The sequence below is a fragment of the Geotrypetes seraphini genome, chromosome 11, assembly GCF_902459505.1.
Source record: "Geotrypetes seraphini chromosome 11, aGeoSer1.1, whole genome shotgun sequence".
Classification (NCBI taxonomy): domain Eukaryota; kingdom Metazoa; phylum Chordata; class Amphibia; order Gymnophiona; family Dermophiidae; genus Geotrypetes; species Geotrypetes seraphini.
The window spans coordinates 109,353,339-109,497,517 of record NC_047094.1 but is presented as its reverse complement, the minus strand read 5'-3'; the positions used below and the strand labels follow the sequence as shown (position 1 = coordinate 109,497,517).

Sequence of the window (144,179 nt, the reverse complement as noted above, 5' to 3'; positions counted from 1 at the left end):
CAATAGTTTAATAATTTATAAGGTGGCGTGGCTTAAGTTTTCGCCCGTGCACTTTTTGCATTAGTGGCGGGGCTTATCTGGAAAAGACCCGGAAATTTTATTGCAGTCAGTCAACACAATTCTAGTATTTTTTTTGGGAATGGTAGCAAGTAATGAAAAACCGTTTGATTAGATTGTAAGGAGAAGGGACCGTCTCTTAAATGTTTTAATGTACAGTGCTGTGTACGTCTAGGAGAGCAATAGAAATGCTTAGTAGCAGCGGAGGTAAAATGATCTGCTCAGATGTTGAGGAACAGAACTGAACGATCTGTGTGTGTAAATTTATTTGAGAGCATGCTGGAAAGCAAAACACTGCGGGTAGGAAGGCACTCAGTCTGCTGGCCTACATGAACACTAACACAAACAATCAATTTGCAGGAACCCACACCGCATTGGCGCCACTCTGTAATGAAGGGAAGAGACTGAGCTTAGGCGCTGAGCTAGCAGGTGGCAGCTCGAGGCCGACCCAGACAGGAGAGCCATATTCTGGCCACAAAATGCAAAGCTCTCTGAGGACACCAGCCCATACTCGGAGGATCGTGGGAAGTTTCTAACGTCTTGCGCAAGGTGAGGCCTCCTCAGTGTTTATATTAATACTTACATGCTGGACAGACGCTCATTTGGTCTCAGCTGGAAAGCGGTCAAACAGCTGAGAAACATCTGGCTGCTCATATGCAATCTGGGAGCCCAGGGGTTGCAACATGTCCTTGGAGAAATTGCAGTTTAGGAAAAAAAAAAAAAAAAAAAAATATTGGCAGTTTCCTGTTTGCTATCCCACTGGTTGCCTAAGTAATTTCTTAAATCTTTAACCTGCTGCACTAAAACCAGTCTTTTCATCACCACACACTAGCCAAATAGGTTGTGTTGATTTGTCCTAGTTATTTTCTTCATGGGCTTTAGGTGAGATCATGCTGGAGTTGAATTGGGCAGCCAAAAATTGTTCACTTAATATCATTTCCTGTGTCGTTTAGGGGAATGTTTGCGGTTACCCCCTTTTGTTGTCACGGGAATGAAAATTTTAATTGCACCCTTCCTGCAGCCACCCCCCCCTCCCCCCACATACACTTTTCCCGCAGCTGCCCCCTACTCCCAGTTGTTACCTGGATCGCTGGTGATTTAATGGGGGGGGGGGGGTTGTTGGAACAGGAACGTTGCACATTAATTCCTGCCCAGGGCTGAGACCACATCCATTATGCTAGCTACAACCTTTCACCATAGTCTTGTAGTACTACTGCAACCTCTAGTGGTACTATGAGACTATGGTGACAGGTCGTGGCTGCCATTTTAGATGTGGCCTTGGCCATGGGCCAAGACTGAATGGACATTGCTCCTGCCCCAGTGGATCCCATTAGACCACCAGAGATGCAGTTAGGCCCAGGGGAAGAGGGCCACAGGGAGGGCCTTGTATCATACACTGTAACTTTCTGTGTGTCGAATTAGGGATAATTTGTACTGAAAACCTTACACCATAAGGACAACTATAGCAAATTGTAACCAGTAAACTGTATATTATCATTAGCCTCTAGCACAGGGGTAGGGAACTCCGGTCCTCGAGAGCCGTATTCCAGTCGGGTTTTCAGGATTTTCCCAATGAATATGTATTGAAAGCCATGCATGCAAATAGATCTCATGCATATTCATGGAGGAAATCCTGAAAACCTGACTGGAATACGGCTCTCGAGGACCGGAGTTCCCTACCCCTGCATGGCATGTATCAAGTTAGGATGTAAACTTGTACAGACATTATGTATGTTATTATTATTATTATTATGTATGTTAACCGGTAACTCGTTCTGAGCTCTTTGGGGGACAACGAGTGAAAAAACAAATGAAATAAATACTGGGAAGCCTCCTATTTGTTATAGGAAATGTTGTTGGCGTTTTTTCGGTTGTTCATAATTGCCCATCCTTATGCCAGAGCCTTTAAGAATTTTTGCTGGAGACTCAGATGCTTTGCATTCGGTCATTGTTGAGTTCTCAAACGAACCCAACAGCTGCATAACAAGCTGAGCATCTAAGCATCAGTCAGCCTGTGAGCTTGTCTCCACATAAGATGGTGGAGGTAAAGCTAGTTAATTCATTGTAGATATGCTGTCAGGTTTACAAGAGTAAGAAATTAAAGCGGGTGTAGTCAAAATAGGTTGAGGAATGGAGGTAGACACTTATTCTTAAATCATTTTTACTTGACCATAAGCCTTCTGAATTGCTCAAGTCAACGCATATCCATTTTCCTCAACCCTGCCAGTTTAAACCGGGTCTATTATTGGAGATCTAAAGGGGTCCAATCTCTACCCAAGCCAGCTTCAGCCCTGAATTAAACCAGAAAATGATATGCTTTTCTAGCCCTTCCAGTTCACCAAAGGAAAGAGTGAGCTCTTATTTCTGGGCAGATGGCAGGTTTCTCTGCCAGGAAAACACAGAAAACCACCACATACTGTTACCATTCTGACTATATACTTATCCTTTTACATCAGGCTTTTGCACCTTAGCTATGAAACCCGGGCTGGGTTAACCATTAGGCAAACTTGGTTGTTGACTAGAGTAGAACCTTCCTGGGTGGGTGCAGGAGGCACAAAGAGCAGCGGCAGGCAAAATATATCCTGGTAGCCACTTAAACTCAAGAGAACATCAACCAGTGATTTTACCTGTTTATTACTTAAGGGGATGATGTTTGATTGTTTTTATAGGATCATACTGGGAAGAATGGAGGGGGGTGGGAGGTTGAAAGGGAGAGCTAGACCTTGAAAAGTAATTGAGCAAGGGAGAGAGGAAAGCATATGGCTGAAATTTTGCCTACGTTAGCTGGTGTGATCATACAGGATGCAAGGGAAGCCAGGATGCCAAAAAGGCATTCATTGGCTATTTTTGTTGGCATCACATAAGTGGGTGAGGCAGGATCAATTGGGGGCATGCCACATAGAAACATAGAAACATAGAAAGTGACGGCAGAAAAAGGCCGAGGCCCATCGAGTCTGCCCACACCGCTGACCCACCCCCCCTATTTAATCAATCTCTGATGACCTTTCCCTCCTAGAGATCCGACATGAGCATCCCATCTGTTCTTAAAATCCGACACGCTGCTGGCCTCGATCACCTGCACTGGGAGCTTGTTCCAGCTGTCAACCACTCTTTCGGTGAAGAAGTATTTCCTGGTGTCGCCATGAAACTTCCCGCCCTTTATTTTCAGCGGGTGTCCTCTTGTGGCGGAGGGTCCTTTAAGAAGGAAAATATCATCTTCTCCCTCGATACGACCAGTGACATACTTAAACGTCTCAATCATGTCTCCTCTCTCCCTGCGTTCTTCGAGAGAGTATAGCTGCAATTCGTTCAGTCTTTCTTCGTATGATAGATCTTTAAGCCCCGAGACCATCCTGGTGGCCATCCGCTGTACCGACTCGACTCTCAGTACATCTTTACGGTAATGTGGCCTCCAGAATTGTACGCAGTACTCCAGATGAGGCCTCACCATGGTTCTGTACAAGGGCATTAGGACGTCGGGCTTCCGACTAACAAAGCTTCTCCGGATACAACCCAACATTTGCCTAGCCCTGGATGAGGCCTTCTCCACTTGATTGGCCGTTTTCATGTCTTCACTGATGATCACCCCCAAATCCCGTTCTGCTGTAGTCCTTGCTAAGGTTTTACCATTTAATGTGTACGTTCTGCACGGATTATTGTTGCCCAGGTGCATGACCTTGCATTTGTTAGCATTGAAGCTAAGCTGCCAGGTCGAGGACCAATGTTCCAATAAAACCAGGTCTTGCGTCATGCTGTCGGACAGACTGCCGTTACCCACAATGTTACATAGTTTGGCATCATCGGCGAATAATGCTATTTTACCTTGAAGCCCCTGAGTCATGTCTCTTACGAATATGTTGAAAAGGATCGGGCCCAAGACCGAGCCCTGCGGCACCCCACTGGTCACTTCCGTCGTTTTAGAGATGGTACCATTAACCACCACCCTCTGAGTTCTTCCACTCAGCCAATCGTGGACCCATGCTGTAAATGTTTCACCTAATCCCATTGATTTCATCTTGCCCAATAGCCTGCGGTGGGGGACGCTATCAAAGGCTTTGCTGAAGTCCAAGTACACGACGTCCAGGGATTCTCCCATATCTAGTTTCCTTGTTACCCAGTCAAAGAAACTAATGAGATTGGATTGACAGGACCTACCCTTGGTGAATCCATGTTGGTGGGGATCGCGTAGTTCCTCCTCGTCTAGTATCATTTCTAATTTGCGTTTGATGAGTGTTTCCATGAGTTTACTCACTACCGATGTGAGACTTACCGGTCTGTAATTCGTAGCCTCTGTCCTACAACCCTTTTTGTGCAGAGGAACGACGTTAGCTGTTTTCCAGTCCAAGGACACTATTCCCGTGCTCAGGGACAGATTGAAGAGTATTGATAACGGCTCCGCTAGGACGTCCCTGAGCTCTCTGAGCACCCTGGGATGTAGATTGTCCGGCCCCATTGCTTTGTTCACCTTGAGTCTTGATAATTCGTCGTAGACGTCTCCGGAAGTAAACTCTAAATCCCGAAACGGATCTTCTGAACTTTGCTTTACCTGCGACTGTGGACCTGACCCCGGTGCCTCACATGTGAAAACAGAGCAAAAATATTCATTTAGTAGTTCGGCTTTGTCTGAATCTGATTCTACATATTTCCCATCTGATTTCCTAAGGCGCACTATCCCATCAGTGTTTCTTTTTCTGTCACTAATATACCTGAAGAAGGATTTGTCGCCCTTCTTAATGTTCCTTGCTAGGTTTACCTCAGCTTGATGCTTGGCCTCTCTGACTGCCGCTTTCACCGCTGCAGCTTTGGCCATGTATTCCAATTTAGCCTCTCTTGTCTCTGAATGTTTGTAAGAAATGAATGCTGATTTCTTTTCTTTACAGAGATCTGAAATCTCTGCGGTGAACCATTGGGGTCTATTGTTTCTTCGCCGTTTGCTTGCTGATGTGATGTATCGGTTCGTTGCTACATGTAGGGTAGATTTCAAGGTTGACCACATATTCTCCACATTATTGGCCACAACTTGGATTTGTAGTGTGTGATGGACGAAATCTCCCATGCGTTTGAAGTCAGCGCCTCGAAAGTTGAGTACTCTGGTTGCCGTGCTTGATCTAGTGAAATCTTTCTTGAGGTTGAACCATATCATGTTGTGGTCACTGGAGGCTAACTTATCGCCTACCGAGACCTCTGATACGCTTTCTCCGTTGGTGAGTACCAGGTCCAATATCGCCTGTGCCCTAGTGGGCTCTGATACCAGTTGTTTGAGTTGTGCTCCTTTAATTGTGGATAATAGCCTTCTACTGGCGCTGGTTGTCGCTGTGAGCGTGTTCCAATCTGCATCCGGCATGTTGAAGTCCCCTAGCAGTACTGTGTCCCCCCTTAGAGTGATATTCTCTATGTCATGGATTAATTCTATGTCTTTGTTTTCCAGCTGTCTTGGTGGTCTATAAATTACACCAAGATACAGACACTTTTCTTTGCCTCTGGCTAGGTTTACCCAGAGGGATTCTCCGGAGTACTTGATTTCCGTGATTCTCGTAGTTTTAATGTCCTCCCTAGTGTATAGTGCTACCCCTCCTCCTAACTTGCCCTCTCTGTCTCGACGAAGTAAGTTGTAACATAGTAGATGACGGCAGATAAAGACACGAATGGTCCATCCAGTCTGCCCAACCTGATTCAATTTAAATTTTTTTTTCTTAGCTATTTCTGGGCAAGAATCCAAAGCTCTACCCGGTACTGTGCTTGGGTTCCAACTGCCGAAATCTCCGTCAAAACCTACTCCATCCCATCTAAACCCTCCCAGCCATTGAAGCCTTCTCCAGCCCATCCTCCACCAAACGGCCATATACAGACACAGACCGTGCAAGTCTGCCCAGTACTGGTCTTAGTTCAATATTTAATATTATTTTCTGATTCTAGATCCTCTGTGTTCCTCAGTCACCGTTTTCCTCTCCACCACCTCTCTCGGGAGCGCATTCCAGGTATCCAGCACCCTCTCCACGTTTGTGGCTTGCAGTGCTCCTATAAGGTAGGGTTATCATATTTATCATCGTAAAATCCCAGATGCATGGCCACACCCTGTTCTACCTCCAGCCCTGCCCCATTCTACCTCAGTCCCCATCCTGTTCTGCCCCTAACTCGACCCCGATGACGTGGGAGAGGGGAGATATGATAGAGATGTTTAAATACCTACGTAATATAAATGTGCCTGAGTCGAGTCTCTTTCATTTGAAAGGAAGCTCTGGAATGAGAGGGCATAGGATGAAGTTAAGAGGCGATAGACTCCGGCGTAATCTGAGGAAATACTTTTTTACAGAAAGGGTGGTAGATGGAACAGTCTCCCAGAAGAGGTGGTGGAGACAGAGACTGTATCTGAATTCAAGAGGGCCTAGGATAGAGAAAGAGATAATGGTTACTGCGGATGGGCAGACTAGATGGGCTATTTGGTCTTTATCTGCCATCATGGTTCTATTTTTCTATCTCTTTTTTCCTGACCTCCAGGTTGCGTCCGGAGGATCTCCAGCATGCTTGGATGCCTGTGTCGTCATCCACCCATGCTTGTTGAAGGCCCTCCAGCCACGACCAGAGCTAGGGACTTTCCAAAACCTGGACAAACTGCCACATTTTGGAAAGTCCATCCGGGCACCCAGATAATCCTCTAAAAAGGGGGACATGTCTGGGTTTTCCTGGACATCTGGTAACCCTACTGTAAGGTGCCTAATGTCCCTGCACCAGTTCTGCATTTAATCAAGAAAAAAAAAAAAGGGCTGCTATTTCTTAATAACATCAACAATGAACTTAACAAGTACTTTCACCATAGCTGGAAAGGAGATGGGCTTTGATCAATGGCATAGTGAAGGCAGCGGCACGCCTTCGCCCTCTTCTTCACCCCCGCTCCTCCCCCCTCCCCCCACATATGGACCCCTTCCCTTTCCCTCTTTAATTTCCCTGGCATAAGCAGTATCTCCAACTTGTTGCCCGCACTGGCCTCGGCTCTCCCTCTGACATCACTTCCTGGTCGTTGGACCAGGAAATGATGTCAGAGGAAAAGCCGAGGCCAGCATGAACAGCAGATTGGAGCTGCTGTTTGTGCTGGCGAAGAGCTAAAGGTATGGTGGGGGAAGCGAAGGTGTGCACTTGTCAGTGGAGGGATGGAGAGGAGAGGTGCCGGCGTTCCTACCAAGATGGCAACCGGGGCGATCTATCCTCCCTCCCTCTTACTACGACACTGGCTTTGATAGACCATCTTTCTGTGGTTACAATCAAAGCAGTTTACATATTATATACAGGTACCTATTTTGTGCCTGGAGGGTTAAGTGAATTGCCCAGAGGAACAGTGAGCCACAGTTGGAATTGACACCCCCCTCCCCCCCCCCCCCCCCCGTTTCCCCTGGCTCTTGGGTTGCTGCACTATTAGTCTACTCCAATGGCATAATGAGGGAGGTTGGTGCCCTCCCCCCACTTTTCCCCAAAGCTCGAGCACCCCACACCTCCTGCATCCCTCTTAACACATTCACCAGTGTGAGCAGCATCGTCCACCTGCCGTTTGCGTCGGGCTTGACGCACTTCTGACATCACGTCATGGTCCCGCAACCTGGAAACGATGTCGGGAGGGTGCTGAGGCTGGCGCGAGTGGAAGATGCTACTCACTTGGGCAAACATTTAAAGAGGCACGCAAGTGTGCAAGAGAAGGAGAGGTGTCATCACTGGTGCCCCCCACGAAGATGGCACCCGGGGCAGTCTACCCCCCCACAGCCACCTACTACATTACTAGGCTACTCCCCCACTTGAAAAGTAGCCCGTCAGCTGGTTTCATTTTCTTACTTGCATTTAAAAATAACGACAAATAAAATCAGTGCCTGAACTCTTCATTGGCCCCAGTTAAGCTTCAATAACTTTGATGTAGTTTGAGCAGAGTCTCTGGTTGCATGTCTGGCTTCAAATAGTCTGGTTTTGGGGAGGGAAAGAGTTGGTTCTGGAGCAGATTACATATATGTAATGTTTATAAAATTTATACTACTGTCTCCTGACAACAGTTTGGAATATTTCATATTGTGATTAATTTTTTCCAAAGGGGGAAAGAAAAGACCAGTGCCACAAATAATAAGAGCATTTTACGACCACAAATAGCAGCCTTAGTAAGGACGATGTGCCTAGATCTAAGTCATTTACTAAACCTCCATTACCACTCACTATTAAAATGTACTCACACTTGAGAAAGCAACGATGCTTTGTTCATTTGTTTCTTTTACAAATCAGATCATTTGATTAACCAGAGTGATTTTATTTTTTGCAGCGAGAGCTGGAATACTATAGAAATAGCGGCCAGGGGTCAGCTTCCAAATTTTAGACAGATAGAATGCGTATAAGCAGTGGCATAGTAAGGGAGGGGATGAGGGGGTCGTTCTACCCCGAGTGCCAGCACCCGTCCTCCCCCTGCCACACATGCCCCTTCTCTTCCCCCCAAACCTTTTTTAATTTATAACATTTTTATTGAAGAAATCAGTAAATATACAATATTATAATACAATAAAATAGTCATTAAATTAAAATTCATCATATTAATTTCCATCAAATATCTTTCATTTCTTCAAAATAAATTTCCAAAATACCCATTACATCTCTCAATACCCTCCCCCTAATTCCTACCCCCTTTCCTTTTCCTATTGACCTCTCCCCCCATCCTCCCCCCAAATTACGTGTTCTATTTGGAGGGAATGTTCATTTAGACTAGTCTTACATAGAGCTTATTTTTCACAAATTCAAACTTTTCATGCCGGTTTAATTTGTATTAAGTGTAATAAGGATCCTGGTACTTTAACTCATGCTTTTTGGTCATGCCCTTTAATTAGGTCATTCTGGTCTGCCATCCTGTTATTTTTAGGCTCATTATGGGGTAGTTCTGTTGTAGATTCATCAAGGGGAGTAATTTTTGGAAAAGCTGCGGCTTGTGGGGTTTTTGGTAAAAAGAAGTGTCTCTTATTTCAAAAGGCGTGTATAATAGGACATAAATGTATTATGCAATTTTGGTTATTAAAAGAAGCACCTAGTTTTTGGCATTGGAGGAATCAATTTCATCATCTATTATTATTTGAGACTTGGGAAGTTAGGCGTTCGGCTAGGAAAATTCGTATGTTTATGGAAATTTGGGATCCGTATATTCAGAATCTTTCAACTAAGGCAAGAAGTTTAATTCTTAATGATGTACATTGAAGCTATGATTATTTATCTAAAATTCCAGTTCTTTACTTTTATTATTCTTTATTTTTGTCAGCTTTCTTTGGGTTTGGGGGGGTTTAGTATGATTCTCCCAAAACCTTTTTAATTTCAAGTTTAGCCCGACATATAAGATATGAAGAGACAATGAGAAGAAGAGTTGGGATTTGGGAGTCTTTATCTGCTGTCGTCTGTCATGCTTTGGCTACAGGTATCAGTGAGAAGCCTTCATGGGGATTCCACTAAAAATTAGCAGAGCTGCACACCTGATTCTCAGCACTAGTAATTCATGGGAGACACTATAAAAGCTAAAGGCTTCCGATTTGGTTCGTGTTTATTGGGATAGTTCATTTAGAAAGACTGTGAGCACCCTCTACTGTCAGTTTTATGATCTACAAGAGAGCTTTTCCTGCTTGATTTCTTCAGAATACTATGATGTACACTTCAACCTCCGTATTCGCTGTGATAGGGGATTAACAGAACCGCAATACAAAAAAACGTGAATAACTTTTTCATATGTTTTTCGCTGTTTTCTATTAAAAACCATCATGAATAAGGCGAAACCGTGAATAACATGGTGGGAGACCTGGCCTGTTCCTGAAGGAGAGGCAAAACAAGGTGAAGAAAGTGCTGGGAATCAGCGATTTTCTCTATAAACGCTTGGAATCAGCGATTTCTCTATGCAAGCTGATGTAATTGGGGGGGGGGGGGGGGGAGCCAGCAAGCTAAAAGCTGTGAATAATCGAAACCGTGATTGCTGAAACCGCGAAGTGTAACTTTAAAACAATCCAGGAACATAAGACCTTTGAAGTTAAGATGATGAAATTATTTAGACACTCACCTGAAAAGACATAACAGGGATCTGGGTTTCCTATCACATTCTAAGCTATACAATTAACTTCTGATCACACCATCTACCTTTCCCCATTTCTACCCCACCCCCCACTTTTACTACTGCTATTTATCATTTTTATTGCACTTCTAGACATATGCAGTACTGAAAATTAACACACTCTATAGAGAAAGAGACAGCCTTAACTTTTTTTAGCTGCCGTCTAAATATCCCTCATAGCTGTTTTCCAGATCCTAAGCGACACCTCTTTTGGCTTAATAAATCGCACTGCCCAAAGCTTTGTGTGTCAATTTGTCAATGGATCTATATTTTAAATTAATTTCAAGAATGTAGGGTATCCTTTAAACTTTTCATTATTTTACTTTATATGTTTTAAGCAAATACTTAGCTTTAAGCTTAGTGGTCTCTGGCTAGGGAGTCTTATGCCAACATGTTTCGCATGACCATCTTTTTCAAGGCTTGACTCCTAGAAAACAAAACCTTATTTTAATATACAATAAGAATTCAACTATAGAGTTATAATTTTTAACTTTAATCAAATCACAACCCTCCTTCTTCACCTACCTAACAAGTAAACTGCCAGTGTCTGTGACCACTAAATCCTCAAATGGTGGCAGCAGCACTGAGGATCTGGGAAACAGCTATGTGGGATATTTAGATGGCAGCTAAAAAGTTAAGGCTGTCTCTTTCTCTATAGAGTGTGTATTGTTGTTATATTTCCCTTGAAGACTATATATAAAATTGTGCATCAGATTTATTAGAGGGGTACTGAAAATTAAAACATAGAAGAGAGTCCCTGCTCTAAAGAGCTTACAATCTAGTCAAGACAACTGGACAAGAAGGTATATCAATACACAGCGCTCAGGTGGGGGAATTAGAGGGAATGATGAGACAGATATTGGTGCTCTCCCTTGAGACAATCATTTCTGTTGCTTATTTTGATATTGTCATCTTTTGCTCATACCTGACTTGAAGGTGGTTCTGCCTTTGAAAGCTTGCCAAAAAATGTATTGTTAGTAAAATAAAAGTGACACCTTTTTTACTGGACTTACTTTTGTTTTCTTTTCTATAGATTATTTTTAGAAACATAGAATCATGAAGACAGACAAAGACCAAATGGTACATCCAGTCTGCCCAGACACAGTATCCACTATCTCCTCCTCTCCCTAAGAGATCCAATGTGTCTGTCCCATGCTTTCTTGAATTTGGACACAATCTTTGTCTCCACCACATCTACCAGGAGACTATCACCTCTTAACTTCATTCCTATGCCCTCATTCTGGAACTCCTTTCAAATGATAGATTTGCCACAAGCGTATTTATGCCATGTAGGTATTTAACCATTTCTATCATATCTCCCCTCTCCTGCCTTTCTTCCAAATTATACATATCGAGATCTTTAAGTCTGCCATAAACATGGGTGAACCCACTTCTGAGTGAACTCTACACACCCTTTTAATTTGAACATTAGAGAAACATATGCTGCCCCTTTCGGTGTAGAGTTCACTCAGAAGTGGGTTCACTCATATTTATGGAAGATTCCATTTAACCTCATTTCATCATCTTCTTTATTCGGGTAATGATTTTAACTCTGCCCCCATAAGCCTTATGATGAAAATCACCAACCATTTTAGTAGCCTTCCTCTTGCCCAACTCCATTGTATTAATTTCTTTTTGATGGCGTGGTCTCCAGAATTGTACACAATATTCTAAATGAGGTCTCACCAGAATCTTATATACAGGCAATAATACCTCCTTTTTCCTACTGGCCATACTTTTTCCTATGCACCCTTGCATCCTTCTAGCTTTTGCCATCCTTTTCAACATTTGATCACCTTAAAATCATCACAATCACAAAAAAGTCCTGCTCCTCTTTCGTGCACAAAGGTTCTTCACCCCATAAACTGTAACATTCCCTTGGGTTTTTGTAGCCCAAGTACATAACCTTGCCTTTCTCAGCTGCCAAATTTCAGGGCCATTCTTCAAGCTTTGCTAGATCCGCCCTCATGTTAGTCACACCATCATGGGTGTCTGCTCCATTACAGATTTTGGTATTTGAAAAGAAGCAAATCTTACCCTGACAGCCCAAGAACAGAACCTTGAGGTAAACCACTGATTACATCCCTTTCCTCAGAGAGATCTCCATTGACCACTACACTCTGTCACCTTCCCTAACCAGTTTCTGACCCAGTTTGTCACTTTGGTGCCCATCCCAAGGGCATTCAAGTTTGACACCTGTGTGGAATACACAGAGTCAAAGAAATTGATCAGATTTGTCTGACAAGACATACCTCTAGTGCAGGGGTAGGCAATTCCGGTCCTTGAGAGCCACAGGCATGTCAGGTTTTCAGGATATCCACAATAAATATGCATGAGAGAGATTTGCATCTCAAGAAGCAGTGCATGCAAATCCATCTCATATATATTCATTGTGGGTATCCTGAAAATCTGACCTGCCTGTGGCTCTTGAGGACCGAAATTGCCTACACCTGCTCTAGTGAATCCATGCTGCTTCAAGTCAGGGATCTCAAAGTCCCTCCTTGAGGGCCGCAATCCAGTCGGGTTTTCAGGATTTCCCCAATGAATATGCATGAGATCTATTTGCATGCCCTGCTTTCATTGTATGCTAATAGATCTCATGCATATTCATTGGGGAAATCCTGAAAACCCAACTGGATTCCAGCCCTCGAGGAGGGACTTTGAGACCCCTGCTTCAGGTCCTGTAATCCCCAGGATTCTAGAAACGTCACTATTTTCTGTTTTTAAAAATGTTTCCATTAATTTACTCCCAATTTTAGTGAAGCATTGATGTCAGTCAGTGGAGCCACAATAACTTTCCTAAGTTCCTTCAGTACCCTTGGATGTACACCAGGGGTATCAAAGTCCCTCCTCAAGGGTCGCAATCCAGTCAGGTTTTCAGGATTTCCCCAATGAATATGCATGAGATCTATTAGCATACAATGAAAGCAGTGCATGCAAATAGCTCTCATGCATATTCATTGGGGAAATCCTGAAAACCCAACTGGATTGCGGGCCTCGAGGAGGGACTTTGACACCCCTGATGTACACCATCCAACCCTATCGCTTTGTTCACCTTTAGTTTAGCTAGCTCCTTATAATCTTCTTAAAATTAATCAGACTCTTCCACAGCTCCATCTCTACTTGCATTTGTCTTCTGTGGTCCTGCTCCCGACGCAATTCAGCCTTTCTTTATCAGCTTCTACATATTTCTCCCCTTCACCTTTGAGTCTCACAATGTCTTGTCCCACCGTTTTATCACGTCAGCTACTTTTTATTCCATTTGCATCTTTGCTTTCCTGACTACTCGACCAGCCTAACTTTCCCAGATATTTTAGCCCTTCTTCCTCTTTCTGTGATCTTAGTTTATAATGCTAACAATTACCTTTCTTCCACTCTAGGCTAAGTAATCAGAAAGATGCAAGACCAAATATTTGTGTATTTTAAATTACACCACAGAATATGCTGAAATCTCACTCTTCTAGTTGCATTCCCAGGCTAAACTGATGATTGGCCTAGCAATTAGAGCATGTGTCCGAGAACCAGGTAATCCAGGGTTGAGATCCTGTTGCATGCTGTTTGTGATCTTTGGTAAGTCACGTCATCCGTTGTTGCCTTAGGTACAATCTTTGCGGTATTTTAGTAACACAAGTTAGTAAAGCTCACAGTAAATGCTGTAGCTAGGATCATCATCTGATGTATGCCATTTTCTATTTTAAGGAATTCCTTTCTTAGTTTTGATATTTTTGATTGTAAACTGCTTTAATCCGTGAAAGCAGAGAAGTATATCAAATTTTAATACACTGTAAACCGAGCACTGCTGTTTTTGCTGCAATCCTTCTGCTCCCTCAAATTCTGCCACTCTAGGCTTAGATAGGATTGGCCCTGATCCCAATCAAAAAACAATATCTCAGGTCTTACCTCTCCAGAACAGCACAGAATACCGCAGGAACACACAAAAAAATAACTTCCTAGTATTCAGTACTAATATCATGCAAATCATATGCTTTTAGGGCTGAACATTTCAAAGTTATTTTTCAGAACCTGTCTTGCTCATGCACACAAGAGCTGTGCGGTAAGCAAAGCTCTTGAGCGCATGCCCAGTGGAACCGGGGAATTGGGAGGACGATACAGTCCCAAGAGGCTTCATGCAGGTGGTGGATGTCTTCCAGTTGCACAGGAGACTATTTGCAAAGCGTTGTGCAAATTGCTTCTGATCTCCAGTCTGATCCTTTTCAGGCAGGCCCAAGATCTCCCTCAGCCTTTGCATCTCAGCCACCCCCTCCTGCTTTACAAAGGTCAGAAAATTATCTTAACCACTGCTCCTGTAGTAGGGCAGAGTTTCTATAAGTGGGCTTAATTTGAGCATTGGGTGGGAATAACTAAGCAGCTAATTTGACTGTATTTACATGCTGTTCACACTTCTCTTCAGCCCCCACATTGCCCCTTGAAAATGTGCGCAGCCCAACTGCAGCACTAATCCGGCACTAATTGCCTCTAGTGTCGGTGTTAAGTTCTGAACAGCAGCCTACAGCTTTCTAGAGAGAGGGAGTAATAGCCAGTTGCTCCTACACCAGTGTCTTAGACCCTTAACAGTACTATCATGATACTCTGACAATAAACATGCAAATGTTTTCATCCCAATAGTTTCTCAAACCTGAAATCTGAGAAAAGCATCACCAGCATGGTAGGAAGAGGAAAGCAGCGGAGCTGCCCCCTCTTCTAAGTTTCTTCAGCTGCCGCCGACATCAATTGCGCAGAAATGTAAAGTAGATAAATGAACTGCTCTCTTGTGCCCCCTGCCAGCATGATGGAGAATAGCAGTGCAAACCAAAAGTGTTTTGCTTTGACACCCAAATACTTTTGTGTTGGAGTTTTTTCATTATCAAACAAGAGCACTATTTTCATATAATACACACTCTTTCCTGAGATAGTGTCCATGCATGACAGTTGCAGAGGATAGTGATAAACATACTGAGGGCTTCAAAATAGAACCTGGCAGGCCGCACGTGGACCCCGGGCCGTGGGTTTGAAACCACTGCTGTATGGCTACTTCAATTTTCCACTCCCCGCTGCAAAAGAAAGAAGATTCTACATCTGAGAAGCAATGCCTTTCTTTCTAGAAAAATGCATTGGTTTGAACTAGTGCTGCCCGATTCACGATTTGAATCGGTTCACCGATTCGAATCAGGTGAATCGATTTGAATCGGTTCGTTTTTGTAAAAAACCGGACTCACCGATTCAGCCCCAATTCAAGTTCATTCTTTTTTCACCGCAGGCCGCGTTCCCATCTAATGTAACTTCCAGTTTTGCGAAACCGGAAGTTACATCAGAAGAAACAAAGGATGTGGGAGCGTCGCGGGGGGAGCGAGCAGACCTCGTGCAGCGGACCTCGGAAGCAAAGGGTATTTTTTTGCTGGCTCTATCTCCGCATTTCTCCTCTCTTCCCCGCGATTCCACATCCAGTCGAGTAAGTAACTGAACCGGCAGGGGGGCTGGGGGCTGAGAATCGGCAGGGGGGGCTGGTGAGTCTTGGGGGCTGGGGATGGAAGCTGGGAATCGGCAGGGGGGCTGGTGAGTCTGGGGGGTTGGGGATAGAAGCTGAGAATCAGCAGGGGGGCTGGTGAGTCTTGGGGGCTGGGAATCATTTCTGTAGGCTATCAGAAATTTGCTTAATTATCTACTAATTATCACAGAAAAGCAGTAGTCAATAGGTTGTCTGAGTGGGAACAACCTGTTTGATCTTGCACTCGTGTGATTTACCAATTGTATATCGCTGTTTAATTTATCACATTGATTAATTTGAGCAAACGTGAGGTGTCCTATGATGGTCCACTGCAGGCAGAGGGTGATTAACCTGTGCCTTATTGTGTAAAGCGCTGGAGAATTCTCTCCCCTCGCTTACCTCTCACTCTGAGGACACCCTGCTTCAGTATAATCATTTATATGATTTATCTTATAAACATTATTACGTGGTCTTTTCTTCAAGTGCTGAGACATCAGGTTGTTCCCACTCGGAGAACCTATTGACTTTTACTGCTTTTCTGTGTGGCTTTAACATTTTTGCTATTCATTATACCTAAACTATTATTCAGTAGAAAAAATTTAGTTTGTTCAATTAAATCCTGTCTGGACATTGGACTTCTATGAGTGAATGTTCTGCTTGATTGAACAAACTAAATTTTTTCTACTGAATAATAGTCTAGGTGCAATGAAAGTAAACAGCAAAAATTTTTGAGTAGATAATTAAGGAAATCTTTTTCATATTGCTTGCTTATGGACTGGGAAAAAAGACTGTTCAAGCAAATGTCTCCAAAACTGCTTTAATGGAAAAATGTGATTTTTTTGAATTACTTTGTGAAATTTATTGTTGTACTTTGTTTAAACTTAAAAAGCTGTGTCATTAACAGTGAATCGAATCGAATCGAAATATTTTTCTCTGATTCGGGCAGCACTAGTTTGAACCACTCTCATGTAATTTCTAGATCCCAAAGGAATATTTAACAGATCTTAATAAAAGAGCATAGCATAGAAAAAAGTTTTAAGATAAAGTGTTTGGATTTGTAAGATAACTATCCTTACATCAAATCAAATCATATACTATGTTAGAGGGGATTGATAATTTATCTAGCTAAACTTGATTTGTAAGATGAGATTAATGATAATTATATTCATGTATCTTTCTCGTGCATTCTTAACCTGCTCTGAACCTAATCTTAGGGATAGAGCTGGCTATAAATACTCATCATCTTCATATTCACCTTTTTCTTTTTAAAATAAGATATCCTCAATTTCAATTGCATAGAAAAACATGACGCCTTTCCTTTCAATGAACGTTCTCTGCTTCTAGGCAGATATGCTTCATTAAAGGGACAATAAAAAAGAAAGAAGTTTTGGATTTAGCTTATGTCTTTTTCATTTGTGGCTCAAACGAACTACATTCAGGTGAATACATGTAGATATGATCCTGTCCTCAGACAGATGACAAACCAACCTGTAACCAAGGCAATGGAAAACTGACTTGCCCAAAAGGCATCTTGACTTGATTTAAACATTCTAGGAGTTCAAAGCCAGACTAAGTGGGTATTCAAATGTAAATAAAAGGTTTCAAACTTCAGGTCCCCTGCCATACAGTTGGTTGCAATGAGATACCCAGTATATTGCTATGGATGCTACAAGGGTCCTAGGTGTGATTTTCTAGTGCAATTTTAACTTGCTCTAAATCCACTTTTTTTTGAACTTTCTATCTGGGCAGACAGAGTAGTCTGTATGGATAACAGATCCATTTTAACTGCCATTTTTGGATTTTGTCAACTATGGATGGTTGCGCACAGCATTGTTAGATGGTTTCATTTTTTACTTGGTCTTTCAGAATAATACCAGTAGAAAAAAAAGGAGGTATTGATGCCCCTGTATAAGACTCTGGTGAGACCTCATTTAGAATATTGTGTACAATTCTGGAGACCGCGCCTTCAAAAAGATATAAAAAGGATGGAGTCGGACCAGAGGAAGATTATTAAAATGGTGCATGGTCTTCATCAAAAGGCTTAAGGATCTCAATATGAATACTTTAGAGAAAAGGCAGGAGAGGAGTGATATGATAAGATGTTTAATTACCTACGTGATGTAAATGTGCATGAGTCAAATCTCTTTCATTTGAAAGGAAGCTCTGGAACGAGAGGGCATAGGATGAAGTTATGAGGTGATAGGCTCAGGAGTAGTCTAAGGAAATACTTTTTTACAGAAAGGGTGGTAGATGCATGGAACAGTCTCCCAGAAGAGATGGTGGAGACAGACTATCTGACTTCAAGAAAGTGTGGGATGGGTACGTGGGATCTGAGAGAGAGAGGAAGAGATAAGGGCAGACTAGATGGGCCATTTGGCCTTTAGCTGCCGTCATGTTTCTATGATCTGCTGGAGGCGGTGCATTTGGAAAAATTTCAGTTTTTATAAACTGAAGTAGTGTCTACAATTCAGCTCCTCCACTAATATTGACAGAGACATATCTGCATTTTAGGGTGTACAGTAATTTTTGACTTCCACAAGCATCATGTGAAGTGACATACGTACTGCTGTGACAACACCAATTCAAATTTTAACCTCAAGTATTGAGGCAACTTTCTTCTCCAGTATTATGGAGCCAAGTCATTTGAATTGTTGCACTTGTTCTAATTCTTCTCGATTTAGGTATAGAACCAATAAGCCACTGGTAGTGCGAATTTTCATCTCCCGCATACGGATCACTCTGATTGGCTGAACTGCCATCAAGTTATAAAGAGCAGCAGAGGCTTTTGGTTGTCAGCAAATATCGCAATGTCATCTGCGTACATAAGGTCAGCAATAAACTGTCCTTAGCCAAATTCTATTTCTTGCCTGTCTACGAAGACTCTTCACATGAGGCATCCATTGCTGTATTGAAGAATTCTTCCTCCCTCTCTGATTATTCTAGTCCTCTAAAATTTCCTCTTCATCATTTCCTCCTCTGGAGTTCCTTTCTACCCTAACTCCTGTTAACCGTTTCGAGCTTTGCGAATGTAGAGATGATGCGGTATACAAACCTAAAGTTTAGTTTAGTTTAGCAATGGAGACAGAGCACATCAGCGACAAATCCCTTTGCAAACTGGGAAGCCTTTCAATATTTTCCTTTGATGCATATCCTGCTGCTTGAATCTTCATAGGTTTGTTGTAGAAACCATGTGTTTTTACCAGGCATTCCTTCAGTAGCAAGTGAATCTACAAAATCAATGAGTCTTTTGCCACACTGGAGCTATTTCTCCATGACTTATCACGATGTATTTGGTTGCAGCACCCCCAATTTGGGCAGAATCCAGTCTGTTTTTATGGGTCTCTTCAGTATGGTCTCAGTAGTTTTTGCGATAGGCTCCTTTCTCGACAATAGGGACTATAAATGCTCAAGTAAACTAGGTATCTCATGACATCATACTTTGTATGGTTCTTTTTTCTTGTACACTTGTTGAAAGATTAAAAAAGGAATAAAGAATTTAAAAAAAAATACTTATCTTAGGTGAATCTCTTCTTAAAGATAATTAATAAAGCAAATAAATGTTATAAAATGTACATGCACCCTCACAGGGAACTAGTACAATACAAGCAGCATGGGAAAGAAAGGGGCCTATCATAGTCTTCAACATGAAGTTACAATACAGGACAGTCTGAAGACTAAGCACAGTTACTTACCGTAACAGGTGTTATCCAGGGACAGCAGGCAGATATTCTCACATGTGGGTGACGTCATCCACGGAGCCCCAGCGCGGACAGCTTTTCAAGCAAACTTGATTGAAGTTTCAAGTTTGCACACTGCACCACGCATGTGTGTGCCTTCCTGATCCACTAGAGGGCGCATACCCTCCTCATGGTCCTCAGTTCAGATAGCTAGCAAAGAAGCCAACCTCGGGGAGGCGGGCGGGTTGTGAGAATATCTGCCTGCTGTCCCTGGATAACACCTGTTACGGTAAGTAACTGTGCTTTATCCCAGGACAAGCAGGCAGCATATTCTCACATGTGGGTGACCTCCAAGCTAACCAAAAAAGGGATGGAGGGAAGTTGGCAATTCAAGCAAACAGATTACTCAAAACCGACTGGCCAAACCGGCCATCGCTCCTGGACAGAGTATCCAGGCAGTAGTGGGAGGTGAAAGTATGAACCGAAAACCAAGGGGCAGCCTTGCAAATCTCCTCGATAGGCGTCGACCTGAGGAAAGCTACAGAAGCCGCCATCGCTCGGACATATGTCCCGCAACTTGACCATGCAGCTCGAGACCAGCCTGAGCGTAGCAAAAGGAAATACAAGCAGCCAACCAGTTGGACAAGTTGCGCTTGGAACTGGGCGTCCCAACCGATTAGGGTCGAGGGACAAAAACAATTGAGGAACCGTCTGAGGAGACTGAGCGCGTTGAAGATAAAAAGTCAACGCCCTCTTACAGTCAAGTGTGTAAAGCGCCACCTCGCCCGGAGGCGAGTGGGGCTACAGGAAAGAGACCAGAAGAACAATGAAATGAGGGAGCGGAAAGTCCGAAACCACCTTGGGCAAGAACTGGGGTTGAGTACACAGAACCACCGTGCATGAAAAAATACAGGAAAAGACGGGTCCGCAAGCAAAGCTTGTAGCTCACTGACTCGCGAGCAGACGTGAGAGCAACCAGGAATACCACCTGCCTGGTGAAATAATTCAAAGAGCTCTAGCAATGGAATCAATAGAGGTAGCACCAATTGAGTCAGGACACACAAAGATCCCAAACCACCGGAGGGGCTTTGAGCGGAGGAAGTACATTGAAGAGATCCTTCATAAAGCGGGGAACCGTCGGATGGACGGAGAGCAGCGTCCCATCAAGCGGCCGATGACCGGCAGCAAAAGCACAGAGGTGGGCTCGAATAGATGTCAATTCGAGACCAGACCGAGACAAGAGAAACAGATAAACCAGCACTGAAGGCAAGGAGACAGAGAGCGGATCCATGCGGTGCTCAGCACACCACGCAGCAAATCAGGACCATTTCTGGGAATAGCATTGCCGAGTGGAGATCTTTCGAGAGGCCTCGAAAACACCCCCACCGACTTGAAACAGAAGGAGGGAGGCACGTTGCGAGGAACGAAGCTGATAAGAGTAGAGACTGCAGAATGGAATGCAATAGAAACCTCAACTCTGAGACAGCAGAGAAGTGAACAGAGGTAGGAACAGAGGCTCCCTGACATGCTGGAGGAGCCGGGAGAACCGCAGCTGCCAGGGCCACCGAGGAGCCATCAAGATCATGGTGGCGCAGACCGACAGGAGGAGTAACAAAGTAAGGGAAGGGAACCCATAGAGGAACCTGCCCATCCAATCGAGAAGGAAAGCATCCACCTCGATGCGAACCCTGGGAGAACATCCTCGAGCAAGATCGAGGCAACCAGTGAGTGAGGGGCAAAGCGAACAGAACTACCTGTGGGGTTCCCCACCAGGCAACCACATGCCGCAGAGTCTGAGAATGGAGCGACCATTCATGCGGCTAAAAAGGGGTGACGCAACGTGTCCACCAGGCAATGCTGCACGCCCCGAAAACACACCGCCCAAAGAAAGAAGTAGCGGGGTGACGCCCCCTGCCAAAGACGAAGGGCTCGCCTGCAAAGTAACAGGGAACCTTGTCCACCCTGGCTTGGTCACAGGATACATCGCCCCCGGGATGACGGGACTCACCAGGACCCCGCAATCCATCGACCAATAACGAAAATCCGTCCCGGCATTGAAAATGGCCCGGAGCTGCAGCAGATTGATGTGGCTGCGACGGTCCTCACCCGACCAAAGAATCCGATCCAAGCGCTGGGAAGCGGGATCCCTATCCTGCCATCACTGAAAAGCTCGGGTGCAGTGGGGAACACGAAGAGGAAACCAGGCGAACCTCGGGACATGAACCGTGGAGACCCAAGATCCCAAAGCATCAGCTCGGCCGAGGTCGAAAACCGCTGAGTCACCAGCTGACTCAGGCGCAGACAGGCGGCCTGCCGAGGCAGTGGCCGAAAAGACCGGAGGCGGACCGAGGACAGAGGGACCATCGTCCGGTATAAACAGACAAGGCCCTCTCCATGAGGTCGAGACAAGAAGGAGCGCAGACAAACTGGGTCCAGGTCCGCCCAGACGGACTCCCGAGACCGGGGCGGACAGAGACTGAAACGCTCCCAGATCAGAAACTAGTGCAGGTCCCGAAGGGCCCGGACCAGACGTAGCCCGGAGGATGGGAAAGCCCAACCGACAGAGGCGAGGCTAAACTCCCAGTGCGGAGACACGGTGACACCCCTCCCGAAGGGAGGGGAGGAATCCCCAGAAGAGAGCAGCCCGGAGGCTATGCGAGAATAGTCCAAAAGACGGCCAGGAGTCGCCGAAGCCGGCTGGACCCCAACCCGAAGCCGCTGCAGCTATAGCGACCGCCGCGCAGGAGGCCGAGATAACCCAAGAAAGGTATCCGGAGGGCCCCTCCGGAGAAAGAGTCAAAACCACCAAGGAAGAAGGGATTCAGCTGAAGGCGTCCCGATAGGCGAAGGACCGGTCGCGGTCTGAAAGGTGGTTAGTGGCTTCGGCAAGAGAGGCCTCAAGGAACGCAGTACTCACGCAAGGAAAGGAGGTGAGACGAACCTGGAGGGTCCACAGCCCCACTCTGCCCCAAGCGAGATGACGCATGGCGGGAGCAATAGAGCGGGAGCAGGGAGAGAGTCTCCACCAGGAAACCAAACTCCGCACCACAACCAAATAGGAGCCGGAGACGCCGAGGCACAGAGCCACAGACGAAGTCGAGGCACGAAGCCCCTGTCAAAACCGGGGCGCAAACCCGCAGTCGACGCCGAGGCCCAAAACCCCAGTCGACTCCGAGGCACAAGGCCACAGTTAACCCAAGGGCACAAAGCCCCAAGCGACACCCAGTCACAAAGCTTCAGTTAACGGCGAGGCACGAAGCCTCGGTCGCCAGCCGACGATGAGGCCCCCCAGCCTCAGTCGACGCCGAAGCACAAGCATTAGGCGACGCGGAGCAATCGGCTCAGCCGACGTCGAAGGTACAAAGCATCCATCGATGCCGAGACACCAAGCCCCGGTTGACATCGAGGCAGCAAACCTCAGCCGCAGTCGATGTCAAGGCACAAAGCCTCAGACGATGTCGAGGCACAAGTCTCAGGAGACGTCACGCCGGCGCCCAAGCCTCCGACGCCGCCGAGATACAAAGCCTCAGACGACGTCGAGGCACCAAGCCTCAGACGACTTCGAGGTACCAAGCCTCAGTCGACGCCGAGGCACCAAGCCTCAGTCGACGCCGAGGCACCCAGCCTCAGACGACGTCGAGGCACCAAGCCTCAGTCGACGTTGTCGACGTCGAGGCACACAGCCTCAGTCGACGGCGAGGCACAAAGCCTCAGTCGACCTCGAGGCACAAGCCTCCGGCGACGTCAAGGCAGAAAGCCTCAGTCGACGTCGAGGCACAAAGCCTCAGTCGACGTCGAGGCACAAGCCTCAGACGACGTCGGGGCACAAAGCCTTAGACGACGTCGGGGCACAAAGCCTTAGACGACGTCGGGGCACAAAGCCTCAGACGACGTCGGGGCACAAAGCCCCCGTCGACGTCCAGGCACAAGGCCTCCGTCGACGTCGAAGCACACAGCCTCAGACGACGTCGAGGCACCAAGCCTCAGTCGACGTTGTCGAGGCACACAGCCTCAGTCGACGGCGAGGCACAAAGCCTCAGTCGACCTCGAGGCACAAGCCTCAGGCGACGTCAAGGCCGAAAGCCTCAGTCGACGGCGAGGCACAAAACCTCAGTCGACCTCGAGGCACAAGCCTCCGGCGACGTCAAGGCAGAAAGCCTCAGTCGACGTCGAGGCACAAAGCCTCAGTCGACGTCGAGGCACAAGCCTCAGACGACGTCGGGGCACAAAGCCTTAGGCGACGTCGGGGCACAAAGCCTTAGGCGACGTCGGGGCACAAAGCCTCAGACGACGTCGGGGCACAAAGCCCCAGTCGACGTCCAGGCACAAGGCCTCCGTCGACGTCGAGGCACACAGCCTCAGACGACGTTGAGGCACAAAGCCTCAGTCGACGTCGAGGCAGAAGACTCAGCCGACGTCGAGGCAGAAGACTCAGCCGACGTCGAGGCACAAAGCCCCAGTCGACGTCGAGGCACAAAGCCTCAGTCGACGTCGAGGCAAAAAGCCTCCGTCGACGTCGAGGCACAAAGCCCCAGTCGACGGCTAGGCACAAAGCCGCAGTCGACGTCGAGGCAAAAAACCTCAGCCGACGCCGAGGCACGAAGCTTCAGTCGACGTCGAGGCACAAAGCCTCCGTCGAGGCACAAAGCCTCCGTCGAGGCACAAAGCCTCCGTCGACGTCGAGGCACAAAGCCTCCGTCGAGGCACAAAGCCTCCGTCGAGGTACAAAGCCTCCGTCGAGGTCGAGGCACAAAGCCTCCGTCGACGTCGAGGCACAAAGCCTCCGTCGACGTCGAGGCACAAAGCCTCCGTCGACGTCGAGGCACAAAGCCTCCGTCGACGTCGAGGCACAAAGCCGCCGTCGACGTCGAGGCACAAAGCCGCCGTCGACGTCGAGGCACAAAGCCTCCGTCGACGTCGAGGCACAAAGCCTCCGTCGACGTCGAGGCACAAAGCCTCGGTCGACGTCGAGGCACCAAACCTCAGTCGACGTCGAGGCACAAAGCCTCCGTCGACGAACGCAGCCTCAGTCGACGTCGAGGCACGAAGCCCCAGTCGACGTCGAGGCACACCGAAGTCGAGGTTCAGAAGTCGGCACCGTACCAATGAAACTGGTAAGAAAGGTGCAGCAGTACGCTCCATAAGGGCAACCTCGTGAAGAGTATTCCCATGAAAGGAGGCACGCATCGGAGGTCTCGTCGAGGCGGGCACGATCGCACTCGATGCCTGGAATGCCTGAGACTCAGCCGGTGGCGTTACCAAGGTAACGCACCTAGAAGAAGGAAAGAAAGAAAAACTTACCGGGGATCGAAGCTGCACAGTCCGATTCCAACGAAGGAAGAGGGTCCCGGCCATTCTGCTCACACAAGGTGAGCCCAGAGAGAGGCCAGGGAAGAAGAAAATACAGCTGCAGGCAAATGAGGCCTAGCCGCATGGCTGAGGCCCCAGAAAGGCCTGCCGGAGGAAAAACACAATAAAAAGTCCTTTTTTTTTTTTTTTTTTGAAACAAAGAAATACACGATCAACTAACAAACGCACAGCGACTCCTTAACAAAATAAAGAAGCCGCGGTGCCAGAAAGGCACTTAGAAGAACGCAGAGAAGAGAGACAGGATCTTTCTGGCTCAGCGGAAAACTAAGAACTGAGGACCATGAGGAGGGTATGCGCCCTCTAGTGGATCAGGAAGGCACACACATGCGTGGTGCAGTGTGCAAACTTGAAACTTCAATCAAGTTTGCTTGAAAAGCTGTCCGCGCTGGGGCTCCGTGGATGACGTCACCCACATGTGAGAATATGCTGCCTGCTTGTCCTGGGATAATATGCAACTCCAGATAAAACATATGAGGAAGACACTTCACTACACTGGAGAGGCTGTAGGTAATTGAAACATCTTCATATGCAACAGAAGGTTAATAAAATATTGGGCCAGATGGCAGTCTTCACTATTTTTCAAACTGAAGCAATATTACTATAAACCTTCACAGTGAGAACCAAAACTTGCTGGACAAAGCAGATGGCACACTGATTAATGGCAGGGATAAGGGGAAGACCCTGCATTGATGCAGTCAGCCCAGCTGCTCAGACATTCAGAATGACTTGTATAACTAAACCAACGTCTGCATATCCTTACACTATTTCCCCCATTCACAGTCTCTACTCTTCTCCCCCAGCCCATCTCTTCCACACTCACTCCAAAACACATTTTTTTCCTCCAAACTCAACCTAGCCAATCTTAACCTTCATCTTGTATTCACTTCCATATCCTGCACCTCTGAAACATCTGTTTTCTTCCAGCACAAAACATTCCATGTGGGTTAGGACTCCAAATAGGGTCACAAACCCATGTCTAGACTCCATACTCTGAAGTCACATCATGGGTAAGCTCCCCATAGGTATATCATTATTCTAGATTTCCAGAGGGTCACAATTTTATTTGGCCATTATAACTTGCATATGGCTCTAAGAACCACACAATGCTTGAACTACACACTTTTCTTTCAGTCTCAGAAGACACACCAAGTGACATGGTACAAGTACAAAATAAAACCAATATAATTGAGGCCATGCCAGCAACAAGTGTTCAACAAAGATAGGAGACACTGTTCAAATTGAGGTCAGAGGCAGCAATTAGGGTCAGTGATAAGGGCTGGAGACAACTGGAGGCCACTAATAAAGAGCCTTGGTAGAAGATAAAGGAATTCCAAAAACTTTACAACACAGTCTGTACTTAAGCCCAGCAACTAGAGCAGCAGTCGACGTCAATAAAAGGAAAAATTTTATAGACCAGATGACAAACACATGAGAAGTCATCAGATAAAATAATATATACAACCACTAAAAAGAAATTGTTAATCAATATACAGTATAGACAAGTAGTACTCTTTCTCCAAGGAAAATGCAAGAATTCTTTAGCACAACAGACAAAAAAAAAAAATCCACACACATCTTTGCTATCCCAATAATCTCCACAAAACAGAAAGGTACCAGGGAGTCAAAATGCTAATTGTTTAATGCTTATTATAGTATGAACTGTGCAGAAAAAATTATTTGGCATTGCAAACAATGTACCCCTATGCGGCTGCCATACCTTAGCACTGGAATGCAAAGATCATTGAAATACCAGCAGAGAAACATAATATGGGTATGAAAAAATGGAGTACGAAACACTGTAAAGGCAAGAAATACAATCATTTAAATAATTTAGAAATAAAAAGGTTTAAAAAAATAAAATAAAATCAACTACAAGGGGGCACTCGGAGAAACTGAAAGGGGACAATTTTAGAACCAACGCTAGGAAGTTCTTTTTCACCAGAGGGTGGTGGACACCTGGAATGCGCTTCCGGAGGTTGTGATAGGACAGAGTACACTACGGGGGTTCAAAGAAGGACTGGATAAATTCCTGAAGGATAGGGGGATTGAGGGATAGAGATAGGGGCAGAGATATGTTATAGAAAGAGTATAGACAGAAGATAGGAGGGATTAAAGGGCTTAGGAAAGGATCACCGTACAGGTCATGGGCCTGATGGGCTGCCGCGGGTGCGGACTGCTGGGCGCGATGGACCTCTGGTCTGACCCAGCGGAGGCAATTTCTTATGTTTCTTATGTAACTAATGCTCCAGCTAGATACATCAATCTTTTCAAAAGAATATTCCAAAGATTCCACATTAGCCAAGGCAATTGCTTATCACACACTAACCACACAGCTATGCCCAAAGAGTCACTGTAAATATGTACATTTTTATCCAATGAATGATTTTTTTTTTTACTTCATATAAAATTTTTGAGAAATAATTAAACTTGGTGTATATTTGCTCATAATGCCAATTGTGGCAAGTTCTTAAGGTTTTTTTTCTCATGCTTTTTCTATCAGTACATGTTTAATGAATCAGGACCTGCAATAGGTGACAAGTTCAGAAGTACACCAGAGCTCAAGGCCAAGGGGAGATGCTAACACCGTCAAGAAGCTTGTGATGTCGGCCCCATTTATACTAGTTATAAAAATGCACAATTAGCTATTGTCACCTGCCGGGGTCTTAGTAAAGTTCAGAAGACCTCCGGTAGAGGGTAGCACACTCCTGACGTGGCTCCCAAAGGGGGAGACCTCACTGGTGTCTCACTATCCTGGGCTTTGCTAAAAATAAAGCACCGTGAGTCAAGTTGAACAAAATAATGTGCAAAGTTTAATTAATCACTTGCCACATAAATCATATCATCCATTATCATAGTCCAAGTTTCCTTTCTCCCCAAACAAGGGCAAAAAGAAAGAAAACAGAAAACAAAAAGCCTTTTAACTTTCACCCCAGTCCAGTGAAAGCACAGCAAGCTTGCTATCAGTTATACTTCCAGTCCAGGTTTTAGTGCTTGCTCTACCTGATCACACAGGCTCTGAAAAACACTGCACAATTAGTCTCTTAAGCACTTATCCAGCCCTGAGCTGGCGTCCTGGGCTTACTAACTAACACAGTCCAGTTTCTTCACCAGGTAAACTTTAAGCAAAAACACAAAATACAAAAACTGAAGCCTTACTGCAGGCTCCTCAATTTCCAGCCCTGATTAGCTCACAGTTCTTTGAGCTTCTCCTGAGCTCCTGCACAGCTGCCATGTAGCAATCCAATCAAGCTGGTGCAGCACTGCTCTGAGCCTGTCTTTACAGCACAAAACAATCAAACAGTTCTGCCAAAAATCCTCTCCACTATTATTGCTGTACAGCCTTGTACCTGTAGTGTTCAGTGGAAAGTTGCCAAGCCCACATCCATGGCTTCTTCCATACCGGTCTCCAGCATACACCCTTCATCCAGGTCCATGCTTTCTGGTGTATCCAGCAGCTCTGCTGGCTCCTGAGGCATTGGAGCCTCACACTCCATTGGCTCTGGAGTGAGGTCTGGCCTTCTCCTGGCCCGGAGAACTCTCTCCCCCAGACTCTCTTGGGCAGCCTCCTTTAATGCTCTGGAGAGCTGCTTAACAGGCTTAGGGCCACGCCCTACACTGGGAGATCGTGTGCCTAGCTTGTGTGTTCTTGGGCTCCCCCTCAGGCTAAAGGGTAGAATATCACTGGGAGCTTGATTAAATCCCTTAGTGTGACTGGAAGCTTTTCTGGGCCGGGCAGTTAACCTATCCTCAGGGCACTGCTCTAGGCTAGAAGACTCAGGATAGGCAGCTAGGCTTTCAGGATCTTCTTCCTGATCCTTCTCAGTGAGAGTCTGGTCTCGAGTAAGAGACTGAGACCGGGGTTTCACTCTGACATGACCGTCTCGGGGAGCGGAAATGTCACATACCCCCTCACTTAAAGGCTGCCTAGTCTGAGGCTTCTGCTTCTGCTGGGGTGTCTCGTACATTCTAGACAGAACGTCCACATTGGCGTTAAGCTTAGCTAGTACATCAATACCGCCTACGGGTTTTATTAAATTTCTTCCCCTGATTAGTAGGTAATGGGTCAGGATCCATGAAATCGTCGGGCCACTGCAGTACTGGAGTTTCATACCCTGCCTGTACCCCTGGGCTAGTCTCCCCACCCGACTCCTCCAACACGTCCATTCTCTGAGCCAGGGCGGACACCGCCTGTCTGACTTCCCCTAACTCTTTTTCCCGAAGGGCATTAACCTGTTGCTGTAGCTTGTCCATATCCTCACTTGCTTCGTCCAGTGACTCCGCCATCTTTCCGAAGTGGCGTTCCCACCGTTCGAGGCCTGCCTCATTTTGTTTGGCCAGCAACTGAGCCTCTGTGTCTTTTCCCGCTAGACGGTCTTTAAGCTCTTCCGTTTTTTTAAGCCTCACCAACATATCTTGGCCGCGAGTTTGTTCCTCCTGTAGCTGTTTCCTTACTTGCTGCACTTGCCCATACATTTGAGCGAGGTCTTTTTGTAACTTCTCTACCTCCGCTCCTGTTGAACTGGCCTGGTTGCTAGCTGTTTCGGGTGTAATTATCTGTGGGCTTGCCTGATTCTGACCTGCCTTTAGTTTCTCCAGTTCTTCTCGTAAGGATTTTATCTCTTCCCGGAGAGTTTGGTCCTGTTCAGTTTGTTTCCCTTTCCCCTGTGGCTGGGACTCCCCTGCTTGCCCTTTATCTGAGGATCCGAACCCTTTTCCTCCCCTCTGAGTATCGGGAAGTTCTTTATATTTTGTCAATTTCGGGTGCCAAATGCGCTCACAAATCATTTGAGCGATTCGATCCCCGGGGCAGATCTTATAGTCAGTATTGCTCTGGTTAACTAGCAACACGGCTAAGTTACCCCTATAGTCCGGGTCAACCACCCCTGCGGCCACATCTATAGCGTGCCGTAGAGCTAACCCTGACCTCGGCGCTATCCTCAAGTAAGAGCCCGGTGGCGAGGACACCTGTATGTCTGTATTAATCAGCGCCCGGTTTTGCGCTGGGACTACCTGTTCTTGGGCGGCGTATAAATCGTACCCCGCAGCACAGTCATAAGCCCTTGTAGGAATATGGGCTTTATCAGATAAGGGAGCCCATCTTATCACCGGTTTCCAGTTCGTCCTTGGCCCCCGGGTACTCTCTCTCCTCCCCCATGAGTAACCTTGGGACTGGTTTCGCACCACTCTAGCCCCCATCACCCATTTCTGCTTGTGAAAGGGTTCTCGCACCGCCTCTCCAGCTTGGGCGACCTGTTGGGTTAGGCCTGCCCAGTCCTTCCCTAGTACTACTGGATATGGTGAAAAGTCCACCACCGCTACCTTCATGTCCCAACTTCCCCTCTTCGTCTCTATGAGCATTTGGTGGAGAGGGTATTCCCGGGAGTCCCCATGTATACAGGCAAGGAAGACGGATTCGGGCCCTTCCCTAGGATGGCCTGCCTTACCAATCTGTTTCCACAGTCTGCGTGAAATCACAGATTGTTCGGCACCGGTATCCACTAGAGCTTGAACCCTTTTCCCAGCTATCAAGATGGGTACCTGGTAAGGTCCGGTCTGGTTTAACCCAGAGGGCCTGCACACTACAAGGTCTCTTTTCTCCCAACAATATCGCTGGGTATGCCCCTGCTTCCCACACTTGAAGCACCGGAGGCTCGTATCCTGTCCTGTCTTCCTAGGAGTACTGGGTAGCGGTTTCCTCTGGGAGGAATTCTGGGAATCCAGGGACTTGAACCATGGAGGCTGTTCTCTCCCTGTTTCCCCTCTACTGGGCCTATCAGCTTTTCTTTCCTCAAAAGAGTTCTGAGCATCTATGAAGGCTTCGGCTGCCTCCACTACCTCTGGTAAAGTCTGACAGCCTTGCCTGCGGATCCATCCCCTCCAATCTTTGGGGACTGCTTCGAGCACCTGCTCTCTCACAACCTCCGCAAAGAGGGCTCCAGGATCCGACAGGTGAGGCTGTAGCCACCTTTCTGCCAGTTTTGACAGCCTCTGTACCAACGCTTTGGGTCTTTCTTTCGTTAGTAACTGCGTGACTCTAAACTTCTGTCGGTAGTGCTCACAGGTATATCCTAGGTAATCTAAGATGTGTGTTCTTACTGTGGCATAATTACTAGCTTGCTCAGGACTGAGAGTCTGAAAGGCAGATAGAGTTTCCCCGGCCAGGCAAGGCAACAGACGCACGGCCCACTGATCAGGGGGCCATCCGGCTGCTGTTGCAATACGCTCGAAGGCGTTTAAAAATTCATCAGGCGCGTCCCCAGGAGAAATTTTGCACAAATTCAATGTGTGTAATGGAATTTGTCCTACCATGGGCTGCGCCGGAGGACCCGGCGGATGCGCTGCGCCTGGGTTGGTCCCCATAGGGTGTAATGTCTGAGCCCAGACCTTGGTCTGCTCGCCCATGGCCAATAGAATTTCATCATGTTGCCGCCTCGCGGCTTGCTGTCCAGCATGCCACATCTCCTGATTCGCTTTTATCAGGTTCTGTATATCCTCTGAATGTTGACGTCTCTCTTGCGCCAGTACCGCTAGGAATTGCTGTGGGTCCATCCTCCGACCTGTGTAAAAAGACAAACACAAAAAAGGAAACCCAAGTGCGGTCTCACCAGAGAGAGTAAACTATCCCTCTTCGTTTAACCCCGAGGAGTATCTTAACCGATACCTCTCGTATCCTCGTCAGTCCCCTCCCTAGGTACTCTTTACCTGAGGTACTGACGAGTCTGCGCCTTTGGTAAATAGGCCTCCTTGGCCTCCAGTCGTTCTGGCTGTGCTTGTACGTCCTGTTACTCCCGACTCAGGCACTTCCTTCTGGTCTGGTCCTTCCGGTGGTCCCTCAGAAGTATAGTCGGGTGTGGTTCCGGCAGCGTCGTCCTGCGTCACGGGAACACTCCAAAAGAAAAATTATGAAGCACCAAAAAAAAACTGCAAAATTTTCGGTTTTTTTTTTTTTTGTTTTTTTTTTATAGGTTCAAACTTGAAACCACCAGTAGAGTGTGCTAAAATCCCACCACTGCCACCATTTTGTCACCTGCCGGGGTCTTAGTAAAGTTCAGAAGACCTCCGGTAGAGGGTAGCACACTCCTGACGTGGCTCCCAAAGGGGGAGACCTCACTGGTGTCTCACTATCCTGGGCTTTGCTAAAAATAAAGCACCGTGAGTCAAGTTGAACAAAATAATGTGCAAAGTTTAATTAATCACTTGCCACATAAATCATATCATCCATTATCATAGTCCAAGTTTCCTTTCTCCCCAAACAAGGGCAAAAAGAAAGAAAACAGAAAACAAAAAGCCTTTTAACTTTCACCCCAGTCCAGTGAAAGCACAGCAAGCTTGCTATCAGTTATACTTCCAGTCCAGGTTTTAGTGCTTGCTCTACCTGATCACACAGGCTCTGAAAAACACTGCACAATTAGTCTCTTAAGCACTTATCCAGCCCTGAGCTGGCGTCCTGGGCTTACTAACTAACACAGTCCAGTTTCTTCACCAGGTAAACTTTAAGCAAAAACACAAAATACAAAAACTGAAGCCTTACTGCAGGCTCCTCAATTTCCAGCCCTGATTAGCTCACAGTTCTTTGAGCTTCTCCTGAGCTCCTGCACAGCTGCCATGTAGCAATCCAATCAAGCTGGTGCCGCACTGCTCTGAGCCTGTCTTTACAGCACAAAACAATCAAACAGTTCTGCCAAAAATCCTCTCCACTATTATTGCTGTACAGCCTTGTACCTGTAGTGTTCAGTGGAAAGTTGCCAAGCCCACATCCATGGCTTCTTCCATACCGGTCTCCAGCATACACCCTTCATCCAGGTCCATGCTTTCTGGTGTATCCAGCAGCTCTGCTGGCTCCTGAGGCATTGGAGCCTCACACTCCATTGGCTCTGGAGTGAGGTCTGGCCTTCTCCTGGCCCGGAGAACTCTCTCCCCCAGACTCTCTTGGGCAGCCTCCTTTAATGCTCTGGAGAGCTGCTTAACAGGCTTAGGGCCACGCCCTACACTGGGAGATCGTGTGCCTAGCTTGTGTGTTCTTGGGCTCCCCCTCAGGCTAAAGGGTAGAATATCACTGGGAGCTTGATTAAATCCCTTAGTGTGACTGGAAGCTTTTCTGGGCCGGGCAGTTAACCTATCCTCAGGGCACTGCTCTAGGCTAGAAGACTCAGGATAGGCAGCTAGGCTTTCAGGATCTTCTTCCTGATCCTTCTCAGTGAGAGTCTGGTCTCGAGTAAGAGACTGAGACCGGGGTTTCACTCTGACATGACCGTCTCGGGGAGCGGAAATGTCACACTATGAAAACAATTGCTTTAAGAGAGGTCATCACAGCTTCTTGCCTTGTTTTGGTCAATAACAACCTCCAGCTACTTCGAGCTTCCGGCCCGGTTGGAATTGGTCTCCAGTGGGCCACAGGGCCATTAGCCTTTCTTCACCTCTCTGGATATTGTCCTCCTTTTATAAGGCCATCAGCTAGACCTGCAACAGTCCTTGACCAGCAGCCAGACTATCATTCCTTCTGGAATCCAGTGTGCATGTGATTGCTTACTGGGTCGTATTTATTTATAGGAAACTTGCTATACCATCTTTAACTATCAAACAGAGCAAAGTGGTTTACAGACTCAAATACAGAGAGATGAAAAGAGCTACAATACCAGGCATAGTGACATATAGCATAGACAGATTCCTTAAAATACAATTAACAACAACTTCACATTCCTCTTTAGGTGTGGCAAGCAGAGAGCAACCAGTCACATGCCATAGGCTTGCTGAAAAAGCTAGGATTTTAGGACAGATTTAAAAGAACATCTCACTGTGAACGCCAAAAGCCTTGACGACTGTAGTTAAACCATTACAGATTAACAGGAACAGCTAAGAGCTTCTATCCTTACACGTCAAGAGGATCTACACACTGTACCTGCAGCTTTGCTAACTCTGGCTGGGCTGGGGAGCAAAGACTAGAGCCAGGAATAAAAACAGATCTTGACACGAGACTGGGCACCTGGGATAGCCCCCAGGGCTGCAGGTGTTTAAAGCAAAATGTTATTCTGCAATTTGGGGTGTAGGATGGCATTGTGCTTCCTAGAAAACATTCTCAGAAAGAGAGCCAGGTATAGATCTCAACGACGGGGAAGGCGAATCCAGAGAGGAGAAGTTGCGAGGCAAAAGATGTTGAACACTCAGCGATGGGTTATTCCAAAGTGTACTTTATTGAAGAACAGCACGATATCACGTAAGTGGACTCAACACTGGCAGTGTTTTGGCAATCCTACCTTTGTCAAGAGTCTATAATCGCTGAGCAGGACTTGGAAGCTTGCCATAGCCACGTTTGATTCTCACTTTTTCTGTTTGTGTTTACACAAGCATCTATACGAAGACAGAACAGCTATTATAGACTCTTGAAAAAGGCTGGATTGCCAAAACACTGGCAGTGTCGAGTCCACTTATGTGATATCGTGCTGTTCTTCAATAAAGAACACTTTGGAATAACCCATCACTGAGTGTTCGACATCCTGGAAAATGTTTCCATAATAGGCTGTTTTCCTTGATACAGTTCATGAATTTTTTTTTTTTAAAACACACCACAAAATAAACCATCCACCCATCCAATCCCTCACATATCTTTCATTTCTCCAGTTACTGTGCTGGTACTTGGGGGGAGGGGGGAAATCTAGAAACACATCAAAACCAGGAACAATGTATGCTCATATACCCCAATATAATTTATTGTTGATGTAACAAAGAACCACCATTGAAGAATCCAGAATTCTTATGGGATTAAATGGGACACAACCATTTTGGTCCAGAAAACATTACAAATAAAATTAATGGCAATAATCCTTTTAGCATTTGGAGAGAACACTACAGGGAAAACCATGGGTTAACTAGAAAGATCAAACCTGAACTACAAAAGTCAAACGAAGAAAGTAGCTTGTCACACTTTTTGGGGTAAATAAAGAGCCCAAGTGGAAGCATCTCCCTATCCCTACTTTCTTTGTTTGACCTTCATCTCCTGTGGGGGTAACCCTTCTGAACTGCAAAAGATCCACTTAGTGACACTTTCTTTTAAATCTGAAAGAATGACTGCACTCTACAATCAGCTCAAGGTTGGCAAGCTGGAAGTCTTCACTCTGTCAAATTCCACATCAAAGACTAGTATTTTGTTTTCACAAGATTGCCAGATAAAAAAAACAACCTTTTCAAGGCTTACTATACCAAATTATCAGAATAAAACAAGCGCCTTTAAGCCAACAATTTAAAAAAAAAAAAAATTCATTAGGAAAGCAGCAGGCTACACAGAGGTCTAAGAAAAGATTAGCATAAATAATATTAATGCACACTTTTATTACATTAAAATCAGGCAATGGTCTGACACAATAAAAAGGCTGCTTATGCAATACTGTTATGCTTTAAATCACAAGGGATGTTATATCCTTACAACTAATATTCATTTTTTTCCTTTAAAAAAAAAAAAAGAACAAATTCAGCAACTTGGTTGTTGATGCTGCTCTAACAGGTAACTTTACACAAAGACAGAAGTAAAAAAAATTAAATAAAAATTAGAACACATTGATTTGTCTTTATTTGAGCTTATACCCACACTTCAGCAGTCAGTGGTCCAAAATTATCAGAAAGTGGTAGTGATTTACCAAGAATATTATTCAGTAATGGTCTTTACAGTTTATATATTTTTCAGAATTTCCCCAGAGCAATTCTTCCATTCAGATTTAGCCCCAAGACAATGGAGCAAATGTCGCCACATTGTGCAGAACAGTTAAGATCAGAAATGGAACTCATTCCAAAATAAAATACTTCTAGATGTTAAAAACGAGTATGCTGCACTGGAGAGTATCCTCAGATATTCTTACTCATTTCACTGCTGAGAACTTTATAGTGGATCTGAGTCGCTTGCTAACTGCAGGCCGTGCCCAGCTTTGCAACGATGCTTCAGTGTTACGCTGAAGGCTTTAGGTTGTGAACAATTTAGGGAGCTCCTGTAGTCACAGGCCAGTAAAGACTAAACTCAGTGGAAAGATGAATAGCTCCAGTGAGAAGGCAAAACAGGCAGCAAGTAAAGAGGTTACTCCATCACCACCCCTTTACTGGCCACTAGCTACAAACATCAAGCTTAAAGAATGGCAATGGGTTTAACAAAGGCATTGAAACTAGAATGCACCACTCACAACAATAGGAAGAGAGGGTATATGAATTCTGAAACCCTACATACTATTGGGGGGGGGGGGGGGGAGAGGGAGACACACATTCTATGCCTTGGATGCAGGTTAAGGAGCAGAATGTCAAAACTGCTGTAAAATTGACTAAGGCATATAATGACAAACAGAAACAAATCCCATATCTTCCATAATTTAGCCTTTACTAGAGACAGCACAAAGGAAGGGATGACTATGGTTAGCACACATCCCTATTAGTAGTCCATGGAGCCCAGTACAAAACCGGATGCTAAAAACCTTTGTGTGTAGACTCTAATAAATAGCCCTGAGTTTCAATTCTACTGCAAAGTGAAAAAAAGTATAAGTAAAACAATAATAATAATAATAATTAAAAAAAAGCCTAGAATTGCAGCAAGGTGATTGTATGATGTACGTTTTCACAGTTGAGTTAAATATGCCACACGGTTCGATAGTAATAAACTTAAATAGATTTTTTTGACATCAGAAGTTCAACTATGGACACAGTGGTTACACATGACAGGATTGCTATACCACAACTTATATTTCCAATGGGAAAAAAAAAAATCATTTACAGTATCTCAAGATAAATTGCCTTTAAATGGGAACGTCTTCTCCAGTATTCTGAGGTCTACAAGATGGATCTAGAAAATTTACTACTGTGGAAAATGAAGACAGCTTAAACTGAATAAAAGGGGTGACTTAATTGCTGTAACACTGTCCTTCCGGTGGCTGAGGGAGTTTCATATTTTCTTTAGACATCATTAGACGCCGAAGTTCTTGCAGAATAACTTTGATGGTATATGAATTTTGCCATTTTGCTAGAACTGATATGGCTCTTGGATCCACCTAAACGTAAAATAAAAAATTAAAAAAAGATTAATACTTACTCTGATATTTCGCAGCCCTATTCTTTTCCATTTATTATGTAGCCTGGAATTTTTAACATATGTATTTAGTTATTGGGATTTATTAATCACTTTAATAAAGAGATCCACCCAAGGCAGTATAGAAACATAGAAAGATGACGGCAGATAAGGGCTATAGCCCATCAAGTCTGCCCACTCTATTGACCCACCCCTTTAAGTCTACTGACCCCCTTAATCATACAGCCACTCTACTGACCCGCTCCTTCAAGTCTATACCCTAGCAACCCTATTCCTTGACTTGACCCTTGTAGGGAACCCACATAGGTATCCCATTTATTCTTAAAGTCTGGGATGCTGCTTGCCTCAATATATAGCAGGTATAATTCAACTCTTTTCCCCAGCTACCATATAGACTGCACTGATTAAGTTCACGACTAGGTCTCTAAGGATGCAACCCAAAGCAAGGATTAGGCCTCTAAAGTGTGCAACCAAGAGCCAGAGGCATGCAGGAATGCAATGGTTGGCACTGCTGTGGCCCATGTGTATTTATTTATTTAAAACATTTATATACCAGTTTCTTTAACATTTTTTCTTATTGTTTAATTACTTCTCAGTTATGCCTGCCTGAACTCCCCTTATTTGTTCATGTGGTCTAATGAAGGGTAAAAATTATTCAATTGATTATATGGTGGGAAATAACATTATACCTACTGTATTGCTGTAACAAGAGGTTTATTTTTCTTGTAATGTATTGTTGGAAATTATAAATAAAGAATTAAAAAAAACAACAACAACAAAACATTTATATACAATTCCATTGACTTATGAGGTAGTAATATGTGGAACATTACTGTATATTAAGCCCCCCATGGACCGCTATAAATGCCGGCCTTTTCCGATTATGACTGGGGTAGCCATGCGGATAACTCGCAATTGGAAAAATTGTGATCAACTTAGAGCTCCTTTTACGAAGGCGCGCTAGCGTTTTTAGCGTGCACAAGATTAGTGCACGCTAGCCAAAAAACTGCCTGCTTAAAAGGAGGCAGCAGCGGCTAGCGCGCGCGGCATTTTAGTGCGTGCTATTCCACACGTTAAGGCCCTCACGCGCCTTTGTAAAAGGAGCCCTTCATTTTTCTTTTTGGTGGGCGAGCTTATGTTCAAGCTATAGGTATGAGAAAATGAATGTTGACATACTAGGACATTCTAAGATATTTAACTTAGTTTGGGGTCCATTGACATCTTTTGTACAATTGTTATAGTTATTTTATCCTCCTTTTTGCTGGTATAATTCAAACACATCAAGGGGGGAGGGATATATCTTTAGTGTGATTCCTTGATGTAATTGTGGGTGGGGGAGGGCTTCTATTGTTGCAATGCTATTGACCAAATTTAAGTGCTTAGTTGTTATTGTTACTGATATGAATATTGTGTTGCACTTTTTGTTAGTAATGGAAAATCAATAAAGCCTTTTTAAAAAAAAACCAAAAACCTCCCAAACATTTATATACCGCCTAAGCTTTAAGCGGTTTCCAAGTAGTGAACATTCATAAAATGAAAGTGACATCCAACCACCATTATCTACATTTAACATCTTGTCCACCTACAGCATACATTATTTTCTGCAGCCTACAAGGAGGCAGTAATGAACATCCTACATGTTTCCAAAAATTGAAAAGGAACTTACCGCAACCTCTACAAATAAGCATCAACGAACAATTGTTTTTTAAATAATTTCTTGAATTTAGGGCAGCCCATACGTAGCCTTAATTATCCAACCAAAGCATTCCATAAGGTCACACTAGCCACTGAAAACATTTTAGATTCTGTGGCCGTATAACGTCCTCCCCTTTCCATGTTAGCTATTATTTCATGGCTCCAACCGATCTCAAGTCTCTTCCAGTGAGGCCTGAGCACTACTTGGTAGGATCTACCTTCTGTACCCAAACTTATACTTTGCAAATTATTATTACACACTGGGTTCTATTTCCACTTAGTTATCTAGGTTTACTAACTAGCTTTTGAATCATTATGTATCTATATATTTAGGTGGAACATCTAGAAAGTTACTTGAAGGAAAGAGGGACTGTATGAATGCTTTCAACATATTTTGATCCAGTAGAATGTTTTTACCCATCTGTTAGGTTGTAGGATATCTGTGCTTGCTTAATCATTTAGCTTGAGGGAGAGCTGTTGGAATGAAAAATACTCATAATGATTCAAAAGCTAGTGATGTTAATAGTAAATATGAAATTGGGTCATATTATAAGGATTGCACTAGTACTTAGTGTATTACACTTGATGCGGGAACTGATGGTGTAGCCATGGGTGGGCACATGCCCATCCAGCAGTAATAGAGCAGTGATATGTCTGGTGAGGATCCCTAGGTTCCACCAGCTGAAGATTCCTGGCACTTCTCCTTCCAGAACATCAGGGGATCACAATTCCAAATCCTTTAGGGCTTTGCCAGCAGAATGAAATTAGAATAAAATACTCGGTTACACAGCTTCAACTTTTTTTTTAAACTGCCAAGAACAGATTTCAGCCAAGTGATTCTGGGGTTATGAACCTCACTTGGCTGAAATCTGTTCTTGGCAGTTTAAAAAAAAAGTTGAAGCTGTGTAACCGAGTATGTGGCGCAGTGGTTGGATCTACAGCCTCAGCACCCTGGGGTTGTGGGTTCAAACCCCACGTTGCTCCTTGTGACCCTGGGCAAGTCACTCAGTCCTCCATAGCCCCTGGTACGTTAGATAGATTGTGAGCCCACCGGGACAGAGAGGGAATATGCTTGAGTACCTGATTGTAAAACTGCTTAGATAACCTTGATAGGCGGTATATAAATCCTAATAATAATTTCATTCTGCTGGCAAAGCCCTAAAGGATTTGGAATTGTGATCCCCTGATGTTCTGGAAGGAGAGGTGCCAGGAATTTTCAGCTGGTGGAACCTAGGGATCCTCACCAGACATATCACTGCTCTATTACTGCTGGATGGGCCTGTGCCCACCCATGGCTACACCATCAGTTCCCGCATCAAGTGTAATACACTAAGTACTAGTGCAATCCTTATAATATGACCCAATTTCATATTTACTATTAACATCATGTAGTTGCCTACATGTCTACCCAAACAATACACTCTCGTGGCTTAAATGAAAGCAGATCGAATCTGTAAGAGTGCAACATATTTGCAAAAAAATGCTATAACTGGAATGTCACCGTCCCTGCAGATAACAGCAGGAAACCATCTCATGTCATTCTCTAGTGTCTATCTCAACCATAGTCTTTCTACACCAGTATTCCTCAATGCAAGGCTTGAGGGTCAGTGGTTGTGCCCATTCATACTCTGATTCTTCCCTCTTTCCTTAAAGAAACCTAGTTATCCATGGGGACGATGACACATTCTGTCACCGTGCCATTCTTTACGTATGCAGGACTTGTAGAAACTAGAGCTGTCCGATTCATGATTTGAATCAATTCACCGATTCAGTCTGCTCTTGAGCGAGAGAGAGAGAAAGAGACTGGATTGGGGTTTGGAGCTAGAGGGGAAAGGAGAGAGGGTGCTGGACCAATAGGGAGGAGGAAGAGAAAGAGGGGAAGGTACAGAGAAGATGGATGGTGAGCACAGAGAAAGAAGAAAATGTCAAAATGGGCAGGACACTCTGGCGAGCGAGTTAGAAACCAGAGCCTGAGACCAACATGATTTGAATAAAATAACCAGATAAAAGGTAGAAAAAAATAATTTTATTTTCTATTTTGTGATTACGTCAGATTTGAAGTGTATACTCTGCCAGAGACAGCAAGCGCGAGCTATGACCTAACAGACCCCCCCCCCCCATACTTTTCCGATGCCGCATTAGGCTTGCCTAAAAAAGAAAAGAAAAGAAAAAATAAAAATAAAAAAATCGCCAGCCATGGCGAATGCAGCTTTGTAAAAGGAGCCCAGAGAGAGGAAAAGACTCTTTTGTTTGTATTTGACTGCATCGGCGTGGAGTTAGAGAGACCTAGGACCTAACAGAGAGAGACAAAGTCTTTATTTTTGTTTGTTTTATTTACACTTGACAGCACTGGCTTGAGATTGGAGGGGGCAAAGGGGAGTGGGGTGGGTGAAGAGGCTACAAAATGAACCCACCAGGATGGGAAAAGCAGCTGATGAGGGGTAGCTGGGGGCAGAGGAGAACACATTCATTAATCCATTTTTCTAGCTAATTTTACAGCTATGTCGCAGAAAGCAAAGCAAATCGAAATTTTTTTTTCCTGAATCGGACAGCCCTAGTGAACAGAGACCTCAAGGTACCACTGCATATAAAACTAACACACACCATGGTTTCATGATCTACAGGCACACACTGACAGCTCTGTGATTAATACCGTATAGAACACATCTGCACACCCCATTCATTGTTTGACTCAGGAGCATTAGGTCTATTTTACCAAAATCTCTCACAAGAGGTGAAAGCCAGTCCTACACATTTTACACCAAGGGCCTGATATTCAGACAGTGGTAATTAGCGTTTTGCTGACCACCACCAGCTTTAAACCCAGAAATTCAATGCAGGCCATGTCCAGGCTCCAGCACTAAATTTCCAGGTACAGGAAGCTGGCTAAAACAGAGTTGCATGAGATTTTGAAATCAAATTCATCTCTGCCTGTCCCCGCTAAGATCCATTCTGTCTCCACCCATACCCATAACCTTCAGAAGTAGTTATTTCATTTAATTTTGCTACTGAAGCACATTAGAGGTTCTGGCAGAGCCCCATTTACAAAGTATGCATTTTTCCCCAATTAACATTCCCAAATAAGCAAAGGCACTAACATGCTTCAGTAGCATAATTAAATGAAATAACTACTTCTAAAGTCTCTAATGTAAATATAAAATATAAATTCACTAGCTGATGATCCCCAAGCTCTGTCAACTGAAGACTTTCTCTGAAAGTGGCCAAAACTCTCTTTTACAAAGCTTGGCAGGCAGTAGCAACGTCCCTGAGCCACAAATACAGGCACCTCAGTGGTTTAAGGATCCTGCCGTGCTTGGCAGAAGGTAGTTCCAGCCACCTTTGGAGGCAGCCCTCAGCTGGCAGTGTTTGGGGGATCCTTACCAGCTATAGCAATAAATTTCAGTCAAATTCAAAGAAAAATATATTTTTTTTACTTTTGCTGCCTGGACATTTATCTTTCCATCAAGTTAGTTCCAGTTTCTCTTTTTCCTGTCTTCCGCAATTCACCTTCAAGTGCCTGTTGTCCATTTGTCTTTTCTCTTCTTGTTCCATTCCCTCACATTGACCTGTTTGGCTTTTTTCTACCTCAGTTGACTCAAATTTCACCCCTTCTCTTCTTTTCAGATACCTATCAATTTTCCTTCTTCTCTCATCCACTCTTCTGATCCCTTCTATCTTCAGTCTACTCCACATTACCATATTTTTATCCACTACAATCACTATCCTCTGTTCATTCATTTTCCTGCCAGACCCCCGCTGCCTGCCTCTCCCACAGAGTGCCATCATTCTCAGCTTCTTCATCCCTCCCCTTTCCCACTCTCGAAGCCTGAAATCTCTCTGTTCCTTCCATTCCACCTCCCTCCCCCTACGAATCCTTCTATCCTTTTCTTCCTAACTGTCCCTCCTACCGTAGTCCAGCATTTCTCCATCTCTTCCCTCCCTCCCATTGTACAGCATCCTCATGCCCTTCTGCCCCTGGATCTCCTCCTTCCCCCTCCTGCACCCCATGTCCAATATGTCTCCCTCTCTCATTGCCTATCAACTCTGTCTCACTCACTCCCTTGCTGCAAAGAGAATGGAAAAAAGACAGAGATACTAGATCCAGGGTGCATCTCTACCACCCCCTCTACTGCCGCATGCAACATTTTTCCATCTCTCATCTCTTCCCCCACCCCGTGCAGCATTTCTCACCCCTCACCAACATATGTCTCCTTCTATCGCCCCTCTCCAGCCTCATGTTGCATCTCTTCCTCCCTTCCATCATCATGTCCAACAGTCTCTCTCTTGCATCCCTTTCCATCCCTATGCATAATCAGCCTCACCTTTCCCTCTCCATCACCATGTCCAACATTTTTTCCTCTCACATCTATCCTCCCATGCATTTCTACCTCCCTCCTCTCTAGTACCATATCCTACAAATCTCCTCCCCTCCTCCATCGTACCTCATCTTTCTCTCTCTCTCCCTTCCCTCTCACCTCCATGCCCAACAATTTTTCCTCTTTCTTCTTTTCCCCATGTGCACCATCTCTCTTTCTCCCACTCCTCTCCTTCTCTCTCCCCACCTGCATTTATCACTCTCTCCATTGGCCAAAAATTCTCCCTCTCTCTAAACCAGTAACTTTCTCAAACTTTCTCAAGCCGCAGCACACTAAATGTAGTGGCCGCAAGACACCGTGATGATGTCACGTGCATGTTTGACATAATCATGTCAATGTCTGCGCATGCGCGAAGGCCATCCAATCGGGCCCTGAGATGCCAGTGGGGGGTGTCAGCAGGGAAGAGGGCTAGAGAGGAGAAGCGCCAAAACTAGCTGACTGCCTACAGAACTTCAGCTGAAAATTTAATAATAAATTATTTTATATATTGGGATCCACAGATTGCCGCTGGTGTGGCATAACACAAAGAGGCTGCAATCCTTAGTCCAGTATACTAAATCTTCGTTTTTTTTATTTTATGCTTAATTATTTATTATCTAAACTCTTCATACTTTAATATTCCTTTTATGCTTAATTTGAACTTAGCTTATGTTAACTGTTCAGTCACTGACTCGTCCCCCCCTCACTGAAACATTTTGTATACTTCCTCAGGGTTGGCACAGTTTACGATACACTGCTCTAAACAGCATCTTCAAAGGCCACAGGCAGCAATTCCTAAATTCTGCCCTTGGCTGTCCCAGAAACCTTCCCTCCAACATGAATGCATCAGAGGGAAGGCTTCCAGGTCAGCTGTCAGCAGTGTGCAGGAACACTGCCCACAGCCTCTTGAAGATAGATGCTGATTAAGGAAGAAGAGCAAGTGCAGCTGTAAATTACTGGAGAGGAGGCGGCAGACATCTTGGAGGAACCTGGGCAAATATACTCCCGCGGGATTCCCATGACCTTGGAGGGAAATCTTGCCAACCCTGTTCCTATGCAGCTCTCTAGCCAAAAACAGCTGGTTAAGTGAATATTCAGCACTTAGCCAACTATAAAGGACCACATAAAGATAGAATTGCATTTTATTCTGAACTGGCTAAGTGTTGACTCTACCCCTGGAATGCCCTCAAGATAGCAGTTTTGGTTTGTATGCTAATTGGACACTTTCAGCAGCAATATCCAGTGCCATTGAAAATGTCCAATTAGACTCAGACTGGAGATTTAAAAGGCCAGAAACTTCTCCTAGCTGTTTAAATTGTTTGAATATCTGGCTCTAAATTTTTCTTTCTACACCCTTATTTTATATATGTATACTTTTACACTCAAGAGTCTCCTCTTTGTTGGCTCGGGCTTTATAAGGAAACTAATTTATAGTTTTTGTAATGCTATACAATTCCACTGCAATCCTTTCTTTCTTTCTTTTTTTTAATTCTTTTAAATTTTGTTTGGTTAGTCTCAGTAAATGGAAAAAAAAACACTACTGCAACTGAAGACATTATCAGCGTTGTAACTCCACACAACCTGAACATTTGAGATTGAACTCTGATGACTACATGAAATAAAAGTACGCAGTGTCAAAATTTTTGGGGAGATATTTGATTTTGTTTTCTAGGTCTAAAACCCACATTATGTTCAGTTATTTGATAATATTTTAGCACAGATCACTTTGCCTTCTTAAATAAAATGTTTGATTTATGATTAACCAAACTAAAACTAATCATTTCAATTTACTAACTCTAATTATCTATCTGATCATTTAAATTACTCTTATTTTACTCCCCTCTTCCTTGGATACAGAACAAAACTTACCACTCCATTAGAACTATTTACTCCATTCATATTAATTTTTGTTACAAATCTTACAAACGGAGGTGCTTCAGGATATTTAGGGCCACACTCTATTTTAAGGCTGTATATTCGGTTTTCATAAATTGTCTGAAAGAAAAATGATGCATCACTAAGTAAAAATTATCAGCAGGTATTTACAGTTTATACAAATATATGGATTGTCCATAACATTTATATGCCCATATCATTATGCAAGATCAAAATGCAATATAGGTTCATTGGCAAATCACATACAGTGACTCCCCTGCCTTTGCAGCATCAAGAATCAACACCCAAGGGCTGACTTTAAAGCCTATGGCATAGAGCTATGAAAAGAAGCACTCCTGTATGGCTCTTTGTCATTGCAGCAGTGGTCTTGAGGCCAGACTAGAACAGGGAAGGGGTCTAGTAAATAAGACTAAAATGTGTTCTCATAGGCTTCCACAGCTGGCATCATGATTGTAGCTGTTTTCCACCCCATACGCGGCAAGACCTGGAAAACTGCTACAGTCAAGACTAAAATATTCTGGTAGTTGTGAATAGAGACCTCAAGGTACCTAGATCCTGTTACCGATTCCAACTCAATAGATTCCAACTCAATAGGACAAAAAAGGAGAAATGAGGAACTATGAGACCAAAAAGAAGAAATTAGGTTACCTGTTAATTTTCTTTCTTTTAGTCCCTCCAGACCAGCACAGAAATGGATGGGTTTACATACCTCTGCCAGCAGGTAGAGACTGAGACATTGACTTCTGGCTATAAGTGGGCTGTGCAGTCCCATCTACAATCAGTCTGACAAATAGCCAAGCAGCAACTAACTATAAACACCAATGTCACTCCCAGATGGAGAATATCAAGTAACTGTCCAGAATGGAAAGGGAAAACACTGTTGGATATTGATTAGAATAAGAACCTTCAAAAACTTTCCCACAGCTCACCAGCTAAGCCAGAGGAACCAAACACCACTGCTCATATTGAACTCTGCAACAACACAGACAAAAAGATTCCGCAGAGAAAAAAAATGTACTCTTTGAGAAAAGACACCAAATAAAAATGACAGGGTGGGGTCTGTGCTGGTCTGGAGGGACTAAAAGAAAGAAAATTAGCAGGTAAGAACCTAATTTCTCCATCTTTAGCATCCCTCCAGATTGGCACAAAAGTGGATGGGACGTACCAAAGCAGTACCCCCCCCAATAACACGTTCACCAAACACCATGTCCCGACATGCCTGAACGTCGACACAGTAGTGTCGAACAAAGGAATTGAGAGAAGACCAAACTGCAGCTTTACAGATATCCACTGGAGGCACAAGAGAAGACAGCCTAAGAAGCTGCCTGCCCCTGAGTGGAATGAGCTTTCAGAAAATCCTAAACAGGCTTCTTTTGAAGAAGGTACACCAAACGATAGCCTCCTTGATCCAGCACTGTCGCCCCTTACAAGGACACGCTAAGAGGACAAAAAGATGATCTGACTGACGGAACTCCCGATTCAGCAGAACTTAAGCGCGAAGGATTCTATGGACACTAAATTTGCACAACTGTCTCTGCTCCAAAGAACCCTCCTGACTCCCTAAGACCGGAAAGACAACAGACTGGTTGACATGAAAAGGTGAAACCACCTTTGGCAGAAACGAAGGAACCGGCTGTAGCATGAACCGCTTCCTGGAAAACTCCAGGAAGGGAGATCTTACATGAAAAGACCTGCAGTTTAGAAATGCGTCTCGCTGACGTAATGGCCACCAAGAACACTACCTTGAGAGTAAGGTCCTTCAATGTGCAGGAGCAGAGAGGCTCAAAAGGAGGACGAATGAGCACGGAAAGAACCAGATTGAGATCCCAGGCCAGAACCAAAGGACGAACTGGAGGCAGAAGCAATTTTGCTGCTCTCAAGAACCGAATCACATCCAGAGAAGAGGCCAAATGCAGACCAAGCAAAACAGACCGCGAAAAGACGACAAAGCCACAATCTGAACTCTGAGGGAGGAACAGGCAAGGCCACGGTCCAGGCCATCCTGCAAGAACTCCAAGATGTAAGGCAAAGAAGTGCAAAGGTGAACTACAGCACACGCGGAATACTCCTCAAAGAGATGCCAAATTTGAATGTAAGTCCGAGAGGTTGAAAGTCTCTGAGAACCTAAGAGGGTGGAGATCACCTTATCCGAATAACCTTACTTAGGCGTTCCCTTTCAAGAGCCAAACTGTAAGACAAAAGGGACCCGGATAGAACACTGGAATGGGACACCGAGTCAGGTCTGGCGAGAGGGGCAGTGGAATAGATCTGTCACAAGAAGATGAACTAGATCTGCACAGCCCACTTATTCTACAGCCAAAGTCTTGCATCAGTCTCCACCTGCTGGCAGAGGAGCATAAACCCATCTGTTTCTGTGTCAGTCTGGAGGGACAATAAAGAAAGATGCAATTGTTGATGAAATTTTATTTCTGTGGAACATCCTACCTGATTCCTTAGATATCATAACTGAAACAATTGCATAATCAGACCATTTTTAGGGTGCGGGGGGGATCTCCCTCCTAATTACTTTTTTTTATATTATTTGTGTTGCACAACAGTGTTCTCTCCCATTGTGCACTTTTGGAGAAGCACTTTTCTACAATAGCATTTCATCTGTAATGTGCCACTTACTCTTGGAGGTCCAATAATCATTCCCGTCCATCTTGTAAGTGTCATATCTTCATCATCTTCTAGACCCCAGCTAACTGTCCCATCACCAACACCTTTCTGGCCCTCTTCAAGTTCTTCCAACAGTCGAAAATTGCGGGGAACTTTTACACCTGTAATTATGAAATATAGCAAAAAATAGTTACAAACACAACTTGTAAAAATAAAACAGATCCATCAGTCTAAACCAGGAGTGTCCAACCTTTTGGCTTCCCTGGGCCGCACTGGCCAAAAAAAATGTTTCTGGGGCTGCGCAAACGCTGCAGAAAGACAGAGGAGGGAGTCGGCAAGTTGGTAAACACCCGGGGGCAGCAGAGGAAAACACTGCATCGCCCTCAACCAGGGCTGAACAAAATACTTCACGGGGCCGCATGCGGCCCTCGGGCCACAGGTTGGACACCCCTAGTCTAAACTAAAATTAAAAAAACTGATCAGTTTTGGTAATATTTGTGTGTCAAATAGTACAGATTAGAAATCTAAAAAACAGTCAGATTGTAACAAGAATATGATAGAAAAACAGCCTACCAATGTACAATATAGGCTCATGTGAGAGCACCAATTCTTGCCACACTGCCAGGGAAAAGTCATAATGTACAAGAAAACATTAATCTGAAGGAAACAGATGGCCTTTTCTATTTAGAACAATAATAGGGGCGCTCAATGAATTTGATGAAAGAAAAATTCATGAGTGATCTCCCTTATAGTTACATATCGTACAAGCCCTGGCCATGGTTGAGATTAATGGCCCCTTTTATCAAGCTGCGCTAGAGGCTTTTAGGGCTCCTTTTACTAAGGTGCGCTAGCGTTTTTAGTGCGCTCTGAAGATTAGCGCACGCAAACCACATGCTAAAAACGAAAAACACTAACGCAAGCTATATGGAGGCGTTAGCATCTAGTGTGCGCTAAAACCGCTAGCGCACCTTAGTAAAAGGAGCCCTTAGTGCAGGCCAGCATGGAAAATGCTCCAACACTCATAGAATTCCTATGAGCTTCTGAGCACTTACCTTGCCGGTCTGTGCTAAAAACCTCTAGCACAGCTTGATAAAAGGAGCTATAAATTTGGTTCTAGAGGTTTTTTTTTTCAGGATTAACTACAAAGATGCTCTTAAATAGCAATTCTATGTTATATAATTCTTAGTTATTCCTCTACCCCATATGTTCCTTGCAAGTTTTGAGCTTATATCTTTCATCCAAAGTGACAATTATAAATATCTAACATGTGAAATATTAGTTAGCTGCTTAGTCCTAGAGAATGACACGGGGACAAATTTGTCCCCATGAGTTTTGTCACTGTCCCATTCCTGTAAGTTCTGTCTTAACCAGCACAAGCCTCAAACACTTCTCATATGATATTAAAGTGTTTGAGGCTTGTGCAGATGAGGATGGAGCTTGCAGGAATGGGGCAGGAAAAGAACTTGTGGGGTTGGGAAAATGAGTTCCCGCGGGGATGAGGAAAAATTTGTCCCCGTGTCAATCTCTACTTAGGGCTCCTTTTACTAAACCGCGCTAGCGGTTTTAGCGCACGCTGCATTGACACGCGCGCTAGATGCTAATGCCACCATTGAGCTGGCATTAGTTCTTGGTGTGTAGCACAGCACGCACTAAAAATGCTACTGCAGCTCAGTAAAAGAAGACGTATGAGGAGAGACTGGAAGCCCTGAATATGTATACCCTAGAGGAAAGGAGAGACAGGGGAGATATGATTCAGACGTTCAAATATTTAAAAGGTATTAACGTAGAACAAAATCTTTTCCAGAGAAAGGAAAATGGTAAAACCAGAGGACATAATTTGAGGTTGAGGGGTGGAAAATTCAGGGGCAATGTTAGGAAATTCTACTTTACGGAGAGGGTAGTGGATGCCTGGAATGCGCTCCCGAGAGAGGTGGTAGAGAGTAATACTGTGACTGAGTTCAAAGAAGCGTGGGATGAACACAGAAGATTTAGAATCAGAAAATAATATTAAATATTGAACTAGGCCAGTTACTGGGCAGACTTGCACGGTCTGTGTCTGTGTATGGCCGTTTGGTGGAGGATGGGCAGTGGAGGGCTTCAATGGCTGGGAGGGTGTAGATGGGCTGGAGCAAGTCTTAACAGAGATTTCGGCAGTTGGAACCCAAGCACAGTACCGGGTAAAGCTTTGGATTCTTGCCCAGAAATAGCTAAGAACAAAAAAAAAATAAATAAATAAATTTAAATTGAATCAGGTTGGGCAGACTGGATGGACCATTCGGGTCTTTATCTGCCGTCATCTACTATGAGCCCTAAGTCCTTCACCAGCCCAAGCTCCAATTAGCTTCTTCTGGCAAATGAAATTTGAAAGGGCAAAGAGCGAGCTTACTACTAAAAAAAAGCTTTGTAACTACTTCCTGACCCAGGTCTGTGTAAGACAAAATATTGACTTAAAATTTTTAATCATGAAAGGCAGAATAAGATTCTCAAATATTTGAGGGGAATCAGCCCATAAGCATATTTTCAGAACTCAAATTTCAAATATATAAATTTCTGTACATAAAATCACTTTGCAGAAAAGCTGCATTTCCCTCAAGTTGCTAACTAATCCTTATACTCAATTGTTATCAATAGTTTTATATGCCTATCCAGTTTCTACCAATGGTCAAAGTGGGCAGATTTCCAAGAACCATTTCAATTAAATTCAGTACACATAAATGTATGCACGTGATAGTCTTACAGCTCCATAAGAATATAAAGAACAAATAGACACCTGTAAGCTATCAATCAGTCACAATATTGAGAAACCAAATATGTATTCTAGGGACGTATAAAGAGCACAAATAAAATACAAATGCCTAAAACAAGGAGAGACCATAAGAAAACTGTCTGAATAGCTTATTGTGCGAACAGTGTAAATGTCATAAGAAAACAAAATTTAAAAGTTACAAGCTATGGTTATTAGTATGCAATATGGGTTTATAAAAGGTAAAATGATGATTTGTTAGCAGGGTGACAATATCAGAAAGTTTGCTGGTGCTCTATTCTAATCAATAGATAACATATGTAGCTATGTGAAAGATATAAAAACCTTGAAAACTAATGTGTTCTCTAGAATTCTAAATGGTAAGAAAAAATAGAATGAAGGAAACTACTGGGCCAAAAAATGCATTTGGAACCTGGAAATAGAAAATCTTATTTCTAACATTAAATAAACTACTGCAGTCTTTGTACAGTGCTGCTGTACCTTTTTACTGGACTTCAACACATGCACACCAGAACTCATCAATATATATATATTCTTCAATTATCTTAAGACGGCATTCTCACAAAAATTATTACTCTCCAATGCTCAACATGCAAAATTTTTCCCATAGGTCCAGATGTTTGGTGGCAACTTATTTACCTACACCTACAAGATATATTATGAATGAACTGTTATGCTTTGCAATATACAGCATGTGAGAAATATGAACTTGAATGCACTACGAGGGGCCGTTGAAAAGCTCTCAGCCCAACAAACAAAGTTGGGGCAGTCTCCAATCAAGAGCTAAATACTTAGTTCAGTGATTTTCCACTTTTTTCGCAATCTGAAAAATGCAGAATGAAAAAAGTGGAAAGCCGCTGGAATAAGTGTATAACCCTCGATGGAGACTGCCCCAACTTTGTTGTTTGGGCTGAGAAATTTTCAGCAGCCCCTCATATTGTAGGATATGTTTAGACTTACTCTCAGACAGCTTGTTTGAATAGTACAAAAAAGTTTTAAGAGAAATTCCTTCATATTCTAAATACAGTAGAATCTCAATTATCTGGCATCCATGGGGATTGGTAGATGCTGGATAACTGTTTTCTTGTTGACAGTGCATTAGAAACCTTGTCTAACACTTATCTCAATTCTCCCTTTCCTTCTGCCCCAAAGTACCAGTGTGGCAACGGTCCCGAGCCGCAAAGCCCCCCTCCTTCAAGCCCCAAAGCAGGCGGCGGTCCTGAGCCATGAACCCCCTCCCTTATCCAAAGCAGCAGCCAGTCAGCAGGAAGCAGTGCTCAAAACAGGCTGTTCGCGGCCAGCCCTAGCAGGGCCTTTCCTCTGACACATCAGAAGTGACACATCAGAGGAAAGGCCCTGCCAGAGCTGGTCGCAAGCATCCTGTTTTCAGCACTGCCTCCTGCTGAGCAGCGTCTGCTTTGGGCAATGCTCAGGACAACCACCTGCTTCTGTTGATTTGGGGGTCTGAGGGAGGGAGAGGGGTTCTTATCTCAGCTGTTTCAGGGCTTAAGTGCTTGAGGGAGGGAGGGAGAGGGAAGGGGGATTTGCAGCTCAGGACCACTGCCACTGCTGGGGACTTTATTTCCCTGGCGTTTTGCCGGTTAGGTGAGAGTACTGGTTAACTGAGAGTCTACTGTATACATGAAAATATAAGCAAATGCAGGTTATAGAAAAATTGTAAGTCAATTAAATTGTTTTACTTGATTAGAGACTTGCTTACTAAGGGCTCCTTTTATCAAGCCACGCTAGCGGGGTTAATGCATGTGACTTTTCATCACGCGTTAACCCCCGCACTGGCCTAAAAACTACCGCCTGCTTAAGAGGAGGCGGTAACAACTAGCGCATGGTATTACACATGTTAAACTGCTACCGCGCCTTTGTAAAAGGAGCCCTAAAAGTATGGTGAAATTTTGAACTTACCCCTTACAGTTACGGCACAGAAAAGTTATTTGCTACAAATTAAGTGCATTCACAATCAGTGCAGGTGAACACCTACTTTAAGTACATTGTACTAAACATAAAGTCTAGTCCACTCCATTTCTCCATCCATAACCTGATTATTTTCCACTCCATGCTTTAAAGTACAAATTAATACTATCATGCCAGAGTGCTAACAATGCTCACTAATTCATGTGCTGAGTACACTTTAGTAAAGACCCCTTAGTGAATTTTTTGTTCGATTTAAAACAATTAAAAAAAAAAACATGTAACAATGCTGCAGAGTAGAAAGGCATCACACCTTTAATGAACAAAAAATAAAGTAGCTTTCATATACTAAGGGGTCCTTTTATCAAGCTGCGCTAGAGGGGTTAGCGCGTCAGACATTTCATCACGTGCTAACCCCCGCGTCCGGCTAAAAAATTAACGCCTGCTCAATGCAGGCATTAGCGGCTAGCGCAGCAGGCAGTTTAACGCGCGTTAAACCCCTACCGCAGCTTGATAAAAGGACCCAAGTTACATTCAATTAGGTCCTACTTCTTTAAAAAGCAGTAGGAAGACATATCAGTGCATTTGCTTTAAAAATAAAGAGGTTTAAATATAGCAGAGATCACCAAATTGTTTTATCACTTCTACAATTTTGAGGTTATTCATGTCAAAACTTTGCTCTGCTGAATAGGCAAACAATAATATTCTTTTCAAACTAATAGTTTGCCTTTGTTATATGCAAGTATTAAATACTTATTAAAGATCAAGCACAATAAACAACTACTCTATATTACAGACATATCTGTTAGGGAGTGCTGAAAACTTGAGGTATGTGATGAACACAATTTGATGGAATATTTGGTAGGCAGTATTATTTTACCTACAATCTGATATGCCCCCTTTCTTAAATGTATCACTATGCTTATTAGTGATAATGAGTGGTTATTGTTAGTAGCATTATAAAATATATTCACAATGACACTATTAAATTATCTACTGGAGGCATACTTTTGATAAATGTCTTTATTAGAAAACAAAAACAAAGCACTTATTAAGCTTCCACTAGATCTTTATAACAAAATAGATAACAGATAAAAGACCTGCATGGTTCAAGCATACTCAATCTGGCCTTGCTATTTTCCAAGCACACACCATAGAGATCTGCTCAGTACTGGCTTGATTTTCAACTACTGGAGTTGCTGTCAAAGTCCACTCCAACCCAAAACAGATCTGTCTAGCCACTATCAGGATACAGATCCTGGAAGTCTGCCCAGCCTTAGCCTTACTTCCCAACTACTGGATTTACCTAAGAACAGATAATTTTTGTTTTGATTCCATTCTTTTTATATAGGAATCCTTTATGTTTATTCAAAACATTCTTAAATTCTGTTAGTTTTTGTCTCTACCACCTCCCACAGGAAGGCATTTCAGGTTATCTACCACTCCATGAATAAAGATTTCTGGACATACTCCTAAATCAACCTTCCCAGAATTTCAATTCATGTCCTCTTTCTCTGGAAAAGTTTACTTGCATATTAATGCCCTCATATAATCAGGTCCTTAAGTCCCTTCTGATATGTCCTATAAACCTTTATGTTGCCTCCCTCTTAACAATTTCAAGTTTTATGTCCTTAACAAGATAGGGCCTCCTAAACAGAACATAATTCTCCCCTACTATTTCTACTGAGATATAGTGTGTGGCACAGTGGTTAGAGCTACAGCCTCAACATCCTGAGGTTGTGGGTTCAAATCCTGTGCTGCTCCTTGGGACCCTGGGCAAGTCACTTAATCCCCCATTGCCCCAGGTACATTAAATAGAGCGTGAGCCCACCAGGACAGGGAAAAATGCTTGAGTACCTGAATGTAAACCATTTAAGACAGGGGTCTCAAAGTCCCTTCTTGAGAGCCGCAATCAGGACAGGGAAAAATGCTTGAGTACCTGAATGTAAACCATTTAAGTCCTTGAGGGCCGCAATCCAGTCGGATTTTCAGGATTTCCCCAATGAATATGCATGAGATCTATGTGCATGCACTGCTTTCAATGCATATTCATTGGGGAAATCCTGAAAACCCGACTGGATTGTGGCCCTCAAGGAGGGACTTTGAGATCCCAGATTTAAAGACTATAAGTGGTATAATAAATGCTTAAATAAATAATAAAATAGTGATGGAAAGGACTGTCGTTTTTGTCGATCTTGCGACGAGCATGTGTATTTAAACCACAGGGCTAGATAGGCATAACGGATGGTTTGTGCCTAGAACCAGGAAGCCTTTTTTGACGGGGGAACAGCACGGGAGGTCAGGGCTTTCGACACACCCATCGCTGGGCTTCTCTTATGCCGGCTGCAGCACACTACTCAGAAACTAGGGGTAAGGAAACCCAGTGCAGGATAGCTGGCAGCGCCTCAGCAGGCACACCCTGCGGGGGACAGAGCAGAGCTGCCGCCCCTCCTCTCCCGGGACGAATACCCCACCGATCAGCTATTTTTAAGGCAACACAGCGGCCTAACGCAAGGCACGGGCAGGCCGCATCTCATTCCATGAACGTCCATCGGGTGTCACGGAGGCTGTATGCGAGATCCTCGCCTCCCCCCACCCCGGTCGTTACTTCAGGGAGGGAAAGCCGCAGGGGAGCCTGACAAGAGCACCTTCACCCAGCACAGAGGAAGGCCTCGAGCTCCGGCAACCAGGAAACTTTGACACCTCTTCAGCCTCGCGCCAGCGACCGAAACTAAAGGCTGCCGTCCGAAAAAAACAAAGCGCGAGCCCCCCCCCCCCGAGAGAAGGGAAAGCGCGCGTCCACGAAGCGCTCCCCCTTCGCTTCACGTCGCTTTTTGCCCCTTCTCAGCCTGTTCTCACTCGCTCGCAGCTCACCCGAGCCCGTGGTCGTCGCCATCTTGCGTCGCTGTGGCCCAGCTCCGGCCTCCTCCTAATCTACGCCCCTTTCAGTGACGTCAGCGCGCCGCGTGAACGCCGCCGGCTGGAGAAGCCGAACGAGGAGCGCGCGCGCGCCGGCCCAGTCTGCCGAATTTGTTGACCGGAGCCTTGTTTGCACGGGCGTGGTTACGCCTGTTTGCGTCGGGCGTGGGCGTGGCTCTGTGGGGCGGCTGCTGCAGCTTATTTCTTAAAGTCCGACAACTTGCGTTTTCAAGTTTAACTACTGTACTATGTAAATGACAGCGGCTAATGATCCGAGTATAAGACGAGAAGGTAAAATAGGTTGATGCGAATATAAGAGGATAGGGGATGGGATGTCCCCCCCCCTTTCCCTGGCTCTCCAGCCAGTCATGCTCTACCCCCAGCCACGCACCCTGTCCCCCGTCTCTCACCACATAGGGTTGGAAGAGGAGTGTAGCCTATTTTGTGTGTGTGTGTGTGGGGGGGGGTAATATTCAGGTGCCATCCCCCCTCCCAACCTAGGCCTAGATTCACTAAACTCGCCAATGTGGGCAATCCATGGCCAAGTCTTGCCAGGCAACCGATTCACTACAAGTCCTCATGCAAATTAATGTGATTGGTTCAGCTCCCCCCCCCCCCCCCCCACACACAGATCGCTGCAGAGCAATCACAATGCACGCGCAGACCAACCTGGTTGACTCTAGATGCGATCCACACAGGGGCTTGGTCTTTGCGGTCAAAACAAAGGGGGACGGGTGGTTGCAGTACTCACTAGCCCAAAGGAATCATTTCAAATTGTGGAGCAAGAATAGAACAGAACATGCTTTGCAGCCATATATGGAACAGACTACGCTTTTAACCAATGAGTTAAAAACACAGGCTCGCGCCTTTATCGAGAGTAATGGGCAGTTTTATTTTGAGGGTTGTTTACTGGGATTTCAGGGCGGGAGAGTTGGCAAGGGCAGTAAGCAAGTGGTTCTCAGCTGTCGCTTCATTGTGGATGGGCAACCCCAATCGGTGTTTCTTCTGCTTAGTGAATTGCTGCCTTCCTATTTGTGCAAGCAATTTCCCCTCATTTGCATGTGCGGAGCAGATCAGGTAGGAGATTTGATTGGGCACAGGTTAGTAAATCAGGTCAGGGAACGCTCACAAACTGGTCGGGACATAATCGGTGAGCTTAGTGAATCTAGGTCATAGAGAAGGTAGAGAGGGACAGATTCTTCAGCCTATTGGGAACCACAAGAACAAGGGGACAGGTTTAGAACCAATGCTAGGAAGTTATTTTTCACTCAGAAGGTGGTGGGCACCTGGAGTGCGCTTCCAGAGGTTGTGATAGGACAGAGTACACTACGGAGTTTTAAAGAAGGATTGAGGGATACAGATAGGTATAGATAGAAGCATAAAGGGGAATAAAGGGTTTTAGACAAGGATCACCTTACTGGTCATGGACCTGATAGGCCACCACGGGAACAGAGGCAACTTCTTATGTTCTTATTACTTACTGCAACAGGCTTTGATCCTGAACTGGGATCAAGCACCCCTGCAGCTCCTTGTGACTTTGGGCAAGTCACTTAACCTACCATTGCTCCAGGTACAAAATTTAGGCCCTCTTTTATAAAGCTATGCTAGCATGCATTTTTAGTGCTGTAGTGGTAAGACCTCCGACGCTCATAAGAATTCTACGAGTGTCGGCATTGTTACCACCGCTAAAAACACTAGTGAGGCTTTATAAAGGAGGGAGGCAGGCCTACTAGGGACAGAGAAAGTAAAGTACCCACATATAATGTGCACAGTACTACCTACATCCTGTAGTGATATAGAAATGATAAGCAGTAGTAGTAGGGGCTGTTAAAAAGAATGGCAAAGTAATTAATATCACTACACCTATTTTATAACCAGTCTAATGCCAAACTTCCCTTAGAAATTAATGATTTGAGCAGCAAGAGCTTTATTTTGAGCTAAAGAACTGCATCAGGGGGTGGGGGCCTGAGGTCATGCTCGCCAATCACCATACACCTGTACCTGATGATTGGCGAATGCAACCTCCCAGTCCCACCTCCTGATTAGCAAAACACGCCGCAGTGAGAATAAGAAAGCAAATTTGATGTTGGAAGGCATTCAGGCCTGGTCAGCAAGCTGCTGTACAAGATTTATCAAGGTAGGCTGGTCTGACATTACTGCAGGAATCCCACAGGACTAGCATCCATCCCCATGGTCCTGAGGGAGAACCCCACTGGATCACCAAGAACTCCGTTCCCATGCAGCTCTTTATCACAGACTGGACTACCTGGCCAGAGTAGTCTTGTGTTACTGTTAAAGTAACACCTTCCCCTCATCTGCTTTATTCATGAACTACAGTATCTATGGAAGAACCACCCTACCCCCTCCTTTACCAAAGGAGTAAAGCTATAAGGAATTTATCTACTAATCTTTCCCTTAGATCAGTGGTTCCCAAACCTGTCCTGGGATCCCCAGCCAGTCAGGTTTTCAAGATATCCCTAATGAATATGCATGAGAGAGATTTGCATATAATGTAAGTGACAGGTATGCAAATCTCTCTCATGCATATTCATTAGGGATATCTTGAAAACCTGACTGGCTGGGGGTCCTCCAGGACAGGTTTGGGAACCACTGCCTTCCTCTGTTTACTATCTGCCTGCCCTTTTACAATTTACCTACTCGTACTTATTTTTACCATCTTGAAGAAATTCAGGCAGGATGGTATAAAGCAAGACTAATTTGGATATAGGCAATAAGCAATTACATTAGTAAAAAAAATTCAAATAGCAATACACACTAATATAGTATACTACTTCTGTTGTCAACACAAAAATAGATTAGGTTCTTACCTTGCTAATATCTTTTCTAATAGATAGGTGTGTCATTCTTGACAGTATTCTCCCCATGTTCACGAGCCGTGCAGAAGGAATCCACTGCATGTTTCAACTCCTCCTTCTTCTCCAGAGGACTCTGCTGCCCCTTCAGTTTGTACCAAAGCAGGCAATAGCCCTATATAGAAACATTTTTAAACAAATTACAGATCATCCATAAACAAACTGAATTTCAGATGTCATAACATTTCTGAAATAAAAAGTCTTGAGATCTTTGTGAAACAGATAATACAAAGCCATTCCTCTGTGCAGCAGAACCCCAATGACACCACCAACCCATCCCCCTGCGCAGCATCTTTCCATCTCCCCATGCAGCAGAACCCCACCGACCCTCCCACCACGAAGCTGACATACCTGTTACAAACTGCATCAGCGGTAGTATTGAACAGGCTGCTTCGCAGCTTTCCCCTGCTGGGGCCTTCCCTGTGCTGGGGCCTGTGACATCACTGATGTCACATCACTACTGTGCGGGATGGGAAGGAGGGATAGAAAGATGCTGCACAAGGAGATGGGTGAGAGGGGAGGAAATATGCTGCATATGGGGGGAGGGAGAAAGTGCTGCCGCCGGCAAATTGGGGAGTTACCGGCGCTTAAGATGCACTCCATATTTTAAGTGTATTTTGAGGGGAAAAAAGTACATCCTATACGCTGGCAAATACGGCAATGTAATCATAGTTAACAATAAGCTTATCACATTTCTAAGTCAGGACTCCAAGCAGAATTCATCTTTTGTTACTAGATGTAGACAGTTATTAGACTGACCTGGCCAAACCCTTCCTGTCAGACCAGCAAGGCTACTCCCTTTTTGTGATCTTTAGTCCAGCTGTAAGTTTGCTTATCCTGAGAAATCCAAATCATCTAATGGACTGATTCAACCACGCATGAGCCTGAAGTACTAGAAACTATGCCAACACATCCTCAACTCTACAATGCATATTTCACTGCTTTTCACTCACTCCAATAGACTTGTAGATTTGTGCCCTGACTGCTAATATCTTTACTATTTCCTATCCCTTTTCTGAGGAGCCTTGGATAGGATTCTATAGACATAACCTTGACTGGGCTTCTTTTTTATACTTATCCACTCATCCCTATAATAGCCAAAGCACCGCACAAGTTCCAAAGGAGACCCAGTACAAAGATTTTCATAACCATGAACTGGCTTTAACAAAACTGGTGTTCTCGTCTCGGAGCTCTCAGTTCTCCCTCCATACAGGCTCAAAATGTTGCCAACCTTATCCACAAGATCGGGGTGCCCCTTTGCTCCAATACCACAGCTGTTTAGCAGTGCTTAGGACTCTTCTTTGGACTGCCACCTTCACTTTAAGGATGTTTAAGCAGTACAAGTCCTTTTACAAGCCAATTTGCTTTCAACTGGTTCCCCCCCCAAAAAAAATTTGGTGTGCTACTAACAACAAAGACCCCATTCTGTGTCCAAATATCATTTGCCAGCACCTGTACTCATTTTATCAGATAGGGTTCAAGACATCTATTATGAGCCTCTCTATGCTTTCTCTCAGCTCATCATGTTCTGCTCCAGCTTCCCACTGTTCCATTGTACTCAAATTTTCACATTAAGTGCCAGATTTTCAAAACTTACCTTAATGATGGTTGCTAAACCAGTTTCAGCCAGTTTAGCGTGCCAATATTTTATCAGACGATTATCAGAATGGCTCACCGTGGTCATTTCTGAGCTTCTTAGCAGTCGCCAACTCTGCCATGCAAATGTAGTACGAGATCATCAATATTAAAATGGTTGTAAAATGGGCACCAATATTTAAATGAGCACTCCGGGCGATTCTCTATCATGGTTGGGTGGTTTTGTAACCTTGTGCTTCATTTACGGGCACAATTTTCCAGCAGAGTATGAGCTGCCATAGCCTTACTTTCTAGTCAGTGCCTGAGTACTGATTGGTTCAGGAACTAACAGGAAAGTAAGGCTTAACAGCTAAATCCCCCCCAGCAAAAAAATAGAACCCCCAGATCTCCCTTCCCCCCCAAATCTTTTAATTGAAGGGTGGCATGAGGGATGCTCCCTCCCACCGCTGGGGTCCTCCAACAACCTCCAACACCTCCCTGCACTAAACTGAAGGATGGCAGGAAGGATGCTCAGTCCCTCCTGCTGCCAGAGGTCCCCCGCCCCCCCCCCCCCCCCCCACAATCTTCCTCTGTCCCTAGGATCTGAATGCTATCATTTCATGAATCTGCTATTTAAACTGATAGAATCTGAACAATATGGAAAATAGTTTCAAATTTATTATACCGCCTACTCGAAACTTGTAGGTGGTGTACAAAAATGCCTTAACAATATACCAATTAAAACATAATTTAGTCTAAAACAAACCAAGGGAAAAAATGATTTAAGGATACAGACGAACAGGGACAGAAGGGAAGAAGGTGTTAGAACTACAATTGATAGAAAGAAAAGAAAACACTTAAAGAGATGAACAAAAGGTTGGGGAAATGAAAATGGAGGGCAGTTACTTTGGCTAGAAGAACTTGTGAACTTAGTCTTAATTGACTCAAAGTCTTATGCATAATTTCATGAAGTTATCCCAAGTTTCTGCAGTGATAGCTTTTCACATTAATGAGAAACTAAATTTCATAAGCACCAGTGCAAGACAACTCTCCATTCTCCGCACTGTAAGCATACTTTTGCTCAGTATTCAAAGTCTACACAACCATAGGTCTCTGATCTCAATAGAATTTGCATTCCAATGGCATACACATAGAAACATAGAAAATGACGGCAGAAAAGGGCTATAGCCCACCAAGTCTGCCCATTCCAAATACCCGCCCCCCTGACTTTACTCCCTTAGAGATCCCACGTGAATATCCCATTTTCTCTTAAAATCCGACACGCTGCTGGCCTCAATCACTTGCAGTGGGAGTTCGTTCCAATGATCAACCACTCTTTCGGTGAAGTACTTTCTAGAGTCGCTATGAAACTTCCCTCCCCTGATTTTCAGCGGATGCCCTCTGGTGGTCGAGGGTCCTATGAGCAGAAGATACCATCTTCCGACTTGATACGGCCCGTGACATACTTAAACGTTTCAATCATGTCTCCCCTCTCTCTTCGTTCCTCAAGTGAGTACAGCTGCAATTTATTCAGCCTTTCTTCATACGTGAGAACCTTGAGCCCCAAGACCATCCTGGTGGCCATTCGCTGAACCGACTCAATTCTCAGCACATCCTTCCAGTAGTGTGGTCTCCAGAATTGAACACAATACTCCAAATGAGGTCTCACCATGGATCTGTAAAGCGGCATTATGACTTCAGGTCTCCTATTGATGAAACCTACGGATACAACCCATCATTTGCCTTGCCCTGGAGGAAGCCTTCTCCACTAGCTCATTTGTTAGTGTCTTGCATTCAATTTTGCTACAATCAGATCTACAGTATATCCCTCTAACCAGGATGATGGAGCCTCATCACATCAGAGCTGTCGATACCAAGTATACTGCTCTCTTGAACTCCACTTTGCTCAGATGTATCTGAAAAGCAGCTATTTGGTCCTCTTCTCGCACTTTAACTTCACACTGATGCTTGGTTCAGTTGAAGACAATGCAATCTGTTGAACTCACATCTTCATGTGAACGAGTTGCTCCTCAACAGAGAATTTACAGGTATTTAAGAAACTGAAGTAACCCTCAGCGTAGGAGTCACCCATTTATATCTGCAATTCATTCATGCTTGACAACAGAGAAAACCAAAGTTGCTTACCTGTAACCGGTATTTTTTAGACTGCAGGATTAATTAAATCAGGCATACAATCCCCCCTCTCCCAGAATTGCTTATGTGCTTTAAATTGTATTAGAGTATGTAATGCCACCTGAATAAAGCAGAATTTCACAGCTCGCAACCGATTCAAAATAGAAGAAATCTGTTCTTGAAAAGAAAGCTTATCATCCAAAATAAATTCTAACTATCAAAAACTTTTCAACTATTGCCACTGGTCTACCAGGTAAAACTGGAAATAATGAGGGCTTTTTCTGACCTGTGATGCAACATCCATAAGGCCCAACACACTTTCTACATGTCTTTCAACTTTAATTCACAGTAAACTAATAGCACAGCAACTACTAAATAATGCTTTTGGCTGAAAACGGAAGCAAGATGGAAACGGTCAGGGCACCGACCCTAAAAGATACTGAAATGAATAAATGAAAACAGTACCTGCATCAGATTTTGCTTTCTGTTTATAACACAAGCTCTTTCTTTGTTATTCAAGCTCAGTGAGCACTAGGGTTCAGATCTGGTGCCATGGGTGTCATTTGCAGCTATCCAGTCCCTCCTAATGCATTTCAGGCAAGTCACTGTCCTATAGTCCTTAGTTGGAGATCACACACCAGAACACATTTTGGAATCCAGCCACTAGATGTCAGTATTGCACAACTGAAGACTCATTAAGGGGCTGTGAACTCTGCTTCTAAACAGCCTCAGGGCATCCAAGCCCTGAACAGAAATTAAACGTGATCCCTTTGCAGATACTGTCACCGAGCACCCATATTTTGCTTTTTACTTCTGTGTTTCGTTAACAGCAGAAAAGAGTAAGAATACTTCGCTGCATTATAGCCGGTTCATGTTCTAGAATCTGAAAGCTAGATGTCTTACTTGCAAGATTATTAGATGCTATTCATGTATGAAACAAACATAATGAAATGGTTTAAAACTACATTTAAGAAGGTAACTACTAAAGAGTAAAAAGTGTATCATATCTCAGGGGTCGATGCACAAAGTTACCATGAGCGGATTTGCACACAGATTAGATTGAGGACCTGATTCTATAAACAACGCCTAAAGCAAAGGCATCTATGAATGTGGCCTTAGTGCATGTCAAGTCATGTTAGGCACCGATTATGGAATCGCACACTTTCTTTTTCACGGAGAGGGTGGTAGATGCTTGGAATGCCCTCCCGATGGAAGTGGTGGAGAGGAAAACAGTACTGGAATTCAAAAAAGCAAGGGATAAACAGAGGATCTCTAATTAGAAAACAAAGGATGTAAAGTAAAGAACTAAGCGCTAGATTCACAAAGCAAACCGATCGTGTACTGATCGGTCTGCTACCCCTTGGCAACCAAATTCCCCTCCGGCCTGATTCCCTTACCTCTTTGCCAACCATCCTCTGATCCCTGCATGCAAATGAGGGGAGGGACATTCAAAAGTAGGGAAGGCAGCGATTCACAACACAATCAATCCAATCCGACTGGGCTGGCCAGTCAACTGAAAAAGCAACTGCTGGGGACCAGTCAAAAACGTCTTTCCGACTGGAAGCCCTGCTTTCTGCCCTGCAATCTGTCCTGCCTGCTTCTCCCCGATCTTCCTCCTGAATGCCGCCCTGCTCTTCCCCCTGAATGCCGCCCCGATTTTCCCCAAATCTCTCCTGCCCTTCAAGCCTGTAGTTTTAACCCACGGGTTTAAAGCGGGTTAAAACCACGGGCTCTCAGGGCTAAAAGTTAAAGTAAAAAAAAAAAAGGCTCATACTTGGACGGTCATGCGCAGACCATCTACAGATGGACTACGCATGCACGCGGATTGCACAACAGCGATCCGTGCAGGCAGATGGGGGCGTTCCTCCGATTGCCGCCATCTGCATATTGGAGCTTTGAGAATTCGTCGGACCTGCCTGGATCGGGCAGGTTAGTGAATCTGGCCCTAAGGTAGGATGGCTGGGGAGGGCATCAATGGGAACTCCACTAACTTGGAACAGGAAGATGCTACTAGCCAGACTTTATGGTAGATATCCTGCAAACAGGATGGTTGGAGAGGCTGGAGTGAGCTTGGATGGCAACTTCAGCATTTGGAACCTAGGACAATACTAGGTGAATTTTATATTCCATAACCCAGAAATATCAAGAAACAAGTTAATTTAATCATGCATTTTTAATGGGTATAACTAATGGGCAGACTGGATGGACCGTTCAGGTTTTTATCTGCCGTTAATTAGTGTTACCTAGCAACGCCTAAAGTGACCTTACGTGTACCCTATTTATGTCAGAGTTTTCTTGTCTTAATGCCTATACCCAACATGCCCCTAACCATGCCTACTTTCTGATAGGCACCTTGGCCTAGGTACCTACCACCCAATTAATTTTAATAACCCAATTCATTGTATATTATTGGACATGTGAAAAAGGGGTGTTGTGAAATACGTTTTGACCAGAAAATCCTGCTTTTTGCTAGCAGGCCCAATATTATGAAATAGAATCTCCGGAATAATATGATTTTACATTTTTGGAAGTTGCACAAAAAACATTCTTTTTCGTTCAGGTGTTTTAACTGATATCAGACATTCCCTTTTGGGTTGAAGATTGCTGAACCAGTTCCGTAGTAGAGTTTTGTAAGGGAAGATGTGGGGGTTTTGTCTTATTGCTGTTGCCAATTCTTTTATGTATGATTTATTGTGAGCCGCTTAGATCTTAAGCGGATTATATTTTAAATAAATACATTTAAGCCAATTATGTGTTAATTGCTTATCAGCGCCAAGTCAGCTTTTTAAATAAGTTAAACACCTAACTTTAGACGTCATTTATAGAATCAGGGTCTGAATGCTAAACTAAACTAAACCTTAGGTTTGTATACCGCGCCATCTCCGCAAGCGCAGAGCTCGGCACGGTTTACAGAGTTAAGAGGAAAGGAACTACAATGAAAGGATGTAGGAGAGGGACTAAGAAGATAGAGAGGGAGAGGAAACTAGAGAATGGGAGGTGATTAGATTTTTGAAAAGAGCCAAGTTTTCAAGTGTTTGCGGAAGGATTGAAGGAGCTTGAATTTCTGAGCGGGGATGAGAGGTTGTTCCAGAGTTCTGTGATTCTAAAGGGGAGGGATGTTCCAAGTTTTCCTGCGCGGGATATACCTTTTATAGAGGGGAATGATAGTTTCAGTTTTTGGGAGGGTCTGGTGGAGTGTGGGTTTGAGGAATTCAAAAAGAGGGGGATAACGGGAGGAAGGACGCCATGTAGGATCTTGAAGGCTAAGCAGGCACATTTAAAGAGGACTCTGGAGTATACTGGGAGCCAGTGAAGCTTGGAGAGGAGTGGGGAGAGTGGGGTGCTATTGTGTGCAGTACAGATGGCTGCAAATTGTATTGAAATGCATTTAAAGGTATGTTAATGAGGTCAATAAGTATTCTTCCACAATGCACAAGTGAAAATGCTGCAATGCCCATAATACTGAAAAATTATTGCCAGGTCAGAGGTAGGCAGTTTTTGAGGAAGAGGATTTCATGTTAAATTTTTCACACTGAACTGCCAGTTTTGTTTTCTTTTACAAGCAGGAGGCTCCTGCAAGTTTTACAAACAAATAGGAACAAACATGTCCTTAAAATGAACCTTTTAAAAATTTCATGTTCTAGTAATATTTGTGAGGCTCATACTTAAGCGCTGAAGACAGTGGTGTAGCAAGGAGGTGCGGGAGGTGCGGTCTTCCTAAGGGCGTGGCACCAGTCCTCCTCTCTGCAACCCCTCCCCCCCTGCTCCTTCCCTTGCTGCGTGAGCGCCCCTTGCCTTCCCCGTGCAAAGTTGCTGCCTATATCAGCATCGGCGCTCTCTCCGACATCGCTTACGGGACTCGCGCCTAGGAAGCAATGTCAAAGGGTGAGCCGACACCGATGTGGGCTACTGCTCATGCCGGAGAAGTTAAAAAGGGGGATGGGCGCCACTCACCCTTACTATGCCACTGTCAGAAGAGTAAGTGGTGATGTGCGCATGCCTACACAAAAAGAGAAGTGTCAGCACACATGAGTTTCGTATACTGCAAAACCTTTGTGCGCATGTGTTGAGCACATTCTTCACACCCACTTTCCCTTTAATTGTGCAATTTTACCATGCATACAATTTGCTTCTAGCATACTATTTTCTTGTTGCTCTTGTGTTGTCAGTCCATCTGCATGCGGCTTTTATGCACGGCTTTGAGCATCGGTCCCTCAGTGATTTCAAGTCTGTGTGCTTAAATATACTCTTCCCATACAAAAGCAGTGGAACCATGGCAGAGTCAAAAATATGAATATATTTATAATTCCAAAACTAAACAGTTTAGTGCTAGCAAGAAACATTTTGAGAACAGTTATTGCTAGAGCCAAAAACATTAGCCTGATGTAAATATCTCTATGATTGTGGATTGGCAGCTGCTACATTTGATGCTCTGCACTAAGCCGAGGTGAAAGCATCTGCCCCCTACCCCATTTGATGTGGTGTGTATATGTGGTAAGAACCACTTTTCTTTGGGATGCTTTAGGACAGTGGCAGATTTTTCTCAATATCATCCAATTACAGTTTTAGACAAAGTACATACATTTCTTACTTTGTAAATCATTACAAATTCATTTTGATGCCAGCACAATTAGACAAAAATGTATATAATTCATTTGGAGTACAGGCAGTTCCCGTTTTACAAACGTATGACTTACGTTGGACTTGTACTTACGAACGGGGGTTCTTGTTCTACCTTCAGTGTTCCAACGTGCTCCTCTCCTTCCCCCCCATGTCTCAACACCCCCCTCATGTCTCAACACACCCCTCTCACTCCCTCCATTCTATGCCCCAAGCATGTGCCTCCCTCACGTGGATGTTTATCTTCTTCTGGCTGGCTGGCTCCCTCCTCCTTCCACAGTTGTTTCTCTGTGTAAAGTCATGTCCCGTGGCTGAGCTGGAGCTCCTCCAACGTCAGAGGGAAGGGCTTGTGACTCAGCTGTGGGGTACACTTAGGAGCCACTGCCCATGGCTTTGTGCACAGAATGGAGGGAGGGAGAGATATGGGCAGGTTGGGAATCAAGAGGGAGGGAGCATAAACTTCGGACAAAGGATGGAAGAAAGAATGGAGGGGGCATGAACTTGGGACACAGAATGGAGGGAGGGGAGCATGAGCCATAGGATGGAAGAATTAAGGGAGTGAGGGAAAGAGATGCTGAGGTGGGGGAGGGAATAGAAAGGGAGAATTGGGTGTCTGAGCGAGAGGGAAAGAGATGGTGCACATGGGGATTTGAAGGAAGGGAAGAATTGTTGGGCATAGGAAACGACAGAGAATTATTTGACACGGTAGTGGGAGAGGAGCGAGGTAGAGATGCATGGGGAAGAGAGAGTTGAGGGAGTAATGTTGGATGTGGTGGTGGAGAGGGAACAATGGGATGAAGAAGGTGGGAAGAATACTAGGATCAGAGTTACATACAAATTCAACTTAAGAACAGTTTAAAAAAAAAACAGACCCCGTTTTTAACCCGGGGAGTGTCTGTACTAGATCCTAAACTGTGGAATGATCTACCTTCAGAAGTACATCAAATAGACGCACATCCAGACTTTTATAGACTGTGAAGTTCAGTTCAAACACATCCTGATAGTAGAATTGAAGACCGATGTTTTGTCACCAGCTATGCTGGACAGGCATGGCACTGATTATTCTAATATAAAGCCAGTCCTTTTCAGAGCAGCAAACTTAATAATGCTTGAACATATTCATCTCATTGTTGTTTCACCTTCATTTGACAAGATTTTGACAGACAGTTAATAATGACCAGTTGATTTTTTTTCACCTTGTTTTAAATATATAGAGCATCAAATTAATGTTTGGTCGCACATACACACAAAAAAAAGATTAAGGCTTTATAATATTCACAGAAACAAAATGAGCATCTTAAAAAACACCAACCTTTTAATGTTTTCCTTCTAAAAACAGAAATTTGATACCTTTAACTCTTAAAACATACTAACTCCCTCCAAGCATTGAATTCTAGCATGTCCATAAAGATCAATAATAGGAAAGATCTTTGCCATTACGTTCCTTGCACGAGTGCGTGTCAGCATATGAATAGTCTACGCCAAGCATCAAAGGATGGAATGTCTAATTCATTGCCTATACGCTCTCAGCATGGAAATCATTTCTGGATGTTTACGTGCCATATGGGGGAGGGGTTCACTTGCAAAAAGTAATATTCCAATGCATTTCAAGAAGAACAGACCACACAGTAAAGAGGGAACTGTTCCACTGCTCAACTCATTGCAAGACACACAGCGATCCCATCGGTTTGGCATCAAGTCTGTCTGTATGCAGTTTCCATGCACCTTATAGTAAAGGATTTCTGAGCAATTCAGTGATGACACTTTTCCAAAGCCTTCATTCTTCTCATAAAACATCAAGCTATTTCTAAATAGTAAATTAATGTTGATACAACAAATGCTTATTGTTTCACCGATGTGCTTCCTCAGTACACGTTTCCTTTTCTCCGTCTGACTCATACGCTGGTCATACGAGACTCCATAAGGTGAAATGTTATCTTAAGACATCAGCAAAAATAGTTATAACTAAGAAGCTCAATACAAACTGAAAACTAAACTCTGTTCAAGTATATTTTTTAATAAGTTCCTTAGTTGCAGTTAGGATGATGTTAGCACTTTACTTTGTGCTTTAGAGTTTCTGATTAAGTCTTGTTTATTTGGCTGATGGCTTTTTAAATTAAGGTTGGCAACGAGTTACAGGATTCCAATAGGCTGGCAATGCTTTATTGGATTTTTTGAGCCCATTTCAAGTCATCAGATCTAGGTTTTTCTCCAGTCACTCGTTGGATAATGTCCTCCAAACGCCTCCAAAATCCAATTTTCTCCAAGGGATAGTTTAGCCAACCTAAAAATAAAGGGAAGGAAAAAAAAAATCTCATAAGTGCCCAGCAGCCAAACACAAAAACAACAACAACAAAAATTACTTTTACGGTGGACAGGGAGGGCAATCATTTTACAGATCATTCTTCTGGTCAGATTATCCAATATGACAGGGGTGTCAAACTCAATCACATAAGGGGTTGAAATCTAAAACATAGGCCAAGTTGCGGGCCAAATATTTTTATTAAGATACTTAGGGGCCCTTTTATTAAGGTACGCTAACCGATTTAGTGAGCATTAAATGTGCACCTTAATAAAAGGACCCCTTAGTCTTAGTAGAAGTATAGGGTTACAACCTCTCCAACCCCACGCCGGCTCTGTGATGTAAACAAAACAAATAAAAAAGACTTTTCCTCTCTCTTTTAGGTCCTAGTCCATGTTTGCCGTCTAACACCAGCTCTGGCAGGATACACATTTCAAATCTGGCATATTGTAATCACAAAACACAAAATAAAATTATTTTCCCACCTTTTGTTGTCTGGTCATTATTCAGATCATGTTGGGGTCCCAGGCTCTTGTTATCTTCTGATAACTCGCTTGCCAGGGCCCCTTCTTTCTTCTTCCCTCCCTCCATCCTGTCAGCTGAAGACAGGCAGTCTAAGACAGGAAGGAGCATCCACAATGCGTAGATGCTGAGGCAGGAGAGGGCCTGAGGCCAAATAGGCGCACAACCACAGTTCCTTCCTTCCCTCCATCAGGTGTAGCACAGTTCCGCCAATGTTAATAGGAGCTGCGTCAAAATTGGAGCCCTGCCGCTGCCATAGCACGTTCCCTCTGCCTTGGTCCCACCCCTCCTCTGACATATGGGACCGCGGCAGAGCTCCAATTTCCAAGCGGCTCCTTTTAACATTGACAAAGCTGCGCTGTACCTGATGGAGGGAGGGAAGGACCGGCGGGCCAAATCTCGGCGATGGCAGGAATTGTTTGGCGGGCCAAATTTTAGTACCCCACGGGCCAGAGTTTGACATGTCTGCTATATGACCTCTGAGTGCGAAGGCCACCAGCAAGTCAGGTTGTCAGTATATCATCACTGAAAATGCATTAGACAGATTTGCATACAACTTTCTCTCGCCTGAAACTTGACCTGTTGGTGGCCCTCGCACTGAAAGCAAAGACCAAAATTATACGAGTTCATTTTATATGGCTTAAGATAGGAGCGAACAGGCCATGCACCAGTAGTAGTACATTGGAAATAGGAAAATAATGAATGTGACAGCTAATACAGGGTGGGCCTCAGAAAAGTAGCTTGTCTCCGGCGATAGAATGACAAGATGAACGAGCAAGTGGATTGTTTTTATTCATTTACCCACAAGTTACAACAGACTGTGAAAGTGGTCCCCCCCCCGTTCATGTCTAAGCACCTTTGGGCATGTTGGATCATGTTGGCTGATGCTGCTTGCACCTCTTCAACAGTGATGCTGCGAATAGCGTTTGTGATGTTTTCCTTGAGTTCATCCAGGTATGTGGATTGTTGGCGCACACTTTCTGCTTCAAATTTCCCCACAGAAAAAAATCCTTGTGGACAAGTCCAGGGAACATGTCCATAACCCCTTTGCTCATAATTCACTGCTCTGTAAACAGTTCATGAACCTGTGCCAGTGAGTCACGTGAGGTGTGGCATGTTGCCCTATCTTGTTGGAAAGAGCAGTACATTTTTTCTTCCGGTGTTAGTCGGTCGTAAAATTGTTCAAAGATGCCCAGGTAAACCGAGGTAGTCAGAGTTGATTCATAGAAAACTGGACCCACTATTCATGTTCCTGACACCGTGCACCAAACGCCAATTTTCTGGTTGTAAAGTGGTGTTTTGTGAGTTAAGTGGGGATTTTCAGCGGACCAGTACCTCATATTTTGGGAATTTACGTGACCTGATAAATGAAACTAAGCTTCGTCCATCATGAAGTACAGTGATAGGTCCAAATGTCTGTCGGCAATCATAGTCAGCAACCATGTATAGTAATTTACACGTTTAGCTTTGTCGGGCTCTTTCAGTTCCTGCACGTTATTCAGTATGGTTTGAGGTTCCAGTACTCACCGATGTCATTTGCACATAGCCTTCCACAATCACTATTCGCTGTTCCAAGGAGAACACCATCTTTCTGGCATTGGTATTAGAGGCGGGCTACTTTTCCTTGGCAAAAGTAAACATTTCTTTATGGTGCCTCCCTAGGACGTGTATGTGTGCACGCAGAGCTTCACTCTTTCCATCCTGGATTTAAGTGGATTAGGGACGATGCTATGCTAGACCTCATCAGAATTTCATACAGACGTACTTCACATATCTGTGTTTGGTGTCTACAAATCATATTTATAACTCACCATGAAGTACAAAAGGACAGATTTATTATTTTATATTTCCAGAATTAGCAATCCAAATTTAAAGATCAAGGGACAATAATCCAGTCATAATAGGAAACAAAAAAAATGGGAAAAAACCCCTCCCCAAATCCAAAGATATCGAGAAAATGCAATTTGAAACCCTTAATAAGTCTCCTTTACAAACTTGTAGACAGAAGAAACATGCTCCTCCTAATAAAAACTAATTCATTCTTTTCTTTACCATCCAAAATATCTTTCAATTGTGAAGCAACCACCCCCCAAACCCCCCCCCCCCCAAACAAACTCAAAACATATGACCTAGATTGTTTCTTAATTATACATCTCCTAGGAAATGTCAGAAAGAACACCCCTAAATTAAGGGCCAATATCCTAGGTCTCAAAGACAACATTTCTAATCTAATTTGCAATGTTGCTGGGGGGTAAATCAGTAAATATATCATGTCCATGAAATAAAACATGTCGATATTTAAACAAAAATAAAAATCTTATCCATGTCGGAGGAGTGGAGGAAAATTGCCACCAATATGGCTCTTAAAGTCTCCACTACAGATGTCTCCAATACAGTCAAAGTCGGATCTCTTGAGGGCATGAATATCAAATCCTTCCTCGCTTCCTTCCACTTCCTAAGAGAAGCAAAATTATCATAAACTTTAGATAAATCAAGTAAATCTGAATCTCCCAAAAGTAAGCCACTAATAAAATAATACTTAAGCATTTCAGCAGCTGAAATCATCCAATTAAAGGGAAAAATTAACTTCAGATTACCACAGTGATGATTATTCTCAATAAAGTATTATGTAATTACGTATCTTTCACTAAAACCTGCTTAACTTCCTCCAGCTGAGCAATCTTCTTTGACTGCACATCTATATCCTTGGTATGTGCTCTAATCACATCTTCATATAAAGCAAACTTGGCAGCAGCTTTGCCAGAAAAACACATTGTTAATTGAGACAAAGACTCTTCGAAGTAGATTCCAACATTGTCATCAGTCTCCACAGCATCAAATTGGAAACACCACCTGGCAGACCAGAACAGGTAAACCTGAGTTGTCCAGGCAAAGAAATTCACACCTTATTAAAACTATATGAGAGGGTTCCAATTTAGAGTTGAGTGAAGGGAGCGCCAAGGGTAACTTAAAACTATTTAAGACTAGAGATACGAAAGAACTGAAGTCACCATCTAAGCTTCCTTGTGGGACTCCTTCATTAGTGTTTAACTTTTCAGTGGTCAAAGCTCCTCCTTAGACATTAGTAACCACTTTGGTAAAAGTACTTGAGGGTAGCATGAGTGGAGGAGTGGCCTAGTGGTAAGAGCAATTGCCTCAGCACCCTGAGGTTGTGAGCTCGATTCCCACTGCAGCTCCTTGTGACTCTGCACAAGTCACTTAACACTTCATTGCTTCAGGTACAAAACAAGTACCTGTCATAATATGTAAACCACACAAAGCTGTTTAAAAGTCCCATCCCCCTTTACTCTTTACATCCAGAGATACAACAGAAGGAACTTCTCAATTACTGCTCCCCAACTATGGAACTATTTACTGATCCGTTAACAGAGAGGAAGCTATATTAGGGAGATTCAAAGGTTCACTCAAAAGTTTTCTTTATATAGATGCTTTTGAAAAATAATGAGTTTATTCTGCAAGACCTACTCTTCTTTTTATATTCATTGCTCGGTTACATTTAGTTATAACTCACTTCTTTAGGAAGTTCTTAATTCCTCTCCTTATGTTTTTCCCTATCTATGTGCTCTGCTTGATAAATTATAGTTCTACATTTTTTCCTCACCCTCAAGTATGTCAAGGTCTGTGTCTGTCATTTAAATGTCTTAAATGGATATTTTATATTGTAAATCATATATTTATATTGAAATGTAATGTAATCTTATTTGTAACCTAACTGTAACCTATTTGTTATATTACCTAGAAATGTACAGTCATCTTACTATCCAATTGCAAGTTCTTCCAGAATTTATCCAGCTTTCTCACCTCTTTTGTAACCAAAGATAAAATAAAACTATTGTAACTTCATTGGAAATGTCCAGTCAGCTCTTTTGTAATCCGCCTTGAACTGCAAGGTATAGGCGGAATAGAAGTCACTAATGTAATGTAATGTAAATCGCTTAGAACTTCTTTAAATAAGCGTTTTATCAAATTTCAAATAAAAACTTGAACTTCAGTTATCAGGATCATTTTGCTCAGCACAATCTCCAGAGCCAATAAAAATTATCCATATACCTACTACCATTCAGACTGAAGACAAGTTCTATGGGTTTGATATTCTGTTTCCCCATGTTGTTAAAAGAGAATCTCTATGGGGGCTCCCAAAGGGTGTGCATGCCCCTTAGGCCAGGGGTGCCCACACTTTTTGGGCTTACGAGCTACTTTTAAAATGACCAAGTCAAAATGATCTACCAACAATAAAATTTAAAAAAAACACAAAGCACACTGTACGCATAGAAAATGTTAATTATCATTCCTATTCCAGGGTTTTTCAAAGAGGTCAAAGCAGATAACTCTATGCACTATCACCTCAGTAACAACCATACAAAAATAGACAAATACCCACCCCCTCCCTTTTTACTAAACCACGATAGCAGTTTTTAGCGCAGGGAGCTGCGCTGAATGCCCAGCGCTGCTCTCGACGCTCATAGGCTCCCTGCGCTAAAAACCTCTATTGCGGTTTAGTAAAAGGGGACCTTAGTGTAAAATATAGACTGCAGATATAAATTCAGACACATTTTGATCACTAAATTTAAAATAAAATCATTTTTCCTACCTTGTCTGGTGATTTCATGAATCTCTGGTTGCACTTTCTTCTTCTGACTGTGCATCCAATCTTTCTTCCCTTCTTTTAGCTTGTATGCTTCCTCTCCTCCAGACCTCATTCCCTCCCCCAACTTTTCCTTCCTCTCTCCTTGCCCTTTCTTTCTCTCTGCCTCCCTTTCTTTTTTTTCTGTTTCTCTTCTTTCCTTCTGTCTCCCTGCCTGCCCTTTTTCTTTCTTTCTCCCTGCCCTTCCCCAAGCCACTGCCATCGGGGACCAGGCCCCAAACTGCCACCAATAACAGGCCCCAAACTGCCACCAATAACAGGTCCGAAAGCCAATGCCACCCCAAGCTCTCCCTGCTTCGGCCGACCAGCATTCCTCTCCCCGACGTCAATTCTGCCGTCGGGGAGAGGAAGGCTGATCGGCCCAAGATCGCGATCGACCTATTGGGGGAAATGCTGCCAGGTCCTGCCTTCGCGGAAACAGAAAGTAGGCAGGACCCGGCAGCAAGAAGAGCAAATGCTTCATTAACCTGTCTCCCGCCTTAGCCCATAGCGAACGCTTGCTTCAGGGCTCTCAACATGTGCGTGCCGGCTTCCCTTCTCCCCCCCCCCCCCCAGGACATAACTTCCAGTTTCGGAGGGAAAAGAAGAGAAGCCAGCATGCACACGTTGGAGCTCGGAGCGTAAATTCGCTACGGGCTGAAATCTCCAAGCAGGTTTTTTTTTAATGTTCAGTAGCGGCGGCAGCAGCAGATGACAGCTGGGCGGACCGCCCAGCTAAAAGGCCCTAGGGAGAACACTGGAGAGGAAGGCTGATCGGCCCGGTAGATCAGGACGGCAACACGAGTCTATCATGGAGCCCGGGATGGGCTCCGCGATCGACTCACGTTGCCTTCCTGAGCTACCGGTCGATCGCGATCGACGTATTGGGCACCCCTGCCTTAGGCCAACTCCTACAGATGTGTGCCTGTGGAAGTGCATTGGCTCTACCTTGTAGGGCTTGGAGAACACACTCAGATGACATTAGTGTCCCTCCAAGTACTGCAGACAGGTCCTGGTGACATGCTGATCTCGACAAAGCACTCTCCAGGTGATCTGCAGGGTAAGTAACTGCATGTATTTTTAAAATTAAAGTATGTGGCCATAAAAAGGAGGCATATAATTATGCCTCGAAAAATATAAAAATGAACAAGAAGAGACAGACTTAAGGATGACAGCAAAAGAGGGTGCAATAAAACTAATGAACATATAAGGCTGCTAGACTAAAGGAATGGCTCGACAGTCCAGATCACTGCCTATTTTTGCCCCTGTACCGTATTTTGAGAATTATAAGGTCCACTTTATATAGAATATAGAAATTTAGAAACACCGGGTTTTCTGAAGTTTAGGGTGGGCGATTAATGGAGGTATCATTTTTCTCCTCAGGCTCTCCTCCCTGTGCTGACCATTTCTGTTCTCCATCCTTTGTCCCCGTGATGACTATTTCTCTTCTTCACCCTGCCCCCTTGAATGACCACTATTACTGTCTTCCATCCTGCCTCTTGAAATAACTAGCCTTGCTGTCTTCCACCCTCCACCTCCCCACCGATCTCTCTTCTTACCTTACCTTATAGTGCTGGGCTGATGCGGGGCCTTGAGTATCTGTGCATGCTCAAAGCCTTCAGCATACGCAAATCCTTGAGGCTCTATACTGGCCCAGCATATAATCTCAAGATTTGTTCGTTTCAGGAGTAGATGGAGGGTGGAATAGAGCCAAGGGGGAGGGGGCTATTATTGGGGGGGGGGGGTTTGATCTGGTTTTAAAAACCACATTTTATGATGTTTGTGTCCTGAAACAGGGGGTGGCGATTATTAAGAGAGAATACGGTATGTATATTTTGGCCCTGCCTTAGTCTCGCTTAACACACCCCTAGACCATTCCCTCTTGCTATATACAAGCATTTGCAATTTGGGCCCATATATCCCAGCTTTCTAAAATCAGGATGTGATATTTCTCATATAAATGCCGAGTTATGCATGTCCAAATCACGACTAGAACTTCAAAAACTAACCACCTATATACTGAAGTGCTGTGCTCTGGGATGCTTCTGTAAACTGCATATTAACTGCACCTAATTAGTACAGAAAAAAATCAATCAATCATTTTTTCTTCAAGCAACTACCTTAGATGAAATTTGCGAGACTTTAAACCAAAGAACTTTACCTCTAAGCTAAAGGCTTTGCTCTTCTCTGTGTTAACTGATATTGAATATGAATGTGGAGACAGACTGAGAGGTGTTGGCAGCTTTCCTCTGGAGGGTGTCCAGAGCAAAAAAAAAAAAAAATCTATTAAAAGAAAATAAAGCTGATGGTTGACAGATTGCAAGTCATTCAGGGACAGGGAAATACCTAATGTACCTGGATGCAATTCAACTTCAGCTACTACTGAAACGTGCGAGCAAAATCCAAATAAATAAAACTATACAAAAAATTGCTCCAGATATACAACATACAAAAGCAAACCAAAGGATCCTAATATTACCCAAAACTGGGCATATTAACAAGTCTGAAACAGGAGTATCTAGTTCTAGCCACAGTTTATCAAGGTTGATAACATTAGTAAAAGATATCAAATAAACATTTGTGTCATTAGAAAAGCTTTGAGAGGACTATATTCCCCCAAGTAAATATCACAATAAAAATTTAAGGCCAAATTCTGTAAACGGCACCTAAATCGGCAGCAACCTACAAAAATGGTGCCTGCCACATGTCAATCACGCTGAGGCACCGTTTAAAAGAATCGTGGGCGTCTGCAACGTAGGTCAGGATTTTACTGGCCTGCACTGCAGACACCTAAGTTCTTTAGTGAATCGCGCCTAAGTTCCTCTTCGCCCTTTACCACACCCCTTTAGGCATAAGGCACCCTGCTTTAGATGCGATTTCAGCACCTACACTGTAGATGCTTTCCGATGCCCACAACTAAGTTAACCAGTAGTAGGGCATCTACCACCTCCTAACTTACGTCACTGGCCCTAAGAGTTCAGTTTCAGCATCAGTGCCAAAAGTGAATAGCCATGCTTTCTTTAAAAAGTATCTCTGGTTCAAGTGGTATTTGACATTAGAAATGTCCCTCGCTGACAACTAGGACTAACACTTATTTATATGGTTAAGTACTACAGCCGACTGCTAATGTGTGATGTGTCTGGGGGTTGCCAGGCACCTGGCCATATGGAACTCAGCTTACAGTCGAGGATCCCATTTCAAAAATCTTATGTCCCATTACAACCCTCTCCGGTCTCTAATGTGCCCTGAACTGATCACAGAGTTTGCACCACTTCCAGTTATTCAGAATAGCACAGCACTCCTAATAGAGGGGCCTAGGCGGCATGACATCACATCTTTCCTCCAAAAACTGTACTTGCAATCGGTATAACACAAGGCCAAATTTAAAACTCAAATCTTCAATCTTCAAGGCTTTCAGAGTACATGCAAATTTTTAGCCCTCTTAAGGTCCTCAAGGAGCATCCTTCGTTGCACTCTTGTCAAGAGAAACTACACAATGTGATACCCAGCAAGCGTTTTCGGGAATAGCCCACACATTCTGGAACGCACTCCTTAAAGGGCTGTGGCTAACTCAAGACTGCCTCTACTTCAGGAAGCAGATGAAAGTCTGGTTCTTCTCTCAAGCCTTTAATCAGTGTAATGACTGACTATCCACTCTCTCCATATCTGGAGCAGAGAATGGCAAGGTGATAGAATTCATCACCATTCCCATCCCTGCGGATAACTGTGGGAAACCATCCCTTGCGGGTCAGTGGTTGTGCTCATTCATACTCCGATTCTTCCCTTTCCTTAAAGAATGACATGGAGATGGTTTCCCACAGTTATCCATGGGGACAGAAGCAGTGATTAATTCTGTCACCGCATCATTCTGTAATCTGGAGTGGCATGCCACACCCCCTGTAACCGATAGAAGTTCAAAAAAGTGCATATATCCACGTCTTTATCCCTCTGCCTTTGTATTATCAATCCTGTCTGTACATATGTTCCAATTGTGCTTTTTCCAACTGCTACCTATTATCATACTCTCAAAACAATACAATGAAACATCTTACATTACATGAATACCGTATTTTTCACTCTATAAGACACACTTCACCATAAGATGCACCTAGCTATAGAGGAGGAAAAGCCAAAAAAAAATTCTGAACCAAATGACGTATCCTGTCCCACCGCCTTGTCCTGTACCGCCTCTGGTGGTCTAGTGGTTTGCCGGGACAATGCAGGCAGGCCCGCTCCCCCGGTCCAGTCCCATCTCCCCCCGGTACCCTTTTTTAATTGCGCTGTATCAGCAGGAGCTTTCGGTGCTCTTGCCCTTCCCTTGCTGGACTGCTGCCTCCTGATGCCTTCCGGCAGTGGCAGAGCAGAAGGCAGGCACGAGCTTTTCGTCGTCTGCCTGGTTCCACGCCGCTCTCTAAATGACTGTCCTCGGTTCTCATGAGTCTCGCGAGAGAAGGGCAGGAGCATGGAAAGCTCCTGCTGATACAGTGCAATTAAAAAAGGTACGGGGAGGATATTTGCTCCATAAGACGTACCCTTATTTCCACCCACTTGTTGGGAGGGGGAAGTGCATCTTATGGAGCGAAAAAAAACAGTATATCACGTTTGTATCATCTAAGTACAGGTCTTGCCTATCTTGGGGGGAGGGACAGGTGTCATAGTGGAACTTAGCAAGTAAAATGTAATAATGTACTGGATTGTTAACTGAACGCTGCCTTGATAATGAATGTGTCTGTCGGGCATACTGGATGGACCATGCAGGTCTTTAACTGCTGTTATTTACTACTTTATTACTATGCAATATGCTAATATGCTGTGCTGCCTATTAGTGTGTTTTATTTGTATTCTGCTGATACTATCATATCACTGTTAAATGTTCTACGGTGGGTTTTTTTTTAAATTTGTTTCGTTATGGACACTCACCACATTGCTATTATGATTCACTGTGGCTATTTCCAAGTTTACCTCACTGTTCTATTTGTTGCTGCATTGAAATTTATTTATTTTAGTATTTATACACTGCTTTTAGACTAAGCGGTTTACATTCAGGTACTCAAGTATTTCTCCCTATGTGTCCCGGTGGGCTCACAATCTGACTAACATACCAGGGACAATGGAATACTAAGTGACTTGCTCAGGGTCACAAGGAGCAATGCTGGACTTGAACCACTAGGCCACTCCTCATTTTACTATTGTTACACTATTAAAATGTGAGCCGTCTTTGTCAAGCTACACCTGTTGTACACCACTTTCATAAGGCTGTTATTAAACATAAAGTCCACAGATGCCCACAAACTACACATTAAACATGAAGGCTCTTCTTTTGATTGGACTGCCGGTGATACAGTGCATGCAGACCTTAGGCTCCCTGCTTACCTCTCCCTCAGGATTTCTATGTGGTTCCAAAACAAGCTCTGCCACAAGCCTCCAAAACAAGAAGAAGAAAATAAAAATGTGCCATTTCTACATACTGTACTGTATTGTTGGATGTAAAGCCCACCATTGTAGCACTGCATCACGTAAGAACATAACAGTTAGAACATAAGAATTGCTGTTGCAGGGTCAGACAAGTGGTCCATCATGCCCAGCAATCCACTCGCGGGGCTGCCCTTAGGTCAAAGACCAGTGCCCTAACCGAGTCTAGCCTTACCTGCGTATGTTCCAGTTGAGCAGGAACTTGTCCAACTTTAGTCTTGAATCCCTGGAGGGTGTTTCCCTCTATAACAGCCTCTGGAAGAGCGTTCCAGTTTTCTACCACTCTCTGGGTGAAGAAGAACTTCCTTACGTTTGTACGGAATCTATCCCCTTCTAACTTTAGAGAGTGCCCTCTCGTTCTCCCTACCTTGGAGAAGGTGAACAATCTGTCTTTATCTGCTAAGTCTATTCCTTTCAGTATTTTGAATGTTTGGATCATGTCCCCTCTCAGTCTCCTCTTTTCAAGGGAGAAGAGGCCCAGTGTCTCTAATCTCTCACTGTACAGCAACTCCTCCAGCCCCTTAACCATTTTGGTCGCTCTTCTCTGGACCTTTCGAGTAACACTGTGTCCTCCTTCATGTATGGCGACCAGTGCTGGACGCAGTACTCCAGGTGAGGGCGTACCATGGCCCGGTACAGCGTCATGATAACCTTCTCCGATCTATTCGTGATCCCCTTCTTAATCATTCCTAGCATTCTGTTTGCCTTTGCCATGTCGCGGCCCATTTCTTGAGAGTGTTTATGTCACGTTGCCGGTCTTCGCAATCCTCCCGTGTCTTCACTACTCTGAATAATGGGACAGACCAAAGGTCCATCAAGCCCAGTATCCTGTTTCCAACAGTGGCCAACTCGGGTCACAAGTACCCGACAAGATCCCAAGAAGAAAAACAGATTTTATGCTGCTTATCCTAGGAATAAGCAGTGGATTTTCATATATCCATCTTAATAATGGCTTATGGACTTCTCTTTTAGGAAACTATCCAAACCTTTTATTAACCCTGCTGAGCTAACCGCCTTCATTATATTCTCCAGCAATGAACTCCAAATTTAATTACCCACTAAGCGAAGAAATATTTTCTCTGTTTTGTTTTAAATCTACTACTTAGTAATTTTTTTGCATGCCCCCTAATGTTAGTGTTTTGGGAAAGAGTAAACATCTACTTGTTCCACTCCACTGAGTATTTTATAGACCCGAGACATCCTTCTCCAGGTTGAAGAGCCCTAGTCGCTTTAGGTCTCTCTTTATAGGAAAGTTGTCCTACCCTTTTATCACTTTTGTCGCCCTTCTCTGCGCCTTTTCCAACGCCACTATATCTTTTCTGAGATGCAGCAACCAGAACTGCACAAACCTTTATGGCATTTCAGCTTCACTGGCTGTGTTACCGATGCTGATCTGCAGTCAGTAGGAGGTGTAGACTTCTTTTGATATAAACTTGGGTCCCAGGCAAAGTTTTTAGGAGTCAGGGAAATACTTTTCACTGCCCAGTGACTAGGCCACAGAGGCAGGCACCACATACTGGTGCCAATTTTTTCACTGTTCAAAGAACTATACAGCATTTAAGAGTGGCACATCCTGTTGGCAGTCAGCTGGCACCTCAGGGCACACCTAGAATCTGCCGCAGCACACAGTTTGCGATACACTGCTTTAAAGCAAGTTTATGTTGTGTACATACAACATGGGCAAACGAAAAATCCATCAGTAAGACTGACAGACAAGCAACAAGAGACAGGTTTTGGCCAGAAGATTTAGATTTAATTCCATTTTTAATCTGCCTTTATCCAAGGCGGAGTACAAATGCATACATAATCATAAAACAAAAACACAACAGATAGATGAAATAGTTTAGCCGAATCGCGGGGGGGGGGGGAGGGGGGGCTGCCGCTCGCAAATCGAGGCACGCTCGGTTTCCGAGGCACCGATTTTGCGAATGTTTTGTTTATCTTGCAAAACACTCACAAACCGGTGCACTCGTAAACCGAGGTACCACTGTATTTATAAACATTTGTTGCCATACAAGCAAAATGCTTGGCCAGGGTATGGGGAAGGAGAGATTAGAGTGTGTGGTTAATCTTTCCATCTCCAAACGCTCATGGCCTTTCCTTTAGGTTCTCAAGCATTTTTCCCTATTTGTCCTGGTGGGCTCACACTATCTAATGTATCTTCTTCACAGCTCTCACTGCTTTAGCCAACCTTTTTCTCTCTGTGGCAGCCACGTGTGGCCAATATTTGCTATTAACATAGCTCAGCTGATCTACCTGAGGAGATCGGTGACAGGCCAAAAGCGCACAAGACAATCGCATGCGGACAAAAACGAGACAACTCAGCGCAATGACAATGGCGCTCACAGACAATTGCGCTAAAGACAATTGCGCGCAACTATATCTCCGCGCGAGACAATTTAGTGCAAGATAACTGAGTGCAATGACAATTTAGCGCGCCCCTAGATGCTGCTTGACGAACGAAGGACATGTGCACGTAGAGCACGTTAACACGTGATCACGTCAATGCGTTTTCAGTACGATTCCCTTGACTCTTTGCGTCTTGCGCGCAATTGTCTATGAACCGAGGAGATCAACCTCCTTAAAAGGAGCAATGCTGTCAGCCTACAAAATCCTCCAATTCCTTAAAGAAGATGGCCCGACAGGAAGTTGCCTCTTCCATACAACCACTGACCAGCCCACAAGTAGATATTCAATCACTGTATTCACCATAAGTTATGGAGACATTTTCTCAAACCACAAAGTTTTCACCCCATGCCCCACAACTTCCGCCAGATCTCAAGAGTCATCTTCGGGTTTCTTTATCACATGTTCTCAAATATTTCATAGAAAAGTCAACTACTAATTGGCAGTGAATAAAAACAAAAACAACTCCCCCCCCCAAAAAAAAAAAAAAACAACAAGAATAATTAGCATTTTACACTTACTGGGGAATGTCTGCAACATCAAGAAAAGGTGAAGTTACCTGTTGTGATGCAGAAATAGGTCTCATGCGGAGACACGTGATGGATGCGATGATGTTTGCGTGGTAAAATGATGTGCCAGTCTTGAAGGAAGATGACCCAGCCAGGAAGACCAAAATAGGTGTGAGACCACTTGTGAATCTGGTTTGTGAACGTTGCAAAAATTGAAAGGGCAAAAACAAAGCATTCCCAAGGATAGGTTTTGTGTATAACTTCTGCAGAGAAAGAGAAAAACATCTGTTAAATATTGTAATTATCAGACTAAAAAAGTAGGAATTTTACATCAGCTATCTTTTCCAATGAGCCTAATCTTCAGTTTTATTCACATTTCTTTCCAGATTGAAAATACCGCCCTTTCTCCAGAACTGAAAGACTGGGACACACCAAATTTAACACCAACATTGACAGCTACATACCTCATTATAAAATAAAAACCACAATAGATTCTGTAAACCAAATAATGTTTCCAAAAGTATAGCCCCTTGTGATATTACTACTTATATAGCACTGAAAGGAATACGCAGTGCTGTACATTTTGACATTTATAGACGGTCTCTGCTTGGAAGAGCTTACAATTTAACTTGGACAGACATACATGACATATAGAGCTTGGGGATGCAGAACCAAAGGTGAGAGGAGTTAGGAGTCGAAAGCACTTTCAAAGAGATGGGCTTGTAACCGGGCCTTGAACACTGACAGATGCTTTGTTCCAAGCATACGGCGCAGCAAGGTAGGAGGGACAGAGTCTGGAGTTAGCAGTTGAAGAGAAGGAAACAGATAGGAGGGACTTGCCAGCTGAGCAGAGCTCATATGGGGATCATAGGGGGAGGTAAGTGAAGAGAGATAGTGAGGGGCAGCTGAGTGAGTGCATTTGTAGGTTAGTAAGGAGTTTGAATTGTATTCAGAAATGGATGGGAAGCCAATGAAGTGACTTTAGGAGAGGGGTTAACGCGAGTATAGCGGCTGTCCTGGAATATGAGTCGTGCAGCCGAATTCTGGATGGAGGAGGGGAGCGAGACGGCTAAGCAGAAGGCCTGAGTTGCAGTAGTCTAAACGCGAGGTGATGAGGGCATGGATAAGTGATTTGGTAGTGTGCTCAAAGAGGATCGGATTTTGGTAATATTATAGAGGAAGAAGTGGCAGATTTTAGCGATATATTGTATCTGGGTAGTGAAGGAGAGAGAGGAGTCAAAGATGATCCTGAGATTAAGAGCAGACAAAGCAGGAAGGATGAGAGTGTTGTCCACAGAGACAGAGAATGAGGGAAGTGGAGAGGTGGGTTTAGGCGGGAAGATGAGCAGCTTTGTTTTAACCATATTCAATTTTAGAAGGTGGTGAGACATCCAGGTGGTAATGTCAGACTTTTCTATGAAATAGGCAGGCAGGCTGAGACTCTGGTCTGGATTTCAGTACAGATATTTGGTATAGAGAGGTAGATCTGAGAATCATCAGCAAAGAGGTGATACTGGAAGCCGTGGGAGGAGATCCTTGGACTGTGAAAGTGTTTTGAGTCCTAAATGGTCCTGCTGAGAGCCATAAAATTAATGTGCTGAGAGTGGTGACGGGTCAAAAGCACACGAGGACAAAGGCGCGCTGACAACCGAGTGCGGACAACTGAGTGCAGGGTTTAATCGCGCCGAAGAAAACCTGTATTTTAAAGGGCAGGACCTCATTGCGCCGAAGAAAAACCATATTTTAAAGGGCTCCAACAGGGGGTGTGGGGGGGGAACCCCCCCACTCTACTTAATAGGGATCGCGCTGCCTCACGCTGTCATGTTGGGGGGTGTGTGGGGGGTGTAACTCCCCACATTATACTGAAAACTTAACTTTTTCCCTAAAAAATAGGGAAAAAATTAAGTTTCCAGTATAATGAGGGGGGTTACAACCCCTCAAGCCCCCCACAACGCCAGCACGATCTCTATTAAGTAAAGTGGGGGGTTCCCCACCAACACCCCCCGTCGGAGCCCTTTAAAATACGGTTTTTCTTCGGCGCAATGAGGTCCTGCGCTCAGTTGTCCACGCGCCTTTGTCCTTGCGCGCTTTAGACTATGAACTGTTGAGAGTTGCAGTGAGAAACATAGAGGGTACTGTTTTGAACTTATAAACAGTTCTCTAATGCTTGATTTTTTTTTTTTAAGTCATGCACACCCTTATTCCTCAACCTCCTCAGAGGAGCTTTAGGAATCCTGCTCTCCCTATTTCTGAACCAAACTGTGCAATATGAATAAACATATTGATTATACTCACAAAGAGGGATAAGACAGTATTTCAACAGGTTGTATTTTTTTACCTGGAGGAAAGATAAGAAATTTGTATGCCATATTTGCCAAGGGGATTACTGTCAACATACAGTTGTCTCCATTGGTCTCTATGAAGTCATGCCTAGTAATTGCCGTGGGGTCAATGTGATGCTCTCGGAAAGGTCTGATAAAAGCCTAGGAGGCAAGAAGAGACATGAAAAAAAATTAGCTTTAGCCAATTAACATTAATAGGATTTAGCTAAAAGTACTTGATAATTGGTGGTGATAAATTATACGGACTGCTGGACACGATGGACCTATGGTCTGACTCAGCAGAGGCGATGCTTATGTTCTTATACTATTCGAAAAATGTTATCAAGTGATAAATAAGCATGGCTGACCTAACCATCAGACAAGACTAAGGACTAGATTCATCAAGCCCACCGATGCGACCCCTTTGTGACCCAGACCCGATTCACTACCCTGCCTCCCAATTCGATTCCGATCCGCGCATGCAAATGAGGGGGAATGGCATGCAAATATAGGCAGGCAGACAGCAATTCACTAAAAAAAAAAAAAAAAAAGGAACACTGACTGGGCTGGCCAATCCCAAAATATGACTGCTGAGGAATAGTCGCACACGTCCCTACTGACTTTCCTGCTCCATTGCCGCCCTGAAATACCTGCCAATTTCCAGCCCCAAGCTCTGCCCCAACTCTCCTGCCCCGATCTTCCAGCCCTGCTCCCTGTCCTGAGCTCTGTCCCAATTTTCTGCAGTGTGAGCCTGTGGTTTTAACCCGCTTTAGACCTACGGGTTAAAACCACAGGCTTGCGAGTTAAAAAAAACAAAAAACATGGACATCAAATGCATGCGCAGACCATCTAAAGGCAACGTAGATGGTCTGCGCATGCGTCTGGATCACTGGAGAGTGATCCGTGTAATTGGTGGGCAGCGTTCCTCCGATCGCCCCCATTTGAATACAAGCCCATTGTCAATCAGTCGGCCTGCATCGGATCGGACACGAGTGGAGCGAATCGGGCAGGTTAGTGAATCTAGGCCTAGGTAGTCACCTAAGGCAACAGCTTTGAAGGGGGTGGGGGGGGGGGGAGGGCAGCAAAATGCAGCTGCAGTGAAAGCAAACCAATTAAGTTCTGTCAGCCATACACAAAGATCCATCAACACCCACAGGTACTTTTAGCTGCCAAAAAAAATATTAATATTTAAAAGCATGCTATTCAATTATGCATTTATATAAAATTGTGGTAGGGTGATCATAATTGTAAAAGTTTAATTATCAAAATCCTGGAAGAGAAAACTGATGGGTTATGGGAGAGGTTGAGTGAAGCTGAAGGTTCACCTAGAGTCCGATAGTCTCAGGGCCAATGTGAGACAAAGTTCTCAAGGGAGGATTCTCAAAACTTATTGTATATTTAATGGCGGTTGCTAAACTGGCTCCAGCTGGTTTGGTGGGGCAGTATTTTACCGGCAGATTATCAGAACGGCTCACCGTTGCCTTTTCTGAGCTTCCTAGGTAGTCTCCGACTGCCATGCAAATGTTGTACAACGAGGTCATTAATATTAAAATGGGCTCATTTTAAAGGAGAACACCGGGTGATTTTCTCATCGCCAGCCGATTCCTTAACCTTGCTGTGCCACATCTGAGGGCAAAATTTTCCAGCAGGGTTTGAGCTGTAGCAGCCTCACTTTATAGTCAGTGCGATTGGCTCTGGCACTGACAGGAAAGTAAGGCTTGACAGCTCATACTCCCCCCTCCCCAACAAATTGAAAAAAAAAAAAAAAGAAAAAAAAAAGAGATCCTCGAATCAAATATAGGCAGGAGGGATGCCCACCACCGCCGCTGGGGTCCCTCAACACACCTGCCAAGATGGATGCCTACTCCCTTCCACTGCCGCCATTGCCCACTACTTGACAGCCCCAGCAAGAGGGATGCCCACTCCCTTTCACTGTCACCATCGCCCACCCCCAACAACCTGTTGAAACCCCCAGCAGGAGGGATGCCCACTCCCTCCTGCTGCTGGGGTCCCTCACACCCCCAACTACTTCCCTTGGGCACTTGGGCCAATCAGGCCCCTCCTTGGTGCATACCAGGATGCATCAGGAAGGGGAAGGTCCGCCATTTTGAAGAGGCGGGCCTGCCGGCCAGAGGGAGTAGGCATCCCTCTGGCTGGTCTTCATCCAAAAAGTAAAGGGGGTATGGGGGGGAACCCCAGCAGCAGGAGGGAGTGGGCATCTCTCCTGCTGGGGGTGTCAGCAGGTTGTTTGGGGGGGGGGTGAAGGCAGCAGCGGTGATGGGAGAGAGGAGGCATCCCTCCTGCTGGTGGTGTTGAGGTTGTCAAGGGACCCCAGCTGCAGTGGGAGGGAGTGGCCATCCCTCCTGTTGATCTTGTGGAGACGCTGGGCAGCGGCAGATGAGGGGAAGTGTTGTCAGGGGAACGTTTCCCTCGATTACTCTCCTTGTCGGTCAATCAGCTGAGCCAGCAGGACTCAGGGAGACCTATGGCTTAATTGATCGGAGCAGGGAGAGCAGCTTTGACAGAAGGGGGAGCTGTACTTAGCGATTACTCTTCTGAACAAATGCTGGGCACATTTCCTCTCGATCTTTACCAGCGATTCGCCACACGAATGGTGTGCATATAATTTGTATGCTCTTATGCTGAGAATCGCCCGTAAAATAAAATCGCTTCCTCTACGGTCACTACATCGAGTTGCTGAATTTTGCTAGCAAGTTTTGAGAATCTTCCCTCAGTAAAGAACAGTCTCATTGTACAGGTTTGTATGCAATTTTATAATCAGATGGGAAGAAATTTGCTGTTGCAACTTAAAATAAAGCAGAGAATTCACACACTAGAGGGCCATACACTATTAAGCCATGGTGCCTGTAGTAGCTAGTATAATGCCCATCATCTAAGGGACGAGCTCTAAAGAGATATGGAGAAATATGCTTTATTTTCAAACTTGGAAGCCAGATTCAGTAGCCCTTGATCATTAATGCTCGCTGACTGGCCAACACAAATATTACACTTTCTTACATGGTACGTATTATGAGGAAAAAAATATGATTAATGAACAGTTTTCATACTGGCAAACAAAACTTCAATTCAGGGAACATCTGTAGGTTTTCATGCCAAAACTGTTCATTTCTAGTCCTGCCAAAGCATCTCTATTGGGTTTAAAGTCAGAACTTTGACTAGGCCAGTCCAAAACTTTAATTTGGTTTTTCTTCAAGCACTCAGATATAAGTTCAGCACCAGCTCGGAACAGCTGTCCATTAGCTCACCCAAGCAGTGCCAGAGAGAAAAGACCCACTACCACACTTATGCATTCCATTTTACCTGTAGTGCCAAATGGGTAAAAATAGCCCCTCCAACTGCCCAACCTTCTGAAACAAACAAAAAAACCAACCTGCCACCGCTTTCTATGAAAGCCAGGCTTATAGTGACAAAATAGTAACACACAGGATTATAATCAGAATCCTTAAAACTTAACGCGTCTGAGTTGGGTGCTTGGTATATCTGTCTTTGATTGTAATCACTAAGCACAGATCGACCCCTGAGGGTGCATGTCTACTCTATTACTTTCACTTCGCATGCACGTTCTACTCTTATTTATTTATTTTTTATTTATGCAAAATTTAACAATTTATAATATCAAACGATACCAAAGAAAAAGGATTATTTCACTTAATTTTACAATAATTATACATACAGTACAAAATTCCTTTTCAAGCCCATGAAATTTGGGGAGTCAAACCTAAAGATCAACTAACATTTAAATGTAAAGAAAACTAAGAATTGGTTACTGATTCATCGAATCTTAACCATTCCTTATTTTGGGGACTCTGACTTTCCTCCAATTATTCTCCCAAAATACATATTCAATGTCTTGTAATTGAACAAGACATTTACATGGAAATTTTAAATAGAATGATGCCTCAAGAGCTAAAACTCTCTCTCAATTTCAAAAATTCCTTCCTCCTAAACTGCGTAGCTCTCGAGACATCAGGAAAAATCCTAACTAAATCTCCACAAAATTTAGTTAACCTATTTTTAAAATAAAGTTTCATTATCAACATCTTATCTATCTCACTCATGCATGTTATTACCATGGTGGATCTACTCTGAATCACATCTTGACTATCTTCCAAAAATTCTGTCAAATTTATTCCATTTGTGACCAGATGATCCTCCTTCTGGTCGGATTGTATTTTTTTTTGCGGAATGTAAAGCACAGTTACTTACCGTAACAGGTGTTATCCAGGGACAGCAGGCATATATTCTCACATGTGGGTGACGTCATCTACGGAGCCCCGATGCGGACAGCTTTTTTCAAGCAAACTTGATTGAAGATTTAAGTTTGCTCTGCTGCTCCACGCATGCGTGCCTTCCTGCTCCACTAGAGGGTGCATCCCCTCCTCGTGGTCTCCAGTTCACATAACCAGCAAAGAAGCCAACCTCGGGGAGGCGGGCGGGTTGTGAGAATATATGCCTGCTGTCCCTGGATAACACCTGTTACGGTAAGTAACTGTGCTTTATCCCAGGACAAGCAGGCATGATATTCTCACATGTGGGTGACTTCCAAGCTAACCAAAAAGGGCGGAGGGAAGTTGGCAATTTAAGAAAATAGATTACGCAATACCGATTGGCCAAAACGGCCATCGCTCCTGGACAATGTATCCAGGCAGTAGTGGGAGGTGAAAGTATGAACCGAGGACCACGTGGCAGCCTTGCAGATTTCCTCAATGGGTGTGGACCGGAGGAAAGCTACCGAAGCTGCCATCGCTCGGACCCTATGTCCCGTTACTCAACCATGCAGCGCGAGACCAGCCTGAGCGTAGCAAAAAGAAATACAAGCAGCCAACCAGTTGGACAAGGTGCGCTTGGAAACTGGGCGACCCAACCGATTAGGGTCGAAGGACAAAAACAGTTGTGGAACTGTCCGATGAGATTGAGTGCGTTGAAGGTAAAAGGCCAACGCTCTCTTACAGTCAAGAGTGTGGAGCGCCACCTCTCCAGGATGAGAGTGGGGCTTGGGAAAGAACACTGGCAAGACAATGGACTGGTTGAGGTGGAAGTCAGACACCACCTTAGGCAAGAACTTAGGATGAGTGCAGAGAACCACCTTGTCATGATGGAATACAGTGAAAGATGGGTCCGCAGTTCACTGACCCGCCGAGCGGAAGTGAGGGCAAGCAGGAAAATCACCTTCCAAGTGAGAAACTTAAGATGGCATTCGTCCAGCGGCTCAAATGGAGGTTTCATGAGTTGAGCCAGAACCACATTGAGATCCCAAACCACCGGGGGAGGTTTGAGAGGAGGGTGAACATTCAAAAGACCTTTCATGAAACAAGAAACTAAGGGATGGAGTGAAAGGGCCTTCCCCTCCAGGGGCTGATGAAAGGCAGCAATCGCACTAAGATGTACTCGAATGGAGTTGGTCTTCAGGCCGGAGTGAGATAACTGAAGCAAATACTCCAGGACCAATGACACAGGGACCGACACCGGGTCCTGGCGGTGAGAGGAGCACCAGGACGAGAATCTGGTCCACTTCTGGGAATAGCAGATTCTAGTCGAGGTTTTCCTCGAGGCCTCCAATATCTCCCTGACTGATTGAGACACCGGAAGGGAAGTCAGGGGGAAAGAAACCAAGCAGTCAGATGTAGAGACTGAAGATTGGGATGTAACAGCGAACCCTGACTCTGCGATAGCAGAGAGGGAAACAGAGGCAGAAGCAGCGGATCCCTGGCACTGAGTTGAAGTAGAAGGGAAAACCAAGGCTGGCGCGGCCATCGAGGAGCAATCAAGATCAGAGTGGCTCGCACTGATTTGAGATGGACCAGTGTCCGCAGAAATCAGAGGAAAAGGCTGGAATGCGTACAGAAACCTTCCCTCCCAATCCAGGAGGAAGGCGTCGGCCTCTAGGCGGTCCGGGGAGCACATCCTGGAGCAGAAGTGAGGCAGTTTGTGATTGAGGGGGAAGGCAAACAGATCTGAGGAGTCCCCCACTTTTCGAACACCTGGTGCAAGGTCTGAGATGCAGTGACCACTCGTGAGGCTGGAGGAGGCGTCCGAGTCTGTCCGCCAGGCAATTCCGTTCTCCTTGTATGTACACCGCTCGAAGGCAGATGTTGTTGGAGATCGCCCACTTCCAGAGGCGCAGAGCTTCCCGACAGAGGGACCATGACCCTGTTCCCCCTTGCTTATTTACGTAGTACATTGCCACCTGGTTGTCGGTTTGGACGAGAACCACCCGATCGTGGAGCAGATGTTCAAAAGCCACATCGGCGAGGTAGATGGCCCGAAGTTCCAGCACGTTGATGTGACAGCGACGGTCCTCTGCCGACCACATCCCTTGAGTGCGTAGGCCATCCAGATGAGCTCCCCAAGCGTACTCCGACGAGTCCGTGGTGAGTACCATGCTGTGTGGGGGGGCGAGGAAGAGCAAACCTTTGGAAAGATTTGAAGAGTCGGCCCACCAACAGAGCGATCGTTGCAAGGAAGGAGTCACTGTCACGGGACGATCGATCGGGTCCCGGTCCTGGTGCCATTGAGAGGCCAGGGTCCATTGAGGGATCCTCAGGTGGAGACGGGCGAAGGGTATGACATGGACGGTAGAGGCCATGTGGCCCAGAAGAGTCATCATCTGCCGTGCTGATACCGAGTTCAGCAGCGAAATCCTTCGGCTCAGACTTACTAACGCCTCTAGACGTGGAGGGGGGAGGAAGGAATGGAGGCGAACCGTGTCCAGCACGGCCCCGATGAACTGTAAGGACTGAGAGGGGCGCAGCTGGGATTTTGGAAAGTTTATCTCGAATCCCAGACCCTGAAGGTAAATAATAGTCTGTCGGGTCGCTGAGATAACCCCCTCCCTGGACGGGGCTTTGATCAGCCAGTCGTCCAGGTAGGGGAATACCTGAAAACCCTGAGAGCGTAAGGCAGCTGCGACCACCACGAGGCACTTCGTGAAGACTCGAGGTGATGATGCCAGGCCAAAGGGTCTCCCACCTGAAAACGCAGGAACTTGCGGTGAGCGGGATGCACTGGAACATGTGTGTAAGCTTCCTTCAGATCAAGGGAGCAGAGCCAATCGCTCTCGTCGATCAGAGGATAGAGAATCAGTAAGGAAAGCATTCAAAACTTTTCCCGCACCAGAAATTTGTTGAGTCGTCTCAAGTGTAGAATTGGGCGCAGGTCTCCCGTCTTCTTCGGCACCAGGAAGTAACGGGAGTAGAACCCTTTTCCCCGTTGGTCGGGGGTAACCACCTCCACTGCCCGCAGGCGAAGCAGGTCTCGAGCTTCTGAGAGAAGGAGGGGTAGCTGGGTCCGATTGGGCGGACACACCCTTGAGGGCTGTCTGGAGGAATCTCCCGAAAGTTGAGAGAGTATCCTGATAAGATCACGCCAAGGACCCATGCGTCCGACGTGACTTGTTTCCAGCGTGGATAAAAGGCTCGGAGGTGACCCCTGATGGGAAGGGTGTCTGGGTCTGTGGCGGAGGGGGCCAGCCCCCATCCGCGTATCCCATCAATAGGACGGGGATGGTTTTGCAATCTCAGGCGGCTGGGACTTGGGCGGAGCCCGATGGTGAGCTTGCGGACGTCGGAGTGGAGGCCGCGAGAAATCGGGAGTAGATTTTTGTGGGTAGCGGCGCAGAGGGGCCCTGAATGGCCTGGACGCAGGCGGTTTTGGCTTGGGCCGGACGAGGGAGGCAAACGAGCGTTCGTGTTCAGAAAGGCGTTTCGTGGCTGCCTCGATGGTATCATCAAACAGTTCTTTGCCCACACAGGGGAGGTTAGCCAACCGGTCCTGTAAGTTGGGGTCCATGTCGACCAGGCGCAACCAAGCTAGGTGGCGCATGGCGATAGCAAAGGCTGCCACCCTAGAGGAAAGTTCGAAGCCATCATAGGCCGCGTGGAATAAATGGAGGCGTAGGTTGGAGAACATCTCCAAAAGTAGGCCAAAGGCCCCTTGGCGGGAGGCCGGCAAGTCAGTCGCAAAGGCTCCTAGCAGTCCAATGAGGTGTTTCAGGTAGGACGTGAAGGTGAAGGTGTAATTTTGCACCCTAGAGGCCATCATTGAGTTCTGGTACAGTCTCCTGCCGAATTTGTCAAGGGTCCGACCCTCTCGACCTGGTGGGACAGCCGCCGAGACCCGGGAGGGGGTGAGCCTTTTTTAAGGAAGATTCTACCAACAGCGATTGATGGGAGAGCTGTGGGTGTTCAAACCCCGGGCAGGGTACTGTATGATACTTGGATTCCATTTTGGAGGGAACAGCCGTTACCATATAGGGGGTCTCCAGATTCCTGATGAAGGCCTGTTGGAGTACTGGGTTGAGCGGTAGGCGAAGGGACTCTCTGGGTGGTGATGGCATATCCAGCTCTGCCAGGTACTCCTTAGAGTATCTTGAGTTGGACTGGAGGTCTAAGTCCAGAGCATGGCCCATGTCCTGGACAAAGCGAGTGAAGGAGGGGCGGGACGTTCCCAGAGCCCCATGTGGGGATGGTGAATGAGACCTCCGTCGGGCGGAGAAGGACGGGGAGGCTTCCCTCGAATATCGAGGTTCAAGCTCTGACCCGTGCTCCGAGACCGGGGAGGCACTGCGAAAGTGTTCCGGGGTCGGGGACCTGCGTCGTCTCGAGGAGCCCCTCGGGGACGATGCCGGGGTACGAGGTACCGACCGATGTCGAGTCGGCGACCTGGATCCGGACTCCCTCAGCGAAAGCCTGGAACCTCGGTTCGGAGCCCCGGACCGAGGGGGAGTTAGGAGAATCTGAGGGTTGGAGAGTGATAGCTCCGCTACCTTCAGCGGTCCTGCACGAGGCGCCGGGGAGCAGCCTCGTAGAGTGGGGGGAACTCCGGGCCTTCTTAGAGGTACGGCGATTCGAGGTTTCGATCATTTTAGCGCAACGCTTTGCCCCGCGGCGGTCCGGGGAGGGAGAGCGTCTCAAGCGCCTCGGCGAGGAATCCGACGAGGATGAGATGCGGCGAGGCTGGCGCACCTTGCCCCGAGGGGGCTCGACGCGAGGCTAAGGCTGGTCCGGCGCACGCGAGGTCGAGGTCGATTGCAGATGGGTAAGCACAGCGGACATCTCCGACGAGATCATCGCCCGGAGCATGTCCTGAAAAACAGGCACGGACAGCATCGAGGGCATGTCCGATGCTGCAGTGCACTCCACCGAGGGCGACCTCGATTTTGAGTATTCCCGGGTGGTGGAGGCACGTCCCGAGGGCTTGGAAGACTTCGCCGGGGCTGAAGGCATGGAACTTCCGCCATGCGCCGCCGGTGTCCCCGAGGCTGGCTTCTTCGCCGGCGCGGAACCTGAAGAAGGAAGAGGAGACTTACCCGGAGCCGAGGCTTTCTGCGAACCCGAGGACTTCGGGGTCGAGTCTCGAGGCGGTGCCGAGGTAGTCGGGGCCGAGGCCGACCTCGAGGCTGAGGTAGTGGGCTGGTCGGCGGTGAAAAGATCCGCCATGCGGGCTTTCCTTCGACGGAGGACCCGGTTCTGAAAAGTAGCGCACTGGGGGCAAGAATCGGTTGGATGGGTGGCCCCCAGGCAGAGGATGCACCGGCGATGCGGGTCTGTGGTGGAAAAAAGTCGCTCGCACCGGGTGCACTTTTTAAAGCCGGTCAAAGGCCGGGACATAGAAAATGAAACTGGCCGCGGCCCAAGTAGCCACGCGGCCGCGGCGACCCGGAAGCCTCCGGGTCGGTTAAAACAAAGCAGGACAATTAAATAAAAATAAAAAAACGCGCACAGCGACTTAATCGATAAAAAACCAGAAAAAATCGCGGTGCTAGAAGGCAGTTGGGGCAGAGCCTAGAAATACACGACTTCTAAGCTCAGCGGAAAAATTTGAACTGGAGACCACGAGGAGGGGATGCACCCTCTAGTGGAGCAGGAAGGCACGCATGCGTGGAGCAGCAGAGCAAACTTAAATCTTCAATCAAGTTTGCTTGAAAAAAGCTGTCCGCATCGGGGCTTCGTAGATGACGTCACCCACATGTGAGAATATCATGCCTGCTTGTCCTGGGATAATAATAATTATTAATTGGAAAGGTCTCTGCATTGGGTAATCCCAGTATCTCTTTAAGAAATTTCCTTAACAATATTTCGGGAGATAATAAGTCACTGGGAAAATTAACCAAGCGGAGATTCCCCACCCTATTCATATTTTCCAAAATTACTCTATTTTAATAATTTATCTTTCTGTTCCGAGAGATCCCACGTGCCTATCTCAGGCCCTTTTGAATTCAGACACAGTCTCTGTCTCCATCACCTTTTCCAGGAAACTGTTCCACACATCTACCACCCTTTCCGTAAAAAAGTATTTCCTCAGATTACTCCGGAGCCTATCACCTCTTAACTTCATCCTATGTCCTCTCATTGCAGAGTTTTCTTTCAAATGAAAGAGACTTGATTCATGCACATTTACATTATCTAGTTATTTGAACGTCTCTATCATATCTCCCCTCTCCCGCCTTTCCTCCAAAATATACAGATTGTGATAAGGCGTACAGGGGCAGACTTAAAGATATCAAAACCACACACCATTTTAGTAGCCTTCCTCTGGACCAACTCCATCCTTTCCATATCTTTTTGAAGGTGCGGCCTTCAAAATTGTATACAATATTCTAAATGAGGTCTCAGCATCAATACCTCCTTTTTCCTACTGGCCATACCTCTCTCCCTTAGCTGACCAGTTGTTAAATCTAGCATGAAAAGTGACAATCCCCCTTATAGCTAGCAGGGGTCAGTGTAGCCCCGTTTCCCCCAAATATATACAGAGGTCTTTTCATCAGGGCCATTAGCAGTTACCAAAAGGATTTTTTTAAGACATCCTGCAGGAAGCAATATGGCATCTGACCTTTCAAATGACTCATGGCTGCTTCTGTGCTCAAACAGTACCAAAATGTACACTTAAGCGACTCTCCTGGCTAGAATTAATTTGCATGGTATCTTTGAAACTTACTTTTCCAACAATGGGCAGTTCCACAGATCCCCACGTATCAGCTCCCCAGTGCACCAATCCAGACGCAAAATCTGCGGTGATGATTCCTGCAACTTTAAAGAAAACTAAATGCAGTGACACGTACAAGGTATAGGAGGCGGCTTTTAGAGAATGCACTGAACTGGTAGCAGATTAAATCTGATGGTGCACAAATTAAGCTGTGGAATTACAGCATTTATTAATTCATTCAATTTTCTATACCGCTCTCCCTCAGAATGATTTACATGAATTTATTTGGGTACCCAAGACTAATAAAATAGCTGGGTTAAAAAAAAGGATCAGACAAGATAATTTCCTAAAAGAGAAGTCCATAGGTCATTATCGAGATGGTTTAGGGAAGTTCACTGCTTATTCCTGGGATAATTCCTGGGATAAGCAGTGTAAAATCTGTTTTACTCCTTGGGATCTTGCCAGATACCTATGACCTGGGTTGGCCACTGTTGGAAACAGGATATTGGGCTTGATGAACCTTTGGCCTGTCCCAGAACGAAAAGTCTTATGTTCCAGAAATTATCATCCAGGTAGCCCAGTGGTTCCCACCCCTATCCTGGAGCACCCCCAAGTTTTCAGGATAGCCCTAATATGCATGTGAGAGATCTGCATATAATGGGGATGCCAGGCATGCAAATCTGCTCCCTGATATTCATAAGGGTTATCCTGAAAACTCGACTGACCTGGGGGTCCTCCAGGACAGGGTTGGGAACCACTCAGGTAGATTCTTCTGTGATCTCCCCATTAAATCTGCTGGGTGCTTTAGGGACCAAAAAGAACCCTTCAACAAACTAGAAAAAAATGATTGGATTATGTCACCCTTTATATAGAAAATGTTAATAGTTTAAATTAGATTTTGATATCTTGACTTTAGCTGACAACCAGAACATTTTTCTGAGATTAAATACTAAATTAAATTTTTAAAACCCAGTGGTTCACCATGTTCACCCCTCTCATCTGTTCCCTCACCCAATAAAAACAAGAGAGACAGAAGAGTTGAGATGGGTCAGATACAGTATTAACAACAACAACAACAACAACAAAAAGAGCAGATCTGGGCCGGAGTCACTACTATCAGAAGGAATCCATAAAAGATCAATAGTGCTTTAGCCTATGGCAGGAGGAGAGGTGCAAGGGGAAAAAAGACTAAAAATTTCTTCCTATTCCTTGACAGTTTGAAATGGGCCTTTAGAATTCCAGCACACTTGCAACATGTCTGCATAATACAAACTACAGACAAAGCAACACTTAGGGCCTGATTCTGTATAAGATGCCAATATCAGCAGCCAAATGCATGTCTATCACGCATCGATGTCCTATTCAGAATTGTTGTCTACACTCCTGGACAGATGCCTTAAATGTAGGCTAGCATCTTGAAAGGTCTACATTTAAGGTATCTGTCTTGCGTCTAAGGAGACATGTACCGACGCTTAAGCCCACCCAAGGCCACTTCCAAGCGAAACTATATCCACACCCCGCCTTGGGCATCTCTGTAGACGTGCTACAGAGGCCTACAATGTAGGCCTCCTGCCTAGATTGGCTGCCAGATGGTGATAGGACGACTACCACTGCCTGCAATCAGGACACGTGTTGCGAGAATCAGGACCTTAGGATCCTTCTTAATCATGGCTACTACTGATGAGCACTGTGGTACTGTTCATCATCTGAAAATTCTGTCAGTGGCACTCAATTACATACAAGCAAGTAGACCACTGGAAAAAATTATATATGTTGTATCTTCAAGGATGCAAATTTTATGAAATAACCACAGTGCATGAGGCTGTAAAGAAGTGCATATCGTTTCCTTAACCGCATAGTGCCTGAATTTCAGGTTGATCTTGCAGTTTTAAGTTTCACAAGATTTGAAAAGTGCAAGACCAATCTGAACTCCTGGCACCGTATGGCTCAAGTGTACAAACAGGCGAGTCATGGTGGGGAGAAGGAATCGCATAGTAAGCACAAGAACTGCTAAGCTTCTGAGGGTCAGCAAAAGCACTTAGTGGGCTGGATTCTGGCCCACAGGTTGTAGGTTGAACAAGCCTACTTGAGATAATATAGTGCTGTCAGTTTCAGCAGTGCAGTATCAGGGCAGGGGTTCTCAACCCTGTCAGGTTTTCAGGATACCCACAATGAATATGTATGAGAGAAATTTGCATTCACTGCCTCCACTGTATGCAAATCTCTCTCAATCACATTCACTGTGGATAGCCTGAAAATGAAACTGGTTTGATGCGTCCTGAGAACTGGGCTGAGAACACCTGGTATAGGGTCTGATGTTAGCACCTCTATATGTGATCCAGGGATCATTTCATTTCTTCGATCCTCTGGTCAAAATCTATTATCAATTCCATCCCTAAGCTATATAAATACTAGGAGAAATACTATCTTTTCTGTAGTCGCTCCAACCCTTTGGAACTCAGTACCAAACACGTTAAAGAGAGATAACAACCCTCGAGAAATTTAAAGTCATCTCTTAAGACATTTCTTTTTAAAAATGCTTTCCAAGTTTAGATGTCCTTGTAAGGATTTTTAAACTTTTCTTACTCCTTTTGCATTGGACCTACTTGTTACATCCCCACCCCGTTGTCCTTTTCCTGGTATCCTTTCTTTTCTTTAAATATTATTGCAGTTCTCCCTTTTTTCCTTTTGTATCTGTTTGTCCAGTCATGTGTCTTGTTTCTGGCCTTCTATGTTGATACATCACCCCCTACTGGCCACGAGCCACTATTCCTCAGTTTTATGGTATATTATTTGTATTACCCCAATTGTTATTGTACAACTACCTTGAAATATATGATAAGGTGGTATATCAAATTTATAATAAACTTGGAAACTTGGATTGCAGCTTGTGCTGCTAAGGTAATGGAGGGCACCCTCCAAAAAAACAAACAAACAGATCCACATCGGCGATTATGAAGGCCACAGACCATATGAAGGAGTTTGTGAGAGGGTGTATATGGATGGTGTTATTGAAGAACATATTTACAGGAAGGGAGCTAGAGCTACAAGCAAAAAAAAACCCAAAAAAAACCCAAACATATCGTCAGAGGAAGAGAAAAGAACAAAATAAACCAACACAACCAAAACACAACTTTTCCCTTTCTGGTCCAATCTTGTACATAGAGAACATGACAAAAGTCTTAGTATAACATTTTTAGTTGCGTGACTTGCTGCCAAAGAATGTCAGCAAAAATATTTACCGTAGCTATACACTTGTTACTAGGTGTGACTTCTCATGGAGCAGGAAGTTTCAGCAGCATTTAGAATTACTGTTGAATGGGATGTACGTGCAGAAAGAACTGTTCCCTCTGTGTACTATGCAGAATGCAAACAGGACTAATGTACGTACTTTTAAGATATAAAAGATTTTAAAAAATACTAAAGATAAAATAGAAAACATAGGCTGGTTCTATCTGAAGAGCAGTGGCACACTCATACCTCCCAGCGACCCCAATTGGAGACTCATGTCTTTAAGCAGTGAGGTGATAAATAATGTATTTTTGCCATAAAGACATACATTATATAAATTCCCAAGATAGTTTAACTAGCCAGATTAACTGGCATGCCCCCTTCATCTTTTATCTTCTACATGCCATGCTATCTTAAGTGTAACCATTGCAGGCAGGGTCAAACATTTATAACGCACTGGTGGATATTATAAACCAATATAAATTTTATACCTCTCTATCCTGAGCTTTTCAAGTAGCTCCATCCAACAGCCTGTTCTGAGAGAGGGCATTAATTTTCTTCTGAAGAGATTTTCATTTGAACTTTCAAATCCCCTGACTTTAGTGAATATGCTTTCTCCAGAACAAGAGTCAGCTTACAAAGTTGTAGGATAACAATTCTGTCTGCTTTACTCTGGTAAGACAGTAGGAGGCAGATGTTCAAGAGCATCCATGCCAAGTGGTCTATTCTGATGAAGCTTGAGTGTGTGTTGAATCTTACATGACCCAACCGAACTCTTCAGTAAAGGTTTAAGATCCACCAGTGGAAAATTTTACAAAAGGTAATTTGAGTCATGTAAGATTCAGCATACAAAGTTTCATGAAAATCTGTGATGGTGAGGTGGGGCACTTTTCAAAAGACCACTTAACACGGAATGACCCACCCCTGGTTGTAGGCACTCTAGCTTGTGAATTAGTTCACCTTCCAATGCACTAAAGGGTTCTTAGCAGCTTTTATCAATTGCGATACCAACTACCGAAAATCCCATGCAAATGCATTACAAGGAGCTCATTAGTATTAAAATGAGCATTCTGTGTAATGCACAGTAACAAAATGCCCCCCCCCCTTTAGTGCGCAAACTTTTCCGGCAAGTTGAAGCTGTCAATACCATAAAGGTAAAAAATATATATATATTTTACCTGAATTCTAAACATTTACTTGTTTACGTGGTGTGTCCCACGACTTACAGCTGCATCTAAAAATCACAGTGGAACACAAAGAAAAAAAAAACAAAAACAAAACCAACCCAGACTCTCAAACTAACCATAGCACAGAGGCTTCATCTCTGCTGCTACTTATTTGGAGCTCTGGCAATCAACGGCTCTGCACTCTACTGGGCCTGCACACAGGAGCAGGACATATTGCTCTGCTCTAGTGCAGTGGTTCCCAACCCTGTCCTGGAGGACCACCAGGCCAATCAGGTTTTCAGGCTAACCCTAATGATTATGCATGAGAGAGATTTGCATATAATGGAAGTGACAGGCATGCAAATCTGCTCCATGCATATTCATTAGGGTTAGCCTGAAAACCCGATTGGCCTGGTGGTCCTCCAGGACAGGGTTGGGAACCACTGCTCTAGTGCACAGGGGCTAGGCATGTTCTTTCCCCTTTTACTGGTGATCCTCAAAACAAACAACGTGCATGTAATTTGCATGCCGTCTGTGCTGAGCATTGCCAAATAAAACTGAATCGCTCTGTAACCTGGTATTTTGCACCAGTTTGTGTTCTGTGCATTTGCCCCTAGAAGGGGAAAGGCTGGGTAAGCAGGCATATGAGAATTTCCCACCAGTTCCCTTAAAAAACCTGTGGCAAAATCCTTGCGCTAAAGTCAGGATTTTAAGGTCAAAGGAAAAGATCTACAAAAGGAAATTAATGCTCTCTTGCAAAAAAGATTGTTAAAACGATGTAACCCTTGCAGTTTCCCTCCTGTGAAGTCTCCAGTGTTCAGTCTCTACGAATATGTGCATAATAAATCTTCAATACTGTGTGATCATTAACTATAATAAATAGTACTTATATATATTGTATTCTAATAAAGTTTAAGCATAAAGGATGAGTGAGTGAGGCACTCATCCTTTACGCTTAAACTTTATTAGAATACAATATATAAAAGTACTATTATTATATTTAATGGAACACACAGTATTGAAGATTCATCATGCACATATTGTTTGTAGAGACTGAACACCGGAGCCAGCCAAGTAGGCTTGTTGCCATTCAGAAACATTTCAACGAACAAATTCTGAAAGTATTCCAGTAGCAACCCCTTTTTGTGGGTTCCCCGAGGACGAGATCGAAACGGGGCCAGGTCAGGACCCCTTGAACTGTTTTTGAGATAAATGGTTTACTCTCATTTCTCTTGGTTACTGAGTATAGTTGTTTAAAGTGAAAGGTCATTATACATCAAGAAAGAAACAGGGTAAGCTCCACGATGGGGGTCATTTCCCACAGAGCTTCATGTCTCCGAGCAGATGTGAAGAATAATAGGTTGCATTAAGTATTTTTGAATCACCATAGTCGTGGGTTTGAAATTGTAGATGTGAGAATATTTTTGGGTTATTCATAATTATTTTTTCTTTCCCGTCTTTTGAGTAAATTATATATACCCTGGTTCTTTGACAGGGTCTGCACTATGATATTATTAAGGCAGCATGTCACAATGTTTTTGAGACTTTGGGCTAGATTCACTAAACCCACCGATTAACTTCCGATCACTTAGCGACCCCTTTGTGACCCGATTTCCCTCCGACCCGATTCACTAACCTCTGTCCTGATCATCCTTCAATCCACGCATGCAAATGAGGGGGAACGGCATGCAAATGCAGGCAGGCAGGGATTCACTTAAAAAAAAAAAAAAAAAAAATGTAGGGACACTGACTGGGCTGACCGATCAAAAATAAGTGACTGCTGAGGACCAGTCGCTCAGGTCCTTTCCGACTGCCCTGCTTCTCTGCCCCGAATCTCTCCTACCTTTCCCTGCAGTGCAAGCCCATGGTTTTAATTCACAGGTCTAAAGCAGGTTAAAACCACGGGTTTGCGAAAAAAAAAAGTTTCAAGTTTATTAAAAATTTGTTTGACCGCTTAATCCAATTTCTAAGCGGTTAACATAATAAAATTACACAAAAACAGGTTAAACATATTAAAACAGGGAAGACAAGTGACTTACACAAACATACGGCAACAAAAGGACAGATGGGGAAGAACTTCAATAAATATAGGATAGGTAAAGTCATAAAGGCTAAAACAATAGGTTAGGTAAAAAGATTGTCAAAAAAAAAAAAGGGCATTTAACAAAAAGCGTCTCGGAATAGAAATGTTTTTAATTCTATTTTAAATAGTTTTATATCTGATTCGTTACGGAGATATATAGGCAGTAAATTCCAAAGAGAAGGGGCAGTGACAGCAAAGTTGTTGGTGCGTAAAGTATTTATTGATTTTAATGATGGTATAACTAAAAGATTTTGAGAAGTGGAACGGAGGGATTTTGACGTTACATACGGGATTAAAAGACTGTTAATAAAATCAGGTTGGTTATTCATTCTGGTTGTAGGTTTCCTCCTCTGCCGGGCACAGAGGGCCAACATATATGCAGACCATCTACAGATGGTCTGCGCATGCGTCAGGATCACTGTAAAGCGATCCGAGCGGTCGATTGGGGGCGTGATTCCGATCGCCCTCATTTGTATGAGGGCGATTCATTTGTATGAGGGCGATTCATGAGTCAGCCTCCCGGACATGGATCAGAGCCGTGCCCTTAGTGAATCTAGCCCTTTCTCCGCTATCGTTGAAAATACCACATACGCCTCCTCAGTGTTCTCCCATTTTTGGCATAGTAACTTTCAGAATAATTAGTTTTGAACATACCAGGAGCTATGTGAAAAGCTCAGCGTCTTCTTAAAGCACCACTGTGAATGTTTCTTTTAAGATACAATGGTGAGTACTAGAGTCCACACACAGACACCCTGCCACCAGTACAAACCCAGGTGTTCACAGATAAGGCATCCAGGCCTGGGAAAAATAAACCCACAAATGATTTAAAAGAAAAACGACTAAAATATCCTCAAGAAGCACATATGAAAATGTTAACTCTCCATACTACAGAGCTAAATTATGTATGTACAACCCACAGCTCAGTTACAAGGAAGAAAACAAAATATACACTACACAAACCTGGCAGTTCTATTGCTTTATTGCACCTTTTCAAGCAGATTAAAAACAGATTTTCACACTATCTGTATTTGCATAGAACACAATATCATTTAGTGCTGTTTAAATATTATTATCAGTATTCTGACTCTCTTATCAGCAAATTCTGGAAATATGCAGCAGGACTGCCCTGATCCAGAAAACTGCAAGAGGGCAAAGAGCAAAAACCACTTCTGTTTCTCTCTGCTATTTGTTTATTTTATATTACTGCAGAGCGTCACCAGAGCACTTTCAGCTGCAAACATTGATTGCATCTTTCTACTTCTGGTAAAAGATATACATACCTACATTGCTTTTTAAAAACTCATTCTTTAAATACCAGTGCAGGGGTCTCAAACTTTGACCTGTCAAGGACCACCTACAGGTTTGGTTTTCCACCACTAAGACAATGAATATTCATTAAGAGCTACCTGCATACAGCTCACTAGTTTAGGGTTTCATTTACATATTTAGCATTTTCTAAAAGCTGGCCCTTGGGGACTGGAATTCAACGTATATTCAGCCTACAAGTTATTGGGTTGAGCGTGGGGAGGCACCACGTACCAATTCCGAGTTACTGCCATACCCCCTCCCCTCATTATAAACTTCAGGCTGTCCTTGAACTAAAAGCTATCAATACTCTTTATAATAGAACCCCCCCCACACACACACACATTTTCCCTTCCCTCACCCTATCAGCTGCTTATTGAGAACATAAAAATATCCTTACTGGGTCAAACAAATGGTTCATCAAGCCCAGTATCCTGTCTTCGTGGAGGTCAATCCAAGTTACAAGTACCTGGCAAAAACCCAAATAGTAGCAGCATTCTATGCTACCACCCCATGTCTGTCTCAAAAGCAGACTATGCACTTTTCCTCCAGAAACTTGTCCAAACCTTTTTTAAAACCAGCTATATTACTGCTCTTACCACATCCTCTGGCAATGCGTTCCAGAGCTTAACTATTCTCTGAGTGAAAAAAATATTTCCTCCTATTGGTTTTAAAAGCATTGCTCTAACTTTATCAAGTGTCCCCTAGTCTTTGTAAATCTTGATGCAGAAAACCCCCCCCCCCAAAAAAAAACGATCCACTTGTACTCATTCTACACAACTCAGGATTTTGTAGACTTCAATCATTTCTCCCCTCAGCCATCTCTTTTCCAAGTTGAAGAGCCCTAACCTCTCTAGTCTTTCCTCATACAAGAGGATTCATCCCCTTTATCATCGTGGTTGCTCTTCTTTGAACTTTTTCTAGTGCCGCTGGTGCAGTGGTTAAAGGGGAAAGTGTGGTGCAGCGGTTAAAGCTACAGTCTTAGCACCTTGAGGTTGTGGGTTCAAACCCACGCTGCTCCTTGTGACCCTGGGCACATCACTTAATTCCCCCATTGCCCCAGGTACATCAGATAGATTGTGAGCCCACCAGGACTGAGAGGGAAAATGCTTGAGTACCTGAATAAATTCATGTAAACATTCTGAGCTCCCTTGGGAGAACGGTATAGAAAATTGAAAGAATAAATATATCTTTATTGAGATAAAGAGACCAGAACTGAACGCAATACTCAAGGTGAGGTCGCACCATTGAGTGATATAGAGGCATTATAACATTTAGTCTTGTTAACCATCCCTTTTCTAATAATTCCTAGCATCCTGATTGCATTCTTAGCCGCCGTCGCCACACATTGGGCAGAAAGCTTCAGCGTATTGTCTACAACAACACCCAGATCCTTTTCTTGCGCGCTGACCCCCCCCCCAAGATGGTTCCTAGCATCTGATAACTATGATTTGGATTATTCTTAATATGCTTCACTTTGCATTTATCCACATTAAATCTCATCTGCCATCTGGGTGCCCAGTTTTCCAATTTCCTAAGGTCTTGTTTTCCTCATTGGGATCCTTTTACCTTTCTTTAAAGGACGTTTTCTTAGCTGTAATAACCTCTTTCATTTCCCTTTAAAACCATGCCGGCTCTTGTTTTCTCTTCTTTCTACCTTTATTATGTGGTCTGCGCTTCCATGATAATATTTTTGAACAACATCCACACCTGGTTTATACTTCTGACTTTTGCCACAGACTCTTTTAGCTGCTTTTTAACCATTTTCCTCATTTTAACATAGTCAAATTGATGGCAGAATTAATGTAGCATCTTATCCGAAAATATTGGAGAATTTGCATTCATCAGTCAGGAAGTTGAACTTGGACTTTCCAACATGGCAATGATCTGAAACATAAGGCCAAGTCAACCCTTTAGTGGCTGTAGCAGAAAAAAAAAAATTTGACGGTTCTGGAGGGGCCATCACAGTCTCCTGTCATCATTAAGCCATTTTGGCAAGAACTCAAAACATGCAATTCATGTTAGTCAACCAAAGGATTTATAGGATCTGGAAGCTTTCTGCCAAGAATGGGTAGCTTTAAAATGAGAGAAAATAAAAAGGCCTTATTGACAACTATTAGAAAAGACTGCAAGCCATCATTGATGCAAAAAGGGGGCAATACATGATATTAAGAACTAAAGATATGAACAGGACCATTTTATTATTTCTTTATTGCTGTGGTTTGTTTAATGATTGTTATATTCTGTGATGTATAATGGTTTAATTTAAAACACATGAAAAATAAAAGAAATGTGTTTTGTCTATCACTCATGTTCTACAAATGATATATATTTTAAACAAATTCTGCCAGAGGTTGTAAATTTATGAGCACAACTGTATAGTCCATCTGATATTCTTAATTTAATTCCTGGTGTAACCAAGAGAAACATTATTAAACTTACATACCACAGCCCCCCCAAATCATCTTAGCTGCCACTTTTTGTGCTAATTGAAAGTAATTTCATCAATGTATCTGTACAGCCTAAATAAAACTAATTAAAATAATCTAAATGCTGGTTTATGCACATATTAAATGTAAAAAGGATTAAGCTCAATGTCTAAATCCACCTGGAGTCTCCTGCACACTACTGGATCTTGGTTGGTCCCAGTTAACTTTAAAAAATAATTAGCAGGCTAGCAGCTCCCAAATATTTCACAAACATTTCTGCAAATTAAATATGACTACAGTAGAATAAGCAGCTTCCTGTTCTCTTTGTTCAGTTGTTTCTTTGTAGGTATCGCACATTCAGGATTTACAATCACACATTTCTTTAGTACCTTGGAATGTACCCAGATTTTTTGTTTTATCTTCAGGTGATAAACACATTTATCTAGAGCAACTGGTGCCACACAGTAAGAAATGTAGTCCAGGGTATAAGCAAACTTGTACAGCACTTCCAGAAATTTCACTACAACGATTACCGTATTTTTCACACTATTAAAAAAAAAAAAAAAAAAGACGCATCTGACCATAAAAGGCACCTAGGTTTAGAGGAGGAAAACCAAGAAAAAAAACACCATTCTGAACCACGTTGTGTACTAATATATTTAATAAAATATGCCAGGCTCTGCATTCAACCCCACACTCCTTGCCAGGCTCTGCACTCTGTCCCCCTTCCCTACCAGGCTCTGAACCCAGCCTCCTTCCCTCCCTGCCCTACCAGGCTATGCAGCTAGCCCCTCTCCCGCCTCCCTGCCACCGCCCTGCCCTGTACCCTGTCCCCTCTCTGGTGGTCTAGTGGTAGACCGGGACAGGGGGGATCTGTCCCAGCCGACTAACTATTTTTTTACCCTCCTCCCCCGGTACCTTTTAAAATTCTGGTGGTCCAACAATGTATCGGCAGAAGTGAGCTTTCTGCGCTCCTGCCCTTCTCTTGCTGGACGGCTGCCTCATCATATCTTGCAGCCAGCGACGCACAAGGCGGGAGCAAACTTTTTGTACTCCAGCCTGTCCCTGCGCCGCTCCTTGAATGGCTGTCGTCATTTCTCGTGAATCTTGCGATGGGATCGGGCAGGGACAGGGATAAAACTGCAACTATGTACAGATTACTATCCTCTTCCCAGCAGGAATCTTCTGTACTAATCTCCATTTTTATATCTCTTGCACCACCTTTATGGCATCAGAGTAATCTGCCGACTCTGGCACCCCACGGATGCGGGTATTATTTCTTAGGGACCTGTTTTCCAGGTCCTCCACCCGGTTATAACAGTCCTGCCAGTCCTTTTGGGACACTTCAAATGCTCCACTCAGTTCCTGAGCCACTTCCTTCTGCTTCCCTATGTGACACTCTGTCTCTTCCACTCTCCCCATGAGATCAGCCAGGTCCCGCTTGATTTATTTTACAGCGTCCTTAATTTTCCCTTTTACTGCGGCTACCTCCTGCTTAATATCATATGTCCATTGCTGGAGGACTGCTTTAGTCACCGCTGCCGAGGAAGACTCCATGCACCGCAATCTAGGAGAGGTGCCCCGCTCTGACTCCTCCTCCGACCCACTTTCCCCGGACTCACGCAGTGACGTGCTGGAGGTTCCGTGCATCTGGCATAGGCCGCATTTTTCCATCGCCATGTCTGTTTGTCGCGCCTCATCACATTTCTTCTTGGAAGGCATTTTGCAGCCGCACACACCCTCCGGACTGCTGCCGCACAAGTACCACTCACCGGAATCAGAGCTCTGGCTCTAACCTGCCATTCAGTTTGGTGATGATACCGGAACCTAAACTCCATTTAAAAAAAAAAATTTCTTTACTGTTCTTGTCTATCACCATCTTGAAATAGTTTCTTAAAGCTTTACTTCCTTAAAATTTCATACTGACACCTAGACCTTTTTTTGTGGAAAGGAAGTCTGTTTCATATGCATTAAATGCTTTTGAGATGAATTTAGTTATGTTCACTAACTGGAAATTGGATATAAAGATTCTTGAGACTTCAAATCAAATATATAAACAAACAAACAAAAAAAATGCATACACAGCTAAGGGACAGTGTAGTGCAGTGGTCTCAAACTCGCGGCCCGGGGGCCACATGCGGCCCGCCAGGTCCTATTTTGAGGCCCTCTGTATATTTATCATAATCACAAAAGTAAAATAAAACAGTTTCTTGATCATATGTCTCTTTACCTATAAATTACAATATTATTATTAAGACTTAGCCAAAAAGAAAGATTTATAAACTATAAAGAGTTATACCTCATGCAAAATTGTCATTTCTTTAATAAGAAGAAATTAACTATTCTTTCTGCGGCCCTCCAAGTACCTACAAATCCAAAATGTGGCCCTGCAAAGGGTTTGAGTTGGAGATCACTGGTCTAGTGCTAGAGTCTGGGGAATTGAAGCTGACTCAGTACATTATCCCTCCTCCTGTATGAGACAGCCTTCAGGGGTCAATGCACAGCTTCTACCACAAGATTAACAAGAAAATATTCTGCAGCAACGCAGTATGCCGAGAAGCAAATTCTAAGTGCGCAAAACTTGCATGCTAACCAGGGATAACCTGCCAGGCTCTGCGACAAGGATGGGCTTCACTATGTGAAAACTTGAAGGAAACAAAAAGTACCAGCATACATCTATACCAAAACACCAACATTCTGCACATATTAGCCCCCGATGTATTTTATGTGGCTCATGTATTTGTTTTAATTTTTTAATTTCATGTTATCTTAATAAATTCCTGCACCCTGTCCATTTTCCTGCAGTTTCGTTTTGTTTTCTTGTAGTCTTCTGCTGGTTACATTGTTTGATGTGTCATGCCTGAAAAAGCACAGTTACTTACCGTAACAGGTGTTATCCAGGGACAGCAGGCAGATATTCTTAACGTATGGGTGACGTCACCGACGGAGCCCCGGTACAGACACTTTTAACTAGTTGGCCGCACCGCGCATGCGCAAGTGCCTTCCCGCCCGACGGAGGAGTGCGTGGTCCCCAGTTAAGATAAGCCAGCTAAGAAGCCAACCCGGGGAGGTAGGTGGGACGTAAGAATATCTGCCTGCTGTCCCTGGATAACACCTGTTACGGTAAGTAACTGTGCTTTATCCCAGGACAAGCAGGCAGCATATTCTTAACGTATGGGTGACCTCCAAGCTAACAGAGAGGGAGGAGGGATGGCCATTAGGAAAATAAATTTTGTAACACAGATTGGCCGAAGTGTCCATCCCGTCTGGAGAAGGCATCCAGACAGTAGTGGGTAGTGAACGTGTGAACTGAGGACCAAGTGGCAGCCTTGCAGATCTCCTCGATGGGCGTGGAGCGGAGAAAAGCCACAGAAGCAGCCATAGCTCTGACCTTGTGGGCCGTGACAGCACCTTTCAGTGAGAGACCAGCCCGAGCATAACAGAACGCAATGCAGGCAGCAAGCCAGTTTGAAAGTGTCCGTTTAGAAACAAGACGACCTAGACAGTTAGGGTCGAAGGACAGAAAAAGCTGAGGGGACGAGCGGTGAGCCCTGGTACGGTCAAGGTAGTATGCAAGGGCACGCTTACAGTCCAGCGTGTGTAACGCCTGTTCCCCAGGATGAGAATGGGGCTTCAGGAAAAAGACAGGCAAGACAATGGACTGGTTGAGGTGGAAGTCCGAGACCACCTTGGGAAGAAATCTAGGATGGGTACGCAGAACCACCTTGTCATGGTGAAAAACCGTGAAAGGTGGGTCTGCAACCAGTGCATGCAGCTCACTAACCCTCCTGGCAGAGGTGGTGGCAATGAGGAAAAGCACCTTCCACGTAAGAAATTTGAGAGAATTTGTGGCAAGAGGTTCAAAAGGAGGTTTCATGAGGGCGGATAAAACCACATTCAGGTCCCAGATGACTGGGGGAGGCTTCAGAGGTGGTTTGACATTGAAGAGGCCTCTCATGAACCGGGAAACCAGTGGATGAGCCGTGAGAAGTTTTCCGAGGATAGGCTCATGGAACGCAGTGATGGCACTGAGGTGGACTCTGATTGAGGTAGACTTGAGGCCAGCGTCGGACAGAGAGAGCAAATAGTGCAGTACAGTTTCCACCGCCAATGAGGTGGGGTTGTGGTGTTGTAGTAGACACCAAGAGGAGAACCAGGTCCACTTCTGATGGTAACATTGGAGGGTAGCTGGTTTCCTGGAGGCATCCAGAATACGACGGACAGGCTGAGACAGATTCTCTGGAGAGGTCAGCCCGAGAGAAACCAGGCTGTCAGGTGGAGCGAGGACAGATTGGGATGCAGTAGAGACTGATGCTGCTGTGTAAGTAGAGTAGGAAACACAGGAAGAGGAATGGGTTCTCTGGAGCTGAGCTGGAGCAGGAGGGAGAACCAGTGTTGGCGAGGCCACCGAGGGGCGATGAGAATCATGGTGGCTCTGTCCCTGCGGAGTTTGAATAACGTCCGCAACATCAGAGGTAGCGGAGGAAAGGCATAGAGCACAGGTGTCGAAGTCGGTCCTCGAGGGCCGCAATCCAGTCGGGTTTTCAGAATTTCCCCAATGAATATGCATTGAAAGCAGTGCATGCACATAGATCTCATGCATATTCATTGGGGAAATCTTGAAAACCCGACTGGATTGCGGCCCTCGAGGATCGACTTTGACACCCCTGGCATAGAGGAACCGATCCGTCCAGTCGAGCAGGAATGCATCCGGGGCCAGACGATGAGGGGAGAAGAGTCTGGAACAGAAATGGGGCAGCTGATGGTTGTGAGGAGCTTTAAAGAGGTCCACCTGAGGAGTGCCCCACCGAGCGAAGATGGAGCGGAGTGTGGGAGGATCCAAAGTCCACTCGTGAGGTTGAAGGATGCGGCTGAGATTGACGGCCAGGGAGTTCTGTTCGCCCTGGATATAGACAGCCTTGAGGAAGAGACTGTGGGCCGTGGCCCAGATCCAGATGCGGATGGCCTCCTGACAGAGGAGGAGAGATCCGGTGCCGCCTTGCTTGTTTATGTAGTACATGGCGACTTGGTTGTCTGTGCACAGGAGCAGAACCTGAGGGTAGAGAAGGTGCTGGAAGGCCTTGAGAGCATAGAACATGGCTCTGAGTTCCAGGAAATTGATGTGATGTTGACGCTCCTGAGGGGTCCAGAGTCCCTGGGTGCGAAGGTCTCCCATGTGAGCTCCCCATGCATAGGGGGAGGCATCTGTGGTTATGATCATAGAGTGAGGGGGTAGATGAAAGAGTAGACCCCTGAAAAGATTGGAGGAGTTCAACCACCATTGAAGAGATAGCTGAAGAGACGATGTCACAGAGATGGGATGCGAAAGAGGATCTGTGGTCTGTGACCATTGGTTGGCTAGAGTCCACTGAGGTGTCCTGAGGTGGAGTCGCGCCAGAGGAAGTACATGGACCGTCGATGCCATGTGGCCCAGGAGGACCATCATCTGCCGAGCTGGAATGGAGTGATGAAGGAGTACCTGACGGCAGAGGTGGAGCAGAGTCCGTTGGCGGTCGGAGGGGAGAAACGCCCTCATCAGAGTGGTGTCGAGAACTGCACCAATGAACTGAAGTCGCTGTGTGGGATGTAGGTGCGACTTGGGGTAGTTGATCTCGAACCCCAGGAGATGGAGGAAGGAGATGGTGTACTGAGTGGCTTGTAGCACAAGCGGAGACGTAGGTGCTTTCACCAACCAATCGTCCAAGTAGGGGAACACCTGGAGGTTGTGAGATCTGAGGGAGGCCGCCACCACAATAAGGCACTTGGTGAACACCCTGGGTGATGATGTGAGGCCAAAGGGTAGCACTTTGTACTGATAGTGATGGTGCTGTATCTGAAACCGTAGGTAGCGGCGTGAAGTCGGATTGATTGGGATGTGAGTGTAGGCCTCTTTGAGGTCTAGGGAACATAGCCAGTCGTGTTGAGAAAGAAGAGGATAAAGCGTGGCAAGGGAGAGCATTCTGAATTTTTCCTTGACCAGACACTTGTTGAGGTCCCGGAGATCGAGGATGGGACGGAGGTCTCCTGTCTTTTTGGGAACCAGGAAGTAGCGGGAGTAGAATCCCTGACCCCTTTGGTCTCAGGGTACCTCTTCGATGGCATTGAGAAGAAGGAGGGATTGGACCTCCCTCAGGAGGAGGAGGGATTGGGAGGAGTGAGAAGCAGACTCTATGGGAGGATTGTCTGGTGGAAGAGTCTGGAAGTTGAGAGAGTAGCCATGGCGAATGATGTTGAGGACCTACTGGTCTGATGTGATGACCTCCCAACGGCTGAGGAAAAATTGTAGACGTCCTCCGATAGGCTGAGGAAGAGGCAACGATGGTGGGAGACTGGCTATGCCCTGGAGAAAAGAGGCAAAAGGGCTGAGATGGTTTTGACGGAGGGAGAGGCTTGGCAGGTTGGTGAGACTGGGAGCGAGCCGGAGGTTGATGCTGCTGATGAGGTCGGCGAGGTTGCTGTTGTGGCGGGTTGAGAGGTCTGGCTGAGAACCTGCGTTGGTAGGAGGACTGCTGTCTGTAGGGGCGAGCAGGCGGAGCCTTCTTTTTAGGTTTCACCAGAGTATCCCACCTGGTCTCGTGAGCCGAGAGTTTCTGAGTTGTGGAGTCCAGAGACTCCCCGAAGAGTTCATCACCAAGACAAGGTGCATTCGCCAGGCGGTCTTGATGGTTGATGTCGAGATCAGAAACTCTCAGCCAGGCCAGACGCCGCATGGCAACAGCCATGGCAGATGCTCGAGAGGTCAGCTCAAAGGAGTCATAAATGGAGCGAACCATGAATTTCCGTAGTTGAAGTAGGCTGGAAATTTGTTGTTGAAAAAGGGGGACCTTACGCTCAGGGATATATTTTTGCAAGGATGAAAGTTGTTGCACCAAATGCTTCATGTAGAAGGAGAAGTGAAAGGTGTAATTATTAGCCCTGTTGGCAAGCATTGCATTTTGATAAAGTCGCTTGCCAAATTTATCCATAGTTTTGCCCTCTCTGCCAGGAGGGGTGGAGGCATAAACACTGGAGCCTTGGGTCTTCTTTAAAGTGGATTAGACTAAAAGAGATTCATGGGGTAGTTGAGGTTTGTCGAACCCCGGGATCGGAATGACCCTGTACAAACTATCCAGTTTTCGAGGGGCTCCCGGTACAGTGAGAGGGTTTTCACAATTTTTGTAAAAAGTTTCCCGTAAGATGTTGTGGACGGGTAACTTAAGGAATTCTTTGGGGGGTTGTTCAAAGTCTAGGGCATCGAGAAAGGCCTGGGACTTTTTAGAGTCGGACTCTAATGGGATAGAAAGAGCCGCCGACATTTCCCGAAGAAATTTGGTGAATGAGGATTGTTCAGGTTTGGAACCGGTATCGACCATCGAGGGTTCCTCGTCCGTTGACGAAGCCTCATCCTCAGTACCGGGTGGGGATTCTTCCCACAAGTCCGGGTCCCTGACGTTGGGGTGTGCAGGACGGGACGGTGGTGTGGATGGCTCAGTGTGGCGAGTCTTAGAGAGAGACTTGCCAGAGCGCATCGAGACGGTACCGGGGGAGGAAGAGCGGTGCCGGTCCCGGTCTCGGGGGGGATCGGTGTCGTTCTTGATGTCGGGGAGGGTCGGCATCAGAGCGTGGTTGCACGGGAGGATTGAGTGGTTCGGCCGCGAGCACCGGCATGGATGTGTTTAATGGTACCGATGGGGTCGACACCGGTGGTATGGTGCGAGGGTCGGGCCGGTCCGGTACCGGAAGGAGTGGGGCCAACATTGCTGGCAACAGGTGTTGGAGTTGCTGCTTTAGTTGCTCCTGCAATTGGCTTTGGAGTATGGCCGCAATGCGGTCGTCCAGAGGGGGCACCGGTACCACTTTTTTCTTTTTCGGTACCATAGGTGCCGCTCCATGCCCCGGCGATGAGGAGGCCGATGACGAGGCACTCACCGAAATCGGGGCGGAGCGTTTGCGGGATCGGCGTGATGCCGGGAGGACTGGCGTCGCCGCTGTGGCAGGAGGGCGCTCAAGGGAAGTGGAAGGCTTCTTAGCCGGCTTACCTGGTGCCAGTGACCCCGAGGAAGGATCAGGCGTCATCAAAGTAGTCGGTGCCGACTTTTGCGGTGCCGTCGACAGCGCGGCAGATTTCATGGCAGATCCGGTACCGAAAAGGATATTCTGCTGGATCTGCCTATTTTTTAATGTGCGTTTTTTAAGAGTAGCACAGTGGGTGCAGGTGTCAGCCCGATGCTCTGGACCCAAGCACTGTAGACACCAGTTGTGCGGGTCAGTGAGAGAGATCGGGCGTGCACACCGCTGGCACTTCTTAAAGCCCGGCTGAGGGGGCATGAAGGGAAACACGGCCTCCACAAAATCAAAACCGGAGGCCTGTATGGTGGCAACAGGCCCCGCCGGGGCCGGCCTAAAAAAATAAGGGAAAAAACAAAAGCAAAGTTTTTTTTTTTTAAGAACGAAAAAGGAACCCGAAGGGAAAAAGAGCAAAAAAAGTGGAGAATTTCGCGAGCGGGAAGGCAAAAGTAGATTTTTCAACGGCCGTTGAAAACACATGCGTCTTCTTCGCTCCGCGGAAACGAAGAAACTGGGGTCCACGCACTCCTCCGTTGGGCGGGAAGGCACTCGCGCATGCGCGGTGTGGCCAACTAGAACTTTCTAGTTAAAAGTGTCCGTACCGGGGCTCCGTCGGTGACGTCACCCATACGTTAAGAATATGCTGCCTGCTTGTCCTGGGATAATGGGGATTTTTGTCTAGGCCGAGTAAAAAATAGTGGAGCCTGTGGAACACATTCAACTGAGCTAGCAGAAAAACTTAATATTCCAGATCTCAGAACCCAACAGTAAATGCGCTTCAGAGTTCTAAATCATTATGCAATGTTAACAATGAGTAGGTTCTATAGGTAAGCTAATTAGATATTGTGAGAATAGCAGGCTAACCTGCAACTGCACATTCAGACTAAACAGATAATCTAAACCAGGGGTGCCCACACTTTTTTGACTCGCGAGCTACTTTTAAAATGACCAAGTCAAAATGATCTACCAACAATAAAATTTAAAAAAAACACAACGCACACTGTACGCATAGAATTAGAACATAAGAACATAAGAACATAAGAACTGCCTTCTCCGGATCAGACCTTCGGTCCATCAAGTCCGGCGATCCGCACACACGGAGGCCCTGCCAGGTGTACACCTGGCTTAATTTATAGTCCGATATATATGGGGAGATATTCTATTTTATACTGTGACTTTTCACGTTGGTATTACACTCCTATTAATCACAGTTATGTCTTCTTATATATATTGTGTCTTAGAAATAAAATAATATGAATATATATCATAAGGTGATGTGCTCAGACCTTTTGCCCAATAAATAGTGCAGTCACTATAATGGGTTTAACAAGGGGACCATCATTGCAACCACCTGTCCCCGCCCTCCCTCAATATTCTTAGCCTGTTATAACACTAAGATAGTACTTATCTGGATGGGGAGGCTTAGTGTAGATAAACTTGTCTTTGTTAAACCTCATCAGTGACCAAATTAAAGTGTTAACGTGTAGTGTTAAAATCCACAACCATGATTTCAAATTTCTTTCCCGTCCCCCCGACTCGAGTTTCGTTTCCTTCGTCGGGGAGGGACACTGAGACCGGCAAACAGTGGTCAAACTGCTTCAAAATCTGGGAACCAAGTATAGTCCACCATATCCTTATATGCCTCTCTTAAGGAGATATGCATCTAGTTTGCTCTTGAAGCCTAGGACGGTCGATTCCGTCATAATCTCCTCTGGGAGGGCATTCCAGGTGTCAACCACTCTCTGAGTGAAGCAGAACTTCCTGACATTAGTCCTGAACCTGTCCCCCCTTAGCTTCATTACATGTCCTCTAGTCCGTGTCAAATTGGACAATGTAAATAATTTTCTCTGCTCTATTTTGTCGATTCCTTTCAGTATTTTGAAGGTCTCGATCATATCCCCACGCAGTCTCCTTTTCTCAAGGGAGAACAATCCTAGTGTTATAAGTCTGTCCTCGTAACACTAGGATTGTTCTCCCTTGAGAAAAGGAGACTGCGTGGGGATATGATAGAGACCTTCAAAATACTGAAAGGAATCGACAAAATAGAGCAGAGAAGATTATTTACATTGTCCAATTGTTAATTATCATTCCTATTCCAGGTTTTTTTCAAAGAGGTCAAAGCAGATGACTCTATGCACTGTCACATCAGTAACAACCATACAAAAATAGACAAATACCCCTCCCCGCTCCCTTTTTACTAAACCACAATAGCAGTTTTTAGCGCAGGGAGCTGCGCTGAATGCCCAGCACTGCTCTCGACACTCATAGGCTCCCTGCGCTAAAAACCACTATTGCGGTTTAGTAAAAGGGGACCATATTGTAAAATATAGACAGCAGATATAAATTCAGACACATTTTTATCACTAAATTTAAAATAAAATCATTTTTCCTACCTTGTCTGGTGATTTCATGAGTCTCTGGTTGCACTTTCTTCTTCTGACTGTGCCATCCAATCTTTCTTTCAGCCTGTATGCTTCCTCTCCTCCACACCTCATTCCCTCCCCCAACTTTTTCTTCCTCTCTCCCTGACCTTTCTTTCTTTCTCTCTTCATGCCCCCTTTCTTTTTTTCTGTTTCTCTTCTTTCCTTCTGTCTCCCTGCCTGCCCCCTTTCTTTCTTTCTTTCTTTCTCCCTGCCCTTCCCCAAGCCACTGCCATCGGGGAACAGGACCCAAACTGCCACCAATGGATAACAGGCCCCAAAGCCACCGCCGCCCCATGCTCTCCCTGCTTTGGGCCGACCAGCATTCCTCTCCCCGATGTCAATTCTGCCGTTGGAGAGGAAGTGCCGCCCAGCCAGACAGCGATTGGCTGGCCCGAACTTCCTCTCCAACGGCAGAATTGACGTCGGGGAGAGGAAGACTGATCGGCCCGATAGATCGCCAAGGCAAAGTGAGTCCTGGATGATCGACTCACTTTGCCTTGGCGAGCTACCGGTCGATCGCGATCAACCTATTGGGCACCCCTGATCTAAACTATTGAAATAGCTGTACTAAGTAGACAGACCAGAGTACGTGCTCAGGACATAATTATTTTAAAAAAGTGTAATATTAGAAAATTGCTGTCCTTGAACATTTAGGCATCTGCACGGGGGTCTAGGATGATTCATCGCAATGAATCGAGTCAGGATCCAATTCAGCATTTTTTTTTTTTTTTTGGGGGGGAGGGTAAGCCCTTCCACACCTCTCCCCCCAAATCCATCCTCCTTGTCCTTGACGTTGCCGCAGCTAACAGGGCCACAGAGGAGTAGAGCAGTGAGAGTGAAGAGAGGAGCTCCAGTGGCCCCCTGCTCTTCCCCACCACATGAAGCATACCTCTTGAAATGTTCGCTAGCACGAACAGCATCTTCCACCTGCTGCTCGCATCAGCCTCGACTCCCTTCTGTCCCACGCCAAAGAAGTGAGGTCAGGAGGGAGCTGAGGTTGGTGTGAGCAGCAGGTGGAAAATGCTGTTCGCAACGGCAAACATTTTGGGAGGTACATGAGGGATGTGGGAAGGTAGAGAAGAGAGGCATCGGTGGCCCCATGAAGACAGCCATTTCATCGCAGTTATGATTAAATGGCCACGATGAATCATTCAATTCCAACTGCAAGGCATATACCCAAGACTTAAAGCAATATGTCCCTGAACCTGAAAACTGAAGGACCTAAAAATACCTCTAGGAAGAAACATCTGACTTTGATTAAAATTTCCCTAGACCTTTCAAGATGTCAGCTGTAGAAAATGTTCAAATTGTATCTATTGGAAACACTGGACACAGGAAAGTAATTCCATCCCCCCTCTTAGGTGTTCCCTTCCTGTGACATATCAGAGGACATTCAGAAATCAAAATCTAAAGGGCAACAGTGCATGCACATTTTGAATCCAACTCATATGTGTCTAAAGTTATTTTAACTGTCTGATTTCTTTTTAAGCTCAACTATACGTGGACAAGCTTTTTCTCTGACTTTTTCTTACATGAGACCACAAAAGACAAATGGAAAATGTTCTCATTTTTTTTTTTTGCCATGAACAGCAGAACTTCTTCCGATTTAACTAGATCCCTTTTTCCACGCTGGGGACTTAAATTATTCTTCAGTATTCAGTTGGGTTTCCCCCCCCCCTTTCAATTACTGTACTTGGAAATATTTTTTTTAAACCTTAAACAAATGTTTATTGTCAACAGGAAACTCCATAACCCAATATTCATTCTTCTGACCACCACAAAACTTCATTATAATCTTCATTCTTCTGACCACCACAAAACTTCATTATAATCTTCATATGTGCCCCTACCTTTAATCCATAGCATCAGTATAAATAGCCTATTTCTGAAAATCTCCAGATCACTGTGTTAAAGATATCACTAGTAGTTTACAAAAAGAGAGTTCTAAACCTCAGAACGCATTCCCTGGAAATACTGTACTAACCAAAAGATTGAATTGGGTCTTACCTAATGTGAAATGATGGTACATAGACATGCATAAGAGGTGGTAGTGCTTGATGGCGACAATATTCTTTTGGGCTTTTGTAGATGACAGATGGGTTATCAAGGAGATTATTTCTACAAAACTATGTCCTGAGACAGACACAATCAGAACAAATACTGCATGGCCCTGCTCAACACAGCTCCAGTTTTCACTTTATATCCAATATATAGAGGGGCTTTCCACTTACACACTCCAACCACGATCGTCATGATATGTTCCAATCTTGAATACAGAATCAGGCCACAGAAGTTGAAGGATATCAAAGAGAAACACAAAATGACAGAAATCCATTCCTGCAACCTCTTTCCTGGAAATAAAAAAGAAATAAAAAAAAGCATATTACCCACTACCATCCTTCTATGGCAGGGGTAAGGGAACTCTGGTCCTCGAGAGCAGTATTCCAGTCGGGTTTTCAGGATTTCCCCAATGAATATGCATGAGATCTATTTGCATGCACTGCTTTCAATTCATATTCATTGGGGAAATCCTGAAAACCTGACTGGAATACAGCTCTCGAGGACCGGAGTTCCCTACCCCTGTTCTATGGTGTTCAAAGAAATAGTAAAACTCCTCTCTAATTAAGCCACTTAATAAAATACCTACATAAAATTGCAGGCAGACACTTCTTTAAATTACTTCTTCCTTACAATTAAATAATTTAGGGATTCAGTTTTTTGTTCTTGGATTGTATAAACATTTCTCCTTTACAATGCCTTCCAGTACATGTAGAGTCATTCTGGATTCAGTTGTTATCCAGGCGACAATACAGCTAGAAAGACCGGGCCACACCAGCAAAAGAACAACAACAAAAAAAAAAAAACCTTTGAGATGAACATGGGCAGTCATTTGACCCATTCATGACTGAAAAAAGTCAGTTTGTATAGCTGTCAAAGGAGAACTCCTAATGTATAGAACATTGCTTTAAACTTTGGCATTGTTGCTCAGAAGCAATGTGTCTTCTATGGCTCTTATGTGAGATCTGAATCTCAAAATGCCTGTTTACTTGGCATTGTCACTCTCGTTCAACATCAAGTTATGTAAAGCAGCCATTTCGCCATCTGCCAATTAAAAGGTTAACTGCTTCTTAAAAAACAAGTAGACATCACTGCAGTTTCGTGTATCCGTCCAGGAGGGTAACATCACAAGCAAAATGTGTTGCAATAAATGAAGCCTTTGGTTAAACAGCCTCAGCCACATAAAGGCATTTATAGCTGAAGCAACAAGCCCTGAACAGAAAAATTTTAATCCAAAGTGGATTTAACAGGCTGCTAACACAGAACTGCATCAAGACGGATCTTAGATACAGCCAGTTCTGATGCGAGTGACCCGGCTGTACACAGTTGATCAAAGTGATAAGAAAAATGAGGAGAAATTATTTTCACAGCTTATTAAGAAATGATGTCCGAGTTGTAGCATAGTACAGAAGCTATGACATTTACATCCCTATACGTGTTCGAGGCTTCGTGCTCAGCCGCTCCCATTCCCATCATGCATTTCTGCTTGGATTAACTTGCCCAAATTATTACCAAGCTCGAAACAAAATTAGCCAAGAAAAATTACTGAGTATCCTCAAACAACTACTGAGTGTATTCCCACAGAAAATTACAAAGAAAATGAGCCTCTCTCATGGTGGGTGCTTGTCATTTTTGGGTAAACCTTCAATCTTCTCCTCACCCTTCCTAGAACCATATCATACTTTAATATTGAACTTACTTTCCTAACCACTCGCCATTTGGAAGAACTGGGATCGCCTTAACTTTACTTTTTGGTGGGCAAATTTATGTTTAAGCTATAGGTATGAAAAGATGAATGCGGATATGCTGGGGCATACTAAGAGATTCGAGTTAATTTGGGGCCCATTGACGTCTTTTATGGATTCATTATAGTTGTCTTTTCCTTTATTTCTATTGGTATAATAAACACACACAGCCAGGGGTCGGGGGTCGGTATTTCTTTTGTACGTTTATGAAAATGATGGTTGCGTGGGTTAAAAAAAAAAAAAAAAAAAGTTGTATGATTCTGATTGATTATAAGATTCTGATATGATTACTATTATTTGTATAGATATTGTATTGCATTTTTGTTAGCTTTAGAAATGCAATAAAGATTTATATAAAAAAAAAGAAAAAGAAAAAAGAACTTACTTTCCTATTTTTCAGAAATATTAATGTCTGATTAATGCGACACAGATTTTTTTTGGGGGGTGGACAACGACTCATGGAGAAGTCTGCCTAATGATGAAATCAGCTCAGGAAATACTTTCAGAGTTAGTAAATGTCAGCTGTCAGTAGTCATTAAAGAGTTAGAGAAACAAAAGACTGGTTTATCTTGCCAGATTGCTTCTGGGTCTCCGTTTGTGGCCACATTAAGTTTAAAAGCAAGCATTAATCATTCTGATACGACACCACAGCCTGCAAACATTTTTAAATACACCAAGAGGGCCTAAAAGATAAAAAGTACAACTGTGTCCTGTTCAGCTTGAGAAAAGCCTGTTGTACAACATAACCCCACTTAGTTAAGAACCTAAGAATTGCCATACTGGAACTGAGCAAAGGTCCATTAAGCCCAGTATCCTCTTTCCAACCCAGTATCTACCTAGATCCCAAGTAGTAAAACAGATTTTATGCTGCTTATCTGGGGCGAGAAGAAGGTAGGGAGGTACAAAGGAAAAACAGGTCAGAATGCCGATAGAGTAGTCAGGTTGGAGATCATTCAAAGCAGACACTAGAGATGAGTTTTTATTTATTTAAATCGTTTTCTATCCCGTTATCCCCAAAGAGCTCAGAACGGGTTAAACATACATAATATATATACATTTAACAGATTACAATTTGTACTGAATTTGCCATAATTTACGTTACATGTTATTATCTTAACTTGACACATACTAATACAGTGGAACCTTGGTTTACGAGCATAATTCGTTCCAGAAGCATGCTCGTAAACCAAATTACTCATATATCAAAGTGAGTTTCCCCATAGGAAGTAAGAGAAACTCACTTGATTGGTTCCACCTCCTCCCTTCCCCCCCCTGCGGCCACCGGCGCTGCTCCACCCCACCCTACCACATCCCCAAAAGACCCCCCCCCACACCCCTGAGGCCACTGGTGCGCTTCCACATCCCCCCCGCAAACTGGCATCATCTCCCCCCCCTCTTGAACGCCCACCCAAACTGAAGCCTTACTCCCATCTGGCACCGGCACACAGCACCATTCCACAGGAAGTGCCGGTGCCAGAAGATCGTGCTGTTTGCCGGACTGGGTCTTGAGCATCTGCGCATGCTCAAGGTCTCCTGGCTCCCGCCTCTCTGAGATTCTCGGAGAGAGATGGGAGCCAGAAGGCCTTGAGCATGCGAAGATGCTCAAGGCCCAGTCCAGCAAGCAGCACGATCTTCGGCACCAGCACCTCCTGTGGGATGGTGCTGCGTGCCGGTGCCAGATGGGGGTAAGGCTTCAGTTTGGGTGGGCGTTCACGAGGGGGGGGGGGGCGATGCCGGTTAGCAAGTAGGCAGCGTTCATGGGCAGGGGGATTTGCAAATCGAGTCAATGCTCGGTTTGTGAGTCACGATTTGCGAAAATGTTTTGCTCGTCTTGAAAAACACTCTCAAACAGAGGTTTGACTGTACACATAATTTACAATTTACCATAGTTAGACTTACAGTGCAAGCTTTCTAGTACAAGTTTTATTCTAATTGACACACACAGACAGTTTACAGGTTTGATTTGCCATAGTTACAGTACAAGATTTTACAATACAAGTTTTCCTTCCATGACACATGGCTTTGATGCCAATATTCATTTCTTTCTGATCCATCGGTCAAGGGTAGGGGAGTTAGGTGAAGATGTATGTTTTTATTGCTTTCCTAAAGTTGAGGAGTCCTTCAAGGGATCTGATCTGCGAGGGCAGTCGATTCCAGTGGTTCGGTATGATGTGGGAGTAGGAACATTGTTTGGCGGTTTGTAGTCGAAGGGCACGACCAGGGAGCGTTTTGAGGCATATATTTCATCCCGGGAGCAGAGGGACCGGTTTGGCACATACGGAGGAAGCTTAGCCATCACATAGGCCAGCACCATGTCCTAAAAGGATTTGAACATTAGCATCAGGCTCAGCATATGGGCATATGGGCAGCCAGCATATGGGCAGCCAGTGAGTCGATGATAGGGTCTGGGAGAAAGGGTCATGGGCACAGAGGTTTTTTAGAAGCATGATTGTCCATGTTGGAGATGTTGTAGGTTCTTTGCTACGAGACCGTTGAATAGCGCATTGCAGTAATCCATGAGGGAGAGTACTAAGGCACAGAGTAGTTGGGTGAAGTTGGTTTTTTTTTAAAAAATAGTGATATTTGTGAGCTGAGATGCAGAGGAAGAGAATTCCTTAAACTGGGACCAAAGTGGCTGAATGCAATTTCCTGTGAGATACTGAGTCAGAGGGGAGAGGAAATGGGAGCAGGTTACCAGTGGAAGAGCTAAGAGTATGTTGTGGTTATAGAGGACCAGTTTGTTAATATAGGCTGGGGGCTGTAGGAAGGCCCGACTGCCTTACTGTGGTTACAACCAAAGCTCTTTACATATAATATGTCAGTACTTATTTTGTACCTGAAACAATGAAGGGTTAAGTGACTTGCCCAGAGTCACAAGGAGCTGCAGTAGGCCGAAACCTTACTTGTTACTCTGATGTCACACAAAGCATCAGCCACATAATCCATTCTTTCCTTAATCATGCAGGGACAAGCATCCCCCAGCATCAAGGGACTAGTCCGCAATTTTGTATGACAGGCACGTGCCACAAAGCAGGCAGCTGCTACCGTTTTGATGCCCAAAGCCAGTGCTTCAAATTGTCTTAAGGATTCTGTGCATCTTTCAGCATTACACTGCCTTCACTAGGAAGGGAGGTGTGCTTAGTCAGTTGCGCTACTGCGGAGTCCACTTTCAGCTGTGAAAACAGCTGTTGGCAGTCCAGAGCCATCGGATATAACCAAGACATAGCTTTGGCCACCTTTAAGAAGCCCTCAGACAATTCCCACTAGTGACTAAGGAGGTAAAGTCTGGATGAGCAGGAAAAAAGTTTGTCCGTGTATCAGTACTGCTCACAATGGTGTACTGGGAGGTGGTGGGTTGCTGGACATTGAGCTGCAAAGTGTAAAAACAGTGTCAGAAACAACATGGGAAACTGAAGCACACTTGAAATTCAACACACTGAGGGATCATCCCATGATCCGCAGCCACCCCTGCCTGGAGAGTGAGTAGCACCTCCTTTTAATTGTAAAAGTATTTGTGCTGGCCTGCTTGTGCTTATCAGCACATTCGCTGGAGTTAACACAAGCAACCTCTTCAGAAACAGCTGCACTATGCCCGGAAACCTCAAGGGAGTTCCCCTTTGGGTAACTTAACTCTTAAGTGACAGCATCTAAGGATTGATGGCTTCTCCATGGAAGATTCTCGATTGGACTGTGCAGGAATAAATGCCTTATGTAGCCTGACTCAACCCTGGTTGTTGATAGAAAATACTTATTTTATAATGCTACTGGAAACAATAATGATGATAAGTACTGAGGCAAGTCTCTTCCCTTAAAGAACTTACAATCTAAGAGGGTACCTAAGGAAATGGGAGACAAAGTGACTTGCCCAAGGTCACTATCAGTGTGAGTGAAATTTGAACACCGATTTTTCTAGTTCTCAAATCATTGTTCTAACCAGGACACATTTCCTCAAGGCAAATATGGTTTTCATGAGGAAAAAAAAAGTGCTAAGTTGTTAGTTTTATAGATGTACAAGATATAAACTACATGTAATAGTCTTGACAGTTTTGAGGGATGAAAATGCCATCCAACCTGCCCAATTTTCTTCCAATTAATCTCTTCTTTCTCTTTACTTCCTTGCAACGAAGGATCCTTATGTGCTCATCCCAGACTTACCTTATATACTTGAATTTAAACATAAGAACATAAGAACATAAGAAATGCCTCCGCTGGGTCAGACCCGAGGTCCATCGCGCCCAGCAGTCCGCTCACGCGGCGGCCCAACAGGTTCAGGACCTGTGCAGTAAATTTCTATCCATACCCCTCTATCCCCTTTTCCAGCAGGAATTTGTCCAAACCTTTCTTAAACCCCAGTACTGTACTCTGCCCTATAACTTCCTCTGGAATTGTATTCCAGGTATCCACCACCCGTTGTGTAAAGAAGAATTTCCTAGCATTAGTTTTGAATTTGCCTCCTTTCAACTTTTCCGAATGCCCTCTTGTTTTTTTATTCTCTGAAAGTTTGAAGAATCTGTCCCTCTCTACTCTCTCTATGCCCTTCATGATCTTGTAAGTCTCTATCATATCCCCTCTTAATCTTCTCTTTTCTAGGGAAAAGAGTCCCAGTTTTTCCAATCTCTCAGCATATGAAAGGCTTTCCATCCCCTTTATCAGTCGTGTCGCTCTCCTCTGAACTCTCTCGAGCAATGCCATATCCTTCTTAAGGTACGGTGACCAATACTGGACGCAGTACTCAAGATGTGGGCGCACCATTGCCCGATACAGCGGCAGGTAACCTTCCCCCCCCCCAAAAAAAAAAAAAAAAAAAAGGTTGACTCAACTATAAAACGTGGGGCCTGCCAGGCTCTGCACCCTGTTCCCCCTCCCTTGCTGCTCTTCTGCCAGGCTCTGCATCCAGCCCCTTTCCCTCCCTGGCTCTGTACCCTTCCCCCCATCCAATGCCTTGCAGGCCTCCACTGGACCTGCCATGAGACCCGACGGTCCAGCGGTGGCCGGGACAGGAGGGATCCCTCCTGTCCCAGCCCGATTCTAATTATTTTTATCTCCATCACGCCTCCCCCGAGTATCTTAAGTATCCCTGGTGGTCCAGTGGTGAATCGCGGCAGGAGCGACCTTCCTTCGCTCCTGCCCATGCAGAACCTCTAGCTAATTGGCTGCCATGAGTTCTTCTCTCATTCCTTCCCTTGCTGCAATGGGAATGAGGAAAGAGATCCAGAGTGCATCTCTCCCACATCCAACATTTCTCTCTCTCATCTCCTGGATCATGTGCAGCATTTTTCTCCACTGCCCACCAGCCCCATACCCAACATCTCTCCTTCTATCACCCCTCTCCAGCACCATGCCACATCTCTCCCTCCATCACTAGGTCCAACATTCCTCCCCCTTGCATCCCCTTCAATCTGTCCCTCTGTTCTCTCTCCACCACATCTAACATTTCTCCCTCTCATCCTTTTCTTCCCCGTGCATCTCTACCTCACTCCTCTCTCTCTCCCCAAGTCCAATTTTCATCTCTTTCTTCTTTTCTCCATGTGCACCATCTATTTCCCTCTCACTTACACACCCATGCCCAACAATTCTTCCTTTCTATTCCCTCCCTCCTATGTCCAAGTTAGTACCTACTTTCTACCTCCTTCCCTTGTGTCCCATGTTCATGCCCCCTCCCTTCCTTTTGTGTCCCGAGTCCGTGGCCCCCTCCTTGCCTTTAAGCCTTTGGCTCAAATTCGTGCCCCTCCTATGACCAAAAGCACTCCATCCCCCCTCCATTCTCCCTTTGTCCTATGTTGATATTCCCTCTCTCCCTTACTTGCTCACTCTAGGGCCACACTCGCACCCTTCAGGGCCATCCAGCTGGGCTCCTCCTTCCTACCTTCAGCCACACTTGTTTGTAGGGATACAGGCAGTGGCTCTTGCATGCTGCTGACCTGCAAGCCTTCCCTCTGACATCAGTGGGAAGGCTTCCGGATCAGCCACATGCAGCGTGCAAGAGACGATGCCTGCGTCCCTGCAAACAAGTGCAGCTGAAGGTGGGAAGGACTGTTGAAATAGCACAGTTACTTACCGTAACAGGTGTTATCCAGGGACAGCAGGCAGATATTCTTGACTGATGGGTGACGGCACCGACGGAGCCCCGGTACGGACAATTTTAGAGTGATTGCACTCTAAGAACTTTAGAAAGTTCTAGCTCGGCCGCACCGCGCACGCGCGAGTGCCTTCCCGCCCGACAGAGGCGCGCGGTCCCTCAGTTAGTATAAGCCAGCTAAGAAGCCAACCCGGGGAGGTGGGTGGGACGCAAGAATATCTGCCTGCTGTCCCTGGATAACACCTGTTACGGTAAGTAACTGTGCTTTATCCCAGGACAAGCAGGCAGCATATTCTTGACTGATGGGTGACCTCCAAGCTAACAAAAGAGGGATGGAGGGAAGGTTGGCCATTAGGAAAACAAATTTTGCAAAACAGATTGGCCGAAGTGTCCATCCCGTCTGGAGAAAGCATCCAGACAATAATGAGATGTAAAAGTGTGAACTGAGGACCAAGTAGCAGCCTTGCAGATTTCCTCAATAGGAGTGGAACGGAGGAAAGCTACAGATGCTGCCATTGCTCTGACTCTATGGGCCGTGACAGAACCTTCCAGTGTCAGTCCGGTCTGAGCATAACAGAATGAAATGCACGCTGCCAGCCAATTAGACAACGTACGTTTAGAAACGGGACGTCCCAATTTATTTGGATCAAAGGACAGAAAAAGTTGGGGAACTGATCTGTGGGGTTTCGTACGCTCTAGATAGTAAGCCAGAGCCCTTTTACAATCCAAAGTATGTAGAGCTTGTTCTCCAGAATGAGAATGAGGTTTTGGAAAGAAAACAGGCAGAACAATGGATTGGTTGAGATGGAATTCAGAGACAACCTTAGGGAGAAACTTTGGATGTGTACGCAGAACCACCTTGTCATGGTGAAAAACCGTAAAAGGTGGATCTGCGACCAGTGCATGAAGCTCACTGACCCTCCTGGCAGAGGTAAGAGCAATAAGGAAAAGCACTTTCCAAGTAAGAAACTTGAAAGGAGAGGTAGCCAAAGGTTCAAATGGAGGCTTCATTAAGGCAGAAAGAACCACATTGAGATCCCAGATAACAGGAGGGGCTTTAAGAGGTGGTTTCACATTGAAAAGCCCTCGCATGAACCTGGACACCAGGGGATGAGCTGAGAGAAGTTTTCCATGGACTGGCTCATGAAAAGCTGCAATGGCACTGAGGTGGACTCTGATGGACGAGGACTTAAGGCCAGAGTCAGACAAAGAGAGCAAATAGTCCAACAACGTCTCCACTGCCAGGGAAGTGGGATCAAGATGATGAAGAAGACACCAGGAGGAAAATCTCGTCCACTTCTGATGGTAACATTGCAGAGTGGTTGGTTTCCTGGAGGCATCCAGAATGGAACGAACAGGCTGAGATAAAAGAGTATCATGAGATGTCAGCCCGAGAGATACCAAGCTGTCAGGTGCAGAGACTGGAGGTTGGGATGTAGAAGGGTCTCCTGCTGTTGCGTAAGCAGAGAAGGAAACAGAGGAAGAAGAAAAGGTTCCCTGGAACTGAGTTGAAGTAGAAGGGAGAACCAATGTTGCCTGGGCCACCTCGGAGCAATCAGAATCATTGTGGCTCGTTCCCTCTTGAGCTTGAATAAGGTTCTCAACATTAGAGGCAGAGGAGGGAAGGCGTACAGGAACAGATTCGACCAGTCGAGGAGAAAAGCATCCGCTGCCAGACGGTGAGGAGAGTAAAGTCTGGAGCAGAATAGGGGCAGCTGATGATTGTGAGGAGCTGCAAAGAGGTCTATCTGAGGAGTGCCCCATTGAGTGAAGATAGACTGCAGAGTTACAGGATCGAGTGTCCACTCGTGAGGTTGGAGAATTCTGCTGAGTTTGTCCGCTAAAGAATTCTGTGCTCCCTGAATGTAGATAGCTTTCAGGAAGAGATGGTGATCTATGGCCCAATTCCAGATCTTTTGGGCTTCTTGGCATAAAAGGCGAGAGCCTGTCCCACCCTGTTTGTTGATGTAGTACATTGCAACCTGATTGTCTGTGCACAACAGAAGGACCTGAGGAAAGAGAAGATGTTGGAAGGCCTTGAGGGCATAAAACATCGCTCTGAGTTCCAGGAAATTGATTTGATGCTTCTTTTCCTGGGCTGTCCAAAGACCTTGAGTCTGGAACTCGTTCAAGTGAGCTCCCCATGCATAAAGAGAGGCGTCGGTGGTGATGACTAGTTGATGAGGAGGCTGATGGAACAGAAGACCTCTGGATAGATTTGAGGATACCAACCACCATTGAAGAGACTGACGAAGAGATGATGTCACAGATATGTGTCGTGAGCAAGGATCCGTCGCTTGGGACCACTGAGTAGCAAGGGTCCATTGAGGAGTGCGCAGGTGAAGACGTGCGAGGGGCGTGACATGAACTGTAGATGCCATGTGCCCCAAGAGTACCATCATTTGCCTGGCTGAGATGGAAGGTAGTGAAAGCACCTGCTGACATAGAGACTGAAGGGTCTGAAGACGATTGGATGGTAGGAAAGCTCTCATGAGGAGTGTGTCCAGGATCGCTCCAATGAATTGAAGTCTCTGAGTGGGGATGAGATGAGATTTGGGTAGATTGATCCCGAACCCCAGAATTCGTAGAAACAAGATGGTTTGGTTGGTGGCCAGTAGAACTGCTTGAGCGGATGTGGCCTTGATTAACCAGTCGTCCAGGTAAAGAAAGACCTGGAGGTGGTGAGAGCGTAGAAATGCCGCTACCACAATGAGACACTTGGTGAAGACCCTTGGAGAGGAGGCAAGGCCGAAGGGTAGCACCTTGTATTGGTAATGACAATGATTGATCATGAAACGGAGATACTGTCTTGAGGTTACATGGATCGGTATGTGAGTGTATGCCTCTTTGAGATCGAGGGAGCATAGCCAGTCGTTTTGATTGAGAAGAGGATAAAGGATGGCTAAAGAAAGCATCTTGAATTTTTCTTTTACCAGATGTTTGTTGAGATCGCGGAGATCCAAAATTGGTCTGAGATCTCCTGTTTTTTTGGGGACTAGAAAATAACGGGAGAAGAATCCCTGCCCTTTTTGATCTAAAGGAACTTCTTCTATAGCGTTCAGAAAGAGGAGGGATTGGACTTCCTGAATAAGGAGGGTAGATTGAGGACTGTTCAAAGCAGACTCTTTTGGCAGGCTTTGAGGCGGAAGAGTCTGAAAGTTGAGAGAGTAGCCGTGGCGGATGATGTTGAGGACCCATTGGTCCGAAGTGATAACTTCCCACCGGCTGAGGAACAGAGAAAGTCGACCTCCTATAGGTTGAGGCAGGAGAGCAGGAATAGGAATACTGGCTATACTGTGGAGAATGAAGTCAAAAGGGCTGTGACTTCTGCTGAGGAGGTGGTTTCACAGGTTGCTGCTGTGGCTGCTGTCTGGGAGGCTGACGTTGTTGCTGCCTCTGACGCCTGGGTTGCTGAGCAGTGGTAGGTAATGGCCGAGCTGTGAAGCGGCGTTGATAGGCCGACTGCTGCCTATATGGTTTTGGCTGAGGAGGCTTCTTTTTATTTTTAAGCAGGGTATTCCAGCGTGTCTCATGAGCAGAGAGCTTTTGTGTGGTTGAGTCCATGGATTCCCCAAAGAGCTCATCCCCTAGGCACGGGGCGTTGGCTAACCGATCCTGATGATTAACATCAAGCTCGGATACCCGAAGCCAGGCCAGGCGACGCATAGCCACCGACATTGCTGTCGCTCTGGATGTAAGTTCAAAGGTGTCATATATGGATCTAACCATGAACTTACGTAATTGAAAAAGAGACGACAAGCAGGTATGAAAAGAGTGATGTTTTCGTGAAGGAAGATACTTTTCGAAGGAAGCCATGGTGGTAAGGAGATGCTTCAAATAAAAAGAAAAATGAAAAGCATAATTGCTAGCTCTATTTGCTAACATAGCATTTTGGTAGAGCCTCTTACCAAATTTATCCATGGCTCTACCCTCTCTGCCAGGAGGTACCGATGCATATACACTGGCTCCTGAAGATTTTTTAAGGGTGGATTCGACAAGTAAGGATTCGTGTGGAAGTTGAGGTTTGTCGAACCCAGGAATGGGAATTACCTTATATAGAGAATCCAGTTTACATGGGGCCCCTGGGACAGTTAAAGGAGTCTCTAAATTCTTATAGAAAGTCTCCCTCAAGATGTCATGAAGAGGGAGTTTCAAAAATTCCTTTGGAGGCTGGTCAAAATCAAGGGCATCCAAAAAAGCTTTGGACTTTTTGGATTCAGCCTCCAAAGGAATGGACAAGGAGTCACACATCTCTTTCAAAAAGCAGGAGAAAGAGGAAGTGACCTGTTTGGAGGATGGGTCAGGGACAGCTGAATCCTCCTCCTCTGAGGAACATTCGCCTTCAGAAAGAAAGGGTTCCTCTGAGTCTCCCCACAGATCAGGATCCCTGACATGGGAAGCATGGTCCCGAGACTCAGGTGTCGATGATTGTAAGTGTCGGGTTTTGCACACCGACTTACCCGACCTCATCGATATTGAGTCAGGAGATGTTATCGGTCGCACCGGTGCCGAAGTCTGTACCGATTGATGGTGAGCTCTCGGCTCCGGTGCAAGAACTGGCATCGATACCGATGAGGTTAGTTGAAGCGGTACCGAAATAGTGGAAGCAGGTAACACAGGTTGTTCCACAATCGGTACCGGTAGCTCGGTGCGGGCCGGCACCGGAAGGTTCGGAGCCAGGATAGCAGGGAGGAGCTGTTTTAATTGGTCCTTAAGCTGCACCTGAAGGATGGCCGTGATGCGGTCATCAAGGGATGGCACCGGTACCGCCTTTTTCTTCTGCGGTACCTGCGGTGCCGCTCGACGCCCCGGAGATGAGGAGCCCGATGTCGAGGGACTCACCTCTATAGGGGCGGAGCGCTTCCGCTGGCGTCTCACAGTCGGCAGGATTGGACTCACTGCACTCGAGACCGGAGGACGCTCCAGCGGGGAAGGCTTCTTAGCCGGCTTACCTGACTGGTGAGACGCCGGTGCGGAATCACGCGGCGTCGAAGAAGAGGGTGCCGACTGAATCGGTGCCGAAGCTGGAGTCGATGGAACGGGGTCGGACATCTCGGCACCGAACAGTAATCGCTGCTGGATTTGGCGATTTTTTAATGTCCGTTTTTTTAGAGTGGCACAGCGGGTGCAAGTAGAGGCCTGATGCTCAGGACCCAAACACTGTAAACACCAGTTGTGTGGGTCCGTGAGAGATATAGGCCGAGCACACCGCTGGCACTTTTTAAAACCCGGTTGAGGGGGCATGAAAGGGAAAACGGCTTCAGCCAAATCGAAGGCCGAGGCTTCGATGGTGGCAGAAGGCCCCGCCGGGGAAAGATCAAATTAAAGAAAAATTAAGGATTTTTTTTTTTTTTTTTTTACAAAATAGAAAAAATAAAAGAAATAAGGTAAATAGTCAAAAGTTTACGCGAGCGGGAAGGCAAAGAGAAAAAAGTTTCAACAGCCGTTGAAAAACGCGTCTTCTTAGCTCCGCGGAAACTAAGAAACTGAGGGACCGCGCGCCTCTGTCGGGCGGGAAGGCACTCGCGCGTGCGCGGTGCGGCCGAGCTAGAACTTTCTAAAGTTCTTAGAGTGCAATCACTCTAAAATTGTCCGTACCGGGGCTCCGTCGGTGCCGTCACCCATCAGTCAAGAATATGCTGCCTGCTTGTCCTGGGATAAAACTGGGATCCCCGACTGAGCCGGAAGGCTTCCCTGCAATGTCAGCTTCAACACTGGAGGGAAGCCTTCCGGGTTGGCTTAAGCGATAAAGCTGGAGGGCAGGAAGGAGGGCACGGGATCCCTGGCAGCAGCAGCGACTGAGGAGGAAGGGGAGCTGGAGACCTGCTCAGTGCCTCATACCCCCCACAAGCACGCTGAGAAACACCAATCTAAGGTACATGGGGGAGGCGTGAGGGAGATAAAATTAATTAGAATTGGGCTGGGACAGGAGGGATCTCTCCTGTCCCAGCCACCGCTGGACTACCAGGTCTCATGACAGGCCCGGCAAAGGCCTGCAAACAGGGTTGGGAGGGTGGCGGGTCAGTGCTGACTTGAATATATACAGCGACCCTCATTTTTGGGCCCAAAAATCTCTGTTTATATTAAAGTATATACAGAATTTAATATTAACATATTTGCTTCTTCTATGGTTTTACTCCTAGCTGAGTTACAACTTCATACGCATAATTAAAAACCTTACTATATAACAAAGCTCTTACAAACAGTTCAAGGTAAAAAAATCACATCTAACACCATCTCTACTCCTAGTTTAAGGGGCAAAACACAACTCATTTCAAGAGGAAAAGCTTTTCTTAAATAGATATGCTTTTATTGGTTTCTGAAAATTGAGAAAATAAGCTTCTAATATGTAAAGCTAGACATCACTTTCTTGAACTGTTTTTGCCTTCATTACCTGCACAGAGAGGTTATTTAATGCCTCCACCACCTTTTCAGTACAGTAATGTATTTTCTAGCGTTCCTCCCAAGTCTAACCTATCATGCCAAAACCACAAAATCATAAGGTCTGATAATTAAAAGGCAAATTGAGTAATCAAGACCTTGCATTATTGCACACTGATTAGCTGTCATTTTTTCCCTCATTGAAAGAAAAAGGTTTTCCGAACAAAGAAGCATCTTACCCCACGTCCTTTTTCAACTAGAAATTAAGTACTTATCAAAGGAATAACAATGAGTATTAAACAACTGTTTTATTCTTAGTGTTTTCCCATCACGCATAAGCCCCTTTTATCAAGCTGTACTAGCCGGCACGGTAAATGCGCCAGCACTCATAGAATTCCTATGAACATCGGAGCATTTACCTCGCTGTCCCGTGCTAAAAAACTTTGATAAGGGGGGGGGGGGGTGTCATATTTTCCACAGTGAATATGCTCAGCATGCCAAAAGCATGCATGATACTTAAGGTGACCATACGTCCCGTTTTCAACGGGACAGTCTCGTAATTGGACTGACCGTCCCGTTGTCCCGAGCCACCGCTTCGGGACGCCGAAATGTTCCGTTTTCAGGGACAGTGTCCCGAAGCTGTGCGTGGGGACAAGGGGACGGTCGGTCCAACGCCAAACACCTGCAGTGTTCTCCGCGCCCGGCTAATCCTGCTGCTGCCGCCGATGCTCCTTCCCGGGCTGACTTCCACATGCAAACTGAACCCACGCTCTGGGCTCTAACGTGTGTGTGCCGGCTTCCCTTCTCTTCCCTCCGAAACTGGAAGTTACGTCCCGGGGGGAGGAGAAGAGAAGGGAAGCCGGCACGCACAAGTTAGAGCCTTGGAGCAGGAGTTCACTAAGGGCAGCGACTAAGCGAGACACAGAGGGAAGCTTACACCTTGCTTCGGGCCTTCCTCGCTGCCAGGTCTGACTCCTGCCTACTTTCTGTTTCCGCAAGGCAGGACCCGGCAACGAGGAAGGCCCGAAGCAAGTTGTAAGCTTCCCTCCATCGCTGACCTATGGAAGATAGATCAGCAATGGAGGGAAGCTTGTGACTCTGCCGATGGGAGGGATGGGAAGAGAAATGATGCTGCTGCACCCAAGGGGGGGAGGGGGGAATAGAAAAGCTGTTGCACCCGAGGGAGGAAGAGAAAAGCTGCTACTGCACTCAATTGGGGAGGGGTTAGGGGAAGAGAAGTGCTGCTGCTGCACCCAACTGGGAAGAGAGAGGGAAAAAGGAAGACCAGGGAAGGGAGAGGAGAGGAAAGAGATGCCAAGACCATGGGAAAGGAAAGGCTACCAGACCATGGAGAGGGGAGAGATGTCAGGGTATATGGGGGGAGGGGGAGGAGACAGATGCCAGACCAGGAAGAAGGAAGGAGAGAAAGGAAGAAGAGATGCCAGATGTGGGAGGGGGAGATGGAAGGAGAGGAGAGAGATCAGAAGGAGATAGAGATGCCAGACAATGGGGTGGAGTGGGAAGGAAGGAAGGAAAGGAGAAGAGAGAGATGCCAGAGCATAGGGGAAGGGGTGGAGACAAAGACTGGAAGGCAATGATGGGGACATAGGAAGGAGGAACCGAGAACACTAAGGATATAGGAAGGGGCATTAAGGACATAGGAAGGAGGCACTGGGGGCACTAAGGACATAGGAAGGAAGGAGGGAGGGAATAGAAAGGGACAATTGTTGGGTCTGAGTGCAGAAAGAAAGAAATGAAAGAAAGGATGCACAGTCAGAAGGAAATGCAACAAGAGACTCATGAAATCACCAGACAGCAAAGGTAGGAAAAATGATTTTATTTTCAATTTAGTTATCAAAATGTGTCAGTTTTGAGAATTTATATCTGCTGTCTATATTTTGCACTATATTTATCTATTTTTCTATAGTTACTGAGGTGACATTGCATATTTAAAGTCATTTGCCTTGACATCTTTGAAACCCCCCAAATATAAATGATAATTAACATTTTCTCTGCGTTTAGTGTGCTTTGTAGTTTTTTTTTAATTTTAAGGTTACCATTATGAATTAATATGAAGATATGTATACATGAAAAATGAATGGGAGAAATTGGGGATGGGATTGGGGGGCGGGACTGAGCATTAATAGATGTCCCCTTTTGATTAAAAAAATAAATGGTCATCTTAATGATACTGTGATATACATACCCAAGAGTTCTATCCCCCAAATGAAGTTTGCCATGAGGAAAAAAAAACATTATGAATGCAAGACTCTTGCTCGATTTCCAGCCTATGACATAAGCTTATCTTAGAAAAGAAAAACAAATTAGAAGCAACCATCATGCAAAGCAGCACACTACACACAGGATAATCTGTCGCCCCACTCTTATGTGTTCTGGAATCACAGTAGGAAGTTATGACACTAAATTTATTTTTCATGATGGAATGCATTACAAACAAGGCAGGAATGGTACGTTAAAAGTCAGCCAACTGAAACTAGCAGATCCATTTGACTATAAGATGTGTAACAAGTAATTCTAATGAGACGTTTACTCAGATTTGCAGCTTATAATTAAGATTGCAGTGACAGTTTTGACATTTTAGGATGCTTTAACCTAATGGCTCCACACCTGGAGATCGCCTCCATAAAAAAAGGGGGAGCAGCTCATCTACCGAGGCTAGCAAGAGCAAATCTATTTTGTCAACTATTTTATTTATTAAGAAATTTATAACCCACCTTTATTCAAGGTGGGTTATAACAAAACCAACCAACTAGTTGATTGTTGCCATTTTCCACGCTATTTCACCATCAGACCACTGCTTTAAACATATCTAAAATAACACATTTCCATCATCTACAATATTTTTGGTCTCATTTAAAACGTGCATTATACAGTGTATTAATATTGCTCATTGACGAAAGAAGTTGCATAGTGGTTACTAAGAACAGGAAATTACTGTACAATGCTGCAGTCAGGGAGGAAAGGAGGTTACATAGCTGCTGGACAAGGGGAACGGAATGGGTTAATGAAAAAGTGAAGTGAAGCAGACGAATCTATGGTCTTTGGCAGCTGTGTAATTGTCCCCTATGACAATATAGAAAACAAATGTGAGTTTTGAACAAAAGCATTTCTAGAGAATCTAGACCAGGCATGGGCAAACTATGGCCCAAGGACCATATCCAGCCCGCCGACCATCTGAACTCCGCCGACTGCGTGCTGAGCCGTCCACTGCCGGGTAGGCGGTGGTTGCCTAGGTGACATGGGGGGTGTGAACAAGGAGGCACGAGATACCTTGGCGTTGCAAGCCTGAGCGAGAACAGGTGCAAGCAAGCAAACAGAGAGGCAGAGACAGTGCGCTCCTGCTCCCAGGTCAGGTAAGGTCCGGCCGCAGCAAATGCAAGAAACTGCCCCCTCGCTTCCAACTAGAGAGGTGCCTGCACAAAGAAACAGAGGCCAAGGACTGCACCCCTGCGCACCGGAACCGAAGCAAGTAAGGGAAAAGCAGCACCTCCCGCCCCCTTGCACAGACTAACTGTACCGGGAAGATGCTTGCATGCCTCTTCATATCTCTGCAAAACTTTTTCTTCCCAGGAAGGTTTCTAGATCAGAACGGGTGCAAGTCAGAGCTTTTGCTTGTTTTACAAGAAAAGAAGTGTTGACTTATGTGGGTTTCTTTTTAAACACATATATATATTGCACATCTTACGGCTCCAAGGCATTATTTTGAAACCTTGACTATTTCAGACATGCACTTGCTGACTTGCACGTTGCAGGTTACATTTTGAGTAACAAATTTTGTATAAAACTCGTATCTGTAAACTCCTGATACAATTTTATTCAAATCCTGATATAAAATAGTTATTTTTCCCCTTTCCTTTTCATAAAAGTTCACATCTGGCAAATAAGGATTATTGTATCACACCAGATAGCATGATCTTTTCGGACACAGTTTTTGCAAAGCATGCTGCACCTGCCCTCTAGATCACAAGCTGTAGGAGAAGCATTTGAAGATCAGTTTTGAAATAATTTTGTTCTAAAACTTGCTGATCATCTTTCTTGTTAATCTCTGTCGTTTCCTCCTGCAGCATCAGACACACACTCCTCCCTGTCACCCGGCCCCTCTGCAAATTTAAGAACCCATTGTGGCCCACGAGTCAAAGTTTGCCCACCCCTGATCTAGACAAAATTTTGTAGCAAGAAATTTGGCTGCTGTTCTATTTATCATGCTACTTAACAGATTGTCTCCCATAATGCTGAAAATACAAATCTTTACCTTCCCCCCTTTACATATCCATGAGAAGACAATTCATTTTCCATACTAATGATGACATGAAAAAAGAGAAGATAAATTATAAAGCAGGATATGAGAAATAACCATTTGAATTACTTCTTTGTTGTCGATTCATACACCCTTCCTTTGCCTAGTCATTATGAAACAGTCCCCTTTTATTATGAACTGAAGTCACCTAGGACATTGCCCTTATAAGTTTTAGCAGACCTGCTTGCAGAAGTCTCATTGCATACATGCACCAAGTGTAAACAATGACAGTGGTTATAAATAAGTGTGCACAACTTGAAATCAAAAACTGAAAAGAAAATGCAGCAAACACATTCAGAGAAAGAACATATGAATAAATACAAACAAAAAAACATTGAGCTGATATTTTATACTGCTGGTACAATACAAAAGTTGATGAAGACCAAGTGTGAACTCAAATATAAACATATCAACATTACAAAATCTGAGCAATATTCTGCTACTCTGTTCAACAGACAGTACCCACAAGACATCCAAGTAGTCCTACAGACAAACATTAGGTTCTTTGTTCTATGGCTTTAGGAATTAATGTAATTTGCCTTGAGCTGGCATTTAGAAAAGGCAAATTCCATTTATAGTAGGCCAACAGTTGTAATTCTAGGCCTCCCCCTCCCCCCACTAGTTCACTGCTCTGCTAGAAAGCAAATGTATATCTAGCAGTTTACCCTCAAACGTGTATATGGGGCAATTTTTTTTATGTTCCACAGTTTAATCTATATGTCCACAACCATAAATAGTATGATTTGTTAAATGTTACGTGCAATCTTATATCCCACTGAATCCTTGCAAATCCGAGTTCTAGGCGGGTTTACAGCAGCACAGTGCTACATAGAATGGTACATTCTGAGAAAGAATCAAGATGGCGATGGAGTATGTCGCGCTGGCAGATGCTCCTGACTCGCTTTGGAGAAAAATAAATTTCCTTGCTTATGGGTTTTACCCCGGAGGGGTTTTCCCTTTTTCTTTTCCTCTGCTTTAGTTCTAATGCCAAAACAATGAAGGAGACAGACGGTTTATCCTCCTATTCCCTCTGCTACTTCCACACCGCGACAGACGGTAATAACATCTTTTACCGTACATATTAATCTGGGCGCTTCTGCTGTTGGGGGAGAGAAGACTCCTGACTTAGACAACAAAGCTTTGTTGAGCCCTTTTAGACCAGAGATGCCTCCACAACCCAGGGAGTTTCAAGGAACGCCGACATCTCAGCAGGAGGCATTGGGAAATTCTTCTGATGGAAGTGCCTACGTTGCCTTTGACCCCGGAAAGGAAATCCAGCTGAACTGAACGCTGTGCCTAAAGCGCTCAGGCGTGAAGGCCCTGGCTTAGAGGCAGTGTTTGGAGGTGGTGGAAGAGTGCAGCAGATTTCATCTGATCAGATAGCAGGGGAAAATGTTATACCAACTCTCAAACATTTGGTAAAGCCTTCAGTGGTGACTATGGACTCATTATGGGGAGCTATTGAGAGCTTATATCAGGTATGTTCCTTTTTCGTCTCTACTACTACCAATTCTTCTAAACAGATAAACAAATTGGAGGAAAATCTACAGCAACAAACCTCTAGAATGGATTCTTTTGAAAAGTCATTCTCTGATGTAAAAGTTCAGATTAATCAGCAATTGAGGGATAAAATTGTGTTAATAAGGTAGAATATCTGGAAAATGCAAATAGGAATGGTAATCTGCGTTTTTTAAACTTCAGTTTCCAGATTATTTTCCCCAAAAGACTAGTTTCAAAAAATTTTGATGTCAGTTTTGAAATACTCAAGAGACGAATATTCCTCCTGTACAAAAAATGTATTATGTCAATTTGGATAAACCTGTAGGAAATGTGGCCGAGGAAACTGGTGCACTAGACCTTACAGGGTTTCTAGAAACATCTCAAATGGAAAATGAATCTAGGGCTACGTTACTAGTGACATTTGTATTTATACAGGATAAGGAAGTTTGTTCTATAGATCAGAAAGAGTTGAATTTTTTGGCTCCAAAATAGTTATATTTCCTGATGTGTCTAAATAGACGCAGCTCAGACGAAATAAGTTTTTGTCTTACCGTCAATCTGTATTAAATTTAGGACCAACCTTTCAATTGTGTTTCCCCTTTAAACGTTGTATATCTTATCAGAATAATAGATATGTGTTCTATGAACCGGAACAATTATAATTTTTCTTGGAAGGGAAAGCTACCTCTAGAACCCCAGATGTTGATGTTAATGCTTAATAATATCTAAATGGTCACTGAATTTGATTAACAGTTCACGCCACCTTTCCTGTTATTTGTTTCTTATTTGAATCTATCTTCTCATAGAAAGTGTTGTTTCTTTCTCCTCTTTAAGTGGACTGTATCGGTAATGTAAATGATTCTACTTAATCGTCTTTATTTGAAATTCTGTATTTTATTCACGGTTTATCTTTGAATGTATTATAAAATGCAATAATAATAAAGAATTGTACATTCTACTGTACAGTTATACTGCACATGTTACATAAAATTGTACCTGTAATAAAAGATAAAGCGTCTAAAACAGTAAGTAACCACTAACATTGTCACTAATGCCACTAATGCATATAGACATATTTTCAGCAGGTTTTACCCACGTTGCAAAAGATTAACTTTTCAGAACACCCCCCCCCCAAAAAAAAAACAGCTTGCTGGACCCCTGCTAAAACGACTAAAGTGTTACATGCGACTTCAGAGCTCTATTGGTCATACCAACAGCAACCTAGGACTCTAATACACCTCATATGAATGCCCTAACTTACAAGTTCACTGGTCAGACATTTGGTCCAAAATCTGCTCAATTTTAAACATGAATATTAATCAGTTGTCCACGTCATACAAATCAATCATATTGTGTTCCTTTAATCCAGATATATCAATACCAGATCTCCAACCTTCTGATGACCACCCCAGACTATAAGACATTCAGAAAAGAAATAAAAACCACACTTTTCAAGAAATTCCTGAAACAGCAATAACAACACGACCTCTAAATGCTCTTAAGATCTACAACTTACCTCTCTAGATAATCATTGTAATTCTGTCCTTTTTAAATTAACCTTTTGTAATCCGCCTTGAACCGCAAGGTAATGGCGGAATAGAAACCCCTAATGTAATGTAATGTAATGTAATGTAATATATAAAAATATTTGATTTCATGATTGCCTTCGCTATCCACCATATTGTTTCCAATTGGAAAGACAATTCCAGGCTTAATTTTCAGGAATGGTGGAATCACCTTTGTGACATCAGAAAGTATGAGGAAATAACAGTCAAACAAAATAACATAGCCAGACTCACAAAAATTTGGATCCCTCTTGATGAATACGTAAGGACGCAAGTAAATCCTAATTCACTTTGCTTTGTATATTAACTATACTATATTTTGCATATTATTATGTATATTTTGGTATCTGCAGCTTGTTTTGGGGTTTTTTCTTACACTTTTGTATTTGTAACTTTAAAAAAAAAAAAATCTTTTATTAATTTCCAAACTTTAACAGTGCCAAACAATTCATTTAAACATAAACACTACAAATAAGGCACTTTAAATACACAATTCATGCATAAAACAATCATTCCCCCCATAATTAATAGATGAAGACATACTACGGAATTACAATATTATAATTAAGTAATTTTACCCCTCCCACCCACCTACCCTGGATATGTACGAAAATCAAATGTATTTGATTTTCTTGTATTTGTAACATTTCAATTAAATTTCAATTAAAAAAACAAAACAAACAACCAACACAACAGAAACCTGTGAAATACCCCAAGCCATGGTTCATTCTTCCACGGTAGCCAACTTTACCCAGCCTGAGCGCTTTCGTCCATTAACAACGTTTTGAAAGAGCCTTCAACCCACGGCAAGAAAACGTCCTCCACAACGGACATGACAACTGCACGCCGAAACTAGACAGGCTGCGTTTAGCTAGGAAAGTCTGGGCGTGAGCCTTCAAACCGAATAGCTGCCACTGACATGCCAGAGCGCTTCCTGCCTCCGCTGGGTCTGGGGCGCGCGGCCCTGGGTCCCCCCTTCCAGCCCCTCGGTTCCCCCCTTACCCGGGGAATAGAGTTCCGCCAACTCCCGGGCGCCCGCGTGCTGCGCCCCCCAGCGCGGAGGACCGCCGTCCGCCGCCGCGTCACTCTCCTCGGCCACGGGAACGAGCGGCTGCGGGGCTCCGTTCAGCTGCAGCGTCCTCCTCGCCATATTCCTCCCCGCCAGCCCTGGTGCGAGCGCAGCCAATGGCAACGGCGCCGTCGCTTCCGGGTGAAACCTCGTGACCCTGGCAAAGGCACGCGACCCGAGAACCAATCGCTGAAGGCCGGGCTCGCGAGCCACTTCGGAGGCGTCCACGAGCTGGCGTGACGCCGCGACCAATCCCGGGCGCGAAAGGGAAAGCAGAGGTTGAAGGTGGAGCGAGAGGAAGGGCGGGGCCCCCAGCTGACGGGGCGGGGCTTAGGACAGCGGCCTTTTATTACGGAGCTCGGCTGCTGCTTCGGAGGCACGTGGGAGCCGCTCCCTGCTGCTTGGTCGAAGTCACCTTTCTGGTATAGTTGGCTCTGGACTAGTTTTGTCTTTTAATAAAAAGCTATTGGGTGGAGTTAAAGGTTTCAAACGTAGTAACCCTTGCAAATTTTGAGGGGTTCCCCCCCCTCAGATGTGTGCCTATTAATTAAGGCAAAATTAAGGAGTGTTTTTACTAAGCTGTGTTAAATATCAACATCAGTGCGCACTAAGGCTTGGATTCTGTAAAGGGCATTGTTTGTCGGCTGCCTTAAAAACGGCCGTCGAGCGCGGTGCCATTTATCGAATCACGCCTTCGGGAAAGATAGGCACCGGAAATGTAGACCAGGGTTTTCAGGGCCTACATTGCTGGCATCTAACTTTTATGTGAATCACGCTTTATGATGCCTAACACAATATCTGGTGTTAGCCACACCTACAGTGGCGTTAGGCGTGGTAAAGCACCTCTGTAGACATGGTTCCAGTGCCATTTTTAATGCACATCCTCGAAGATAAACCGAGGTAACCTCCCCCCCACCCCCCGAAATGAGGAAAAAAGGTTGACTCGAATATAAACAGGGTGTGTGTGGGGGTTAATATTCAAGTGCAGTGCCCTGCCAGGTTCTGCTTCCAGCCCCTCTCCCTCCATGTTAGGCTCTGCACTATATTTGCCCTCCCTTTCTGCTCTGCACCCAGTCCCCCTCCCTCCCTACCTTACCAGGCTCTACATCCATCCCGCTCCCTCACTCCCTCCCTTTCCGGTCTCTGTACCCAGCCTCCCTACTTCCTGCCCTTCCAGATTCTGTCCCCTGTCCCCAGTGCCTTACAGCAAGGGTGTCAAAGTCTCTCTTCGAGGGCTGCAATTCAGTCAAATTTTCAGGATTTCCCCAAGGAATATGCATGAGATCTATTAGCATGCAATGAAAGCTGTGCATGCAAATAGATCTCATGCATATTCATTGGAGAAACCCTGAAAACCCGACTGGATTGCGGCCCTCGAGGAGGGACTTTGACACCTCTGCCTTACAGGCTTCCAGGGGACTTACCATAAGCCGCGGTGGGCCAGAACAGAAGGAATTCCTTCTGTCTCCTGCCCCAGCCAACTTTAACTGTTTTTATCTCCTTCCCGCCACACCTACCCCCCGCATACCTTTTAAATCCATGGTGGGTCGGGACAGGGATTCCTTCCATCTCCTGTCCTGACAGACTTTAAACAACTTTTATCTCTCTCCCGCCCCCTCCGTATACCTATTAAATCCCTGGTGGTCCAGCAGTGAACACCGGCAGGAGCAACCTACCTTCGCTCCTGCCCGTGCAGAGCCACTAGCTAATTGGCTGCTGTAAGTTCTTGCGGGAATGCTTGAACTCCCGGCAGCCAGCTAGCATCTCTTCACGGGCAGGAAGGTCACACCTGTCTGTGCAGAGCCGCTAGCTGATTGGCTGCTGTGAGCTGATTGGCAGCTAGGAAGCAGACCTGTCCCTGTCCCAAGGACTAGCCATTTGAAGGAACTGGGTATTTTTTTTATCCTTGTTTACATCCACCTCATTATATCCATCGAGTGAATCTGATCTGGACCCTTGAGGAAGGCTTGCAAAAGCCATAACACAGACTGTGTTGGGTCCGGCAACACCTATTGGGTCAGCAGTCTCTCATAGTGGATGTATTTTCCTTTATTTTAATATATCACAGATTACATAAAGAGGGACCTTGGGGTGATAGTGTCCGAAAATGTAAAGGCGAAAAAACAGTGTGACAAGGCAGTGGCTGCTGCCAGAAGGTTGCTGGGCTGTATAAAGAGAGGCGTAGCCAGTAGAAGGAAGAAGGTGTTGATGCCCCTGTACAGGTCATTGGTAAGGCCCCACTTGGAGTATTGTGTTCAGTTTTGGAGATCGTATCTGGCAAAGGACATAAGAAGACTTGAAGCGGTCCAGAGGAGGGCGACGAAAATGATAGGAGGCTTGCACCAGAAGACGTATAAGGAGAGACTGGAAGCCCTGAATATGTATACCCTAGAGGAAAGGAGAGATAGGGGAGATATGATTCAGACGTTCAAATACTTGAAGGGTATTAACGTAGAACATAATCTTTTCCAGAGAAAGGAAAATGGTAAAACCAGAGGACATAATTTGAGGTTGAGGGGTGGTAGATTCAGGGGCAATGTTAGGAAATTCTACTTTACAGAGAGGGTGGTGGATGCCTGGAATGTGCTCCCGAGAGAGGTGATGGAGAGTAAAACTGTGACTGAGTTCAAAGTAGCGTGGGATGAACACAGATGATCTAGAATCAGAAAATAATATTAAAAATTGAACTAAGGCCAAAACTGGGCAGACTTGCACGGTCTGTGTCTGTATATGGCCATTTGGTGGAGGATGAGCTGCTGGGGGCTTCAATGGCTGGGAGGGTGTAGATGGGCTGGAGTAGGTTTTAACAGAGATTTCGGCAGTAGGAACCCAAGCACAGTATGGGGTATTGCTTTGGATTCTTGCCCAGAAATAGCAAAGAAGAAAAAAATAAAAAAAAATAAATTTAAATTGAATCAGGTTGGGCAGACTGGATGGACCATTCGGGTCTTTATCTGCCGTCATCTACTATGTTACTATGTTATAATATAAAAGTAAAGTACTCAGATACTTCACCCATACTGTTCAGTGTGTTACCAAACTGTGGTTGCCATAGGGACCATCATAGTCTTTACCATCCCTTGCCGCCTCTATCATCTAGAACTTAATACATTAAAAATATTGAAAAAGCAACTTATCTTACGTTCCGGGGCGGGCAGCTTGCAGCTCTGTTGAAATGGCAGCCACATCTAATAAAGTGCTCGTGCTCAAATACTTGTGTTTAAAATGCAAAAATGCCTTAAGCTAAAATGGCCCCCCCGACTTGAGTTTTGCACTTGTCACGAGGAGGGGTTACTTCTCACGGCTCCCTGCTATCTGGACTAACAAATGTCACTGGGGCTTTGCAGTCCCCGGTTATGTCTAACACCAGCTCTAGCAGGATACATATTTCAAATCTGATATACTCTAATCACAAAATAGAAAATATTTTTTTTTTACCTTTTGTTGTCTGATCATTTTATTTTTCACATCACATTGGTCTCAGGCTCTGGTTTCTGTTTCCATCTGTCTACTCTTAACTTGCCAGAGTCTCC

General features: G+C 44.8%; 2 protein-coding genes across 3 annotated transcripts; both read right to left on the bottom strand.

Moving 5' to 3' along the window:
* Positions 1 to 34,385: 34,385 nt before the first annotated feature.
* On the bottom strand, positions 34,386 to 55,032 carry LOC117369023 (ubiquitin-conjugating enzyme E2 variant 1). Its single transcript, XM_033962913.1, has 4 exons — positions 54,882 to 55,032; positions 47,330 to 47,478; positions 44,672 to 44,797; positions 34,386 to 36,714 (listed from the first exon to the last, which is right to left on the bottom strand). Exons 1-4 carry the CDS (start codon positions 54,901 to 54,903, stop codon positions 36,568 to 36,570), a joined length of 444 nt encoding a protein of 147 aa, XP_033818804.1. The 5' UTR covers positions 54,904 to 55,032; the 3' UTR covers positions 34,386 to 36,567.
* Positions 55,033 to 67,416: 12,384 nt separating this feature from the next.
* Positions 67,417 to 140,977, bottom strand: LOC117369022 (transmembrane protein 189-like). Of its 2 annotated transcripts, XM_033962911.1 has the most exons (6): positions 140,580 to 140,976; positions 118,163 to 118,282; positions 95,261 to 95,352; positions 84,322 to 84,466; positions 82,034 to 82,246; positions 67,417 to 68,411 (listed from the first exon to the last, which is right to left on the bottom strand). In XM_033962911.1, the coding sequence occupies exons 1-6, from the start codon at positions 140,725 to 140,727 to the stop codon at positions 68,290 to 68,292; spliced, it is 840 nt and encodes a 279-aa protein (XP_033818802.1). In that variant the 5' UTR covers positions 140,728 to 140,976; the 3' UTR covers positions 67,417 to 68,289. The 2 variants fall into 2 exon arrangements, with proteins under 2 accessions (XP_033818802.1, XP_033818803.1); XM_033962912.1 differs by lacking the exon at positions 118,163 to 118,282 and having other exon boundaries at positions 140,580 to 140,977.
* Between the last annotated feature and the right edge of the window lie 3,202 nt (positions 140,978 to 144,179).

What these genes read in the sequence shown, in the direction of transcription:
- LOC117369023 (XM_033962913.1), bottom strand. Translation starts at nt 54,903, where the DNA reads ATGGCGACGACCACGGGCTCGG. An exon ending in GGCGACGACCACGGGCTCGG is followed by an intron (nt 47,479 to 54,881) that starts GTGAGCTGCGAG and finishes TCATAATTACAG; the next exon opens with GTGTAAAAGTTCCCCGCAAT. An exon ending in TAAATAGTTCTAATGGAGTG is followed by an intron (nt 36,715 to 44,671) that starts GTAAGTTTTGTT and finishes TTTTACGTTTAG; the next exon opens with GTGGATCCAAGAGCCATATC.
- LOC117369022 (XM_033962911.1), bottom strand. Translation starts at nt 140,727, where the DNA reads ATGGCGAGGAGGACGCTGCAGCTGAACGGAGCCCCGCAGCCGCTCGTT. An exon ending in ATTTCTTATCTTTCCTCCAG is followed by an intron (nt 82,247 to 84,321) that starts GTAAAAAAATAC and finishes CTTTCTCTGCAG; the next exon opens with AAGTTATACACAAAACCTAT. An exon ending in CTATTTCTGCATCACAACAG is followed by an intron (nt 68,412 to 82,033) that starts GTAACTTCACCT and finishes CTTTATTTTTAG; the next exon opens with GTTGGCTAAACTATCCCTTG.